At 56.3% G+C, this 135,969-nt stretch overlaps 8 protein-coding genes across 17 annotated transcripts in view; 3 read left to right on the top strand and 5 right to left on the bottom strand.

Moving 5' to 3' along the window:
* Nucleotides 1-11,315, bottom strand: part of CLCN6 (chloride voltage-gated channel 6) — a 29,155-nt gene extending 17,840 nt beyond the window's left edge. Inside the window, exons 1-5 of the mRNA XM_037500533.2 lie at nt 11,158-11,315; nt 10,297-10,356; nt 4,667-4,732; nt 4,251-4,316; nt 2,367-2,433 (exon numbers count right to left, since the gene is read on the bottom strand). Of these exons, the coding sequence (XP_037356430.1) occupies nt 2,367-2,433; nt 4,251-4,316; nt 4,667-4,732; nt 10,297-10,356; nt 11,158-11,244 (346 nt within the window). The 5' untranslated portion in view covers nt 11,245-11,315. The remainder of the gene's footprint in view (nt 1-2,366; nt 2,434-4,250; nt 4,317-4,666; nt 4,733-10,296; nt 10,357-11,157) is intronic.
* A 292-nt stretch (nt 11,316-11,607) lies between these two features.
* On the top strand, nt 11,608-24,829 carry MTHFR (methylenetetrahydrofolate reductase). Of its 5 annotated transcripts, none has more exons than XM_037500538.1 (12): nt 11,608-11,648; nt 13,791-14,036; nt 15,136-15,374; nt 16,211-16,321; nt 18,512-18,705; nt 19,410-19,660; nt 19,828-19,962; nt 20,167-20,347; nt 20,571-20,753; nt 21,618-21,719; nt 22,428-22,547; nt 22,833-24,829. In XM_037500538.1, exons 2-12 carry the CDS (start codon nt 13,804-13,806, stop codon nt 23,052-23,054), a joined length of 1,971 nt encoding a protein of 656 aa, XP_037356435.1. In that variant the 5' UTR covers nt 11,608-11,648; nt 13,791-13,803; the 3' UTR covers nt 23,055-24,829. The 5 variants fall into 5 exon arrangements, with proteins under 5 accessions (XP_037356435.1, XP_037356434.1, XP_037356432.1 ...); XM_037500537.2 differs by having other exon boundaries at nt 11,623-11,648; nt 13,794-14,036; XM_037500535.1 differs by lacking the exon at nt 11,608-11,648 and adding an exon at nt 12,352-13,553 and having other exon boundaries at nt 13,794-14,036.
* CUNH1orf167 (chromosome unknown C1orf167 homolog) lies at nt 17,348-41,815 on the bottom strand. The gene is given in 23 exon segments (XM_054691158.1): nt 17,348-20,894; nt 20,978-24,394; nt 24,870-24,902; nt 24,904-24,980; nt 25,236-25,307; nt 25,846-26,215; nt 26,399-26,542; nt 27,494-27,749; nt 28,310-28,726; nt 29,617-29,761; nt 30,982-31,190; nt 31,860-32,014; nt 32,117-32,350; nt 33,103-33,284; nt 33,776-33,951; nt 35,547-35,733; nt 36,073-36,188; nt 38,088-38,218; nt 38,573-38,997; nt 39,132-39,145; nt 39,222-39,265; nt 39,465-40,705; nt 41,695-41,815. Coding segments are annotated over 22 exon segments (4,788 nt in total). The 5' UTR covers nt 41,765-41,815; the 3' UTR covers nt 17,348-20,894; nt 20,978-24,304.
* A 9,857-nt stretch (nt 41,816-51,672) lies between these two features.
* Nucleotides 51,673-62,371, bottom strand: AGTRAP (angiotensin II receptor associated protein). Of its 5 annotated transcripts, none has more exons than XM_037499455.2 (5): nt 61,416-61,502; nt 56,953-56,987; nt 54,763-54,868; nt 53,743-53,938; nt 51,673-52,334 (listed from the first exon to the last, which is right to left on the bottom strand). In XM_037499455.2, exons 1-5 carry the CDS (start codon nt 61,461-61,463, stop codon nt 52,216-52,218), a joined length of 504 nt encoding a protein of 167 aa, XP_037355352.1. In that variant the 5' UTR covers nt 61,464-61,502; the 3' UTR covers nt 51,673-52,215. The 5 variants fall into 5 exon arrangements, with proteins under 5 accessions (XP_037355352.1, XP_037355353.1, XP_037355357.1 ...); XM_037499456.2 differs by lacking the exon at nt 61,416-61,502 and adding an exon at nt 62,273-62,371 and having other exon boundaries at nt 51,674-52,334; XM_037499460.2 differs by lacking the exon at nt 61,416-61,502 and adding an exon at nt 62,273-62,369 and having other exon boundaries at nt 51,674-52,334; nt 53,764-53,938.
* Nucleotides 62,372-81,993: 19,622 nt separating this feature from the next.
* On the bottom strand, nt 81,994-102,025 carry DRAXIN (dorsal inhibitory axon guidance protein). The gene is made up of 7 exons (XM_037498895.2): nt 101,998-102,025; nt 91,567-92,027; nt 89,050-89,249; nt 87,440-87,551; nt 86,993-87,082; nt 85,523-85,612; nt 81,994-82,305 (listed from the first exon to the last, which is right to left on the bottom strand). The coding sequence occupies exons 2-7, from the start codon at nt 92,015-92,017 to the stop codon at nt 82,193-82,195; spliced, it is 1,056 nt and encodes a 351-aa protein (XP_037354792.1). The 5' UTR covers nt 92,018-92,027; nt 101,998-102,025; the 3' UTR covers nt 81,994-82,192.
* A 6,640-nt stretch (nt 102,026-108,665) lies between these two features.
* Nucleotides 108,666-113,454, top strand: MAD2L2 (mitotic arrest deficient 2 like 2). The gene is made up of 9 exons (XM_037499098.1): nt 108,666-108,762; nt 109,096-109,147; nt 109,237-109,355; nt 110,330-110,401; nt 110,945-111,045; nt 111,833-111,927; nt 112,243-112,316; nt 112,753-112,845; nt 113,105-113,454. Exons 2-9 carry the CDS (start codon nt 109,108-109,110, stop codon nt 113,144-113,146), a joined length of 636 nt encoding a protein of 211 aa, XP_037354995.1. The 5' UTR covers nt 108,666-108,762; nt 109,096-109,107; the 3' UTR covers nt 113,147-113,454.
* On the bottom strand, nt 112,713-122,653 carry FBXO6 (F-box protein 6). Of its 2 annotated transcripts, XM_054690999.1 has the most exons (7): nt 122,599-122,653; nt 121,295-121,473; nt 117,631-117,924; nt 115,705-115,831; nt 115,138-115,233; nt 114,147-114,282; nt 112,713-113,930 (listed from the first exon to the last, which is right to left on the bottom strand). In XM_054690999.1, the coding sequence occupies exons 1-7, from the start codon at nt 122,613-122,615 to the stop codon at nt 113,679-113,681; spliced, it is 1,101 nt and encodes a 366-aa protein (XP_054546974.1). In that variant the 5' UTR covers nt 122,616-122,653; the 3' UTR covers nt 112,713-113,678. The 2 variants fall into 2 exon arrangements, with proteins under 2 accessions (XP_054546974.1, XP_037354994.1); XM_037499097.2 differs by lacking the exons at nt 121,295-121,473; nt 122,599-122,653 and adding an exon at nt 119,190-119,231 and having other exon boundaries at nt 112,716-113,930.
* A 5,404-nt stretch (nt 122,654-128,057) lies between these two features.
* FBXO2 (F-box protein 2) lies at nt 128,058-133,524 on the top strand. Its single transcript, XM_037498638.2, has 6 exons — nt 128,058-128,150; nt 131,004-131,375; nt 131,959-132,088; nt 132,157-132,252; nt 132,720-132,855; nt 133,121-133,524. Exons 1-6 carry the CDS (start codon nt 128,129-128,131, stop codon nt 133,253-133,255), a joined length of 891 nt encoding a protein of 296 aa, XP_037354535.1. The 5' UTR covers nt 128,058-128,128; the 3' UTR covers nt 133,256-133,524.
* The last annotated feature ends 2,445 nt before the right edge of the window (nt 133,525-135,969 follow it).

Below are 135,969 nucleotides of genomic sequence, written 5' to 3'. Positions count from 1 at the left end.
TCCGGATGTTTTAAAAAATAAAACATTAAATGCCACTGAAAAACAACCACCTTCATGTTGCTCTTGCTCCCTCTTCGGAGAGACGCCACTAACCTGCAATCATGTAGGCCTTCCCCAGACACTGCCCTCACTGTCCAGATTGTTCCAGGTTGTTACTAAAGTGGAACTATTACTGGATGGACATCCCACGGTTTCCTCCCCACCCCGCCGTTAAGGCTTTGAGAATTTGCCATGTAGATGGAAAACAGCTCTGGTTCACCCCTCTGAATGTTTGTATAAACTTAAATCACATGAACATACCACAGTTTTCTGAACCATACATTTGGGGTGGTTTCAACTTTTGCCATGAAAAAGCTGCACAGACACCTCTGTCGCCTAGACCCACACGGATAAGAGGGGCTCCTGAGCCACAGGCAGGGGTACCTTCCTAGGAACTGAATCTGCATCTCTCAGGTGGTGGCAAGGTCAACCTTTCTCCCCTGACCTGCCACCCACGTCCTGTCGGGCTCCCCTTCCTGCTGGGCTCTGTTTTATTGTTGTTTACCCTCCAACAAACCACCCGTGCCCGTACCCCACCTGCTTCCCTCCTCCATCCCCTCCACCCTTCCTCCTATTCCCCCGGTAACCATTATCTTCTTTTTTGCCAAGTTCACATTTTAATTTCTTCTATTATTTGTGTGTAATTGTACACACAATTAGGTATTTATATTCCGCAGATGAGTGAAACCATATGTAATCTCTCTTTTATGTTTTGACTGATTTCACTCAACAAAATCACCTCAAAGTCCATCTATTTTGTGCCAAATGCCACCACCTCATCCTTCTTCAGGGCTGGGTAATATTCCACTGGATATATGGCTTCTCTATCCATTCACCTGCTGAAGGGTACCTGGGTAGTTGGGCTCTTATTGAGTTACAGTTCTTTCCTTTATTCTGGATTGTAATTACGTGGCTCTTCAATGCACAGTGAACAACCTCTCCCAGGCAGGCTGCACACTTGTTTATTTGGCTTATGGTGTTTTATTGTTCTTCTTTGTGGGTTTTGGTTTTTTGAGTAAGTATAGTACTTAATGTAGATAGGTTTTTCAGTCTTTTCCCTTTCACCTCATGCCTTTGGAGTTGTAAGAAACGATTCCCTACTTTTGATATAACATGGTCTCTGAAACTACTATTTTGCCTATTTGCACTTGACCCACCCAGAATTAATTTTTAGTGTAATATAAATATATTTTTCCATATATATAAAGCTAATGTCCCAGCATCTTATATTCCATTGCTTCCTCACTGACTTATAACCCTAATGCTGCATTTCACCACACTTCTATATACCCATGGGCCAGTTTCTGCTTCTCTTGTTTCCTATTGGTTGAACTGGGTATTTCTGCACCAATCTGACAGTTTTAACACTAGACCTTAAATCATAGGCATCTTGACAACTAAGACAGCAAGTCCCCAACCTGTGGTTCAAAGCTGTCTCGACGTCTTTTGATTTTTCTATACAAATTTAGGAAGAGAGTGTTCAAGTTCCACAAAAAATCCTACTGGAACTTTGATGGGTATTGCATTGAATTCACAGGTTGGCTGAGGCAAACAGGCATCTTTCTGGCATTTGCGTCTTGCTAACCATGAACCATAGACGTTCTCCATTATCCTTTGGTGCCATTCAATGATGATTAAAAACTTAAAGCCCAATGGCTAATACACAGCTCTTCAAAGATTATATCTAATGTTAAACTCACTTAGTGGGTCTCCCTGGTGGTGCAGGGGTTTAGTCTCAGCGCTATCACCCCTACGGCCTGAGTTCGATCCCCGGCCAGAGAGCTGTCCCACCTGGTGGAGAAGACCTCTCCTGTTTCCCCACTGCTCCCCTCAGCAGCATATTAAAGTGGATCTGGGCCTCCTCGGTGGCACAGCGGTTAAGTGCTGGGTTGCGAAGCTGCCCGCAGCCTCTGCAGCACTGGTTCAATCCCTGGCCACCAGGCGAGGGTCCCACATGGCACGCAGACTCTCCTGCCACCCGCTGCTCCCCTCAGCAGTGTATTTCGTCAGTCTGCCTGATCTGCTCCCCACTTTGGCTCTGGTGAGTTCTCTTACCCTCCCGCACTTCAGACTGTATGTACCCAGTGCTTATATAAACAAATAAATCAATCTTAAAAAAAATAAATAAATAAAGTGGATCTGCCTGTTCGTCTCCCCACTCTCTCTGGTGAATTCTCTCACCCTCCCACGCCTCTGGCCTATACCCCAGTTCTTCTATGCAAAAATAAATAAAATCTTTTTTAAAAAAGTTACACTCAATTCTGGGCAAGAAAGCAAAGTCAATGACCGATGACATCCAGGAACACCAAAGACAGTGAAAAGGATACAGGCTTGCACCACTCCAAACTTGATCTGGGTGAAGAGGCGCACAAAGAAGTCCACAAAGAGACCCACCTGTGAAGAGCAAGCCAGCATCAGGCACGGCCCCCCTCACCCACCCTCATCACCATGTTGACAACTGGCCAGTGGCTCCCAGGTAAATAACAGAAAACCTCTCAAGGCCCACTAGACCCTTGTCGGAGGTCCTTGCTCAGGGCTCTAAGGAAACTGGAAAGACTTCTGATAGCCATGGCTCGGATCACAGGCTTTCCGCCTCTAACTCTGCCTCCTTTCAAGCCAAGGCCTGAAAACTTTTTCCAGTATTGAAGCAAAAGGTGGTGGCAGAGCAAAGGATGAGAGAACCAGTAGCGGGAGAAGCTGGTGCTACCTAATAGAGGCAGGTCTGCTGGCGTGCAGCACAAGGGGCCAGGTCAAGGGGCTCGGAGCGATAAATGGCAGCGTGAAGGAGCTTGGTATGAAAGCAAGCGACTGGACGGCTAATGGCTACACTTATTACAGAGAAATCTGTGACCAGAAACACAGATAGCAAAACAGACACTGAAATTTCAATATAACAAATCAACCCAAGTTTCCCCCAAGGGCATCCACTGAATGCCACCACAGAGCCTTTTGAATGCCATTTAGTCGTTAGTGAGATGTCCCTCGACCTCTAAATTTATTACAGTAAAAATGTGACAAGTGACATGAAGAGAAAAATCGTGCTTGACTCTCGTGCCTATATTAAAGACATGCTGACGATATTTCAAAGGTACATCCCACAGCATTAAATAGGAGACCTGGGGCCCATTCCAGGCCACTGCTTAGGAAAACATGTAACCCCAGTTCTAGACTGATTGTTTCTGTTTCCCCAAGATTAACATGATGAAATTCTAAGCCCCATTGTGATGGTATTAAAAGGTGGGGGCCTTTGGTGGATCATTAGATAATGAAGGTGAGACCCTCATGCATGGAATTCATGTCCTTAGAAAACAGACCCCAGAGGGACCTCTTGCCCCTTCCGCCATGTGAAGACAGAGCCAAAGGACAGCCAGCTGTCAGCCAGAAGTTGGGCTATCACCAGACATGAAAACTGTTGGCACCATGACTGTGCAGTCTCTAGATCTGTGAGAAGTAATTATTGCCTAAGCTGTCTAGTCTATGGGATTTTTGCTACATACACCTGAACGGACTAAGACCATCCCCTACTCTGACACTGTATTGGTGGAAAATCAGATCTGACACCTCCTTTTGACAGCCTGTGAACATTCCAGCTTCTCCTCCAGGCTAATCCATGGTAAGTCAGCCAGACGGTCCAGACCTTGTGCTGCTAAATCTCGCCAATGCTGCCTAATCTTTTCTTGTTTGTGATTCATTCCTGAAGGCCCTGACCCCAGATCCCCATGCATTTAGGTTTATTCCTCTGCCCACAATCACCAGTTCTACCTCTGGATTAAATGAGCAGTGCCCAGGGAAGCAGCCCAGGACAGCACGATACGTTCACCGAGGGCAACGGTGTCCTGCCTGCTGGCCTGCCATGCTAAAAGGAAGGGCACGTTCATGGTTGTGCTCCCACTACTTTGCTGCCCCCCTACAGAGGGACATCACATTCACCAGGCTCTCTCCCCACCACGTCACCTACCTGAGAGGACCATACTCTAGCCTGGGAGATAGGTCTGGACCAAGGCTCTGAGTGCTTCAAAGAGCAACAGAGTTGCATGACTGTATGGCTCACTTTCAGTTTGCAAAGCAAAAGCAAGTGTCAGGATTATTAATTTGAAAAGAAGAGGAAAAAAGGAAAGGCCTCTCTGTTATGCCAATAAACAACTCATTGGCCCGGCCAGAACCCACCCTCTGACCCCCGCCCCTTCTCCCCCACGCCCCCGCCTGCTCACCAGCCCAGTGCAGACGCCAATGGCAAACACCATCATCCACTTCACTGCCTCATACCTCCGGCCTTTCTGTTTACACAGGAAAAGAGTGGCTCAGTTTGTTACAGGGCCAGATCAGTACGAGAAGGAATGTATCTTGGTCGATCGCTCTGAGATTAAATTCTGCATGGACAGTGGGCACAGTGCAGCAGAATTCTGAGAGGCTGGGTGCTTTACAGTGCTACAATAAAGACTCTAGGGGCGGGGGCAGCTGCATCGATAGGGGGGACTAGGGTTGGCAGGATAAAGGTCTGAAGAACAAATGCCGATATCTCGCGAAAGGGATCTAAAGGGGTTAGGATATTTACTGAAGCATTTAAAACAGAAAGAACAGCTGTCTTAAGACCTACTCAACCTCAAGAAAGCAATAAGGGACTTACCTTGTTATCCATGGTCTCCAAAACTTCCAGGTAAGGGTCATTGATACAGCGGTCATAGTCCAAACTCTGAAAGATGGGCATGAGAACAGACAAGTCACAACCAGAGGGGAGGAATTAGCGACACTTGCAAAGGGCTGGAACTCCAGGTTCTGGGCATGGGCAGAGCAGTGGCTCCCGGGAGGGTGGGGTGGGCAGTGCAGCATTGCAGGCTGCTCAGACCTGGCAGCACCTGACTCTGCACTTCTTATACCTAACACTTCAGCAGCCCTGCTCAGGGTTCATACCTCAAAAGTTTTCAATCACCTATTTTTATTTATTTTATTTATTTTTTTTTAAAGATTTATTTATTTATTTGTACAAGCACTGGGTACAGCCAGAAGCGCGGAAGGGTGCGAGAATTCACCAGAGCCAGAGCGGGGAGCAGAGCAGGCAGAAGGACTGAAGTACACTGCTGAGGGGAGCAGCGGGCGGCAGGAGAGGTCTGCACGCCAAGTGGGACCCTCCTCCGGTGGCCGGGGAGCAGCCTGGGGATCGAACCGGCGCTGCAGAGGCTGTGGGCAGCTTCGAAACCCAGCGCTCAACCGCTGCGCCACCGGGGAGGCCCCAATCACCTATTTTTAAACATCTGGTCTCTGACGGAACATCCAAGCAGAGCTGAATATTAGATCTTCAGCATTCAGTGTTACCAACTTGATTCAATGAATAAACTTCAGTGAACCAGAGCCCAACTGATTTAGAAAGTCAATTACTTTTAAGTATCTTTTCTTGTTAGCATCTGTGATAGAGGGGTGAGTCACAAGACACACAAATCTGGAGACTATTGTAACAAGCAACTTCCAGTCTGTGTTAGGCAGAGGCAGGGATTGAGGCCAGATCCTAAAAATTCTTCGTCTGCAGCTGTATTCCTTAAACTGTGCTTCACGGAACACTGCTATTCTGCAGACAATTTGCAGGTGTGTCAGAGACATTTCAAGAAACAATTCAAAGGAGATTTTATTTCTATAAATTGAGGGAGAAGCAGCAGTGTGGTGACAACAGAAGGTGGTCTGCCTCATGTTCTCTGCTTCCAGTAACCTCTTCCTACCGCCAGGGTAGTTAGTGAACAAGCTGGGCCCTGGCCTGGGGCCACACCCCCAGGCAAACACAGGTGTGACATGTGACTATTTATTACAACTACCCCAAATTCAAATTCCTGTTTAAAAAAGGGGACTGGAGGGGCCTCCCTGGTGGTGCAAAGGGTTAAGTCTAGCACTATCAAGCTATCTGCAGCCACAGCAGTATGAGTTTGATCTCCAGCCAGGGAGCTACCCACATGGCACAGCAGACCTCTGCTGTCTCACCCACTGCTTCCCTCAGCAGTATTTCAGTTCTGCTCCCCACTCTGTCTCTGGTGAATCCTCTCACTCACGTACTTCTGACACACATCCCAGTTCTTGCATGCACAAATAAATAAATCTTTAAAAAAAAATTAAAGAAAAAAAATTAAAAGGACACTGGAGTATCAACAGGTGACTAAGTCAATCATCACACACCCAAATAGGGAAGCGTATGTAGCAATAAAATGATTAGGACATGTCTTCATAGATAAATGGGGAAAATGTGAAAAAATTAAGCAAAAAAAGCAAGATAAAAAAATAAAGCTAAATACAGGATGGAAAGTACAATATCCCATTTTGATTAAACAAAATCAAGGTTATTTCACATTAGCATATAATGCAAAAACATCTGGGAAAACTCAGTGGTTTTCTCCGAGGTGGTATTCACATGTGGTATTATTTGGGATTTTCCAGCAAACATCATGTCCTTTTTTTTGGATAATAAAATAAAAACACCATAGTTGGTCAAAAATACTTCTGCTGGAAAACCAGCCTCATCATGAGTGAATACACACACACACTTTTAAAAATCAATTAAATAATCTCCCATTCTAGGAACAAACGGGGAACAAACTAAAATATTGAAAAAACAAATATCCTTCACATCAGATATATATAGGAATTACTGACCAATTAATTATTTGCTTGATGGTTTTGTCCAAAATCCTCCTTAAACACTTAAAAGGCTTTTAGACACACACTCTAGGCAAATCCACTGAGGCAGAAAGCAGATTAGTGGCCACCTGGGGTGAGGGCAAGGGGAATGGGCAGTGACTGCTAGTGGGTACAGGGTTGCTTTTTGGGATGATGAAAATGTTCTCAAATTGATTTGCTGATGGTTACATAGCTCTATGAACACACTAAAAACCCCACTGCCATGTATACTTTTAGTGGGTCAACTGCATAGTAGGTGACTTATAGCTCAATAAAGCTGATAGAAGGGCACTTAGTCCAACCAGGACATCGACTTTTTCCTTTTTTAATGGAAGAATTTATTAACTTCTTTTGGGGGCCTCCCCGGTGGCGCAGCGGTTGAGCGCTGGGCTGCAAAGCTGCCCACAGCCTCTGCAGCACCGGTTCGATCCCTGGCTACCGGCGAGGGTCCCACGTGGCGCACAGATCTCTTCTGCCACACCCGCTGCTCCCCTCAGCAGTGTACTTGGTCAGTCTGCCAGTTCTGCTCCCCGCTCTTTCTCTAGTGAATCCTCTCACCCTCCCGCACATCTGGCCTGTATCCCGGTTCCTATATAAATAAATAAATAAATCTTTAAAAAAAAAAAGAATTTATTAACTTTTTTAATAGTTCAAGACCTTCAACATAGTAACTACCTACCAGTAGACTATATGATCTGTTATTAAGGTTAGATACTGCTACTTCTTTGCTATGACTAACTTCCCTTTATTTCTGCTCTTTGAGTTGGAGGACTAACAACTTTTTCTTTGATAATAAAAATTTTTTTTCAAATAAAATGTTTATTGGTGTTCTGCAGGGTTGCTGCCCTTGGCTATAAGTAAAATGGCACCTGGCCACGGGGTAAAGTTGGGGTCAGAGTGCAGCTCAAATTCAACCAGGAAGGACACCTTAGTGCTCACATAGAAAGCACATTCAGGGGATGCTTGGGGCTAAGAGGGGGCTCTGTGTAGCTCAAAAGAACAATAACAAGGCCTCACTTATTTTCTATATATTTTTAGAAACTGCATCTGTAAATGTTCTTCTAGGATGTGCTCTGTGACCTGCACAGAAACATTAGGATCTGGCAATAGCCCTGGGTCACAAATTGGGGTTCTTAGTTTTTAAACCACTGATAATGAGAATGGAAATCAAAAAGGGGATTTTAACATCTTGTAAGACACCCATCTTACCAAAAAAAGAGCCAAGTATGTACAATAAGCTCCTACAGGGCAAGAAGGATTGTGCCTTAGAAAACTTTCAACAGGCTTTCTAGGGGACTTTTACTAAAAAATAAAATCTGAGCAGACTTCCAATTAAGTACCTAGCTAAATTTGCTCTATACAAAGTGAATGCTCTCCAGAAGCTCACATGAAGATGGTTAATTAAGAAATATTAATGACTCACATGACAGAACATTAACCCATAAAACTGACATAAATATGCATATCAGCTGAAAGTAAATGCATTACAAATACAAGTGCAATTTAGTGAAAGGCGTGAAGGGAACAGCAGGGTAATGGGGCAGGAGGTCATGGTGAACTCCCAGGAGTAGGATGAAAGCTTCCAGAGAGTCAGATAATACAGTTAAGATCTCACCAGACTCTCTGAGGGACTGCAAAGAAATGGTACAAAGTGGAGTGTCTTATACTAATTCTTGCAAACCTCTCACCTATGAACAAGTAAACAAAGATTTGAGACCTATGAGAAAATGCATCAGTGGATGTCACATACTTTTTGAATCGTTAGAAGCACACCCATCATAAGTAGTATATTAAACTATACCATGGTGGTGCAATTGGCAAGTTCTAGAGCCCTAAAATTATTTTGTCCAAGTAATTTTGTCAAGTAAACTACAAGGGAAAAAAAAAAAAAGGATGAAGGAGGAGCCTCCAGATTAAGAGATTTAAAAGATATATCAAATAAATGCAACATAAGGACCTTATTTGGAACCTGATTCAAACAAAAGATCTTAAAAATACACATGATGTTTATAAGAACAGGGAAATGAAAACACTGGATATTTCATATCAAGGAATTATTGAGTTCTTAGGTGTGAAAATGGTATTGTATTATGCTAAAAGTCTTTATCCTCTAGAGATGCACGTTGAATTATTTATAGGTGAAATGATGTGATGCATAGAATTTCCTTTGAAATAATATGAGAGGGGAGAGCAGATAGGAGCGTGGATACAAGACTGGGCATGAGAGGAGTCACTGCTGAAGCTGTGTGATGAGAACAAGGGATTTCACTATCCTATTCTGTTCATCTTTCAGCATTTGAAATTCTCTACAGTAAAAGTTAACTCCATGCTACTCTCCAAATTATAAATTTAGGTTCACTAAATTCTACAGCAAAAGTAAGATGAAATGCTAAAAAGAAAATTCATTTGGTATGTTACTGCTCTAGGATATTGAATTTGAATTTTTTCTTAAAGATTTATTTATTTATGCATACAAGAACTGGGTGTAGGTCAGAGGTGCATGAGTGAGAGGATTCACCAGAGACAGAGAGGGGAGCAGAACAGGCAGTCTGACTGAAATACACTGCTGAGGGGGAGCAGTGGGCGAGACAGGAGAGGTTTGCTGTGCCATGAGGGTCAGCTCCCTGGCCAGGGATTACACTCATGCTGCAGTGGCTGTGGATAGCTTCACAGTGCTGAGACTGAACCCCTTGCACCACCAGGGAGGCCCTTAGGATACTGCATTTTTTAAGACTTTATGACACTAAAAGAAAAAAGGATTAAACATAAATATAATTAATTCTACATCCTGGAATTAATTCCAAGGAAGCAATTAAGGATGAACAAGAAAGGACTTTATCACACAGGAAAGTCACAATAAAACCCTAATCCTCTTTAAAAATATATTATAGAAAAGCATCTAACAATATAAAAATTGTTATCAAGTTGGGAAAAAAACAGTATATTTAATAGAACTCACTTCTGTTACTTAAAAATAGCACATGTGTAAGCATAGAAAAGAATATTTAGTAAGGTGTTAATAGTCATCTCTTGTGAGTGGGGTTATGAGTTTTTCTCTATCTTTTTTTTGTAAATAGTTTAAGAATTCTCTATCACAACCACAGCTTGCTTTTTTCACTTCAAAAGCCACAGAGATGTCATCATGAACAGATTAAATGATAAGAAGGCATGTATGTTAAGTTTCCAGCAGCGTTGATTTTACTAAACACACACACACAGAGAGAGAGAGAGAGTCCCACACTTGAAAACCAAAACTATGATCAAGAATATTTCAGAGAGAAACTGCTTGAGCAGGAAGCAATCAACTGGAGGCTAAGTCTCTCAGAAGAGTAGCCCACACCTATAATGAACACACACTGTCAGTGGCTTTGACTCTAGGTCTCTACAATTTGTAAAAGCAAATAATCTGATGGCAAATACATACTCAATCCAGGTTAAGGTGCCAAAGATCCAAGAAAGCGTGGCAACATACAGACCCTTCCTGGGAGAAGTTACCTCTTAACCACTCACTCCCTGCAGAGAATCCGAATGCTTCTATCCACAGCAGTGACCAAGTCATTCCCTAGTTTTGTTACTCAAAACAGCATCTAAGAATCTCACCTCATAGTCTTTTCTTGGAAGAATTTCATCCTCTTCCTCCTGGGTTTCTCCAAGGATGGTCTAGAAAAACAGAGCCACAGAAAGAAGACCCTTTGAGTGATTAAAAGTGGAAAGAGGCAGAAGTATTTACTGAAATCAGCTGCTAGTTTCTCAATCTTCTGGAACCATTATCATCAAACGGTAACAAGACCACACACACTCAAAAAGTGGGACAGAGAGGGAGTGATGTGGGTTCTAGTCTTCCAGCTGAGCTCTTCATTACTAATGGCACATTTTTCAAATAATCACTCTTCTCTTCAGGGATAGATGTTCAGTGCAAGTTTGGCGTGTGTGTGTGTGTGTGTGTGTGTGTGTGTGAGAGAGAGAGAAACTGTCCATACGACAGTGCTGAATTTGAAATCAGAAAAGACCTGTCAACTCGGGGAACACTGCAACTCCAGTTCTCCCAGGGTGCTTTGCAAGGGGAAGCTGGATTGTCAGTGACCCAGAAAGAGTGCGGGACAGCGTGAGGAAGGGCTGGAGCAGCGAGGCCGGCTGCTCGGCAAGCCCCACGTCCAGGGAAGAAGCCCATTCTGAAAACACTTGTTTCGTTCAAAACTCCTGATGGCAATAAAGGAAGACACGGCAGGCATGAACTAGGGGCGACGTGGACGCTTCCTCACAGTCCCGGGAGAGGACCTGAGCACAGACTCAGACTCGTGCACGTGAAGCCCGGCAGCTGCTGGGGAGCTCGGGCTGCGGCGCCCCGGCCCCACCCGCGGCCACCTGCAGGCCCCGCTCGCCCGGCCCCACCCCCGGCAACGCCTCTCGCCGTCCCTTAGCAACCGCCCCCGCCCCGGCCCGGCCCCACCCTCTCCTCACCAGCTCCTCGGGGGTGCGGGTCTCGCGGTCGCCGCAGCAGCAGCACCACCTGCAGCAGCAGCACAGGGACCCCCTGCACCCCGCCATCTTTCTCCTTTACTGGCACCCCGGACCCCTCGGCCAACCCCCTCCCACTCAGGATTCGCGCTCACGTGACTGGCCCCGGGAGGGTCACGTGGCCCCCTCGCGCTTGGGGACGAAGACAGGGAGTGGCTGCAGGCGGGTGGGGCGAGCGCCCGCGTCACAGGACGGCGGAGGGGCGGCTTCCAACCAGACCGCTGGGCGCGGCCATCTTGGGGCGGGACTTCCGGCCGCCGTACGGATGTTGCCCGCCCGCGGCCCGCCCCCCGCGGCCACCGGCTACCCGCGCCCCGCCCCGGCCCCTGAGGCCCCGCCCCCCGCGCCCCGCCCCCGCGCGCCCCGCCCCCGCGCGCACCCCATGGCCTCCTCTCGCCGGCGCGCGCGCGCCCTCGGCCACGCGGGACGGGAGGGTGAGTGAGGCGAGGCCTGGCCGCGGGGGGCAGACCGGGCCTGAGCGGGGCCCGCCCGTCCGCCCGGGCGGGGGGCGGGAGCCCCTCTGCGCGCCCCTGCGCCTCCCGGGGAGCCCGCGGCTGAGACCCCAACCCCGAAGCGAAGGCGTTTTCCGTCCCGGGCCTGGACGTGCGGCCGGGGGACCACGGCGGCCCGAGCGGGGGGCGGCGCGTGGCCTCGTCTCCAGCCCCTGCGGCCTGGCCCGCCCGCCGGCCCCGGGAGGGGGGCCGCTCTGGCCGTCCTGTCCCCGTGGCCACCGCGCCAGGCTCCTCACAGTGCCCGCCGGGACCCTCGGGGCTGGGGCGCTCTGGCTCGCCCACTGCCCGGTGCTTGACTCGGGTGGCAGCGCGCAGCAGGCGCAGAGGGGGGTTTTGAGTGGAGGCGACTTCCCTGAGCCCCTGGGGCAGAGGGCTGGTGGTTAGTGCTGAGGGCCGGCACTGGGGCTACCACAAGCAGGACCCTGGGCGCAGATCTCAGGGACGGGGGTGGGGTGGGGTGGGGTGGGGGGGTGGGAAGCAAACCTGTGAACCCACAATTACAACTCAGGGTATTCTGGGTCCCCAACTCATCATGGACACATCGAGGCATAGGAAAGGTGAGAAAAGGCATGTGGCTGGCACCTGCCCGGAATCCAATGTCTTCATTGAACAAGTGAGAGAGCAGACCCTTTGCTGGCGCTTCTGCCTCCTCCCCCTCAGGTCCTCCCGGTCCGGCCCACAGGTCACAGAAAGGCCAGCCAGGCTGATCCCGGCACTGTCCCTTCTCTCACTCCCGTGGCCATCCCCACTGAGAAACCGGAGTTTTAGGTCAGAATCAAAATAGGGAGATGTGTTGGCACAAGTGCCCTTCGTCTGGTCACGACTCCTTAAGGAGCTTTGGACGAACCCAAGTGTATGTCCTTGTGTTGTTTCTGGGGAGAGGGGCAGCGGATTCATGAGTTTCTCGTGTAGGACCCCACTTAGCTGTGGACATTTCCCATAAGGGATGAACTTGGCCTGATTGTTCCTCTAAGGCTCCATGTCACCACAGACCAGCCTTTCACGACCGTGTGTCTGCACACCACCGTGCAAGAGAGAGTGATGTTTTGTTTTTAAGTTATGCCTTATTTCAAACTGCCGGGTGACCCTGGGCCCCCTGTTGGCCTGCTGTGGTTGCCGTGGCTTGGGGTTTCGGATGTGGTGGCTGCACAGTCATTGTAATTACTTGAAGTCAGGATCGCTGCCTGCAAGGCAGACCCAGACGGGGCAGCATTTGTTCTGAGTTAGACATAAATTCATGCCCTTACTGAACTCGGGCCTGACTGCTCTTGGAATCCAACCAACGTCAAGTTCTAACCCATGACACGGGTCTTTTTAGGAGTAGCTCATGAACTCGGGAGCTATCTGGCTGCTTTGTCTTGGCCCTCACCCCTTTCACGCTGCATGCAAACTGTTTCCAAGGAGAAATAGGAGATGTTCCAGACAGGGCCAGGGCAGAGGAGCTATTCCTGTTTTGGAGAGTGATCCAGTGACCCTGAACGTTTGCTGGCCTTGTCTCCACCAACTCCTGCCGGCTCGCCCCCGCTTCTCCCTCCTTCCATTTGCCTTCTACCAGAGCTTCACCCTCCCTCTCGCTTGGAAGCCTTGCCCCCGCCCCTGAGCCGGCCCCTGCTCTGGCCAAGTCTCTTCCTTTGTCACAGCTCCGCCCAGTCGGATACACCCGCTGGGAAGGCTCCTATGTTTCCTCCCCACCCACTCTGGGTGTAAGCTGGCGGAGATGGACCACCCAAAACCCAAGGTCCTCCCAGCAGGTCACCGCTGCCCCGCCCTAGGAATGCGGGTCTCCACCGCTGGCAGCATGAGGTTCTCTGTGCCACCCTCCATCAGGTAGCTGTTGCCAGGACCCGCAGGCTGAAGGAGGTGTTTCTGTGCCGGGTGGGGGCCTTGTCTGTTAGGAGCCAGGCAGTGGCTTGGCCAGGCTTTGAGTGAACAGCTTAGAGAGAGGTAGCCGAGGGGCCACTGAGCGGGGTTATTGTCATTGCACAGGCCTTCTTCCCTCGAGGAGATGTAGCATCTTTCACTTGATCCTGCCCACTGATACCCTTGCCCCCCACCCCCATGCAGCAGGAGCTCAGCCATGGTGAACGAACCCAGAGGCAGTGGCGGCCCCAGCCCCCACTCAGAGGGCAGCAGCAGTGGTGGAGAGAGCTCCAAGGAGAGTTCCAGATGTTCCACACCAGGGCTGGACCCCGAACGGCACGAGAGACTCCGGGAGAAGATGAGGCGGCGGATGGAATCTGGTGACAAGTGGTTCTCCCTAGAATTCTTCCCTCCTCGGACTGCTGAGGGAGCTGTCAACCTCATCTCAAGGTGAGCTGCTGGAAGTTTCAGGATTAGTTGGGTTGGAGAGTGGCAGTGGGAACCTGGGGGAGGGGTATGGTCAGCCTGGTGACAGGGCTGCACTTTGACCTCCAGAAGAGGCCTCCAGAGGAGGTGGGAAAGCAAAGGCAGAGACTGTCACTTGATCTGCAATTTCTTGGTTGCCCCTAAATGTCCTTTCATAACTGGAATTTTTAGGCTCTTCAGTGGGTTAAAATAAAAGGTGGACTCTCTCCAACTGTCTCCTCTGGCAGAACTTGGGGCTGGGCCAAGTTCTGGGAAGTCAGAGCAGCGGCTTAGGGAACATTTTCAGCAAGTTAGGAATTTGCATTGTGCTTCTTGAAATCTGGAAATGCCAACTGAATGACGCTAGTGCTTTATGAACTGCAGTTCCTTTTTCAAAGTTTATGTACTTTCCCTGTTTGTGCTTCTCATGTGTCGCTCCCACGGTTTTGAAATTTAAAGGCACAAAGATTTGGGGATGCACCGCATCACAGCTTGTAATCTGGGCGCATTGTGCACACGGCCCATGGCTCTCAAGTGGTTCCAGGCTTGTGGCTTTGCCCTGCAGGAACATGGCTGCTGGCTGGGGCCGTGGGGGGGGCAACATAAAAACAACTGTCTGCTGACCCCCTTTTTTCTGTCCTAGAATCAGCCTCTGCTTGCCACTTAGAGCTCCCGGAACCCTACACCATCCAAATGTCTTAACACACCCAACATAATAAGCGTGGTAGATCATCTCCACCATGACAGTGATAGTGATAATGGCAGCCCACACTGACGGGGCCATCAGTGTACACCAGCACTGCCCTAAATGCTGGGGAGCCCCCCAACATGATATTCTCAGTGTTGCTATGAAGCCAGCGCTGTTCACTGCCACATATTAGAAATGTGGAAACTGGGACTCAGACAGATTAATTTCCCCAAGGCCACACAGCTAATACATAGCAACGCCAGGACAACTGTGCACAGACACAGGTTACACTGCTTCCAGCCTGCGTCTGCTGCATCTCTGTCTTCCAGGCCCCAAGGGCAGGGGTGAAGGGCGATGTGCCCCCAGGAGCCCTCATCAGAAAGAAATTCCTTACAGGTTTGACCAGATGGGGGCAGGCGGCCCCCTCTTTATCGATGTGACCTGGCACCCCGCAGGGGACCCTGGCTCAGACAAGGAGACCTCCTCCATGGTGATCGCCAGCACGGCTGTCAACTACTGTGGCCTGGAGACCGTCCTGCACATGACCTGCTGCCGGCAGAGCCGGGAGGAGATCACGGGCTACCTGCACAAGGCCAAACGGCTGGGCCTGAAGAACATCTTGGCACTGAGGGGAGGTATGCAGCCAGCACTTGTGCTCTGGGGCCTCGCCTTCCCGAAGGCCTCTTCTGTCCCTGGAGTGATCCCTTAACTTTCTCTGGGCCCACGCTGAGCACCCTCAGGGCGTTCTCCTTGCCATCAGCATCAGTAGGCATTGTGGGTAGTGAGGACCACAGGCCCTGCACAGGTGGAGCCACGCCTTGACCTCTTGCCCTCCACTTGGGAGTTTAGTGAGGAATGCAGCCAGGCCCTGATAACCCCCTGCCCTGGCTAACACTGCTTCATCAATCGCTGGCAGCACCCAGCTCTTGGCCCAATCGATGAGCACGGCGCTGGCACGGGGCCCAGGAGTGACAGTAACTGCTTCTGCCTCTGGTGCTGGTCATGGGGCCACCCAGGTGTGGGAGGGTGCGCCAGATGGGTGGGATCTGACGGCCTCACACTCCCTGCCACAAGGCCACTTCTCAGCCGAGAGGAGCAGAAGGTTCTCCTGGGAGGTAAAAGCTCCAGGAGGCTGGAGAGCAAGCATGGGAGTGGCTGAGGACACCAGAACAGATGGCATTGGAGCGGGGCAGGCTCCCAGAGTCCCAGGCTGGGAGGAGTGACGGCTGTCCATCCATGCTGCCGGCACAGCATCCGCGGTCAGCCCTCCGAAATGTGTGGTTGGCTGGCCGCTATTTTCCTCCCCACTGTTTACCGAGTGCTCTGCTAGAGAGGGGAGACATAAGCTTAAATAACGCCGAGACTCTGCCTTCTAGGAGCTCTCAGTCCTGGGTGCAGGGGTAGGGGAGAAGGAGCAGAAAGACTACCTGGAAATGGGGTTTCCCGGTGACTGACCTCCGCCAACCTGCAGACCCCGTTGGTGACCAGTGGGAGGAGGAAGAAGGAGGCTTCAACTTCGCTGTGGACTTGGTAAAGCACATCCGAAGCGAATTCGGTGACTACTTTGACATCTGTGTGGCAGGTGAGTAGCTGGAGTGTCCCAGTGTGTGGAGACAGGAAGGGGTGGACCCCAGAGCGGCACAGAGCCCGCTGGTCATCAGTCAGACCCCCAGTGCACCAGGGCCTGCGCCTGCGCCCCGTGAGCCAGGGAGGCGCAGAGGAGACTCCAGCAGCATCCTTGCTCTTGTCTGCCACCGCTGCCTCCAGGCCTTCGCGCGCTCTGAGTCTGCTTTCAGCCCTTGTCTTCTTTCTTAAAACAAAAGAGGGTGTTAAGATTCCAGGAGGCAGGGAATCTCAGAACCCAGACAGGGAATGTCCTCAGACCTGACTGGGTGCTGGAGCCAGGGAGCAGTCAGAAACCACGTCCCCCTCATTCTCTCTGGGGCCAAAACCCCACATCTCTGTCCCGCTCCCTGCCTTGTCTGGCAGGCATGTGCCTTCCACACGCGCCCACCACCTGCCCGGAGTCAGTGCTCACCTCAGGCAATAGTCCCAGTGTCAGTGCCTAATTTCCAGGAATCACGTCACTTCAGCTCTAAGTCCATCGCAAGTGGCGAGGAATGGACAGGGCAGGCTTAACCTCTCGCCCCGTCTTCCGGACTAGGCCCAGACTCTCCAGGGAGGCCTTGGGTGTGGCAAGGGGCACGTGTGTGCAGGAAGTCATGTGTCACATCATCTTGACATGACAGTTTTTCTCAAATACTTTGAAGAAAACTGCATCATTTTCATATTAAACATGGTGACGTTATGGAGTCGTATATCAAAGTGATCTGAATATAAAAAATAAGCCATGTGACTTTGAGGAAATGACTGCTCGGGCGTGACTTAGGGCTCAGTCCCAGGCCCCCACGCACATGTCCACTCATCCTGGAGTTTAGATGACTGAGCGTGGGCCGCCCGTCAGAGTTAGCAGCAGGACCGGCGCTGGTAAGTGCCGTTGCTCGCATGGGCCCTGGGCAGTCGGTCAGCTGGTGAGTGCAGTGGGCCAAGGTGGTCAGGAGTGGGAGCCGGCGGAGCCGTGAGCTTGTCAACACGTGCTCCAGTGCCTTGCTGGATCTGTTTTAGTCAGTCAGGGAAGTGAGGAGCCTCGAGGTGGGTGAGAAAGAGGATTATGGGATTAGAAGGCAGCAGCTGCCACGACAGAGAACACAATAAACTGAGCAAGGCCCAAATGAAAGCAAATGTGAGCCTGGCTGGGTGCTTGGAGGTTTCACAGCCAGACTTTGAGCTACTAAAACCTCTGTTTTGCAAATTCCTGCTGGCAAAAAACAATCGTTTATATGTCCATTTTTGATGACTCAAGGGTTTCTTAAGAATGAAACCCTTATCATAGCCAAGCAGCTTGGCTGCCCAACAGCCTGGGTCACAGGCCTGCCCCCTTGCTACCTTGGGGGCCAGCCCTGGACTCAGGCCCAGACGCAGCCTTCTGCTGGCAGAGCCCCCGCCCTGTCTTCCTGTGCAGGCCAGGAGGAAAGTGCTGTTTCAGTCAGTTAGGGAAGTGAGGCGCTTCCCAGGCAGCTGCAGAGTTCAGAATCTTCGGCAGCCCAGGCACTTGACATCCCAGCAGCCTAGCATTTCACCTCCAGGAGCTCCTTCCTTTGTGGGGCTGCCGTCCCGTTGTCAGGCCACACCTGGGCCTGATTCTGGTCCTGCCAGCAGAAGCAACACAGATTTTGACTAAGAGGAATCTTCTTTCTCTGGGACATGCCTTTGGCATTGGAAGTGGTTACTGTATCTTCTTCATTCTTTCCTTCAAGCCAGTCACCTCCACTTTCTTCAATTCTGCCTTCTGTAACACGGTTCCTAAGTTTTCACTCTTGAGCCCAGTCCAGTGCCTGGAGTCAAGCCCAGCAGCCCAGTGTTGCCTGCCCAGTGCAGAACGTAGCCCGTTCTCTTGTCCACGACCTAGAGGGGAGCCAGATTTACCCAGCTAGTTGCCAGGGCCATGAGGCAAGACAGCCTGGGGCTTTTGGAACAATTCGCCCCTTCCCTTGGGAGGGTGGCTGTAAGCCACCTGTCACCGAGAGTCATCCCCGGGTGGGGGTGGGGGGGGCGTGTCAGTGTGAGCCCCGCCTCTCACCATGCCGCCTGCCCATGCTGTGATATCGGAAGGCACAAGTCTGCAGCCTGAGGCAGAGAACGCTGTGTTCCCTGTTCATCACTCACCTAAGCAGGTGAAGCCACCTCTCCCTACTGTCATCCCTATTGGCAGGTTACCCCAAAGGCCACCCCGACGCAGGGAGCTTTGAGGTCGACCTGAAGTACTTGAAGGAGAAGGTGTCTGCGGGAGCTGACTTCATCATCACCCAGCTATTCTTTGAGGCTGACACATTCTTCCACTTTGTTAAGGCCTGCACCAAGATAGGCATTACCTGCCCCATCCTCCCCGGAATCTTTCCCATCCAGGTGAGGGTTCCAGGAGGGCTGGTGGACTCCCTCTGTCTCCAACTCGCACTGGCTAGCCCTTGGGGTGAAGCGCCAAGTTCAAGGTCAAGCTCTTCTTTGATGCTTCTTAGATTTCCCACCAGACAGATACAGACATCGTGTCCTGCCACCCATTTTAGTGACTGCTCATCCTCCCTTCCCCCCAAAATAGCAACTGTCTGTTGGAGGGGCTTGTACTTTGGCTCGCTGGCAAGTGTCACTAAAGGGAATTAGAATCCTCATAAATTTTCGTCAGATTGGTATTTCCCAACATGAGTTTTATCAGAATCACTTGATAACGTTTTTCTAAAAGATCCTTTTCTAGATCCCATCCTGAGAAGTTCTGATGGAGCAGGGGCCTAGGAACTTGTTTATCACTTCCTCAGTTTTGCTGGGGCTCCTGGTGATGAGTGAGGCTGGGGAACCCCTGGGTTAGCTGGCCACCCTATTATCAATTAATACATTGAGGGGGGCTAGAGAGCTGGCTCAGACTGATGGCGGGGAAGCACAGCTGCTGTACCCCAGGAGCGGGGAAGGAGCCGGCGCAAGCAGTGGTTTCCGAGCCAGGTGGCCGGAATTCAGAATCTTCGGCAGCCCTTCCTGGTCTAGTGGGGAGGTGCAGGGGATCGGCTTCAGGGAGCGAGGCGGGTGGGGAGGTGCACCCACACCCCTCGTGTCTCGCACAGAGCTACCACTCCCTCCGGCAGCTCGTGAAGCTGTCCAAGCTGGAGGTGCCGCAGCAGATCAAGGACGTGATCGAGCCCATCAAAGACAATGACGCTGCCATCCGCAACTATGGCATCGAGCTGGCCGTGAGCCTGTGCCAGGAGCTCCTGGCGAGTGGCTTGGTGCCTGGCCTCCACTTCTACACCCTCAACCGTGAGGTGGCCACCACCGAGGTACTGAAGCGCCTGGGCCTGTGGAATGAGGACCCCAGGTGAGGCCGCACCCGGGAGCCACAGAGCAGAGTCGGAGTCATAGACTGAACATGCCAAGCTGTGCTGGCCCCCGGGGCCGAGGGCTGTCTGTGACATGGCCAGCGGTACCCTTGGGTTTCAGTCTGCAGAACACAGCTCAGCGCTGCCTCTTCTCCCTCTCACCCAGGCGGCCCCTGCCTTGGGCTGTCAGTGCCCACCCCAAGCGCCGGGAGGAAGATGTCCGCCCCATCTTCTGGGCTTCCAGACCAAAGAGCTACATTTACCGCACCCAGGAGTGGGATGAATTCCCCAATGGCCGCTGGTGAGCACCTGTAGTCATCCCCTGGCAAATGAATCCTGTTTCTCGGGAGGAGGGAGGCAGGAAGTTGCATGTTGAGCCCCTGGAGGACGAGGCAGAAGATGCACAGGGTGACCCCCCACGACCCTGGGCATTGGGGACAATTGTCCTGCTTCTGGAGCCCAAGGTCAGAAGTGGGTCCTGAACTGTGGGCACCTCCTCCACCAGGGGCAATTCGTCCTCCCCAGCCTTTGGGGAGCTGAAGGACTACTACCTCTTCTACCTGAAGAGCAAGTCCCCCAGGGAAGAGCTGCTCAAGATGTGGGGGGAGGAGCTGACTAGTGAAGAAAGCGTCTTTGAAGTCTTCGCACACTACCTCTCGGGAGAGCCAAACCCGAATGGCTACAAGGTGAGTGCTGTGGGGGGACCCCTGGTGACACCCCACTCTGCCTCTCTGTGGCCCAGACTTCAGGGCTGTGACTTCCCCAGCTTCACCTGTCTGTGTCTGAACACGCCCCCTCCCAAAGGGGGAGGTTGGGAAGTCCCCACCTGGGACTTTTGGAGGCTTCTGGAGGCAGAGATCAGCCGAGAGGGAGGGCCGCAGCCCCAGCCCAGCTCACCTTCTCTCCCAGGTGACCTGCCTGCCCTGGAATGACGAGCCCTTGGCAGCCGAGACCAGCCTGCTGAAGGAGCAGCTGCTGCGGGTCAACCGGCAGGGCATCCTCACCATCAACTCGCAGCCCAGCATCAACGGGAAGCCGTCCTCTGACCCTGTGGTGGGCTGGGGCCCCAGCGGGGGCTACGTCTTCCAGAAGGTGCAGTAGGGCCACACAGTGCCCAGGGAGATGCAGACTAAGGCGCCTTCCTCCCCAGGGACTCTGTATTCTGAGCCTCAGTGGACCCAAGTGGGCAGGAGCTCACACTTGAGGTCAGACAGAGCTGGGCGGGCTGGTCTCCTGTAAAAATGGGGGTACATCACGTCACATTCTGAGGGGGAAACATGGCGATGCTTAGCATGTGGGAAAAACATGAGACGCACACACTGAATGGAGCTGTGATCACACCGTGCCGTCAGACACCTCCTCCGGGGACCCTGGGGGCAGAGTGACGTTCAATCTCATGTCCATGGGCTCTGGGCTGGAAAGGCCTGGTCTGAGCACCAGCTGTCTCTTCACCATCAGTGCTGCCCAGGTGCCCACCTTCGCTCAGCTTAGTCCCCTCATCTATAAAATGGGAATGATAGTGTTATAGCAAATAAACCAAAATCAACCCAGCTTAATCCCAAAGAGAAGGTTGGTGCTTGAGAAGCCCCCTACCCCAACTGTCCAGCGTGTGGGGAGGGGAGGGATATGTGCCTCTCACCTGCGCCGCGGCTCTAGACTGGGCCTTCTCTGCAGCTGCTGTGAGGCCTTCTCCATGGAGCCCTCCCTGGCCCATTGAAGAGGGTGGAGATGCCCTCAGGCCTGTGCAGCCTCAGCCCTGCCAGACTGAGGAACCAGCTCCATGGTTCAGGATCCATCTGGAGGTGCCCCTGGTCCCTACGCCTTGGCACCTGGCGCATGGGCCACAGGGCAGGCGCCTGACTGGTGGTGCTGGCATATACGTGGGTGGCAGCACAGAGAGGGCATCTGGCAAGGACTTGGGATCACTGCCGTGATGGGTGCCTGTCTCCCCCACAGGCCTACCTGGAGTTCTTCACTTCCCGCAAGACCGTGGAAGCGCTGCTGCAGGTGCTGAAGAAGTACGAGCTCCGGGTGAATTACCACATAGTGGATGTGAAGGTGGGCGGCTCCTGCATCCAGAAAGGGGGTCCGGGGGAGAACCCCCCGCTGCGCTCAGCCAGGCAGGCTTGAGGCAGACCCAGAGCCCCTGGCTCAGACCTCCCCGCCTGGAAGGGGAGACCACTCAGCAGGTGACCACGAGCCGGCTTAGAGCAGGATGCTGGGACTCCAGGAGCGGGACAGATAACCTGGGAGGTCAGGGAAGGGTGGGTGGAAGCGTTGTGTGTGGCCTGAATCTTCAAGGACGAGGTGAAGAGCATCTGGGGAGAGGGCAGGGGGCAGGCCTGGCCTCAGGACTCTGCTGATGGAGTCCTCAGGGTCTCCACTGCCCTGCCAAGAATTTGCATTTTTCTTATGGCAGCGAGGAGCCATCCCCAATGGTGGAGTGACTTGACCCCATGTTTTCAGCAGGTCACAGGGACTGCTCTGTGGACAGTGGGGGTGGGGAGACCAGAGTCAGAGGCTCCTGTGGCAGCCCCAGCAGCCTAGCGAGGCCCGCTGAGCTAGACTGTGGGGCAGACACTGGAGTGGAAGCACCAGTGTCTCCACGCTGGAGCACAGCTAGGAGGGGGCAAAAGGGGCAGGCAAGGCCCAGGACGGCCCCCCTGGGATTCAGCAGAGGCTGCAGAGCTGGGGGAGCAGGTGGAGAACTCCAGGCAAGGAGAGGTGGTCTTAACCAGTCTGCTCTTACCCTACCCATCCCCTCAGGGCGAAAACATCACCAATGCCCCTGAGCTGCAGCCCAATGCTGTCACCTGGGGCATCTTCCCTGGACGGGAGATCATCCAGCCCACCGTGGTGGATCCTGTCAGCTTCATGTTCTGGAAGGTATGGCTTGCCCTGCTCACCTGAAGGACCCTGGCCAGGCAGCACTGCTGGGTCCTAGGCCTCAGCCTTCCTGGCTATGCCTGACTGTGACTCACCATGTTTATTTCTGGGCTGGGGGTGGGGTAGAAGTTGGCACTGGCAGTGGCCTTGTTCTATTCCTGGAAATATCCCATGGGGCAGTGACAGAGGCCCTTGGAGCCCTGAACATGGGCCCTGCCCCGAGGACAGCCCTGTTAACCCTGCCTCTGTCTGTGTGTGTGTGCACATGTGCCCACACGTGTGCAGGATGAGGCCTTCGCCCTGTGGATCGAGCAGTGGGGCAAGCTGTACAAGGAGGAGTCCCCGTCCCGCATGATCATCCAGCACATCCATGACAACTACTTCCTGGTCAACCTGGTGGACAATGAGTTTCCGCTGGACAACTGCCTGTGGCAGGTGGTAGAAGACACATTTGAGCTGCTCAAGCAGTCCTCCCCGGGCGAGCAGGAGACAGAGGCTGCACCCTGACGTCCTTACCCGGAAGCCGCTGTGTCCCACCTTCCTCCTCGCCAGGCCCGGTTCTCTGGGGACCCCCATTCTCCTTCCCTCTTCCCTGAGCCCGGGCCTCCACCCCCAGAGGACGATGGCAGCTAGACAACTGTGAGGCTTCTGGGCTCCGGCCAGACCCAAGTCGGCCCACAGAGGAGCCTGGTGCCCTCTGTACTGCTGAGAGTCTCTTTTGTGGGACCCTCCATCCCGCAGAGGATGGAGTGGGCAGAACTCCCTCCTCCCCGAGAAGGGGAGGAGACCGGTTCATGCTGACTGAGCTCCTAGGACAGCCCCTAGGAGCCCGCCTGGAACGGCCGGTGACCTTATTGTTGGGTCTGAGTACAGGCAGGGAGCACGGACCGCAGGCACTGAGGCCTTGCGGAAGAGAGACAGCAAAAGGAGGCTGTGCCCCCTCGGCCTCTGGGACACGCTACCAGGCATGACCTACTTGATAGAAGGGGCAGACCAGTGCCCAGTCCACCTACCCTGCCGGCCTTGGCACCAGGCTCCTGGATGGGCCTTGGGCTGGAACTTAACCGGCGCTACCTGGGAACTCAGCTGAGTTTTCATCTCTCTACAGTGCTGCTTTCTGAAACAACGGTTTCTATGTTCCTGTGACTCGAGAGATAGTGCCTCTTGCGGGTTTAAAGGCGTCTCTCCTCGTGCACGGGGAGCCTGGCTGCCCCCCGTTCCCTGGGCCACGGGGACACCCTGCCATTACCAGCAAGGGCGAAAATGAGATTCACCCAAGCAGGTTTGTTTCTCCCTGGCTTCTTTCGCAGGTGCTAGCTGCTGTCTCCCCTCTGCTCACCCCCACTCCAAAGCTGTCTGCCTGGCACTGCTCCCCAGGAGTCAAGTCCTGTTGCCCAGGGCGGGGACAGGCAGCTGCACACAGCTGCACACCCTCTCCTGTCCTGCCTGCTGGTCTTTGCAGGCTCAGCGGAAAGGGTGGAGGTCCAGGGAGCGGCCTGGCAGATGACAGAGGGGTGGCCTGTCCTGTTCCTTCCTTGGCTAAGGCCAAGGGTCAGCCTTTAACAGAGACAGCAAGAGAAGCAGCTAGAACTAAGACAGGCATTTTATTGTCCTTCAGTGCTCTGAGGGCAGCTGCCTGGACCGCAGGCTATGGAGTGAGCACCCTGTGGCTAACAGCATGCCCGTCCCGATGGTTGGGCTCAGGGACAGGGGTGACAGTGCCTTTCCAGGGAGGCCAGCTTCCATCCGCTGCTTTTTCAGGGAAACAAGTCATAGCAACAGCCGCTGCTGGCGGCTCCTTTCCCTGGACTCCTGGCTGCCAGGCTCTGGCGCCACTTCCCAAAGGCCTGGAATCAGGGAGGGGGAAGGAGAGGCTCTGTGGCTTCCAGGGTCTGCACTGTGTGCTCAGTCGATGCCTGGGCCCAGGTCCTCTGCCCCCAGGGGGAGGAGCTGCCTTCCCTCCCCCAGGCAGGAAGCCCTGCCCTAGGCCAGATGCACAAGCTCACAACAGATGGGATTTGTGGCCTGGGAGGCTCTGCTCAGTGGAGCAATAAGGACAGGCTGGTGGACACTCTCAGGGACCCATACCCTGCTGGCCAGTGTGAGTGGCAGCTGTGCCAGAGGCTAAGCCTCGTTCCCAAACCAAGCAGCAGGATGGGCCTGACTGAGTACTCGACCACCAGCCAGAACCCAAGCTCTTCTCTCACCGAACTGACCTCCCTCCCAGCTCAGAAATGGCCAGGTGTGACACTGGTTTTGGAAGAAGCTGCTGGGGATGGGGGGTGGGGGAAGGGGGAGGGAGGGAAAATGTCCCAGCAGTACCTGGGAAAGGAGCCAGTCGTCCTCTTGTTGCTGAAATCGCTGAGCCACCTGCAGCTGCAGGACCCGCCGCCGCCATGTTCTCCAGGCCCACCCCAGCTGCCACTGCCTGAGCTGTGGGGACAGTTGTCGAGAGCCTTGAGCTGGCCCATGCTCACCGGCAGCCCCCAGCCCCTCCGGCGCCACCGGTCCTGCTGCAGCCCCAGCAGGAGAGGCTGTCACCGAGGCGTGTGAAGGCCAAGTCCTGAGTCTGTCCCGAGGTTTCAGGCTCAGCTGGTCTGAAGACTAGTTTGACTTCTCTGGATTGGGATTGAGAATGGGAAAAGACGGAGGTCAGCATGAGGGCAGGGAGGGCCCGGCCCCACTCACCAGCATCTGAGCCAGCTGCTCCGTCCCCTGAGCATCTGCCCAGCACCGCCATGCCCTCGCTAGACGCTGGGCCTGCAGGGCACCCTGGAGCCGGTGAAGCAGAGCCTCAAGGTGCCAGCGTCGCAGGTACTTCCTCCTGCGGGGAGAGGCGCTGCTGTGTGTGCTGATCACAAGCATACCCTGACCCCTTTGAGACCTGCACCTGCCTCTCCGGCCTCCCGCATCAGCAAGCACTAGCCAGAGAGGCCCAGTGCTGGCCACGGGTCAGGCAAGCCCCTAGGCCGGCCCTGCCCCACCCTCACCCCGGGGGCAAGTGAACACGTACAGGGGCACTCGCACAGACACACACACACACAGCTGCTCCTACCCCAGCTGCCTTCTCTGGGCCTCGCCCACCCCTCTGAGGGTGCGGTCCCCTTCTGGTCCTGCGGGTGTCCAGCCCCGGGCCCAGCTGGTGCGTGTCGGCCACCGCCACTGCAGCCGGAGCAGGGAGATGTGCCGGAGGGGAGGCAGTCTGTCGCCTGGAGAGGGGAGTCGTCAGGAGAGGTTAAGGCATTGGTTCAGGAGTGCGGAGCACCCGGTAGTCTGCTCGTAGGTCATGAGTAATGGCAAGGGGCAGACAACAAAAGCACTGTGACACCCCCCCACCCCACCCCACCCCAGCTCCCAGAAGTCCTGAACAGCTGCCCAAAGAGAAGTACTGGTGGGGCAGGAGAAAATGTCGCTGCATTCTCAAAATGGCTGACGTTCAAAAAGGAAATGGGTGGGGTAAGCAAAATACAAAAGAACTTGAAGCTGATTTCCAGGCCTGAGCTGGCTGGCAACCACCTAGCCCCTGCACTTGAGACATTGGTCCGCGGCAGGGTCTCTTTACTCTGTTCCCAGGATGTTTCTCTCCACTCCCTCTGTCCACAGAGGCTGTGGTGCTGGGCTGGGCCAGGCAGTAGGGGTTCTGGGGCTGGGGGCCTGCAGCTGTGGATCTGAGGGAACAGACAGAGAGGAAGCCTGAGCAATAGGCTTGGAACTCTGGGGCTCAGCTGAGTCTGGAGCTTCCAGAGGAGGCAGAAAAGCCCCCCCCCCCCCAGTACTGTGGCCACCCTTGCAGCTCCCCACACCCACCACGTGGCTGGAGACCAAGCAAAGGGGTGGAGCATAGTAGCTACCTGTGCCAGGTACAGCCTGGAGCTGTCCAGGGAAGTCCCTTGCTGAAGCCCCCCTTCCTGTTGCCTGTTGGGTGTGGTCTGCCTCCAGCTCCCAGCTTCTCTGGAAGGGGCTGTGGGCCGAGTGGGTGGGGCTGCCGGGTGAGGCTGTTCACAAAGAAGGGGGCCTGGAGGTGAGCCCCCTAGTGACCATCCCAGTCCTTACTCTGTTCCTATTGGCCTCCAGTTTCTCCATCAGTCAGTGGGGGCCTTGCTTGCCTTTGCTAGCGGGGATGGGGGAAAGTCTCTGGGAGCAAGCCTCCTCTGAAAATAAGGATTGTAACTCGGATCTAGAAGGGAAATACCTCGAGACCCCCAAATCTGCTCTCGCCCAATCCCGTGTGGATTCTGCAAATAACCAAAGCCAGTTCCTTTCAATTCCATTACCGATGTACTTTGGTCTTTTTTCTTAGACTCCTTCTAGAATCTATTACATATTCCTGCATTCGGGCCATCTTTAGGGACACCATGTGGCCTTCCAGAAACTCGGGCTCTGTCCCTTGGGGACACGTCTGTGGCCTGCCAGGGTCACTGGAGCCCGGCTCTCCTTGAGGCCTCGGCCCTCCTGCTGGGTCATCAAGCTCTTGTCACCATTTGCTGGTTTCAGAACTCCCTGCTGCCGGTGGAGAGGGGCTGGCGGTTGTCTTTGGGTAAGGAGTTATGCAGGAAATTCTTTTCATTGACATTTCCTCATTTTTCTGTGGTGAGCTTCTTTCACTTTTACAGTAATAAAAAAGTGGCTCAGTGAGAGATTGCTACTGCCTCGTGTGCCTGGACCTCGAGCTTAGGTGTTGACGCCTAGTGGTGCATGGCCCCAGGCCCATCTCTGCACTGCTCCTGCACTGGGTGGGCACTCCTGAGGCACTCAGGGGTTTCCCAACCTGGAGTTGGCTTCTTCCAGACCGGAGGCCGTCTGAGAACTGGGTAGGGGTGGTGGCACAGGGCCAACGGGCCCCTGGAAAGCATCCAGCCCCCCTTGCTACCAGGGCTGAAACGTGCTGATCCAGCCAGTGGTTGGGGCCATTTTGGATCACCCACCCCACCTGGGCCTACCCTCACCTGCTTCCACAGGGCTGGGGTGTCCATCAGAGCCAGTTGGTGCTCTCTGCTGGCCTGCCTGGACCAGGGCCTGGGGTGGGCAGTGCTGACCTCCTGGGCCTCAGCCCCACGTTCCAGCCGCAACATGAGCAGCACGGTCTGCCACTGGGCCCAGTGAGTCCGCAGGAGGCGCTTGGGCCCAGCCTGCTGGAACTGGGTGAGGGTAGCACGCAGGACGCCACCCCGGGCTGCTGACTGAGCCCAGGCCTCTAGGACCCTGGGAAGAGGGTGGAGCACACACACCTGAGGTCACAGACCAGGGACTCTATACAACCCTGCAGGGAGCCCTCCCCAGCCTGGCAGTGCCCCCTGCAGGAACAGAACCTCCAGGCAACACCCCAGGCCTCTTCTCCTCCATCTCTCATGGAGAGAAATCAAGTTAAAATGGACATGAAAGGCAGCAGAATATCACACAGCAGGACAAGCATCCTGCTTAGGGGATGGAGAGGAGAGGTGTGCGGGCTGCATTGTCACCCCCCCACCCCCCGCTGGTCCCTCACAAGAGCATGGGTTATTGTGCACCTCTGCTGGGGATCTGCCCTTCCCTCACCCCCACCCCCCACTTGCAGGTATTATCGTGAATCCCAAGGGCAAATCCTCTGACCTTTACAGTTAAGACACTGTGCCTGAAGATAGTTCACATAGTCAGAAAGTGCCAGAGCTGGGACAGACCCCAGGATCACCTGTACCCAGATATCCTCTCTCCCTGCCCAACACAAGCTCAAGGCCCCAAGTGGAAGTACAGTGAGGGGCTGCCCTCAGGCCCTGGGCACCCACCTGGCGCTCAGCCTCCGGGCAGCGTGGGCTCGGCTCAGCCGGCACTGGCAAGCCTCACGCACCCACAGCGTCCAGCACAGAGCCATCCTGGCCTGGGCCTGAGCTTGCTCTTCTGCCCTCTGGTGGGCCTCACGGCGCTGGCCCAAGGCCACTCGCCATGCAACAAAGGCCTGCTGGGCCTGGGCCCTGCGCAGCTGCCTCTCGGCCTGGCGCCCTTGCACATGGCTCCTCCAGCGAGCCACGGAGGCCTGGGCCACACGCTGCTCCAGTGCTCCGGCTGCAGCAGCCACTCGGGTGCCCTTCCACGTGGCAGAAGTGGCCCCAGGGGCCCTTGTCCTCAAACCATCCCGGAAGGTGCCACACCTGGCCCCAAGCACCCCTCTGTCTCTCACAAGCCCACACCAGGCCTGCAAACAGCTGAAAAACAGGAGCAGGGGAGAGGCCCAGCTGGGCCTCAGAGTCAGTTGAATTTATGCAAAATTACACCTGCAGACACCCCCAGCCCCCCGCCCCCCGCCAAGCACCACAGGTGCATGTGAGTTTGCACACAGAAGCCCCAGTACCTTAACTGCATCCACCCAGCGTATCAGGTTAGAACATGGACTGTCGTTTGGGGACAGAGGTGCATGCAGACTCCTGCAGGGCAGGGTCAGAAGCTGCCCCAGGGGACCAGGGAACACAGGGGTGGTGCATTGGAGTCCAGCTCCCCCGGGGGAGCACTACACCCTGCCCAACCCTCACAGGCTAGGGGGTTGCTTTTGGGAAACACCGCCCTACTTCCCAAGGGGCCCAGAATGTTCTGTGCGGATGCAAAAACTAAAGCACAGAAGTCAATCATGGGTTCACTGGCCCGATGGGGACCGTGGGAACATTTGCACATTTGTGACAGCCCTGGGAGCATCACCCAACCCCTGCTTTTATTTCTGCAGTAATGAATGATAAATGTTGCACTGAGATCATCTCTCCAGGGATCTTATAACCCCCCACACTGATTCCTCAAGCAACATGCATTATGGGAGAGTTGAGTCCCCTCTGAACTGGATCCTCAAGCTAGAGGACTGAAGGTGGAGTCCTGGGCGTTGTGGGGTGCAGTGCGGGGTTGGGGCTTGCTCTCCCACACCTCCCCAGCCAAGCAGACAAGGGTAGGGCGTGGGCGCGGCTCCCGTGTCTAGGCTGGGGTCTCCCTTCATGCTCATTTTCCCGGGGTGGGTTAGCAGAGGCCACGCAGCCTGAGGCCCTCTGGGCCCTCCTCCTGCTCCTCCAGGGGTGGGATTGTGCTGCCCCCCACTGCCATCAGGTTCACCCACCTCTGCATCAGAAGCGGCTCCGGCCTGGCCACCGTGTGTCTCCTTCGAGCCGCCGCCTGCCGCCAGCCCCAGAACAGGGCCCTCCGCCAGCCCTGGAGGTGGCCTTGCACCCATCTCTGGTACTTGTCATGCAGAAACTGCTGCCCTGTGGCCAGAGAGATGCTGCAGGGCTGCTCACCTGACCTTGCTCCAGGCCCCGCCCAGTAACTGTGGGCCTGCCCGGCCAGGCTTCTGCCCGCCACCCATGCAGGAAGAGAGGAAGCCACCCAAGTGTGTTGGAGGCCGTGATTACAGGTGTCCCGCGTGACCAGGCTAACCCAGCTCACGGTGTTGCTTTAAATTTCTTGGTGATGTTTAGGGATTAGGTGGATGCACATAAAAATCTAAATTTCTGACTTTTCTTTTAAAACTAGGTCTGGCAAGTGGGGGAGCATCAGAGCACTCCTGGGCAACAGGGCTGGAGAGGCAGCTGCCCCAGGGGCGAACTTCACAGCCCACAGAGAGGCCCCCAGGGCAAGGCCTGCCAAGGGGCCCATGGAGACGTGGGCAGGAGGGCCCAGCTAAGCCTCACTACATGCTTGACCCACAGAAGCTGAGATAATGTGTGCAGCTCGAAACTGGTGAGTGTTGGGAATTCCTCACACAGCAGCAGGAACCTCATACCGTGGCAGGCCCCTCAAGAGGGGACCCTGCCTTAGCTGGGTTTAAACGAAGTACAAAGAGAACAGTTCTCTATGCCCAGAGGCCAGGACCCCTGTCTTGGGCTCTCCCCGGCCCTCCCCATTCTTTGGGCTGCTCTAACAAGCAGCAGTCTTGGCCGGGTCAGTTAATCTTCCCACCTGCCACCTTAGACGCTGCCATTCCCACTGCCTCAACTTCCCTCCCCACTGCTCTATCCGCTGAGCCAGCTCCTCACCTCCTCCTGGAAGCCCGCCCTGACTGTGCTCTGAGGATGCCTTGACTCAGTGCGCCTCTCTGCCCACTTCAGGGGCAGACCAGTGACTCCGGAAGACCAGGTGAGGACGATGAGGAGGAGGAGAAGGAGGATGGGATGTGACATCTACCAGGGCTGGGTTCTGAGCTGAGCTCATTGTGTGTATTGTCTCAGAATCCCCACGATCACCCTCTGAGGTGGGGGCTACTGTCACCCCACTTACAAAGGTGTAAGTTGAGACTCAGAAGTCGAGCAGTTTGGTTACGGTGCACATACCCAGACTACCAGCGGGACTCATCCTGCAGGTCCTGCTCTGCCCCCCTAGTGCTGTGTGTGTGGAGGGGCCCCAGCTGGCGGTGTGCAACCCCGAGTCTCCCGATCGACCTGGCCCTTCCCTCCTGCATGGAGTCCTGGGCCCTGTCCCCACTCACTCTGCCAACAGGCACGCCAGCGGCCCAGGGCATCTCGCGCCAGTCTCCGGCCTCGCACCCAGGCCCACTGCTCCAGCTCTCGCCTCTGAGTCAGCCGCAGCCGCCACACGCCCAACACGGCCCTGTAGCTCCTGCCCCATGCCAGGCGAGCGGCCAGCTCTCTCCGGGCCCTGTGGGTCATTGCCCAGTGGCTCCAGCCGAGGATGATGCTGGGAAGGAGGTGTCCACCCTGAGGATGGTCACTGCCACCCCGGCCGGCCCAGTTCAGCCTTCCCCTCCCTTCAGCAGTGGAGGGGCCCAGGCGGCTCCTCTCTGTGTCTGTCATGGGCAGGGCGGGTTGCTGGGGCCTGGAGGGCTCAAATGCTACTTAGAGGGGCACAGAGACAGGTGTGAGGATAAGGTGGGACCCAGACCCTCTGTGTGAAGTCTGTGCCTGACCCCTGGCGATGGGCACTGCCAGGAGCTGTGCTGGGAGGAGCACTTGTGGCACTGGGGGGCACGCGCCCCTGCCTTGCTTTTCCCACGGAGCGAGCGCCAGAAGCACCCCACACAATGCAGAGACTCAGACACCGAGAGGTTAAGCAACTTGTCCAAGGCCACACAGCCAGCGAGGGGCAAGGCTGGGGTTAGAAGTCAGACCAATTCAAGCACGGGGCATCGAGCGAATGAACGAGCCACAGCGGTGATGTCTCTGAAACCATCATCTCTCGCAGGGTGCAAAGCTGAGAGGATCTGAATTTGGGGCCCAAGCTGATTCAAGTAGGAGGCAGAGTCCCCTGAGGTTGCCGTGAGGGCCACAGGTGGCTGGGACAGGGGCTGTCAAACAACCCACTGAGTGGTGGGCAGCTCAGCTCACCCAGTCGGGGGGGGGTACCTACCGCCTCTGGAGGCTGTGCTGGTGCCACCTCGCTGCACCCCGGGACTGCTGGGCCCTCGCCTGCCAGAGCAGAAGGCACTGTCCCTGCTGTCGCCTCCGGGCTGCCTGCAGAAAGTTCACCCGGAGGGTGTCCAGGAGAGCAGGGGCCCTGGAAGCCTGGGGAAGGAGGTGTGGAGTCCCGGGTCCTCCAGCTTCTGCCCTGTCTCCATGTTCCTCCCCCTCTATCCTGCCACCCTGGCCCCTGGCCCTGTCCCTCACCTTTTCCAGGGAGCTTTGGGATGTGCTGCAGCTGCCCAGGGACTCCAGGGCCGAGGTGGTCCCGGCGCTGCCTGGCACTGTGCCCAGACCCCACACCCTCAAGTGCCAGCCCCTGAGGATGCCCCGCAGCGTCCGTCGCCACAAGCCCTGGAAGAAGGAGCTACAGGAAAAGACAGGTGAGTTTCTGGGCCCCGGTTTCACCCACGGCTGGGATTGGAAAAGACAGGTGAGTTTCTAGGCCCCGGTTTCACCCACGGCTGGGATTGGGGGGGTTTCCCCACCGGGGTCCGAGCTAGAAGGAAACTTGTCAAACGTGTCAAACTGGGGCCTGAGCCCCACACCAGCTTCCCAACCCAGCCGCACACAGGGGCCACGCCGGGCTGGAAGGAACACCCAGGCCCACGGGCTCCCACCCACAGATTGTGACGTAATGACGTGGGCGCAAGGTTTCCGGACATTTCCAGAACAGCTCTCGAGAGCTCAATGCCTCTGGACCTCAGTTTCTGCAGCTGAATAATGAGTCAGGTGGGGGCCGGGGGCGGAGAGCATGGCACCGCGCCTCCTTCACTTATGTGTTCACGGTGTTTCCTCCGTGCCCAGGGCGCCTGCAAGGGGCAGGGCAGAGAGGAGGAGGCCTCTGGGGCTCTTGCCACTGGGGCTGGGCCCTAGTCGGAGGATGGGCAGGGTGGGCTTCCAAATTCTGGAAGGGGGAGCCATTATCCCAACCTCCCCATCAGGTTCCAGACACCCTGGGAGAGTCCACGCCTGTGATCCCAGCCGCCCCCGAGGTTCTCTGCACCTTCACCGTCTCCGTGTGCCTGGGCCACCTCCAGGCCCCACACACCTGCCGTCACCGCGAGCTGTGCCCCATGCTGGGCCGTGGGAAGAACAGGCCGTGGTCCATCTCATCCAGGGCTGAGCATGCGCCTGTGCCCACCCGGGCCCCCGCCCAAGCCCAGGTCACTAGCTCCGGACACCTACTCGGCCTGCTGGCGCTGGGAGAGCCGAGTCTTCCAGAGCAGCAGCGCCCGGTGGAGGGCCAGCCTCTGGCAGGCTTCCTGCAGCGAGCCCCCACCTGGCTGCTGGGGCAGCCCCCGCGCCTGGGCCCTTGTCCCTGGGCCATAGGCTGTGGCCGCTCCCAGGATGGAGCTGCGGAGGACTGTGTTCCCTGAGAAACAGGACGAGACCAATCAGCGTGGTCCCAGGGACCTTCCTCAGCCCCAGACCAGTGGTGACTGCACCTCTGCCCCTGTCAGGGCCTCTCCCCCCACGGGCACTTGCCAAGGCCTCCCTCCAGTGCCAAACACGTCAAAGAGCTCATCATCCCCAGTCAGGCTTTGACTGGGGCACGGTCTGTGTCCCCCTCAGACGGGGAGCTTCCTGGGATGGGGACCCCTTCAGGGTGGAAGACGGAAAAGCATCTCTGCCTGGAGGAGCTCACAGTGGAGGGTGGGGAAGGAGCCCAGCCAAGGCCTCACTGCTCCAGGGACCCCTCCTGGATTCTCCTAGGACCAGGTAGGAACCCCAGACAGTTCCCAGATCCACCACCTCCTATTACAAGAGCCCACAAATTCAACCAGGGCCCTCTGCAGAGGGAACTGGGGATGCTGCTTGCTGGGGAGGGTCAGAGAGAGGGCCCTGGGGCCGCCACTTGCTCACCTGCCTTCTGTCGGCAGAGCGACAGCTGGGTCACCTTTGCCCCGTCCGAGGCCCGGAGCTGCTTCATCTTCACCCACTGCTGCAGGCTCATCCTCAGGGCCCCTGTGCAGCAGGCAGCCAGGTGGTGCCGATACCGGATGCCCCTCTGCAGGAACCGCTGCCAGGCCCTGAAGCACCTGGAATAGCCGAGAGGAAGTGCTGGTGCCAGCGAGGCGGACGGCAGCTCCAGCCTGCTCTGGGCCAGACACTCTGCTGAGATGACCCTGGGCCAGGAGCCACGTCCCTCCGGCCTCTGCTTTCGTGTCTGTAAAACAAGGCTGCACAGGGACTCGGCACCTTGGCCACCTGCCTCCACCCTGGGCCCTTCCGTTCCTACTCAGGCAGCAGAGTGATTGTTTTCAAATCTCACCATCAAATCATCTTCCTCCCCTGCTAGAATCCTCTAGCGACACCCCCTGGCTCTTAGAGCAAAGTTGCAACTCTTCCCCAAAGCCAAAAAAGACCCTGCATGATCTGCCTCCCCACCCCACTCCCACCAACAACCCCCTCCCTCCCCCCATAATTTTCTAACTATCTCAAACTACTTTGGGCCCTACCCACCCACTCCCCAACTAACAAGCGGCTCTCGAGTTTGCCATGCCCCACTCACTGGCCTTCGCATATGCTGTTCCCTCTGCCTGACTCACCTGCCTCCTCTCCCCCACTGGCAATCATTCCTGCCTCCCACCTCCTCTGAGCTCTGCTCTGGCTCAGTTGCCTCTGTTAATAGCTCACACAGAAAACTACACCTGGTTTCCCCCCCAGATACATTGCAAGGAAAATAAATGGAGGGAGCCCAAAGGTTAATGAGATTTCCACCGACCGCGACCTTGTTTAGATCCCCATTCAAACAAGCTGTATCGAAATATACAGCTGATCCTTGAACACAGTGGGGGCGAGGGATGTCAAGCACCCCCTCATCCAGAAACCAGAGTGCAATTTATAGCCCTTCCCCTGGACCCACGCTTCCACACCCGCGGATTCAAACCACCGAATTCGTGGATTTAGAGGCTGCAGGCAGAAAAAAATAAGCCCGAGTGTGTGCGGATCTGGCTGTTCCAGCTGGGTTGTTCAGGGTCACCTGCGCTTGTGAAAGGACTGGACGGGTGACTGCTGGCCGGACAGTGGCCGGTTAGGGAGGATGGTTCATTTTGCAGGTGTGATCACGGTATCGTGCTTCCTTTCTCTGAGCAGTCTGTATCTTGTAGAGAAGCTACAGAAATATTTATGGGTGGAATGGAAGGTGAACGGGATTTCAGAATAACGTGTGTGTGGCGGGGGGAGTCGCTGGGGTACAGATGAAACAGGTGATTTTTTTGGAGATGAGCGGTGGGCACTGGGGTTTATTAATTTCTTCTTCTACTGTTGTGTAAGACAATGTTGTCTCGTAATAAAAAATTAATAAGGGAAAAGACCCTCTGAGTCTTTGTCCCTTCTCTTCCCACACTAAACTCGGTGGTATCCGCTTGCACCCTCTGTGACTGCTCATTTCCTGTCTGTCCCTGCACCTGGCCAGGGCAGGGAAGGGTCTGGTGGCCCTGAGCTTTACCCATAGCCAAATCCCAGCCCATGGGTGGTGCCTAGCACATCGCAGGCTCTCAGTATGCGGCAGCTGGTTCATTTCTTATTTTCATCTTTGCCTCTCAGTACCAGGAGTCAAGAACCGGCTGTCCCCATGCGCCTGTCCCCTGCCTCAGGGAAGACAGCACCCACACACCTTCACTTCCCCTACCTGCACATCCAGGCTCTCTGGGACCAGGTAGCCAGGGGGGCCACCCAGGCCACGTCTGCAGCAGGAGGGCGCCTGGCCTGGGGGGGCCTTCCCAGACTCTGAGTCCTCCGGGTGGCCCAGGAAGACTCTCCCTGACCCCTCTGCTCCGGTCTGGCCCGCTCCTTCTGATGGCACCACAGGAGGAAGACTAAAGGGGGGTGTGGAGGAAGAAGGGTGGGCAGAGGGGATGAGACCAGCCAGGAGGGACTGCTGACGCCTGGAGCACCCTGCTGTACAGCTCCCCACCTCTGGGCCTCCTTGTCCCAGGGGTGGGTGGTATCCAAGGGACTTTCCAGCTCTGACATTCAGGCTCCTGCCGGGCCTGCTGCACCAGCACCAGCGACACACAGATGCAGTACGTCCTCGAGCTGGTCACCGGGCAGCTCTGGACGCAGTAAGATGGCCGCCATGCTTTCTCAACACTGACTCAGGGCCCCCACCCGCCCCCGCGGAGCTCCCCTCCCCTGTCCTGGCACCCACATCTCACCAGCCAGCTGCTGCAGGGCCTGCAGGGTTTGGGATCTCCTGGCTCCTCCACCTGGTCTCGGCCGAAGATGCAACGGGAGCCTCCGAGCACCTGCTTCCTCCCTCAGGCTCCCTGTGCTGGTGGGGAAGCCCCCAGGGAGGGCTAAGGCTGTGGCTGAGGGAGGGCACGGGCCCACCCTGCCCACCCAGCCCCCGGCTGTGCTGCCCTTCCCAGGAGAAGGTGCCGCTGAGCCACCTGCCATTCTCTTCCAGGCAGTTCATAGCGTTCCTAATTAACAGTCACTTGGAAGCGTCACTATTTGTATTTTTTATAACAAATGGACTAAAATAAATATCATGGACCTCCCTGTGGCACTGGGGTTAAAGTCTCAGCCCTATCAAGCTCTCGCCAGCTACGGCAGCCTGAGTTCGATCCCCGGCCAGAGAGGTGACCCACAGGGTGTCTCCCCCGCTGCTCCCCTCAGCAGTGTATTTCAGTCAGTCTGCCTGTTCTGCTCCCCACTCTGTCTCTGGTGAGTCCTCTCACCCCCCACATCTCTGTCCTGTACCCCAGTTCTTGTACACATAAATAAATAAATCTTTAAAAAAATCACTTAAATAAAATAAGTATTATTAAATAAAAATTTCAATCATTATTACTATAAATACCATTAAATAATTAAAATATATATTATTTTACAAATGTAATTGAATCATATTTACTTTGCCCATATTTATATTATGTTTTACAAACATACATATATATCTGATTTTATAACATCATTTAATATAACTGAAATGATCATTTATTTAATTAAAATATTTAAATATCATTGGCAAATTACCGACTTACTAAATAATACAAATTGGTTAAATAAGTTACTGAAAGAATAATTATAATTAAACATAGTAGTTTGATTTAAAAATAAGAACTAAACCAATATATTGCCAGAGTTGAAAACTGAGCATACAAAGAAGAAAATAATCACCTTTAATCCCACACTTCAGAGCAGCACAAAGGGGGAGGGGCCAGCGCTGGGCCACGTGCGGGACCAGGGGGCCAGAGCTGCCCTGGGGTGTGTGGGCTGCGGGGCTGAGGACAGTGGGTGCTTCTACATCTAATAGTGGTACAACTGACCATCTCACTCACTGCCAACCAAACAGTTCAGTTGTGTTAAGTAATTCACTGTGTTGTGCAATATTTGAGTATTTTTCCTCTTGGCCCTATTTCTGTATATTATTTCACGTGCTTAGAAAACAAGTCTTGGGCCTCCCTGGTGGTGCAAGGGCTTAAGTCTCAGCACTATCAAACTATCACTGGCCACTACAGCATGAGTTCGAGCCCCAGCTTGGCAGCTGACCCACATGGCGCAGCAGACCTCTCCTGACTCCCCGCTGCTCCCCTCAGCAGTGTGTTTCAGTCAGTCTGCCTGTTCTGCTCCCCTCTCAGTCTCTGGTGAAGCTGACCTGTCCCCCAGTTCTTGTATGCATGGATAAATAAATCTTTAAAAAAAAAGAAAAGTCTTATTCTCCTTTCCCTCCCATTGAACCATTCTTCTTTGCCATTAAAATTCTACACAGATACCCATAAAACGCTTCCAGGCGGGGTGATACGTGGGGAGATGATGCTTGCAAGTAGTTATTTGGTGAACTTCCAGTTATTTTGAATGTTCTTTTCAAATCAAATATGCATGAGTGTTATGATTAGAAATAAAACCCACAAAGACATTGAGACAAAGAATAGAGGGGGCGGGAAAAAAGAGCAGACAGAACATTTTTAAATCTTCATAAACATTATGTTGAACGGTTGCCAAGATCTGTCCTGTGATTAAAGCATAGTTTTCTCCCTCTCTGCCAGGCATCTAGGCTGCTTTGAAGTCTGCACAGGAATAAATGATACTGTCACTGGACATCTTTTTGCATAAGTCTTTGTCTATACCTGCTGGATTCATCCTCTTACTCTTATGGGGGAGGGAAAATGGGGGACCGCAGGGCAGGGAGCCACAAGCACCACCCAGGCCACACTGTCCAGACTACCTGCCTCTCTGGGCGAGGTCCACCGCCGGCTTCCTTCCTGGGGACCCTTGGCCCTGGCCTGGCCCCGAGGGCGAGAGACCGGCCTGGATGTGGGTCTGCCCTTGTTTCTGCTGCAGAGTCATGTTCCTCCACTGGGTCAAGAGAGAAGGGCAAGAAGGACGTTGGCTGCATCGCGAATGTGCCAGGAAGGGCAGGGGCAGAAGTCACTGCCAGACTCCAAAGCCTGTGGCTTTGACCTTGAGACCACCTGCCTCCTTGGGAGTGAACAAATGGAGAGATGGAGCCCAAGAGGCAGGGCTCTCCTTGGGAGACAAGCTGGAGCTGGGTCCTCCCAGAGCACCCCTTTCCTAAAAAGGGGGAACACAGGCATCCCGCCTGCCAACCATAGCTCTGCTGGTGATCATTGGGAGGTACAACTTGTGCCCCCATAAAGCCTCATCCCCCAGGCACACCAACATTTCATCACCAACATTTTAGCCCCTGACCTTTTGGAAGCTCCAGGCCAGCAGGGTCCGTGTGTGTCGTGTCCACGCTGCCTCCAGTTGGGCCTCCCGGAGCCTCAGGGCCCAACGCAGCGCCCGCAGGCCCCTGTGCAACCGCTGCTGCTGGCTCAGCACCAATGCAGCTCCCACTGCCTGTTGCTTCTGAACCAAGCACCACCAGGCTCTGAAACATCTGGACAGAAGCTGCCGGCTGGGGACAGACCAGAGCTGATCAGGGCCCCAGGGAGCAGGGCCCCAGGGGCCAGGGCACCATCCCTGGTGCCTTTCCAGCATCGCAGGGTGAGGGCCCTGCAGCAGTGAGAAGACCAGCTTAGACCTCCCCTCTTCTTCTGGTGCACCCTGGAAATCCCAGACACAAAGGCCCTTGGGCAGAATGCCCCTTTTGACTGCCAAGAGTGCAGGGCAGCCTCGGAAGTGTCAGATTCCCAGGAGCAGCAGCCCCACCCCCCAGAAGGCCCCATTATTTCACTCCCCAGGAGGGACAGTGTGCAAGAAGGTCTCCCCTTAAATCCTGCACGGGCCTGCCACCAGGTCCTGTCACTCTCAGGCTTCAGTCTCCACCCGCCAGACAAATGGGGGAGGCGCTGTCCCGGGAGCATGGCCCCGGCCCCGCTCCACAGCCAGACCTCACCCAGCTGCCTTGGCCTCCAGGCTCCCGGAGTGTTGGGCTCGGTCCTTGGAGAGCAAAAGGGCAAGACAGTGGTCAGGGCGAGAAGCGAAAGACAGGAACCCCCTTCCGGCCTGCCTGTTCCTTTCTGAGGGGCGGGGGTATGACAGGGTGGTGACTGCCAACTTGGAGTGAGAATTTCTGGGGAGAGCAATAGGCCCCCCCAGAGCACCCCAACTCACTCCTGCAGACTCATCTGGCCCCTACCTGCGGGTCACTCCTTGCTGCAGCGGCGTCTGGCAGGCAGGAAGCTGTCCTCTCTTCCTCCGTGCTGATCTGCAGGCCCCGAGCGCCCTCCCCTCCCTCAGGCCCAGGCAAGGCCATGCTGCAGGAGGCTGAAGAGCAGAGTCTGGCCTCCCTGCTGCTCACCCCTACAGGGTGCCGGCGCTCCCTCCTCTGCCCCCCAGCATATGGTGGCCCTGGAGAGTGGCTCTCTCCTCGCCTTAGGGGTTGGGTGGGAAGGACCCCCTGCTCGGGGTCAAGGGAACCTCCAGTCAGCAGCTCCAAAGTGGTCTCGGGTGATGTGGGCTTGCCGCTTGCCTTGGAATCCCAGCGACCAGCCTGGACCCCTTGCGTCTCTGGGAAACCCCCAGTTTCCCTGAGACCTCGAAGGTACTTCTTCTCATCCCGGGAAGCAAGAGCCAGCTGGCAGGGCCGGTGGCTGGCAGGGAGTGCTCGGCCATCGCTGGCCCAGGGGCCCTGTTTTGCAGAGTCTGGGGGCTCCTGGGACTCCCGGTGCCGGAGACGGGCCACCTCTAGCTCCAGGCATCGAACAGAGACCAGCAGCCGGTGGACAGCAGCTTGGGATGGGGCTGGAGCCTGGCTCGGGGCATGGACAGCCAGGTCCTCCAGGGTGAGAGGTTCCACCAGGAGCCTGCAGGTCCGGCTCCCCAGGCCACACCAGGATCTGGGGTTCAGCTGTGTGTGTCCATCAAGAGAGGCAAAGCCTGCAGCAGGCCTGAAGCCCAGGCAGGGAGTGTCTGTGGTCAGCAGCTGGGCCAGCCCCAGGGTGGAGGGCGGGCAGGTCAGTGACCCTTGGGGTAAGGGGCTTTCCCAGAGCCCCAGGCAGGGCCCCCTTTCCTGAGGATCTGACCAGAGGCGGGGGCCACTGGGACTCCCACACACACCCAAACCAGCCTCCCTCACGCTCAGGTTACTCTGCTGCACAGCAGACTCAAGGGCTCCGCCCTGGGGCCTCCTGACCCGTGGCTGCATGTTGCTCTGCTGTCGGGAGCCAGAGTTGGTCAGCAGGCCTGTCGAGTCCTTCAGGGCAAGGCCAGGGCGGGGCCAGGGGCTGGCCAGGTTGGTCTGGACTTGCCAGGGCTCTGGGCCCAGCACCGCCCCTGGGGAGGGGGTGACGCCAGGCCCGCCCCTCTGGCACGTGGGCACCCACTGGCCCTGCCCACTGCCCAGGCCCACACCAAGGCTCTTCGGGAGTCTCCATTGCTCTAGAGAGGAGAGACAGGCACGTGCAGAGGGCGCTTGGTGGTCAGTGCTCAGATGGGACATGGGACCAGCCAGGCCTCAGAGTAGGGGGCTAGGATTTTGGGGGGGCTGGGGTGTTCTGTCTCCCTGGGAGGACTGATGGGCAGTGCCTGGGGAGCCTGAGCAAAGCAGGGGTGGGGTGACTTGGTGCCTGACTGCCAGGAGCAGGGGAAGGGTGGGTGGAGAGGAGGCAGAGGGAAGTGGGGCAGCAGGAAGCTAATGGGGGGGTGCCTGAGGAGAGGGGTGACAGCTGAGCTGGGGTGGCAGGGAATAGACCGCTGTGGGGTGAAGGCAGGGAAGAGAGTGCAGAGGAGAAGGCAGGGTGGAGCTGAGTCCTGTTTTCCCGCGTGAGCAGGAGGTGACAGCAGTGATCGGAGCGGGAGCAAGACCTAATACATCAAACAGCTAAAAGGGGGCTGCTCTGGGGAATGTGGGGCGCAGAGACACCCCCCCCACAGGCCTCTCCAGGCCCAGGTCCACTCCACAGCAGACAAGGCCTCCTGGGAGGGTGAGGCCCCTGGCAGGACCTGGCAGGCAGAGTGGGCTGTAAAAGCCCGCAGGCAGGAACTAAAGTGAGAGGTTGAGCCACGTGCCCTGGGCCGCACAGCAGGAGCCGCACGTGAACTGCATGAAACCTGAGCCTGTGCTCAGCGGCCCCCACACTCAGCCCCAGGCGCCTGAGCAGGGAGGATCCCCAGGACCACCCAGGGCCAGACAGACCTGTGGGGACATCTCAGCCAGGGGCCCCAGCCAGCCCCATCCCTGGTCCCCCTCTTCCTGATCTCGCTTCCTGACTTCCTGGCCTCCCTTGGGCAGAGGCTGGGAAGGCTGTGTCCTGGCCCTGCCCGGGTCATCTCTGGCCTCAGCGAGGTCCCGGGTCCCGGGCTGGTCCGATGGGGAAGGAACTCTGGGCTGACACCTCGAGGGGACCCAGAACCATGAAGCCTCTTGCCTGGCCGCAGGGGGGTCGCAGGTCTGGGGGGTACATTCTCCTTGTGGCTGGCGGCTGGTCTCAGCTCCATGAGCTCCGGGGCAAGGCCAGGGCAGCAGCTCCGTGGTCCGCACCACAGCGGCAGTCTGTTTGATGGGCCACACCGCGGAGGGTAAGGACAAAGTGCGCTGGCGAGGACAGGCTCCCACCCAGCCCTGGTCCTCACCCCACCCTCCATCAGCACCCTGCTCTTCTGGTCAGACCTCCTTGGGGTCTCCTCTCTGCACCCCCATGCCACACCTTCCCTTGTAGATTTCTCAGGTCTTTTTCTAACACTACAGGCCCCTGCCTGTGCCCCGACTTTTGTTCCCCTGCTTCCTGGGCAGTCCTCTCAGGTGAGGCCTCCTCTCGGACCCCTGGACCAAGAAGGGGGGGGGGCCTCTTTGCTCCCTGTTGCTACTTCCTCACCATCCTGCCCCCTCCCCTACAAAACACTCCTGCTCTAAGCTCCCGACGGACGCGCACGAAGTTCTGGACGTATCCCCAGTCCTCAGATTTCTGATCCTGGCTCACTTTCTCCAGCACACACCTGTCGCACTTCTTGGTGATTTCACTGTCCATAGGACCATCCCGCCAACTCCTGGCCTGCCCCCCCCATTACCATCTTGCTCTTCATCTGACTGCCACCTGCTCCACAGTCCCCGCAGACTTCATTATCCTAAACAACCATTTCCACTCCAATTCCAGTTTCCAAGGTCACTCCCAACTTTCCAGCTCACTCCTTCTAGTGCCCTGATTGCAAGCATCTTTCCCCAAGGAGACCCCCCACCCTCTGGCGGAGTCTCTCTCCTCTCCTGCAGCTTCACCGTCAGCGTCAGACTCAGCCCCCACGCGCCCCTTGGCTCCCTCTTTTTGCCACACTTTTCCGGCAAAATCGATGGTGATGAAAGTGGCTAAAAAAATAACCCTAAGGGCCTCCCCTGGTGGCGCAGCGCTTGAGCGCTGGGCTGTGAGGCTGCCTGCAGCCTCTGCAGCGCCGGTTCGTTCCCCGGCTGCTGGCGAGGGTCCCACAAAAAAAAAAAAAAACAAACCTAAAACTGCAGGTGGCCTCCCTCAAAACTGCACCTTCTATATCAGTGGAGTCAAAGGCTGCTAGAAAATAAGCCTCCAGAAGCCTCCTCCTCCCTAGGTGGGAACTCACCCTCCACTCTGTAAAAAACGACAAAAGTGGAGTCACTTTCGCTGGGAGCCCGAGGAGGCGTCCCGGAGGGGCACCCCGTCCGTCCCGACGCCTTGAACTGCGCCCAAAAACCTCCAGACGGTGCGAGCCTGCAATTGTCTGAGCCACAAGTGATTGAGAAATCGCCGTGGTCACAAGGGCTGAAGACTGTGGACTTTATCTGAGCCAGGATCAGCAACCCAGCAGCGAAGCCAAGAGTGACTAAAGCTACCGGCACCAACAGAAATTCTTTTTCTTTCCATTCATGTGATTTTCCCCTTCCCTGGCTTATAAAGACCTCTTGTTTTCCCCCTAGAGCCAGGACACATTTTAGGTTTCCCCCAACTTAGCTACCCCCAAATGCAATTCGGTGCCAGTCCCCGATCAACGTGTCTTGTTGGCCTGGGAAAGTCGCTGTTCTCTTAATAAAACCTGCGCCACCTCTTCTCCCTTCAGCCCTTTTGGTGGACCTTGGTTCCGATTCCACCACCCCGACAGGAGAGATATGGTCTGACTGCCCCCGGCTTCAGACACACACGTGTTCCCCCCCATGTCCCCTCTGCCATCAGCTTCACGCCTGTGGCCTCGCCTGGCCCCAGCCTGACCCTCCCCCATGGCCTGGGGGTCATCCTGTCTCTCCTGCTGGAGAACAGCGCCCAGTGTCTCCACGATGGCCCCATCCCGTGACTCAGGAAAAGCACCCACCACCCCCTGGCCCCACAGTGGACCCAGTTTTGGGGTGGCACAGCCCATGTGCCTGCTGCCACAATCCCCACCCCCATGGCCGGCACTTGCCCATTCTTCGCCCAGTCACTCCCGTCAACGACACAAACACAAAACCAACCTCCCTCCCTCTGCCCCTCACCCCCAAAAAACCCCTTGCCTCTCTGGAGCTTCTGCGTCCCAGGCCTAGTCCCCGCTTTCAGGGCCTGCTCCACCGCTGCTGGCCTCCAGGCCACCTTCCCGCCCAGCACAGGCCTCCCGGGCGCTCTGCGGATGAAGTGATGAGGAGCCCGGCTGTGTCTGCGGGCTCGGGGCTGGTCTGCACCTTCTCCCTGGAAGGACGGAGTCCAGGCGTTGCCAGGACAGAGTCTTGGCCTTGAAGGAAGATGGCCGAGGCCTGCTCTCGGTTACCCGGCTGTCCCCTACCCACCTGCCCCTCCTGCCTGCTCACCTGCTCCACACTCACCCCACCCAGGTGCGCACTCGGCTCAGGCCCGCCTCCCGGGGCTTGCTCCTGACTAGGACCACCCCTGCTCCCCACTCCTACCCCTGTCCGCCCTCCGCAACTACACCCCCGTGCCTGGCTGGTTCCGGGCAGCAGGACCTCGCTCCTTCTTCCACCAAAAGAACTTGCGGTCAGTTTTCCTGCCCTCACATGGCGATGACCTTCGTCCAGTGAGGTTCACCCCAGGGGGCCGGGGCGGGACGGCTAACGGCCCAGGCGGTCGGGGAGGGGCGCGGAAGGTCCACGAGCTCGTCCACCCAGGTCCGGCCGCGCTCTCCAGGGCGCGCGCCCACCGCCCGCCCGCGCGCGCGCTCCACAGGGCGCGGGGAGTGGGTGCACCTGCTGGCGGGCACCGCGTCTTCTGCAAACTTCTCACACCTGAGTGAAACCATCGCCCTTCGGAATTCCCCGGACGGGCCAGAACCCACCCGCCCACTCAGCTCAGGGCTGTGGCCGGGGCCCAGTCCCACGCCGCCGGGCATTTGCAGCCCGCCATACCGTCGCCCCCTGTGCCCCGCCTTCGCTGGGCGCCCTTTGTGTTTTCGCCTGTCTCAACACCCCCAGGAAGAGGAAAGAACCCTAGATCGAGAGTCAGAAGACCTGGGATCAAAAACTTGGGTCAAAAATCGGTCAGGAGCCTCCCTGGTGGCGCAAGGGGTTAAGACGCAACCTATGAAGCGATGCGCAGCCTCTGTAGCGCGAGTTCGATCCCCAGCCAGGGAGATATCCACATGGCGCGGCAGACCTCTCCTGTCTCCCCGCTGCTCCCCTCAGCAGTGCATTTCAGCAGATCCACCTGTTCTGCTCCCCACTCTGTCTCTGGGGAATCAATCCTCTCATCCCCACACCTCTGGCCTGTACCCCAGCTCTTGTATGCATAAATAAATAAATCTTAAAAAAAAAAATAGGTCGGTTGCAGTGTGACGTTGAGCACGGTCCTGATGTCTCTGAACTTCAGGCTCCTCACCTGTAAAAGGGGGTGGGGACCTCGACTCTGCTACCTCCCCAGAATTGATGTGAGAGTCAGCGGAACCACCCATAAATGCCATGAGCCATTTCAACTCGAAGGCAGTTTTTGAGGAAGCAGGTGACTATTCTTTTCTTCTTAAGTCTCTGCATTTAATCTCTGCAAAACCTGGTGGGTTGAAACCTTCATCACTTAGGTCTGGCCTCTCCTTACCGCTAATAATACTTTTCGCTTTAAAGTCAGGTTGGCCTGATATTAACGAAGCTCGACCAGCTCTAGGTGGCCTCTTATTTGCCTGGCGTGACCTTCCCCTGCATGGCTCCTGTGCCATATATAGGAGGCATTTCTTTTATAAACACAACATGGCTGGAAATTTTTCAAAAATCACTTATAAATGTATGATTGTGGCATATAGATATAGCCCCTCTTACTTTTGTGCTTACTAATGGTCAACCTTTATTTTTTTCCTCCTTTTTTTTTTTTTTTAAAGATTTATTTATTTATTTATACAAGCACTGGGTACAGTCAGAAGTGCGGGAGGGTGAGAGAATTCACCAGAGCCAGAGCGGGGAACAGACAGGCAAACTGACAAAATACACTGCTGAGGGGAGCAGCGGGCAGCAGGAGAGGTCTGTGTGCCATGTGGGACCCTCACCCAGCGGCCGGGGATCGAACCGGCACTGCAGAGGCTGCGGGCAGCTTCACAACCCAGTGCTCAACCGCTGCACCACCAGGGAGGCCTTTCTTCCTTTTCTAGAATGGATCGAGGTTTTCTTTTTTCTCACCCCCTCCCACCTTCTTGGAAATTACTATTGGAAAGTCCATTTTATTTCTAGCCTTTCAGCAGTTACCCTAGGACATTTTAATATGCATATTTAACAAAGTCTAAAGTTTCTCTTGTATTTACCATACTTCTAGACACATAAAAAATAAAGGACTTTATAACACTTGACTTAGATCAGCTCCTCTGACATAAATGATTTTCCTCTTGAACACTAAACCACGTTTACTAGTTCCTTTTTGCACGCCAGATATTTCTTATGGAAAAATTTCCTTCTTCCACAAAAAGATTCTTTAAATGGTTGAGTATTGAAGGTCTGTGGGTGGTAAACTCTATTATGATTTCACTGAATATGTTTTTATTTAATCTCTATTCCTGAAAGATAACTCACTAGTGCACAATGTTAGGCGGACGGTTAGGTTTCTCACCAGGGTGATTATTCCTCTGTCACTTGACTTCTATTGCTACGGTTGAGACATATATAATTGTAATTGCTTTGGGGACGCTCTCTTTTCTACCTGGATGCTTTGGGGGTGCTAAATGTTCTGCAGTTTTCATTTCACCATTCGTTCTACAACTTTATTATAAAGCATTTACTGGGTGCTGACACTGTCCTAGGTGCCTAAGACACACCAGTGTGTGAACAAAGGTCCCTTGTGATGGCTTCTTATTTATTCTTTGGGGGGTTTGTTTGGCTTCCTGAATCTGAGGTTTGATGTCTTTCAAATTTGGAAAATTCTCTGCCATTCTTCCTTTGAATGTTGCCTCTCTCCCTTTGGCGTCCTCAGGAGACATAAATTGATGTCAGACCATTTCACTCCAGCCTTTGTTTCTTAATCTCTTATATTTTCTGCCCCTTTTTGATACTGAGTAATTCTTTCAAATCCACTGTCAAGGCCACGATTCTCTTGTTTGCTGTGTCTGTTCTCTGAACCAGCCTACACTTTGACTCTCCAAATTCAATCACTGTATTTCCTTTGTAGTTCTAATTGTTTCCTTTTAAACACTCCGGGGCATCCCAGCCTCCACGGTCCAGCCCTAAAATCAAGGTGTCTCCGTGTGTCCTTGTCCAAGTCTCCCTTTCCCAGGCTGTGTCCCCAGTTGTGAAATGAGGAGACTCCAAAAGATCACTTTTCATACATTGGAGTGGTGGTCGGGGGGAGGTGGGGGTGGGCTCCATCAGGCTGTTTTATACACTGAGTAGGATTTCCTTTGAATGAAGCATGTGAAATAAAATGGGCTTCTCAACCCTCTGGACAAAGGAAGTGCTCAGCCCCCTTCAAGTTCGAATCTGTGATCTGAGTTTAGAACGTCAATGTGATCGTGTTTTACAGCCACCGCTGACTCTATTGATAATCTCTGGACTGATAGGTGTGCACACAGGCACCCAACCAACTGGAGAATCGAACCCTCGGAGTCCTGCTTTTGCCAGTGAGCAGCACCTCTGTCTTACTTTCTGACACATTCTCAGAAAATATTTGGAAACTTGTAGAAAGCACTCGATGAATGTGCATAGGAATAATAGTAATTGAATGGACGGAGGGGTAGTCAGACAGACTGGTGATGCCATTCAGGCCATGATACCCCAAAATACTGCTCTGTGGCCTATGGGATATCCTCAGCTGAAGCAGGAAGGTCACCCTGACCTCCCTCTTTGCCCTTTTCCCCTGAAACAAGTCATAAAACTCCAGTGAAAGATCCCCTCTCTGCACTACGAGAAAGACAGACATTCTTCTCACCAGAGATAAGGAATTTATGGTGGAGAAACCTGCATAAATAAACCTTATTAAGCTAACACTTATCTTCCTGGTTACTTCTTCACCAATTACTACCTCCAGCCCAAATACCTTTGTCTTATCAACTCTTCAACACTGATCATTTCTTTGTTTGAAAGGTGTAAAGCTTCCTGTTCTGGTCTTCCTTCCCTTGTGAAGTCTCCTATACATACAAACATTCAAGAAAATGAATATGCTGGGGGAGAAAGGGAGAAAACAATAATGAATTTAAAACAAGAAATGTATATGATTTTCTTGTGTTAATCTTTGTCAGTTTATCATCCAGACCCAACCAGGGACCCTAAGGGTATTGGGGAAAACCTTCCCTCTCTTACACTGGTTCCCCCCTCCTCTAAATAACAAACCCGATAACAAAGGGAATGAGATCTAGCATTTATTACGTAGGCATTTTCAGCCTTCTCTCATTGCTGAGTGAGGCACTGTGATGATCCCTAATTTCTAGAAGTGGAAGCTGAGGCTCAGTGACGTGAAGAAACTGCTCAGTCACAGGATGCTGTTGGGACTTGAGCCAAGGCTCGCTGGCTCTGGGAGGCTGTGAGTGCAGCAGTTTCCAGGCCTTCCCTTGGGGGACCCGAGAATGGGCCTGAGGTGGGGATCCTGCAGGTAGTACTGGCTCTGGGCCAGTTCTGACCCACAGAAGGCAGTGATCTCCCTGGAGCTGTTTCTCTGGCTTCCTCATCCTGAGGCTCAACTTTGTAAAAACAAGACAAAGAGGATTTGCAAGTTAGACAAGTGACTTCAGCACTCTCCATCAGGAGACCAGAGGCAGGAGGCATTTGCTTCCTGTGGTGGAGTTTCTAAAACGTCAGACACCAGCCACTATAATAGAGACTGTTTTTTGAGTCCCTACAGAAATTGGCCTTGTTAAAAGGACACAGCAGTGAGAGAGTCTGGCTGGAAAGTCTTATTACCTCGAGGGTGGCTGATCGGAGTCTGGGACCTGGCCTTGCTCTGAACCTGGCTTCCTGCCGTCCTCTACCCGGTGAGGGGACGCCCCAGCCCCCAGCTGCTCAGGCCTGGGCCCTTATCACCTTGGATTCCTCTCCTCCCCCCACACCCAGTCCTTCAGCAAACCCCACTGTTCTGCCTTCAAAACACATGCAGCCTGCCCTGCATGGAGAGGTGGCCCTGGGCCTGGAACATTCCTCAAGAGAGATAAAGAGGGCCTCCCTGGTGGCGCAGCGGTTGAGCGCTGGGTTGCAAATCTGCCCGCAGCCTCTGCAGCGCCGATTCGATCCCCGGCTGCTCCCCGGCCACCAGAGGAGGGTCCCACATGGCGCGCAGACCTCTCCTGCCGCCCGCTGCTCCCCTCAGCAGTGTACTTCGGTCCTTCTGCCTGCTCTGCTCCCCGCTCTGGCTCTGGTGAGTTCTCTCACCCTCCCGCGCTTCTGACTGTACCCAGTGCTTGTATAAATAAATAAATAAATCTTAAAAAAAAAAGAGAGAGAGATAAAGAGCCCACCCTGGTCTGTGCAAGCTGGTTACTTCTTACTTCGTGTGGCAATCTCTCTCCTGGACCAGGTGCAAAGTGAATTTCTTTGTTCTGCTCAGGCACACGCTTGGTGTGGCACCTGTCCCACCCATGTGGTCACTGCTCTGTCTGTGCTCCCACTGCAGCTGTTAGCTGCCAGGGGAGACCCACTGGCCACGGGCAGTGATGCCCACCTGGAGCTGATCTCACTGTCCCTTCTTGGCTGACATTCAGTGTTGTCCACCCAGTGTTTGGTTTGTGTGGTTTTTCCCTGGCACCTCTACTACCAAGGCACGGCAGGCAGAAGTGTCTGGGATCTGCCCCCCAGGGCTAATCGCACAGGGTTCTTCTTGATGGGACCACTGTCACCCACACTCCCCATTTCTGCCAAGTTGTCCTTTTGGTTTCCTTCCAGAACGTAAGTCAGACCATGTTCACCTGTGCCCAAGGCCCCCCATCTTGCTCAGTAAAGGTCAAAGTCCTTGCAGTGACCTACTAGCCCAGTGCCACCCAGCGCCCCCTGCCTTCCTGACCTCATCTCCTTCCCTCCAGTGGGACAGGCCTGCTTAGGGCTTCCTATGAGAGTCCCCTTCTAGAATCTCCCCTGTGCAATGGAATCTCTGGGGTTCTAGGGGTGTTTTCCCACTCAGGCATCACCAGTATCTGGGGCATGGGGTATAGTTGCCCAGTGCCCACAGGCTCCCACTGCTGGCCACGTGAATGTTGTAAGCTCATGCTCTGTGGGTCAGGTGGCCCGATGGAGGAAATGGCCCCAGCAGGTCCTGGGCGCTTCTGGTGCCTTCTCCGCACAGGGCAGTCCTGGGGCTGCTTTGCCTGCAGTCAGGAAGCTGGAGTAGCAGTTTCAGTCACTGTCCCCCACTATCGGGGGAGGTGATACAAAGTACATGGCCACCTGCTGACCCCAGAGCTGGACCCTGGCCATGGGAGGCTCCCCACCCCCTCCCCTTGGAATGTGCTTTCCCTACTTGAGGAAATGCCTTGTGATGGGTGGTGTGGTGTGCAATGACCGCAGAGGTGACTGGGCAGAGAAAGCCTCTGCAAACTCCCCCAGACCTGGTGGGGAGGGGTGGCAGTGGGTGCGCAAAACCTGTCTCGCCCAAGACAAAGCCTCTTAAGTTCCCTTGGTTACTAAACCGTCACCTACCAGTGTGAAGAGGTCTGCCTTTTTCTTCAGTGCTTCCGTGTGCAACCTCCTGGTCTCAAATTATACCCGGGAAGTCCTGAGGTTGTACCCCAACATCCACCCCCAGAGGTCTTCTTGGCTAAAAGATCGAGAAAGTCCCATTCACTGGCTTTGCACCAAGTCATGCGCTTCATCTCAGGGCTGCTTCTGGGGCAGCCCACCCGAGGCAGGAGCCACGCTCCTAAAGATTGGTGAGGCCCGGGGCTGACGAGCAGGGTCTCTGAATGGCCCACCTGTTTCTCAGGCTGTTCTCCATGCCCACCCGCGTCCCCCTTCCCTTTGGAAAACTGACATGTTCACAGCACGGATGCAGAAGCACATGCTGCCAGCCCCCTGAGTGCCAGGAGCTGGTATAGGCCAGAGAACTAGGAATGAGCTTTCGTCTCAGTCCCCTAAGGCCACAGCCCATGGACCAGAAGGTCACAATCATGAGCTGGACCTGTGTCCTTCTAGTCCATGCTTTTGTTTTACTAATTATACATCCAAGAATGATAAACGGTATTTCTGTGAGGTTTTAAAATCCACACTGCAGCTTCCTGCAGTACACGCCATTCTCAATCTCTTCATATTTGGGGGGCTAATGTTGCTGCAGCACTCCAGACAATGCCAGCTCCAGGGCTTATGTATCCCATCTGACAGTGAGGCTGTTCCTGTTTTCCCCGCACTGCAGCCACTTAGCACCTCTCAGGCCCAGAGTGGGAGTTCCCACCCCTACAGCTCATGTTCCTTCTTTGGGGGCTCTGGCCACCTGGTGCCCAAGATCAGACTGTGGACCACTGCAGCCCCAGCCCTTGTCCAGGCTGGTGGGTACTCAGCCTCTCTGGGCACATGGATACACAACAGTGGGGACTGAACTCTAGGCCTTGACCTCTCGGTGCCCATGAGAAGCCAGGGTGGCCAGGGAAGCCCAGGCACCTGGGGCCCAGTGGTTAATACCCCAGCCTGGGTCTCTCCTGACCCAGCATCCTTTGCTTGCTCCAACAATTACTTCGCCAGCAACTTCTGCCATCACCCAGGGAGCCTCCCGCAGGCCAGGCTCTTTACACTAAGTTTGCATCACCTCCAGGCAGGTATTATCCCTTTTCTAGAAGACATTGGGGTGAGAGAGGCGAAGCTGCCCAAGGGCACACAGGTAAGTGGCAGAGCAGGATTCCAAACAATCACGTCAGCTGGCTCAGGCTGGGCTGGAGCTGGTTGCTGGGCCTGCCCCGTGGGTCAAAGGGAAGCTCCTGCTTCCTCCAATCACAAAGCAGGCGGCTCAGCCCAGGCTCCCAGGGGTTCCCAGCAGCTCTCTTGGCAGGAGTCAGGTCCAGGCCCCAGCCCCGAGGGGAAGGGATTCATGGCTCCAAACACAGCCCTACACAGAATCCCCAACTTTAATGCAGGGCTCAGAAGGGCAGCGGGAGGCCTGGTGGGTCTCAGGTGCTGTCTCTACTGCCTGCCTCCAGCCCGGGGCTTCCCAGGAAGCCTGGGGACTTCACTCCTGGGGCCAAGACCCAAAGTTCTTGGAGGGTCTGGCTGGCGAGGCCATTACTGGCCCTGAGGGGCCGCACCCTGCTGGGCTCAGGTGTGACTCAGCCAGGGCCTGCACAGAGCAGCTAAGGGTGGAGGGGAGGAAAGGGACTCTGGTTCCCAGCCCAGTTCCAGCAGGATACCCAGGAAGGCAGACAGGCCTCGGGGAGCTTTGGACAGGAGTGTGATGGGGCTCGAATGAGGCAAGCCTGAGATGGGGCGTGGTGGACACATTCTGTGTTAGGTTCGAGAAAGGGGGGTCAGGAGCACCCCTACAATCATGTCCAAGGCACACAAGTGGCTGGGGCCTCCTCCACAGTTCGTCAATGTGGCCCCTGGGCTGGAGCCAGGAAGCAGGGCAGCTTCAGTACCCTTGGGGGGCACGATGATCCTTGCCCTCCAGTCCTGCAAAGGGGTCTGCGGGAGCCTCCGGAGAATCAATCCTCTGGTAGGCACTGTGCTCCTGGGAGGGTCCGAGGAAACCTGGAGGGTGGGGAGTGAAGGGAAAGGAAGGGTGAGGAGTCGGGAAGGTAGCACTGTGAATGTGCCCCCTCCCCCCTGCCAGGAAGGGCAGAGCTGGCATCTGGGGATACTGTTCACTCAGTCCTCCCAGGATCCCTACAGGGCAGGTATTTTATTGTCCCCAATTTACAGAGGAGAGGGCTGGAGAGGGACTGGCTTCCCTGAGGTTATATCCGGGAGCTGAGGACACCAGCTTCAAACCCTGGCGGCTCCACCCCAAAGCCAGGCTCTTGGCCTCCCGGCCCTGGCGCTGCAGCAGCAGCACATGCTGGGAACATGGGCAGGGGCACTGGCCCTGGCCCACAGGCTGTCCTTGGGCTCCTATTCCAGGCAAACTGGACACTGTGGTGCTATATCCAGAAGGTCCAAGGCCCAGAGGGCTGGGTCCTGGGGTGCAAGGCGGGTGCTGGGGCTGCAAGCGCCCACATTCCTCTGTCCCAGCTCCAGGCGGCACCCTCCTGAACAATGGTGTCTAACCCTGAGCACCTCTAAGGACTCCAGGCCTCAGGGACCTCACCTGCCCGACGGAAGGAAAGTTGGGGGAGCCCCCTCACACAGCAGCAGGTGCCTGCAGGATTGCAGTCCACCAGGCTAGGTGAAGCCTAGCTTCTCCCCAGGTAGGTCAGTGCCTGGGCTTTCTCGGGTCACCCTGGCTGGTCCCTGGCACCGAGAGGTCAAGGCCTAGAGCTCAGCCCCCACCATTCTGTGTCCACCTGTCCAAACAAGCCGAGGCCCCACCATGCTAGGCAGGGCCTGGGGCTGCAGGAGCAAAGTCTGGAGCCTGATCTTGGGGAACAGGTTCCGTCAGGCCAGAGCCCCAAAAGAAGGGACATGGGCTACAGGGAAGGGCCTCCCGCTCTGGGCCCAAGGGAAGGGACAGCAGGGACTGCCCGAAGCTCAGAGCTCTCTCTGGGTGGTTCCCGGGGTCCAGGCCAGAATCACCTGTTCCTAGGACACCCAGACCCCACGTGGCAGGAGAGGGGGGCTTCAAGAAGGGGGTGGTGGGATCTGAGAGGAGAAGCTGCCCTTCGGGTGTTGGCAGACTGCTGGAGTGGCCTTGACTGAATCACATGCCCATCTGGGCCTGTGCTTGGGCTGAGGGCGGCCCAGCTGGTGCCCTCAGCTCTGCTCGAAGCCCGACGCCAGGGGCCGCTCGCACAGATGGGGCAGCCAGGGACACTGGGCTCCTGCAGCAGAGACAGGAAGACTGCACTCGGCACCCATCTTGTGCCGCTCCCTGCGTGAGCCTCGTCCCACAGGGCAGGGCCGCGGGTCAGGCAGGGCGAGGACAGGGAAGAGACAGGGACGCGGCAGGGCCAGCGCCAGGCTGGTAAGCGGAGTTGGGAGCTGGCCAGCCGTGCGGCCTCACCGGTGCGGAACGGGAGCTCACCCCCGCGCTCCCGGTACATGTGGTAGACGAGGCAGCAGGAGAAGGGCTTGAGCAGCAGGCTGAGGATGGCCATGCCGGCGCTGAAGCGCCCGGTGTCCGAGAGGCTGGACCGTGGGTAGAAGATGCTGATGTGGACGATGTCCAGGAAGATGGTGGTCGCCAAGCCACCCAGAAACTGCAAAACATGCCGGCGCAGGTGGGACCCTGAGTCATCAGCCCACGGGGGCACTGACACCCCATTCCATCCCCATCCCCCTCCCTCCACAGATGCCAGACCGGAACCTCCACTTGCGCCTGCTGTGTCCTGAGGGTTTGTTGGAAAAAGGACCAAGCAAGGTGGCAGGGCCATGGGTGAGACACCTGGCTGGGGACAGCGAGGCTGTGAGTGGGGGCGCAGGGGCCCATGTCTATTGGCTCCACCAGCGCTGCCCCCCAAACCCATCTCTGTCACCCTGGAGGCCACAATGGGCTCCAGAGCCTCTGATTTGGAAGCTCTTGGAGTTCTCCCCATCTGTCCCATCACCAAGGGAATCCCTCTGTCACCCCGAGAGGCCCCGCCTTGACCCCAGCAGCTGTGTTGGCGCTCACAGCCCAGGGGGCAGAGTGGGCCTTGGAAGCTCCCCCATAGGAGAGTTCAGCCGGGCCATGTTCACTCTGACCTCAGCAAGTAGTGGAGTCCACCTGCCACGTTCTCCCCCCAAAACAGAGGGCCTGGGAGGGTTACTGGGTGTCTGCACAAGAGAGGAGGCCCTCAGGGATAGGCAGTTGGGGACCCCACCCCATGCCTTTCTCGTGCAGGACAAGAGCAGACACTGAGCCAGGCCAGCAGAGAAGCCGTCCAGGCTGGGGAACACACATGGGGCCCGTGGCCTGGGGGTGCTTATTTGCAAGGCTTTAGATGATTTTAATAAATGGGGGCACAAGGAAGAGAGAAGACTGGGATGGGTGAGGGGAAACACCCCGAAGCCAGCTCCCGGCGCTGCCCTCCCTCCAGCTCACCATGCTGATGGCGTCGACAGAGTCCCGCTGAGCGATGGCCCACACGCCCAAGGCCAGGACGGTGAAGTTGGCCCAGGCATAGGGGCCCGAGAACACCATGCAGCCCCTGCGGGAAGAGGCACTGAGCACAGGGGGGGTCACCGCCCTCAAGCTCCTGGGCGGCCAGGCCTTTCTGGGAAGCGGCCACGGCACCTGCTCTTCCCCACCAGGCCCTGCACCAGAAACGCCAGCAGGTCCCACGGGCTCTGCCTTCCAGACCGACCCAGAATCTGGCCACGTCCCTCCAGGTCCAAACCATCGTCCTCTCCCCCCAGGATGTACCACCACAGCCGCTCCCCACTGGTCTCCGCCCCTCCCTCCACGGCCCCCTCCAGGTCAGTCCCTGAACAGCACCGCAGCCCGGGGACCTGCCTGTGACGGCCCCAGGCTCAGCTCCAGCCACTGTCCTTCGACAGTGCTCGGCCCAGTTTGTCATTTGAGTCTCATTTCAAATGCTAACTCCTTCCCTGAACCCCCCCAATTTTAATACCACCCCCACTTTTTAACACAATGCCCACCCCATTTTATTTTTCAAGGTACTGCCACTGACAGGTTTACGTGCTTGTCAACCTAAGGAAAACTGTAGTTAACACAGGGCCCTTACGGGCTGGCATGGTTCCAAGTGTGTTAAACTAACATATTTACCTGCTTTTGTGGTAACAACTCTAGGAAGGAGGCACTGACATTACCCTCATTTTGCAGAAAAGGAAACTGAGGCACAGAAAAGTTAAGCAACTTGCCAAAAGCCACACAGCTACATGGCAAGCTGGGAGAGGAGCCCAGGCAGCTTGGCTCAGGAGGCCATGGCTTGACCTACCATCCCCATTGGGCCCCAGCAGAAGGGGGACTCCATATATGTAAACAGCATTCATGCAAATGTACCATATGGAAAACAGGGGCTAGGCAGGGAAGTGGAGCACACTCAGGCTCAATAGTCTTTGAATAAATAATCCTCTCTTTCCATTTTACGAAAGCCGGGGCCCCAGCCCAGACTCGCCAACTCAGAATCCTGGGTTGTGTGGCTGAGAAATTTTGGCCGGGCTCCCAAGATCATTAACTACGATGGTCACTCTACACCATTTGCCACTGTTTTGCACGTACACTGCTTCAAAGTCTGCAAAATGCATGTGTGAGCTCAAAGGTTCCCAGTCCTGGCTCGGCAGGGGAATGTCCCCGGAAGCTCAGAAGACAGAACAGTAATGAGGAGAGCCAACCCTGCAAGCCTGAAGCCTCCCTCTCTGCCTCCCACTGCTACCTCCACCCTCACAGCTCCGGAGAGTGAGCTGGCCTTGAGCCCATTGTTCAGGTGGAAACTGAGGCCCTGGGGGGTGGAGCTGCTTGCCCAAGGGGACCTGGCTGGAACATGGCAGAGCCAGGACCTGGCCAGGGTCCATCTGTCTCCTGAGCTGCCGTCTCTGGGCCGGGGGTGTGACGGAGAGTGAGGATCGGCCCCTAAGCATCCACCTGGCCCCGGTGTCTCAGCTTCGTCCTGCACCTACTTCCGAGTCACGGAGGAGACCGAGGACCCCTCGGCCCAGCAGCTGGCACCCGGTTACCTCCAACAAACACGAGTGGTCACCGCAGTTCCCAAAGCCATGCCTTCACTTTCCAAAGGCCTTACCAGCATTTCTTTCACAGATTACAATTTACAGATGAGAAAATGACTCAGGGGGATTGAAGTGACTCACCCCGGATCACAGACACATGGAGTTCTGCCCGTGTCTACCCCATGCTGCCAGGGGAGCCCAGCAAGACAGCTGCCTGGCTTCAGTGCCTCAGAACTCCCAGATGCAAAGATCTTGGGGAGGAAGCAGAGTTACCCGAAGCCTCAGAGTGGCTCAAGCAGTGTCTGAAGAAGGAGCTGTGCTCTGGCACGGTCTGGGGCTGGCCACGCCCCTGGGATGAAGGCCTGGAGCTCCTGGGAGGCAGTGATGGCAAAGGCCTCTGGGAACTGCCCGCCCTTCTCACACCTTGAGATGTGGGACACTGACTGATGACATTCACAAAACTGGCCAGGAGACCCTTGGCCAGGGCCTTAGAGACATGAGGACACAGACCCCCAGCGGCAGGTGGACACAGGCTGTGGAGACTTGAGGACGAGAGACAGAGGAGGCAGTGCACACAGACCCTGGTGCCCGCTGAGTCACTTACCAGGTCGTCAGCAGCCAGTGAACCAGGAGGATCGCCTGCGCCACAAAAAAAGAGGGGTGTGTGGAGAAGAGATCTGTGAATGTGACTGCTGGGGGGTGGGAGAGAAGCTTCTGGAGTCTGAAAATATAGAAGGCCCTGCCTTGTACCTGAGGCCTCACTAATGTTAGTTCTTGGCCCGGCGGCAGTGAGCGGCCTCAGAGAAGGAACAAGAGCCCAGGCCAGGCTGGGGGAGCTGCCACTTTACCCCCTCATGCTTCCAAAGGCTGGGGGGCTCCTCTGGGGAACCTGGACATCTGCTTTGGAATCAGAGATGACTCTATGGGAGAGGCTAGGGTGGGGATCAAAGGAAACTGATTTCTTAGGGCACTGGAGTTGGGGTGCTAGGGCGGGCAGTGGGAGGCCAAGTGCCTCCAGGGAGCAGGAAAGCAGCCAGAGCGTGGGTTCCAAAGTCTCGTGGGCACCGAGGCTTTTCTGCAGGGAGGTTACATGATGTGGTTATGTCAAGGAGAAAGCCCTCTTTTTTCGAGATTTTTGTAGTATTCCACCCTTTCAATTGTCCCATGTATCCTTAAAATAACAGAACTGGTCTGCAGTTCTGGCAAATGAAAGGAGCCCACTTGGAAAACCAATGAAGGAAGGAAGGAAGGAGCAGAGGCCCTGGAGAGACAGGGCAGCTGTCAGCAGGACTGGCCAGGCCAAGGGAGGGCGAGAAGAAGCATGGGCAGGGGGCCAGGAGGCCAGGACCAAGGCCTGAGGGAGGACAGGGCATGGCAAGGGCTGAGGTAGGGGGGCAGAGGGGAGGCCGATTCTGGGGGTGGGGGTGACACTTAAGAGGAGAGTGGGGAACAGGGGCTGAACCAGGGACAGAGCGGAGAGAAGGGCATCGCAAGGCTCTGTGTTAGAAATGAGGGTAGAACATTCTGGAAACTGAAGACGCCAACGTGTCTAGAGTAGAAGCTAAGAGGAGCGTGAAGGAGGGAAAAGAAGCTGGGAGGCGGGATATAGCTGGGTGTGAGCTGTGCATGGGGGGAAGGACTCTGATCTTTATCTTAAGATCCAGCCACATCTCCTCTTACAGGAAGCCCTCCCGCAGAGGGGTCCTGCCAAAGGCCACAGCACACGCTCAGCATTAGGTCCTGCTCAGTGTTAGGTCCTGCTAACTCAAGGGAGCACCGGCTGGGGGGAGAAAGAGAACCCCGAGAGGCAGCGGGCCCTCAAACAACATGTGGTCTCCACCTGGGACGTCACTTTTGTTTTATAAATATTTGAGAAACTTAGCAGCATCTGGTCATTTCTCCCAGCCATCTGGGAAAAGAAACCCACAGAAGACTAAGCCTCCTCGGCCTCAGTTTCCCCATCTTTGTAATGGAGGGAGGAGGCACTCTCACTTGCGTCCAGAGAGGCTTCATGTGCAGGGAAGCTCCAAAAAGAAACTGAAATAGAGTGACCCTGCCTTGCCCTTCCCACCAGCCCTGGGAGGAAGGAACAGTGACTCATCCCCCACACAAGAACTGTCAGCTGGCCACAGCGGGTTTCTGGTAACCAAAGGGGAGACAGGGCTACTCCTCAGGTTCTGCAGAGGAGGGAGCAGCCAGATCTGAGAAGTACCTGGACAGGCAGCCTTTTTCCTTTCTGGAAGTGGAAGTAAGTGTAAGCTCTTGGGCGCTTTATACAGTGCCAAGCCCAGGGGGCTGCCTGGTTCTAGGCCAGGTGGCAACCAATGTGTCAAAAGACCAAGGGGGGGCCTCCCTGGTGGTGTAGGGGTTAAAGTCTCAGCGCTCTCGCCAGCCACTGAGGCCTGAGTTCAATCCCTGGCCAGGGAGCTACCCACATGGCGCAGCAAACCTCTCCTGTCTCCCTGCTGCTCCCCTCAGCAGTGGATTTTAATAGATCTGCCTGTTCTGCTCCCCACTCTGTCTCTGGTGAGTGTTCTCACCCCCCACACCTCTGGCCTACACCCCAGTTCTTGCACGCATAAATAAATAAATCTTAAAAAATAAAGACCAGGGGGAGGGGAAGGCAATGAGCCAAGGCAGCAGGGGTCAGAGGACTCCGACTGGGGGTAGGAGACCTGGCTCTGGCGCAGGGGACTGTCAGGGGCCTGTCCCTTTGTGCCCAAGGCTGCTTTGTGAGATGGAGGCCCTGCCCATCACCCTATGTCCTGAGGGTTCCTCCGCCGCTGAGGCATCTACATGGTCACATGCACCCCGGGGACCCTAACCATGAGGTCCTTTAACAGCATCAACAGAAGCTCCTGCTAGCCCTGGGGGACCTGCCTGCCAGGCGGCCGTCACCCTAGCAACTGTGTGGGACAGTATCAATCCTGTCTTAGCTACAGAGAGAAACTGAGGTCACGAGGGATTAAATCACTGGCCCAGGCTGTGCGGCTAAAGAACGAGGGCCCAGGTGTCAGTCTCACCCTCTATCTGGTCTGATGTTTACACCACTAAAAATGCCTCCCCCCTCCAGGTCCACCCGATGCGCCCCCATCGCCAGAAGTCTTAGGGTCTATGTTTCCTGGCTTTTCTCAGTGAGGAAACTGATCCTCCAAGAGGGAAGTACCCTGCTCAAGGTCACGCAACTAGTAAGCAGCAAAGGCTGGCCTTGAACGCAGGCTTCTCTACACAGGTCTGCTCTATCCACTGGCTGCCACGCTGTCGGGCTTGGGGGAGCAGCGGGAGGGTGGATGCTGGGAGGTTTAACCCGGAGAAGGGCAGGCTAAGTCCTGTGGATCAGGACTCAGAGTCGGGGAGCAGAGGCGGGACTCCGGGGAGCAGAGGCGGGACTCCCAGACAGGTGGTGGTGGGAGGGCCTAACATACCAGGCAGACCAGTATATGGACAGTATTCCTACCGGACCTGGGCAAACACTCGGCCGCCTGTTACGGAGGCAGTAAGAGCCCCTAGGTGGCTGAGGCTAAAGGACAGCAGTTGGGGCTGCTGTAGCGGGGGGCAGGGTTGGCATTGGCTAACTGTGTGGGCACTGGCACTACCTATGTGGATCTGATCCTGGCTCCATGATGTAGAAGCCGTGTGACCTTGGACAAGTCACCTAATCGCTCAGAACGGTTGCTTGCTCTTTTGCAAAGTAGGGGCAATGATGCCTGCTTTACAGGGTGGGCTTGGGTTCCGGCGGAGGTGGAGAGTTGTGTGAAACATCCCACCCAGGCAGCCAGCCCAGCCTATGCAGCCATCCTCATCACGACCCCAGGGCAGGAGGTCGGCTTCCTGAGTTCTTAACCCCAGTGCCGCACTATCTCCTGGACCCTCTTCCCAAAGGCCTCTTCTAATAAGACCTAGTCCTTTTTAAGCCTGTCACATTGTCGCCTTCCAGAGTAGGCTGTCCCTTGTGGGTGGCACTAGGTGGGGGCTGCCCTTTGTGCAAAGGGCCTGGGGCAGTCCTTTCTTTCCACCTCGCACCACTGTCCACTCCAGCTGGGCAGGGCACAAGCAAGCATTCAGCATTGCCCAAGGAGTGCACGAAATGAGGGAGGGGGACGAGAGCCCAGGGCCCAGGGGCGCACCGCCCCAGTTCCTGGATGGCTCTGCTCTCAGAACAGCCCTCTCCAGGGTCTCTCTGCAAGGTTGCCCTCTGCAGAGTGCCCGGATTTAACAACGCAAATGCAAGACATGCAGTTCACTCTGAATCTCAGATAACAATTTGTTAGTATGTCCCACATATTGCCTGAGCCATCCTTGTACTAAAAAAAAATCACTCATTGTTGAACTGAAATTCAAGTTCAACCGGACATCCTGTATGGTCCCTGGCAAACCCAGCCCTCAGCGCCTCCCAGCGCTTGCATGGATGACCAGTAGCAGCCAAGACCCTCAGGGACCTGGAGTCTCATGTTCCAAGTCTAGGAAGGACCAGCTGCTCATTCTGGGCACCAAAATCCAGCACAGCTCACACGCTGGCCTGTCAATACCCAAATTCGTTCAAAAACAGACCTAAGAAGATCAAGCCCTCCAGGTGGCCATAAACCGTCCAGGCAGACCAGCCCCCTCGAACTGGTGGCCTGGCAAGGACGCGGCTTTGAAGTGGGTTCCAATCCTGACTCCACTACTTCAGTCCCGTGGGACTCTGACCTGCTCTTCACCTGCTCCGAGCCAAAGTTTGTTCATCTGTGAAACGATGACAGTGTCTGCTTTCTCGGAAGGCAGCTGTGATTAAATCAACCACCACCGCCCCCAGATCGAGGACCCTGGATAGAGGCCCTCCCCGCAACCACGTCCCCCAGGTCTTTCATCCGTGAGGCATGAACCCCACACTGCCTGGAACAGTGTGAGCATCCCAGGGACAAACCTCAGGCACCCTCCTGTAAATTTCTTCCTAGCTGAATGTTCACCCCAGCCCACTGCTTCAGGTACCCCAAGCCTTGGCAGTTAAGCCTGTCCAGCTGTTAAGTGGAAGCTTCGGGGAGATTTGCTCAAGCCAAGTGTGAGGGAACCTGCCGGAGCACACACCAAGTCTGATAACGCAAACAAGGGGATGCGTGTCTCCCACTGGCTCATCCCTCCGTTCCTGCAGCCCTCGAGGCGCTGGGAGCTCCGCCACACCTGAGTGAACGTCCCCCCAGGATATGGGCTCCAGGGAGACTGCACGGAGGCGCCAAGCGGCGGGCCGGTCGAAGATCTGCACTTTCCCAGCCCAAACTAAAGGCTCCGTCCCTTCGGCCTCCCGCAGACTTGGGGCGGGGGGAGGGGAGTAGCCAGAAAAAGCAGAAGAGCCTCCGGCGTCCGAGCGGGGGCGGCAGGAAGCCCCGCGGCGCATTCCCGGCGCGGGGGGGTCTGTCTTTACGCAACTTCCAGCACAGCGAGTTTCCTCGGCGATGCGGGCGCCGAACCTGTGAATGTGGGAGCATCTGCCCTGGGAACACCGAGGTCCCCAGTCTGACCTGCAACTCCGAGGCGGCCGGCGCCGGCCTGCGGCGCAGGTGAGGCCCGGCCCCCCTTCCAGCAGGGGGCGGCCCCGGCCACCCCCGCCCGCGGGCGGCTCCGCCCCGCGCCGGCCGCTGGGTCCGGAGGAATCCGGGGCGCGGCCGCAACGAACCTCCGCGGGCCGGCCCGGCCGGGAGGCCGCCCGAGGGGCCCGGCTCCAGGGGTGGCGCCCCCGCCCCGCTGCGCGCCCGCCCCGCCCCGCGGGGTCCCTGCCCCCCGCTTCCTCGCGGGGTCTGGACTTTCTCTTGCTCCCGGGCACCCCTCTGTGCCCCAACGCTCGGTCCCCCCGCTTCTGAAATACTCCTTTAAAACAGCAAAGGCCCAGCGCACCCCGGGGGCCCCCCGCCCGCCCCGCGCGCCCCGCCCGGCCCGCCCGTCGCCACCTTCAGGTTCACGGCCGGCAGCTCCATCCCGGCCGCCGCGGGGCACCTGCGCGCCTGGGGGACTCCGGGGCCGCAAACTCCGAAACAAACTTGCCCGGCCCGGCCCCGCCCGCCGCCCCGGCTCCAACCCCAGCTCAGCTCCCGGCCATGTGAGGCGCGTCACGTGAGGCGACCGGTTGCTAGGAGACGGCGTCCGGCCGTTCACGCCCGGCGCCGGGACCCGAACCCCCGCGCGGCCCAGGCGGTGCCCAGGGGCGCAAGATCCTGCCCAGTGAATGCCCCGGCAGGTGGGCCGCCTCCCCCGGGTTAAGGTGCAGACATTTGCAGCTCCCACCTCGTGGGATCCTGGGGAGGCTCAATGACCCCATGGATTATTATTTCTTTTTAAACTTTTTTATTTTATATGTTTTTACATCATTTTTCATTTTTGTACAGTGTATGCATTTTCATCTTGGTTATCGTCCCCGTAAAATTCCCACCCCCCCTTGTTTTGATCCTATTTCCTTCTCCCCCTACAGTGTGTCTCTGATTTATAGTTGCCTGTTGATTTTGATTTTTACTTTATTATAATTAAAGCAAAAAAAATCACACCTGTGAGAAGGGTAAGGAAGACTTTATTCAAGATGATTGCAATAGCAGTGAGGGAGACAGCTCAAGTTCCACCCTGAGTACAGCACGGTGGAGTGGAGGTTTTTAGTCCAGGCACAGGGTGAGGCTCGGTGCTTGGAAAATTCCTGAGAGGACATCAAGGGAAGGGGATTCTTGCTCAGCTGAGCCAACCTGATTCTTGCCCTAGGAGGGGATAAGGCGCTTGTCACCTCTGGAGGTGGCGGCAAGCCGGGGAGGTCTCACTGAGCCGATTCAGCAGGATTCTGTGCAGGCCCAGCAAGGACAGGATGGACACGAGGTCCAGGTCTGGCTGAGAAGGGGCCTCAGAGGACAGTGTCTTTGCCACGTGCCCAGAACAGTGCCCGGCATTCAGTGAACAGCCACACACACAACGCAGCGTGATTGTCAGTCCTGCTGGGAGGAGCCCACCTGAGTCAACATACCAAAACTTTAGAAAACTCTACCTGGACAACCAGCAGAAGTCCTGTAGGTCACACCTGATTCCAGAAAGAAGAAGTCGGTACATCGGCGCCCCTCACCTGTGGAGGGAAGAGAGCGCTATCTCACCTGACGTTCACTAGAGACAGCTGGCCCTCCGCCTAGCCCCGAACAGGACAAGCAGTCCCACTGCCTCCACCCGCCTCCTGCCCCATCCTCACCATCAGTAGAGAAAATGGGAACTTTGATTTGGAGAAAGCCAGCTTTCAAGTCACCTGGAGTGAGGCTCCCCTCCTGGTCCTTCTGAGTGTTTGCTGTTGGCTCCAGGATGGGAGAAACTGCCTGCCTGGGGGTCTGAGGCGAGGTCCACATACAAAGAAAGGACTTTTCCAGATGGGGGCGGGGAGGGGGTTGTGCAGGGCTGCGGGGCCCACAGGCCTATCTGCGGGCCAGGAAACAGGCAGCCTGGCCCCTGCCGCTGCGATGGAGAGCTGGAAAGCAGTAGAGACCCATCCTATGTCTCTATCTAGGTTGATTTTTCGGGATTCACAGCACACGGAGAATAGCTGTAAAGCAGAGCTCAGGAGTCTGAGTGTCCCCACTTACTGGTTGAAATTATACAAGTTGAGGCCACCTCCCTGGTGGCCTAGGGTTAAGTCTCAGTGCTGTCACTGCTATGGCCTGATTTTAATCTCTGGCCAGGGAGCTGACCCACATAGGGCACAGCAGACCTCTCCTGTCTCACCCGCTGCTCCCCTCAGCAGTGTATTTCAGTCAGTCTGCCTGTTCTGCTCCCCACTCTGTCTCTGGTGAATCCTCTTACCCTCCCTCTCCCCCCACCTGCCATACCTCTGGCCTACACCTCAGTTCTTCTATGCAAAAATTAAAATAAATGAGGCAATTTGCTTTGCCTCCTGTGCTTCCGTCTTATCTATAAATAAATGAGGACAGTAATAGTACCTTCCTCAAATTGTTAGGAAAATATAGAACAGTGCCTGGCCTGTCGTAAGCACTAGTCAGCCTTGGCTACTACGGTCATTATTAATTACTTGCTAATTATTGTTAAAGATTGTTATTGGCAAAGTACCTGGAAAAGAGTAATTCTTAATGAGTGGCAGATATGATCACATTATTATTATATTATTATTTGCCAGTTTCCTTGCAACCCCAGTTCCTAGAGATGTTCAGTCCCAGCCCGTAGGTAGGCAGACCGTGATCAGCTTAGAAGGAGAAAATGCCAACAACCATCTCCAGGGCTTGGAGCTGACATTAAGTCCTTGTTTTGCGGCAGATGATGTGAAAAGCGATTCACAGTAACTGCTTCCCATCACCCCAGGTGGAGGCCTCATTTACAGTAAGGGGACTGAGTTTGCCAGACTTAAGAGGTTGCCCAAAGGTACAGCGCTGCTTGGCAGTGAACCAGCGCTGGGAATTGAGTTCTGGCTCCAGGACCTTGACATTGAGCCAGTCAGCTCCACGGCCTCTTTGGTAGGAAAATGCAGCAGGCTGAGCTGTGGGGAGGACAGAGAGCCCAGGTAAGCTCAAGGCTGAGTCTGTGGATTGTTCCCGCCGCTCACACAGGGACACTGCATTCATCACCACCAGCTGGGGCCAGAGGCACGGGGTGGGGACAGTGGTGGTGGAGGGCACACAAGACCCAGATGGCTAGGGATGGCGTAGGGTATGGGGGGAGGCAGAGGAACAAAGCAAAGTTGAAACTATCTGTATTCTCAAAGGAGCCAGTGTCCCTCCCATGACTGGGTCTCCATGATGGGAACACTACTGCCCCCCCCCCCCATAACCGCATTCCACCAGCTTTGGGGTCATATTTTTAGGGAGTCCACCTTTGGAATTCAGGTTTATAATTTTCACGTCCCTCACCAAGCCTGTCTGTCTCTGCCAAATTTTATCCTTGGACCTTCAGCAAAGAAACTCACATGCAGAACGGAATCATTCAGCCATTCAGGGGATAGTTCCTGACACTTACTTGGGCAAACAGCCGGGAGTGGAATGACTAAATCACATGATGGGTGTAGACTGAAATTTTACAGACTTACCCAACTGTTTCGCAAGCTGTCTGTGCCATTCTGTTTTCTTTCCTTTGCAGCATTTGTCAATATCTGAACGTAGGGTCCTATCAATTGTTTAATGAGTTATTATCTGCACCCCAATCTCCCCATTAGACTGTGTGGGGTCAGTGTAGGCTTTTCTCAGTGTGTCCGGAGCAGACCCTTGTCACCTTGATTTGGGAACTAGAGGTCAGTCAAGACCCTGTGACCTCGGGAGGTCTGTTACCATCAGGTAAAGAAAGTAGATTATTTTTCGTGATAGCCCTGAAGGCTAGAAGCAGCTTCCGTCCTCCAAATCCTGCTGGCCTCCCTCACTAATGACCCCCCTCAACCAAGAAGAGATACCTAGATGAATTAATTTGGGGAGGGGAGTCTCGTCTACTTCTAGGTTTATCAGTGAATTGGTCCTCACTATCTAAGAATCTCTGAGTGAGGATGAGGTCTCCTGCTTCTTATCTGTCATGTGAGAGTCTCCTCCTTCCTGTCCTTAATGGCCCAGTTCCTAAGATGCAGAATAAATATTCCCGGTCTCCTCCATTATTCTTTAGAATTTACAATCACAGGGCCTCCCTTGTGGTGCAAGGGGTTAAGTCTCAGCACTATGAAGCTATCCACAGCCTCTGCAGCTCGAGTTCGATCCCCAGCCAGGGAGTAACCCACATGGCGCAGCAGACCTCTCCTGACTCGCCCGCTGCTCCCCTCAGCAGTGTGTTTCAGTAGATCTGCCTGTTCAGCTCCCCACTCTGTCTCTGGGGAACCCTTTCACCTCGCCCCCCACACCTCTGGCCTACACCCTCGTTCTTATAGGCATAAATAAATAAATCCTTTTTTTAAAAAAAAAAGAATTTACAACCACATAAATTTGCCATACCTGTTATTTTCATTGCTAACCTATCTGATAAGGTTTTGATGACATGACCAGCCTGAGAAGAACCCAGAAGGGTACAGGAAGATGTCTTCCGCACCGCAACCACTGCAAGCCCCAGGAGGCTCTTGCAACTTCGGCACCTAGCCCAGTGCCTGACTGACCGACCCACCACTTCCTCCATTACAGGCACAGAGGAGACCTGCCACGACCTCCCTGCCTGCCTTCGTGGAGCAGCCAAGAGTCTAGGCTCTGCCCAAGTGGTCACTCGGTCAATGCCATTAGTTATGCAAACGGATGGTAAAGCAGCCACTGCCTTTTCTTTCCCAGGGTGACTTGTGTCCTCTTAGGTGAAGTGTGATTGTGGGGATCAGGTGAGATGCCTGGCACAGCTCCTGGCACTCCCTCAATGCACATGGGGCTAGCCATCCCGCTGCCGTGAGAAGACACAGCTTCTTTCCACATCCTCTGCCACCTCCTGGCTTGCCATCTTGCCTGTTGGATGGAAACAGCAGCAAAAGGCCCCTTTGATGGAGAGAAGACACACACACACCCCTTTCCTACCGGCAAGGCCTGGGAAACTGACCTCAGCATTTCAGCACGCTGCCTGCCTCCCTGACCTCTACCCACGGTACCACTTTGCCTCTCTGTGACCTTGTCTTAAACAGTTAATCTCTGGATTTTTTTTCTGCATCTAGAAAATGCAGACAGCAATCAGCAGTCCCGGGGCTGTGAGAGCCACAAAGGAGGCACAGAATAGGAAGAGCCTTTGAAATGTCATCCTTTGGTCCACGAGCTTCTGGACACCCACCCTTCTGATGTGGTCCTGCCACTTCCTTTCCTCAAGGGGTAAGTCAAACCAGAAGAAACAGCGCAGAGGAAATAACTGACACTGTCAGGGAAAGCAGACTCTCCCCAGGAAGCAGGCCAGAGAGCGTCGGAGTCAGAGCCCTGGCCCCTTGGCCACAATGGACTGTCACTGGGACACTTAGGGGCCTCCGCATTCCATGCAGATTGTCACAAACATGCCGCCATGGCCTCAGGTCTGGCAGGGAAGGCCTGGCATTTTGTTGGTTGGCATTTTTCTTTGTATCTGTGAAATTAACCTACTTTCCCTTTCTGAGAACCAGCTGCCATGAGCAAAGACAGTGGGATTTGGGGGCGGGAGAAGGTAAAGGAAGCTACTGGAACCCTCGAGGGAACCCTAGAGCTCCCAGATGTCACGGCCGGTCCAGCCCAGGCTTGAGGTCAAGATTCTGAAAGTATCAGTTGCCATCGCGGCTCACAGTGGCCTAAAGCCAGGAAGTAGGTGTGACCCTGGGGGAGGCCGGTGCCTGGACGGAGTCCGGGTGGGCAGCCGCGGCTTCCCGCTGGCTGGACGTTGCTGGAAGGTGTGAGAACCCTGCTCTCCAGAGGCATATTTGTTTTGTGAGTAGTCAAAACGAAGGGGGCCTGATGCTGACATATGTGTCCCAGAGGCACAGAATTCAAATTTACAGCCTCATCCATCACCGACTTTTAAAGGCCCCAGTCAGGCTCCTTAATACTCCTCCTTGGGCCTTAAAATGCAGCAAATAATTCCTAATGTTCCTATCACTTTGCCACCTCAGTGGGGCTCTATGAAAATGACTGCTGTGGGACCCCCTCCTGGGAAGGCCTCACTTAGTGATATCACCCTGTCCCTCCAGGGGACCGTGAGATCCTCAGGCGTCAGAGACCCCATCAGAACACCCCAAGGGCCTGGGTGAGCGTGGACATGTAGAAAAGGGAATTTCTGTGCCCGCTGTAAGCCAGGAAACAGCCGTTGTGTTAGACAACAGCCAGAACGTGATGCAAGAGACTGTTGCCCAAGACCAAGACCAGCACCCCCTCGGGCCCGCCCCCCGAGTTCTCTGTCCTGTGCATTTCCTTCACCTCCCTTGTGCACACTCCAGCAGTGCTCTCGATGGCATTGTGTGTGCATGTGTGTGCACTCTCCTCCCGCCCCCCATCCCTTCCAGCCCCAACTCTGAGCATGTTGTTCAGGGCCAAGCCCTGTTGCCAGAGCCAGGCCCCACTAAGTGTCTGCCTCCTGCCTCCCCTGCCCGTCCTGTTCCATCCGAGCTCAGGCCGCCGCCTCTTCTTTGGGGCCGGAATGTCACGGGTGGCTTCGAGGGCACTGACTGACTTGCAGGATTGCCCAGATGCACAAACAAGGCCAGCTCTGGGCCCTGCAGCCCCCAAGATGCAGCCCTGCCGTGGGGTTACCTTGGGGTTCATTTCATCCTCTCCTTCCTGGCCGGCACATTGCCTGAGGCGTCGGGGTCTGGCTCTGGCCTGTGCAGACCCGGCCAGGTCTCATTTTCCTTGCTGGAGTCAGAGGGAGCCTGTCACGGCCTTTCCCAAGATAGCATCGGAGCCTCCCCAGGCCCCTCTTTAGGCGGTAGTGCTTTGTCCTTTGCTGTTGCGCTGGGTTGGCGTCTGCTTATCTCCACACGGGGCCACCCAGGCGGGGAATGAGACCTATGGCCAACCTGGCGATCTCTCTGAGATCTTAGCCGCCCCATGGTAAAATGAGGAGGAGAACAAAATGTGAAACTCCCGTCCACGAGCTGTGGTGAAAGGAGCCGGGATGGGGTGGAGGTGGGGGGAGATCCTGTCTGCCTATGTGCCCTGAGCTCAGCACAAACACCCAATCCCAGGGCTGGAGTGAATGAGTGGGAAGTGTGGGGGCCACACTCCCGAGGGTCCCCTCCAGGTACCCTGCGGCCCTCGCCTCCTGGAGCAGCCGACAGAGACGCCAGCCAGCTCGTCACCATCACCTGTTTATTCACAGGTCAGGAGCACACGCGCCACGCCCATCCCAGGACGCGGGGCATAGAACCCCTCACCCCTGCTGCACCCCTGGGAGGCTCCTGAGAGTCGGAAAACCAATGACTGAGGCCCCCAGGACCAGGGCCTCCACTGGATTTCCTCCAAAAATAAAGACCAGCTCCAGCCAGGAGGCAGCACCTGGGAGCCCACGTGGTTGGCATTGCCGGTTAAGAACTAGGTAAACTGGGTCTGGGATTTGCCAGCTCCCACCTGAACACAAGAGCCCCCAAAGCATCCAAGTGTCCCTGGCCAGCCAATGCTTCTGTGCCTGCTCGGCCTCTTAGACCTGGTCTTTCAAACTCGATCTTTAGGGTGCACATGCATGGCCTGGAGAACTTGCTAAACCCACACGGTTGGGCCCCAGCCCCAGAGATTCCGTTTCAGGGTCCCACGTCTCTACCATGCCCCCCAGTGATGCCGCATGGCTGGGCCTGGACCACGCAGAGTGAAGAGGGACTCAGACGCCGGCTGCCCGGAAGAGGCCCTGCCTCTTCCACCAGACCGCGCGCCCTGCCTCCGGACTGGGGAAGGAGTGGAAGTTTCCTTCTGGTCCCCCAAGCTGCTGGTTCCTGCCGCCCCTGCCCAGCACACACGCACACGTCTTGCTGTTTCCCCTAGAGTCGTGATCTCATGGAGGTGATGGGCCCCCTCCAGCCCGGGGAACCCACAACCAGGAGCTAAATGATTTGCATCTCCCACTGTCTCTCCTGGCACCTGTTTCCCCCTTACTGTTGCTGTTTTTAAAAACATGTTCCTGCGGGGTCCATGGGTGTTCACTGGCCCCCCTGGAGCAGGGAATGCCGTCCCGGGAGCTGTGTGTCCACCACCATCTGCACGTTGGGTTTCATGGGGCGTGTGGATGCTGGCGGGAGGGTCCACGGGCGGCTTGTGGTGGGGGGATTGGTGGTGTAGCTTTGGGATTTCACCTGTGGCTGCATCCATCGTCAAGGGGCTAATGAGGCTGGCCCTGGAGGCCCTCACCTGTTTCCCCCTGCTCTGACCCTCAGCCTGTTCCCAGCAGGTTGGGGAGCTGCTCTTGACACCGGCAGACAGATCCCAGAAAGGCAGCCCCGTGGGAACCCGGGCCATCTCTAAGGAATGGCCAAGACTGTGGAGGAATGTGGAGGGCAGAGGGCACCTTCCCAGGAGCTATTGGCTTGCACTTGGCCTCTGCTCAGTTCTCTCCTCACACACCCCTGTCCCCCCACCGCCATGCATTTTTGGAGACTTGTGAACCTGGTTTTGCAAAACCACTTCCGCCGCCTGCTCTGCCTCAGTGCCCAGTATCTGTACAGAGTGCCTCGGGCTGAGTCCGGAGCCAGATTCCAAACCGCTCTGATCCTAGAGCCCTACCCCCTCCTTCCAGATGGTACCTCATATGGCCCCAGTGTTCCTGAGGACACACATTTGGGGAAGGAAGCTGAATGGTGACTGAGAAATGATCTTTGAGCAGGTGATGGATCATTGTCAAAAAGCAGAACACCTGTTAAAATTAGCCTGGAAAACAGACGCACTAACATGAGGGCTGATGATGTGCCGGGCACCCTCCTAAGCACATTCTAAGGATTTTGCATTTATTTTGGGAAATACCTTTATGAAGCATTTTCATCCTCATTTTACATGAAGAAATCAAGGCACAGAAACCTGCATGACTTCCCCAAGAGCTGAGGCTGCACTCCCAGATTGGAGGGTGAGAACAGAGGGGCTCAGGTCTAGCTGAACAGTCATGTCACCTGGAGAGCTTGGAAAGCCTGGAAGCCGGGACCCAGCCCTGACTATCAGCGCCTTTGAAAGTTCCCCTGATGTGCAGCCTGGGTGGAGGCCAGAGCACCAGGCCCGGGCTCTGAAACTGGCAGCCTTGGGCCAAATCCACCTGCTGCCGCTTCCATGTAGCCTGCAAGTTAAGAGCGGTGTCTGCGTTTGTAAATACACTTTAGAACATCAGAAGAATGTTTTGGTGACAGGTGGAAATTATGACATTTAAACCTGTGCCCATATTTTTATTGGCACCTAGCCACACCCATTTCCTTTGTGGGCTGTCCCTGGCTGGCTGCTGTGAGCTACACGAGGTTGTGGGCTGTGTCAGAATACACGGCCTGCAAGGCCTTACGTTTTCCTGGCCCTGGATGATAAATTTACCAAGCCCTGGATTACGGGAAAATGACTTCGGTTCCAGCAAAAGAAATTGAAACTAGATCTAAGGAAGAACTTCCTGGCAGAGAGCTGGGTTCAGCACTGAGGGGCCTTTGGGGTCCCTAAGTCTGGAGTTAAGAGGATTCTACCCTTCCTCACAGAGACAGCTGGAACAAAGGGTCAGCCCTGAATTTCCGCCCTGGAACTCTCCTGCTGGGTGATTCTTTGGGGCCTGTCACCTTTGTCCTGATCTATGTTTTCCACGACGGATGTCCTAAACCACCCTAACTGCAGCCTTTGCCCACCCCACGGCCAATGCTGGGTTCACTGTCTGCAGCCCCCCACTTAAGGTTCTACAATGTCATAACCTTGAAGCGGCCACCCCAGGTGAGCAGACGCAGCAGGGCGTTGTCTGATCTCAGCCCAAACTGCTGGTGGATTCACTTTCCAAATAGCTGACTTTGATCTCTTTCAGTTTCCCTTCCCTGCCCTCCCCCTGAGATTCCCAGGGGCCCATGGAACTTGAATAGGGAGAGAAGAACAAGCATATTTGGTTTCTCCTAGATCTGCCCACTTTCCTTGGTGCCAGACCTCTAACCCCCAGGCGGTTTCCAATGGAGTAAACAGCCCAGGCATCCCACGGGCCTGGCCCCTCAGCAGCCATCCTGGCCAGCCAGGAATTGGGATGGCGAAGGCTTTTGTCAACTGCAACCTGGTTTACCAATTGAATCAGAGGGTTGGCCAGGAGTGAGACCCCAGGTGTGGGGTTTAGAGGGCTCTCCTGGGGTGGCCCCTGGAGCCAGGTCTGCTGGGAAAGATGTTTAGGATGGCATCCTGGGTCTGGCCTGTGGGAGGCAGCTTCAGAGAGCACCTCAGCCTCAGGGGTGCCCCAATTCCTCAGTGGGCTCTGCCACAGAAAGGGTGGAGGTGTCTGGGATGGTCTTGGTGTTGTAGAGCAACCCCGATACAAAACGGGGTGCCTGACTGTGGGTCCTCACCCGCGCGCTTAAAAGGACTTATCAATGCTCTACTGCAGGCACACGTGAAAGGTTAATAAAAGGTTTATTTACAACGGAAAGGGAAATGAGGAAATGGACAGCTCTGGGAGAAAAGTGGGAGACAAAGTTTTAAATGAGTCCTACCCGATCCGCCGATCAGGAATCCCAAAATGGCGCTCTCAGAGTTGGCCGCCAGCCAGGAGCGGTGAAGCCAGGAGGCGAGCGATCGCGAGCCAGAGAGCGAGCAAGGCCCACGTGTTTGGTTTTTATATCCAACCTGGCTGCCCAACTCCACCCTCAGGTCCCAGCCACCCTCCCCTTGGTGGTGATGGGATTTGTCTTTCCCAAGGTCCTGATGGCTTTAGTCTGGAGTGGGGGTGGAGTCCACAAAGCCTGTATGAGATTATCTCAGGACATCCTTTCCCCCTAACAATTCCCCCCTTTCACTTTTTGCCACCATTTCCATGGTGATGAAGATCAAACATATGGATTCTGGGATACAGTCTCAGATGAAAATTTTCCAGGGTTCCAGTCTGAAAGAAAATGAATCCCTCCAGGTAGTGTCCATTGTGGAAAGCAAAAGTCCTCCATTCCTGGAAAAACAGTTCATCAGTCCCAGCCGAAAGAAAACATCTGGAGGCATTAGCCAGAACAAGACAGCAGATATGTCAAAAATCACAGGAAAAAAAATCTTAAAATGGTTCAACTTATGTAAAGACAAATTCTCTCAACCTTGATCCCAAATTTTTTAAAACAGCATAGCAAAAGTTTGCAAACCGAATCTACTTTTAAACCATATTGCCTATTTTTGCATAAAATCACAGGGCAGAATAACTAAGCAGCAATTTTTAGCTGGCTCCGTTGGAATACTCCATATAGGATTCAGAGCGAACTGTTGACATCCGGTCCGTGTAGGCTTCTGGAAGAAGTTGGTCTCATCAGACTCCACCTGGGCTTTCCTCTTCTCGAGGGGGTACCAGGACTTTTCGTTGGCCGGGTTGTCCAGTCCTGCCAATGGAGGCAAGCTTCCTCACCTTCTTTGGAGGTCTCTGGAACCCTACAAACAAGGCAAACAGGTTCTCCTCTTCTTGGTTCAGCTCTGTTTCAACTTTCTGGAAGAGCTCCACACACAAAGCCACACAATGAAACTTATGTCCAATTTTTTTCAGTTTAAACAAAATCCCTATGGAAGTTATGCAAAAACAGACTCTGAGATAAGTAGTAAAAGATTACTACCACTATTTTTATGCCGTGTTGGTATCAAGGGGAGAGAAAATGCAAACACAAGTTAGCTTTGTTGGAAAAAAAATTACAACCTTGCTGCAGATCCTGGTCACCAAAACAAGAAAACTTTGTGGATTTAGAGCAAAATGCAAAAAAATCATCAGTATTATTATGTCAAGGAAAACTTAGTAACTATGAGGTGTATTTCCAAGTCTATTCAGTCCTTAGTAGAAAAGTTTTACTCTCAACAGTTCCATCAATAGGAATCTGTTGAGACCTTTTCTCCCTATATTTTCAGAAACAATTTCTGTAGATGTGAAACAATTGAATTATAATATTACAAGGTGACAATCACCATTGGCAATTTACATACATACCAGATACTACTGTTAACATTTTGTACATACCAAAGTTTTACCATTTTCCCAAGTGACAATGCTTCCCTTCCAGTTTTACTTCATTAGGTAAAATCCAAATAGAACAAATTCATCTAATGCCTTTCCCAGGAGGAAAGGGAGAAACTTTGTGGAGTGTCTCAGGAGCTCTACTGAGGTTCCACAAAATTTCCTTGCATCAGCCAAATGACAGGCTACCAAATTTGTACTTGAATTTAGATTTCTGGGAAGCTTTGCCATAAATATCAGAAAAATAACAGAAACAACAATGTTCAATCTCTATGAAGGCACCGGCTTAGTTCAGTAGCACAATGTTGACAATCAAACCATAACCTTTAGTTTTTCTCATAACTGGAGACTTTTTTTTTTTTTTCAACGTCTATGGGCACCATGTATACCAATTTGTCAATCACTTGAGGTCAAGACAAGGACACAAGGAAAGGACATACAGACATACAACATATAGACACAAAGAGCTCATTAGTTACCATTTATCACGCGTGGGATATCTCATGCAACTGCAGTTTCACTCATTGGCCAAAGTAACAAAAAGAAAGCAGAGAAAAAAATCTCAAAGGTAAAAAAAAAACCAGAAAGTTAAAAAAAATAACAAAATCAAAATCAAGATTGAAAACCTTTCTGTGTAAAAAAAAAATAGTGGCACCATATGCATGATCCTAGATGTTATTTCACGTCTCCTAAACTTTGAAAAGAAGAAGATTGGTTAGAGCATGTTAGTTTTCTCAGGGTTTCTTCAGGAAAAAAAAATGAGTCCTTGGGTATCCTGCAACAATAACTGGAAAAGAAGTCAGTAACATTCAAGTTTTTGTCTGTTTCTTAAACAAATATCTCAAGTCCTCAATGGGTTCACAAGACCAATGGGACTTCGTCTCTGGGTCAGTTCCTCCTGGGGCTTTCTTAACTCTGGAATGATGTACCCAGGGTTTTATGCCTGCAAGTTTCAGAGAAGTATGTGTGCTCAACAAGACATCATAGGGACCAGTCCATTTTTCTGACAGCTGGTTTTGAGCCTCCCCGCTCTGCCAAGTCTTCAGTAAGACCTGATCTCCAGGTTTGAAGGGATGCAATGGTTGATCAGGAGGCATAGAGATCCTTGAGGTTGCAAAGTTATGAATCACTGCCAGAACCTCCTGGATGTGTTTCACATATTGCGTGATCCGGCAATCTTGTGTTATTTCCGGACTGGCTTTCAGAACTGAGGCCTGAAAAGGTCTTCCAAACACAATCTCAAAGGGGCTTAATTGTAGCCCACTTCTAGGTGCCACTCTTATGCGGAGGAGGGCAAGGGATAGTACCTGGTCCCAACGAAGTTGTGTTTCTTGGCACAGTTTTGCCAAGGTTTTCTTCAAGGTGTGGTTCATCTTTTCTGTTTGCCCGGAAGACTGCGGTCTCCATGCAGCATGCAATTTCCAGTTTATCTGTAACGCACTGCTCACTGCATGGGTGACGTCAGAGACAAATGCCGGCCCATTATCACTCTGGATAGAGTCCGGCAACCCAAAGCGAGGGATTATCTCTTTCAGTAGCTGTTTGGCAACCTCGGAAGCTTTTTCCGTCTTTGTGGGAAATGCTTCCACCCATCCCGAAAACGTGTCGACAAAAACCAAGAGATATTTGAAATTGCCTGTTGTTCTAGGCATTTGTGTGAAGTCCACCTGCCAGTCCTCAAAAGGACACTTGCCCCGATATTGAACCCCAATGGCTTTAGGGTGGGAGTCAGTCTTGGGGTTATTCCTGGCACATAATTCACAACCTCTGGTGATCCGTTGTGCTATTTTGTGTAAATACGGGCCCTTCAAATATGGGCGCACTGTTTCTAATAAGGCATCTCTCCCATAGTGAGATCCCTCGTGAAGATGTTTTAGCACCGGGTACACCAGGGCCTCCGGGAGGAGTATCATCCCATGAGAGTTTACTCTCCAAGTAGAGCTGGGATCAAACTCAGTAAATCCCCATGCACGAGCTCTCTCCTCATCCCGCTCGGTGTATTCAGGAGCATACTGAGTCAGGTCCACAAGAGGGATGAGTGCACCCTGGAGGGCAGAATGGGCAGAACGGGCAGCGACCTTAGCCACCCGATCGGCTGCCCTGTTGCCCTTTGCCATGTCAGACCCACCCTTTTGGTGGCCAGGACAATGCATCACGGCAACAGCTGATGGTAAAGCTACTACCTTTAACAGGGCCAGGATTTCTAATGGATGTTTGACGTCCTTGTTACTGGCAGTAAGAAGTCCCCGCTCCTTCCAAATGGCCCCATGCATGTGGAGAATCATAAAAGAGTACTTGGAGTCGGTAAATATATTGACTCTTTTACCTTTCGAGAGTTCCAATGCACGGGTCAGGGCTATTAATTCAGCTTTTTGCGCTGATGTACCTGCCGGAAGAGCCTTGGCCTCCACGGTGTTCTGGAGCGTCACCACTGCATATCCAGCACATCGACGGCCTTGGTCCATGAAGCTGCTGCCATCTGTAAATAGCTCCCACTCTGGGTCTGGCAGAGGCTGGTCAGTTAGATCTGGTCGGCTAGCATACACTGTGTCTATGGTTTCTAAACAATTGTGGATTAAAGTGTCATCATCAGGTCCATCTGCATTGCTTGGAAGCAGTGTGGCAGGATTCAGGGAGTTAGAAACCTGCAGCTTCACATTAGGATTGTCTAACAGAGCTGCTTGATATTTTCCCATTCGCCCGGCAGTCAACCAAAGTCCACCCTTCTGCTCCAGCAATGTCAAGACCTGATGTGGCACACACACAGTGATGGGCTGACCCAATGTAAACTTCTCTGCCTCATGTAGGAGGTCACAAGTGGCAGCCACAGCACGCAAACATGGAGGCCATCCCTTAGTGGTGTGGTCCAATTGTTTGGACAGATATGCAACGGGCTGCATTTCTGGTCCCAACAATTGGATTAGTACTCCAAGGCCAACACCCTGTCTCTCATGTACATAAAGTTTGAATGGCTTCCTAAGATCTGGAAGCCCTAATGCTGGTGCTGAAATCAACTTTACTTTTATTTCTTCAAAGGCCTTTTGACATTCTGAGGTCCAAGACAAAGGTTCAGAGTCCAGGCCTTTGAGAGCATCGTACAAGGGTTTTGCTATTAATCCAAAGTTAGGAATCCAAATCCTGCAAAACCCAGCCATACCCAAAAATCCACGCAACTGTCGCCGGTTGCTGGGGACTTTAAGGGCTGAAATTACTTGTTTCCTTTCTGTCATCAAGCTCCGTCTGCCTTTCCTAATTTCAAACCCCAAATACGTCACCGTTTGTTTACAGATCTGTGCCTTTTGGGGTGACACCTTATAGCCACATTCTGCCAGGTGGTTCAGTACCACTATGGTATTTTCCAGACAAGATTTGTAGTCTGGACTTGCAATCAATAAATCATCTACGTATTGCAACAAGACGCCCTGGTTTAATTGAACCTTCCTGAGATCCCTGGCCAGTATTTCCCCAAAAATAGTTGGGGAGTTCTTAAACCCCTGTGGAAGCACAGTCCAGCAATACTGGAGAGTGCTCTTGGACTTAGGGTCTTGCCACTCGAAGGCAAAAAGCGGTTGATCCTGGACATCTATTGGGATACAGAAAAGGCATCCTTCAGGTCTAATACCGAAAACCACCCAAAGTCACCAGGTATGGCAGTTAATAAGGTGTAGGGATTAGGCACAGTGGGATGTAAATCCCGAACAATGTCATTAATGGCCCTTAAATCTTGGACAAAACGGTACTCGCCTGTATGGGGTTTCTTCACTGGCAGAATCGGAGTGTTATACGGTGAGCGACAGGGCCGAATGAGTCCAGATTGAAGGAACCTTTTCAATACTGGCTCAATTCCCCTCAAGGCCTCCTCTTTTAAGGGGTATTGCTTCCTCCTCGGGGTTCTGCTCCCCTCTATCACTTCTATTTTTACAGGCTCCGCATTTTTCGCACGTCCTGGGGTTCCATCAGCCCATACCCATTTACTTACTCTTTCAACAATTCTGGAGGTAAAATTTCACCTTTCGGTGGAACATCTTGAGTAAGTAACATCTGGAACCGCCAGAAGCATGCTCTGGAGGCACTGTAGGTGAAGCCTCTGATTTTTGGTGAGAATATAATTCGTGCGTTGAGCTTACTTAAAGGTCACGACCAAGGAGAGGGATTGGACACTCTCCATGTACAGGAAGCTGTGCTGGAGCTGTGTGGTGCCTAGCCGGCACTCCAAAGGTTGCAGGAAGGGTGTCTGTTGTGACTTCCCTGTAACCCCAATGACTGCTGCAGTCTTTTTGCTCATTTAGTTAATTTCGAATTCAAAACTGAGTATGTTGCTCCAGTGTCCACCAAGAAATCAATCAGACGATCCCCCACAGCGAGAGTTACCCGGGGCTCTGAGGGGGTTATTCTAATGGGCTTCTCTAGATCTAGTGGAGCCCCCGGGCACCCCTATTCTGCATCTGAACTTTCTCCATGAACTATCATCTGTCTCCTCTCCTCTGCACTTGGTTCTAGATTCCTTCTACTCTGTCTGTATTCCCTCCTATCTTCACCTGAGGCTCTACCCTGTGCTGTCATTTGTCTCCTGTCCTCTGTCCTGGGCTCTCGATTCCTTCTCTGTCTGTATTCCCTGTCATCATCTGAGCCTCCACTCTGTGCTAACATTTGTCTTTCTTCTCTCTCCTTGGTTCCTGGTTCTGTGTGCTCCTTCTATATTCCCTCCTGTAACCCCTACGTGAATCATCATGTCTTGGGGTTCTCTGTCTTCTATCCTGCCTTCTATAATTATTGCGTCTGCCGCTTCCCTGTAACCTGGGACAACTGTACTTCCAATGTCCCTCTTCCCTACAGAAAGCACACTGATTTCTTCCTAGGGGTTCACGTCTCTGTCCATTATTGTTTCCTTGAAACCCTGTTCTGTGTTCTCTTTGTAAAAAAACAGTCGCAGGTTTCGGTCTCCTGCTCTCTATTATTATAAACCCTGAATGCCAGGTCCACCACCTGGGACGGACTCATCTCAGTGACGCCGTCCACCTTAGCTAACTTTTTCTTTATGTCTGGGGCACTATGGGTAATGAAAGCCGTAGTGATCAGACGAGCATTTTCTGGGGCATCTGGGTTTATGTCCGTGTGGTTAGTGTAAGTTTGAATAATCCTCTCAAGGAACTCTGACGGATCCTCATTAGCTCCTTGCTCGAGTTCCAATATTTTGTTAAAGTTTTTTTGTTTGGGGATCCCCTGCTTCAGTCCTACCAATAAGCATTTTTTATAGAGATCCAACATCGCCGTTCCTCCATTGTTAGGGTCCCATCCAGGATCTCTCTCTGGGACAACAACCTCCGGCTCTGGGGACTGCCTATCCTGTTGGTGGAGACGGTCAGCCTCCTCCCTGGCTTTCCTGAATACCATCCTCTGCTCATCCAGCGTTAATAAAGTATGCAGCATGGACTGTATATCTGCCCAGTTAGGGCGGTGGGAGACAAAGATAGAGGCAAACAAGTTCGCCATCCTCTGAGGAGCCTGCCGGTACGAGGGAACAGAGCTCCTCCAATTTAGGAGGTCCGCAGTACTGAACAGATGGTGCGACCAAAAGTACCCAGCAGGTCTCCCATGTTCATTTAAGCCACCCATTGGCATCTGGGAAAGGGGAAACTGCCCTGCCTCAGGTTGATCCTTCCTGCCAAAATGGGTGCCGAGTCTAGTGTGGGGAGGGGACGCCATTTTAGTGTCCTCCCCAGAGGGCAGTGGAGGCTGTGCAGCCTCAGGGGTCTGCACGGGAGGGGCTTTGTCACGTGGAAGAGGATTTTGTCCTCGTGTATTTAAAGTATTTAAAATATGATGCTCCTCCTCTTCTAACTCTGCTCGCTGGCTGTCCTCATGGAAAGGGGAAGGTCTATCCTTTCTCTGCACCATTAGCCTAGCCTTCGCCTCCGCCATATCTAATTTATGGAGGGCGGCCTGCATCTGGTCCTGCATACCTTTAAAAGCTGACTCAAAAGTCCGATTTTGTTGTGCACTTGATACAGCATGCTTTGATAAGCTGACTCAAAAACATTACGATTTTCATCCCTTATACTCTTAATAGTTAAATCAAAAACCTGATTTAGTTGTTGTATGGCCACGTTAAAAGCCTGAATTTGTTGTTGCACATTCTCAGTATGTGAAGTAGAACTTCTACCTCTCACAGAAACAAGAATGTAGCAAACTGCGCTTACACATATTACCAAAAACCACCCAGAAGCACAGTCTGTAAAGGGATGGCTTGTAAACCACCCATGTATGTATACAATAGTAAAATCACATGCCATACACCAGGCTTCATCAAATTATTTATATTAATGAAACTGGTGGTGATATTTAATGGAAGAAGGCTGCTCAAATTCAAGGCCGGAAGGAAACTGAAAGAACTCAGGCTAGGGATGAAACTGTATAGGCTCATGGTTGAGGCCATATTTGAGTCAAAACACACCCACAAGGGCTGTACGCACAGGGAAAAAAAACAGACTTTTCAGGACTAGAGACAAATATTATACTGCTAGTCCTGCGGAACTAGTGCGCTTATGGTGACCAACGCAAGGAATGTTACTTTGGGCTGGTCAACCGCGGGTGTAACTTGGAAACCACGCTGGGTGCCAAACTGTTGTAGAGCAACCCCGATACAAAACGGGGTGCCTGACTGTGGGTCCTCACCCGCGCGCTTAAAAGGACTTATCAATGCTCTACTGCAGGCACACGTGAAAGGTTAATAAAAGGTTTATTTACAACGGAAAGGGAAATGAGGAAATGGACAGCTCTGGGAGAAAAGTGGGAGACAAAGTTTTAAATGCGTCCTACCCGATCCGCCGATCAGGAATCCCAAAATGGCGCTCTCAGAGTTGGCCGCCAGCCAGGAGCGGTGAAGCCAGGAGGCGAGCGATCGCGAGCCAGAGAGCGAGCAAGGCCCACGTGTTTGGTTTTTATATCCAACCTGGCTGCCCAACTCCACCCTCAGGTCCCAGCCACCCTCCCCTTGGTGGTGATGGGATTTGTCTTTCCCAAGGTCCTGATGGCTTTAGTCTGGAGTGGGGGTGGAGTCCACAAAGCCTGTATGAGATTATCTCAGGACATCCTTTCCCCCTAACATTGGGAGGCCTGGGATACAGTAAGACATAGGCAAAGCGGGTGCACGTGGATGCCTTTTTTTTTTTTTTTTTTTTTTTTGAGTCCATGCTTGCAATAGATTCTCAAAAAACATAAACTACAAAAGCTAAGGAGCCAGTGGAGTGGAAGCTCTCAGGCCAACTTCAAAGTACATGTCCCAGGACTGGGCGAGCAGAGATGTAGAAATATACAGAACAGCATTAGGGGTTCCCCAAACACGCCCCATCCCAGAGCACCAGAGCCCATCTGCCCAAGTCATGCCTAATGGGCATGTAGGTGCTTAACACACATTTAGTTTCATTTATAAAGATGACACACCTTGGTCCAGGAAAGGAAGGAAACAATTGTTGCGACTTCATCATAACAAAGGGCCACCGGGGAGCTTTCCCTGTCAGCCACAGAGAGCCCGGAGCAAGTCCTCAGTCTGCAGGAGCAAGAACATGGGTCTAGTGGCTTGATGGCCTTGGGGGGGTTCAGACCCCAGTTTTTCCACTTACTCCCTAGGACCTGGGTGTGCTCAGTGGGGCCCCCAGATCAGCAGCAAGGGCATGACCCGGAGCCGATTAGAAATGAAGAATCAACTGGCTCAGAACCTGCAACTTTAGCCTGATGCCCAGGGCATCCCTACCCTATTGAGATCTGAGGGGCATTGATGCGGGACCCTGGAGGAGTCAAGCAACTCAACCTGCCTCACCTGTAAAACGGTGATACCTGCTTTAAAAGGTCGCCGCGATAACTAAAGGAACTAGTGCACACCCCGTGTCTGGCGCAGGCCCGGTGCCCAGCAGGTGCTCCGCAGTTATCCTGCCCTTGGTTCTGCTCGCCCGGATTTTCCATTTCGGTTCCACTCAAGAATCTCCGCTGGGAGGTGGGGCGGGGAGGGGTGGGGGGGCTGCTGCAGTTCCAGGACTGGACAGTAGAGGGCACTCTCGCCATTTCCATCGCTGCGACCTGGGGCGCCCGGGAAGCTCAGGGCGCCAGGGTCGCCCCGGAACTGGGAGATGGGTGCAGGGGTGCCGCGGCTCCGGGCAGGGCAGCTCGCCCCGCCGCTCCCCGTCCAGGCTGCGCGTTCTGGGCCTGAGCCTGCAGCCTCAGTCATCGGGTCCCCCACTTGATCTTCCACCGCTGGTGACAACCAAGTCGCCGGTCCCCCAAACCTCCTCGCTCCGTGCCCAGGCGGCGGGAGGTGCCCCACGCGGGCCCTACACGTTGATGAAGGACCCCTGGTCGCGGCTGGCCGTCTCGGGCTCCACGCAGCGTCCCTTCCTCCGGGTGACCCTCCGGTTCCGGTGGAATTTGGCGTAGCAGCGCAGGCCTGGGCAGGGGAGGCCAGGGCGTCAGGACGACCCCCCACACCCTCCCACCTGCACCGCTCCCCACCTCCCCAGCCCCTCCACCCATCTTCACCTGCCTTCCCAAGCGGCTGCAGGACGTTAAAGTGACTCCTCAGAGGGAGAAGGGAGGGGGAAGCCATGGGGCCCAGGGGAGGGTCAGGCCAGCAGCCGGTTCTCAACACCGGGATGGTGAGCACGTGTCATCGCGCGTCTGTCCAAACCCCCAGAATGGCCAAGCCCTGATGTAACCGCGGATCTCAGTTCATAATAATAACGTGCCGGTACTGGCGCCTGGGCTGCAGCAAGTGGACTCTTTTGCAAGATGCTAATGCCAGGGGAAGCTGCGGGGCGGGGCGGGGGTATAGGAGAACTCTGTATTCTTTGTGATCCTAGTTTCAGTCTGCTAAAAATTTTTTGTAAGGGACACACACTCTGCCCTCCCCCATAGAACCAATCTGATCTTGCCACCTTGCCTTACAAGACCCCGGAGACCCCAGTCTCTCCTCAACTCCCACCCTTTACCCCTCTAACTCCAGGCACACCCAGTCTTACTGTTTTTCCCACGGATCCAACCATTTCCTGCCTCAGGCCCTTTGTTTTTGCTGGTTTCTCAGCCAGAAATTCCTTCCCCCAAGCCTTGTCCATACTGGCTCCTACAAGGCCCTTAGGCTTCAAAGGGACCCTCCCTGATCACCCTGTGTAAGGTGGTTGTGACTCTCCTGACCCGCCAGCGTGTGTGTGTGTGTGTGTGTGTGTGTGTGATTTCCTGACTCTGCCTCTCTCTGTCACAACCACAGACTTAATTTTCACAGAAGGTCACAGAAGGCCACATCCTTTGAAAGCAGGGGAAGGAGGTGTCACTGTGACCTGAGCAAGCCCTGCGTTGCAGGTTAGAAGAACGGGGAGAGAGGACATCACCATCCTAAGGCCCACGTATCAAGACAATGGGGGACCCCAGGGTCTATGCTTAGGGGCCTAGAACTCATACCTGGGCCACTGGGCTTTCGGGGCTGTGATCACACAAGTGACACTTGCAGGCGCAGGGGACTTAGGCACACAAGTGGCCGGGAGCTGCAGAAACCCTTCTGGAACCCTGCAGAGCCCAGGCTGGCCTTGATCTCTGGCACTGGGCCCTGTGTCCAACATTCCAGGGCATCTCCCCATCCTCCTAAGGGTATCCCCAGATCCCTGGGGTGTGACATCTTGGTGTGGACCAAGCTGTCATTTCTGTTTTTCACTTTTTTTCTGGGGCCTGAGTCTCCAGGGAGGAAGCAAGAGTGTTGGTGGGACTGGCCAGCGGGGACATGGACCAGAGGGAGGGAGCAGTCAGGCTTTCAGACACCTGAATAGCTGACTCCTCCCACCTGAGGCCCAGTGGAAGAAGGAGGGACGGGCTCCTGGGCAGAGGTGCTGCTTAGTGGGTACCCAGCTGGGCATGGGGTTGGGGGCTTGGGGGGCAGACACATGCAGCTCAGGAGAGCCACTAGCCTCACCAAGTGGTGGGCAGGGAGTAGAACTGGACCTGGGCTCAACCCCAGTGCTGGCTGTTGGGGCTCCTTGACCTTGAGTGCCCCCTGTCTGCTCTGTAACCCAGGCTCCTCTTCTGGGAAACAGGCCCCACCTGCACACAGGAACAGAAGGCAGCTTCCCAGTACCCCCACCCCCACCTCCCAGTTGGCTCTCCCTGGCACCACTCCTGTCCCCCACTTGTAAATCAACCATGTCACTCTCCTGCCTAAAACCTGCCCAGGTCCTGCCTGATCGTCCCAGCCAGCTTCTGTCCCCTCCTCTGTGCCACCTGCCCACTGTGAGCCACTCAAACGCTGCCACTCGCCTGGAACTGACCCTTGTCCCATCCTCAAGTAGCTGGTTCTGCTCCTGCCCATCCTTTCTAAAACTCCTTATCTGACCGCCCAGGATTAAATTCTTTACAGCACTTACTACGTTCTAAAGACATCTTATCTGTTTGTTTGCTATTGTTCGTTTATCTTACTAGAACAGTCCATGGGTGTAGAACTTTCTGTTCTTTTCACACCTGAGAATCCCCAGCCTCCAGAACAGTACCTGACACATTGTGGGCACCCAATAGCTATCGCTGGCTGACGGGCATCATTGCACCCAAGTGGCTTTGTTGCATTCACAACAGATAATTGTTTGAGGACAGTGTGAGCAAAACTGGGCCCTGTATCCCTGGGTGAGTAACAGAGGAACAACCCCAAATTCACCCACTCAGGAAATTTACTGGTTAACGCTGAGTAAATTTTGTTCATTTTTGGTATTTTTTTTAAAGGAGTATTTATCTTTGAGAGACATGCAATGAAATCTTCATAGATGAAGTTTCTGTAAACTCACCGGCGTTATTTCAAAACCACACCGGCATGGGGGAAGTGGGTGGAGAGAGACAGCACAGATGGGTTGTGGGTTGGTAATTGGTAAAACCAGGTGAGGAGGTTGTGATACCCCCCCGCCTACTCTGGTGTGTCTTTGCAATGCTCCAGGTTACAAATTTTAAATATTCCCACTTCTCTAGCTGTGCGATTTGGGCAAGTCACTTACCTTCTGTGGGCTTCCGTTTGCTCACGGGTAAAACAGGGATCCTAGTTATTCCCTTCCTAGGATGCTCAGGAGGGTCACAGGAGATAAGGTGAGTGCTTAGTATAGAGCCAGGCACACCTGGCAGGAGACGTCCCCCTGCTGCGGGTGGGCACTCAGGGGAGTCAAAGAGGTAGCAGGCCAAATGCATCCTCCCCTGGGTGGGAGAGCCACTCCCCACCCTGTTACCCACTTGCAATCCTAGCCTGGGACAGAATCCCGGGGAGAACACGCCGGCCTTCCCGGGTTTGCTCTTATTAAAGACATGAGCTCCTCTCCCCTCCTCCCAATCAGGGGAGCTGGTGCCAGCTTGCATTCAAGAGGCGAGAAGCGCAAATCTGAGAAGTGGTGCCAGGCCTGCAGACTAAATGAGCTCACAGATTGGGGAGGCATGGAGCAAAGCTGTCCTGGCTCCTCTTCAGCTCCCGGGGGGTTCTCCCACTCCTCCTTCCCCGCAGGCCCCGTTCCGCCTTCTGCCAGGAAGCGGCGTCCCCCACTGCGTGCGGAACCAGCTTCCAGGAGAAAGGGAAGTTTGGGGGTTCTCAGAGCTCGAGGGAGCCTCACTATCCCATGCCCACTTCCTCCCTCCAGGGGGTCCAGACCCACCTTCCACACACATGCAGTCGTCAAAGCATTTGTTGTTAAGGCCTCGGTTGTGGGGTGTGCAGAGATGCTCCCGAAGGTCACAGCAGGTCCCTGCCCACATGGCAAGCACACGCGGTCAGCCAAGCTGAGCGGGCCCTCCCCGCCACCCTGCAGCCGCCCTGGGCAGGAGATCCATCATCCGGTGGCAGGGCCACGCCCCGGTGGGGTGGGCCATCTGGCGCACCAGACTCCTGGCCAGAGGTGCCGACAGATGTCAGGGCCGAGGCCCCCAAGGGAGTGGCAGAGACCCCAGCTGCCCCAGTTGGGCAACTGATTGATCTTGGGAGGAGCAAAGACAGGGTCCGATCCCCCCCAAGAAAGAGCGGTGGGGCCGCTGGGGACTGCCAGATGTGGAGTCGGCTCCTAACCGGGAGGGCCTCGGATCACTGACACCAGCGTCCCCTTTTGACAGATGGGCCACAAGCCCCTGGGCGTGGCAGGGCGGCCCCGGCCTTGCCTCCTCCAGCACGGAGCCGGTGCTCCAGCCCCCCTCCAGTTGGCCCAAACTCCAGCCTTTTTTTTTTCCCTGCTCAGGGTGCAAACAATGGCTTGGAAAGGAACAGCCCGTCAGGGAGCTGGTGGCCTGGCTTATGCAACGCCAAACTGCGGGTTCGGCCACTGTTTTGTAGAATATTCTGGCCACGGAATTAGCACACGAGGCACAGTGGAGGGGGGTGCTCCCCTCTCCCTTCAGGAAGATCCAGTTAGCTGATGGCCTCCAGCCTTCAGGGGAGACCTGGTCCATGTCACGCAGCCCAGTTGACCACTGGCAGCCCAGTTGACCACTGCCCAGGCGGGGGTCTGGGACTTGGCCGTCTCTACCTAACGGGGGCCTCCTTGCGGGCTGTCTTTGCTCTGGAACTCCCAGAGCTGGGTCATGGTCCCCAGGTTTCCCGTCTAGTCCTGCTTCCCCCCATTTAATCATTCACAGCCTTGCCCCAGCCCCCTTGGCATCCACATTAGTCAAAACATTAGGCCTTGCTTTACACCGTCTCGGCGGGCTCAGCTGCTGAGCAGGCGAGGAGGCCGTCGAAAGCATCCCCAGAAAGCCTGCCAGTGTCGAGGGCGTGAGGACGGAATCAAGCTCCGACATGTGTTAGAAGTCAGGACAATAGGGTCATCCTGACTCCTAGCAGCTGGGACAGTAGGTGAGAGCTAGACCCACCCAGGCTCCAGCCTCTTCCTTGCTGTGTGACTTCAGCCAAAACACTTAACCTCTCTGAGGCTTTATCTCCTTGCCTGAACTGTGGAGCTGTCAGGGTCTCTCTCTGGGTGGCTGTGAGGATGAAGCAAGGCTCGGGGAAGGGGTAGCTGTGGTGGCTCTCCCCAAGGGTCATGGATGCGCAGCCCCGCTCACATGCCTCCGTCCCCCTCCAACCCTCACGGGCCCCCCAGCCCCTGCCAGGGCCTGGATCGGGGTGTGCTCAGTACCTGGCAGGCAGTCTTGGTGATGGGCGCATGGCCCCCCTTCTGCCGGCGATGTTTCGTTTCCATCGCTGGAGAGTTTTCCCCGGTGTTTCTCTGGGGACAAGAAGATCTGCCATTAGAGACTGAGGCCTCGAACGCCTGGAACTGCCACTCCCTCCTCAGTGTGGCTTGAGGCACACCTCCTCTCTCTGCCTCAGTCTTCGCCAAAACGTGCTCTAACAACTTTCCTTTTCTCAGGACAAAATGCGCTGCTATGCAAAGCGTTCGGCTGCCGCTAAGCCTCCGTAGCAGCGTTTCCATTTGGGGTGTCAGCGCCTGTTCAGACCGCACACCTCCGCTCCCCAACTTTGGGCATCTGTAGGTCAGCCTGGCCTCACTGGGCCCCCAGTACAACAGCCGGTGGGGGAGGCAGGGAGGCAGACACAGGGGTAGCAGGGCAGGCGGACGCACCTTTCTTCTTGGCCGAGGGCCACACATCGGGCTTTAAGTCTTCGTAATCCGTCCAGTCGAACAAGGCCATGTCCAGGGTGGGCATCACCTCCCCGTCAGGCCTGGGCTGCGCCTGCAGAGGTGAAAAGAGAAGGGACTCTGGAGCCCAGGCAGGTGGAAGAATGTGGGACCTCCAGCCAGAGGGCTCAGGAGGGGCCCTCGGAGGCCAGTGCATCCTCGGCGGCAGCTTGGATCCCAGTCTGGGGATGCGGGGCGGCTGCCCGGGGCTCCTATGCTGCCAACCCACTCACCGGCCACGTCCCAAGGCTGGTGCCTATATACAGTCCATGCGGACAGGCTATCAGGCCTCTGAGCGAGGGGCTGGAAAGCCAGCCCGCCTGCCTGCTCAGGGTTTCTGCATCACACAGGGGAGCTGAATGAATCCACTCAGCTCTGCCCCAGCCCTACTCTCCCCTGTAGCAGTTATCGGCTCTCCGTGCACCATGGCGGCTACAATCACAGCTCAGTTCTACTCGCAGCCCTGGTCAGTGGCCTCAGTGCTGCAGGACATGGGTAATACTGGCACCTTCTAGGGCTGGGTTCTCAGCAGATGGACATCAGGGGCTTGCGATGGCACAGGGAACCTTGTATTCCTAGGTGGTCTGTAGCTTTTATCAAACCGTCAAGGGGATGCAAAACCCAAAAAGAAAATAAAAAAGATCTACTGCTTAAAAAAGTTTTATTTCAGCCTCCCTGGTAGCATACGGGTTAAGTCTCAGCACTATCACTGCTAAGGCCTGAGTTTGATCCCCGGCCAGGAAGCTGACCCACATGGCACAGCAGACTCTCCTGTCTCCTCGCTGCTCCCCTCAGCAGTGTATTTCAGTCAGTCTGCCTGTTCTGCTCCCCACTTTGTCAATGATGAATCCTCTCACCCCCTGCACCTCTGGCCTACACCCCAGTTCTTCTACACAAATATAAAATCTTAAAAAAAAAAATTAAAAAAATAAGTTTTATTTCTTCTAAATATTTCATTGATCATTTTAAATGATTTTTTTTATGAAAAAAATCTCAAAGCCACAAAAAAGGTGCAAGAATGAAGGACTTCTTGTTCATTGCAAGAAAAATGTGATTAACACCTAAGTAACCTTCATCCAGAACCACCAGATGGTTAGTATATTCGCCACATTTGCCAGCTTGCTCTTTCCATATCTCTTTTTAAAGATCTGAAGCACACAGGTCAAAGTATTAACTGATGCTTATTAATTCTGGATCATGGAGACACATTTTTTTACATTATTAGTCTCGACGCTCTGATAGGTATAAAATTCTTGCACAAGCGCCTTGATCTTCCTAATGCAACACTGGTGTGCTGAGGGCATCCTTAGATGCCCTGAGAATGGGCCCCCAGCACCACTGCCAGGACAGTGACAGCCCTTTCCGGACAGGGCTCCCACCAGGCTGCAGCTGGCTGCGCCATCATCGGGGGACCTGGTTTCAACCCAGCCCTGGTGGCTTTGACCAACTCCCTCCTGTCCCTGTGCCTCAGTTTCCCTAGATGAACTAAGAGGGGGTTGCACGATCTGGTCTCAAGAACCCTCCAGCTCCAAGACTGTTCTGGGAACCCTTACCTGGGGCCACAGGGATGTGACAGGCAAGATCAGGGACTCTTCTGTGGCAGGTGCTGCCTCCAAGGTGGTTAAGTAGAATATGGTAGGGGCCAGGCTGGTGGAGGATTCCTCCATCACGTCCGGTGCCTGGTCTGGTACCTGGTCTGCTGAGAGCACAGCCTTCTTCATCAGGGAGCTGGGACCTCGGACCAGGGCTCGGCCTGAGACATGGAGCAGCAAACACAGGGGCTTGACCTTTCTGAAACCCATCTCAGCTCACAACAGAACCCACATTTCCTGCGGCAAACGAGTCCTACCCTATGTGTGTTCTGATACATGAATGGCAGCGACTATGTAACAAGACACTGGCCCAACCAACCTCCCTGCTGCTCATCCTTCTGGGGAGGCAGGAACAAGGCAGTGGTGAAATGCTTTAGATGAGCAGCTTGCTGTATTGCTGGGGAGGTAGCACAAGAATTCTCCCTCCAAAGCATCATTCCAGTAAGTAGAAGTCTGGGTTGACTATATGCAGCCGGGGATGCAAGTGCAACAGATGGAATCTAGTAGTGTTAACCATGGAAGGCTTCCTGGTGGAGGTAACATTTGAGTAAGGGAGCAACTTGATAAGACTGAGAGGCATTGCAAGGGAGAGAGGCCTTTGAGAAGGTTGGGGGCTGAGAGTCAAAGCTTATCACACACAAATGAGTTTTTCCTAGGTGATGGGTAATCATCACTGCACTTATCGAGCACCTGCTGTGTGCTGGGACCCTCATGAGCTACTTTACAAGCACTGGTTCATTTAGCCACTACAGAAGTTCTGGGAGGTGGATACTCCTTCCGCCTCATCTACAGGGATGAATCGGAAGCCAAGCAAGGTTAGGCAATTCTCCCAAGGGCACACAGCTAGTTAAGAGCAGAGCCTGGATTTAAATCCAGATCTGTCTGAAGGCAAAGCCAGTGCTTTTAACATGAAGGCCTATTTCTAAGACATGCGGGCTTAGGGTAGGGAGAGTGTGTGGGGGTAGTGTAGGGGATTGTGGGGCAGTACTAGGAGTGAGGGGGTTTTGGGAGGAGTTAGGGGTCCTGGGCTCATCCTTGTCTGTTTTTCTCAGGCAAAAACTGACTTTAAGGTTGGCTGGGTCATTTGGGGTCACCCCACCCTCTGGAGGTGAGCCCCAAAGAATAAAGAGGGGTGTACAACCATTCATTTTAAAGACAAGGAAACTGAAGCACAGGGAGCCCGAGGCTTGGTCAGTAAGTCTGGGCCTGGCCTGAGACACTCCCCCATCTCCTCCTCCTCTTGTTGACAACTCTTAGGAGGGCTCCCTTGATCCACGGGTAGTAGGGGGCTGGAGCTGAGCTGCCCAGGCAGCAGCCCTCCTGTCCCTGGCAGTCTGGAGGCCTGCCTGGTGGCGGCCCTTGTGTCTTCTGGTTCATCCCCACAGAGCCAGCCTGTGCTTCAATGTGGGATACTTGACCTCCAGGGGAGGATGCTGAGAGGTTAAGTGAGCTCTGCCCGCCTCTGTGTTCTGCCCACAGGGTAGGCCTGGCAGGGAAGCCAGCCCCGCTGTTGGCAGGAGAAGGGGAGCTGAGTCTCCATCACTCTTTCCCACAGAACCCCACCCCCTCCACATCGGTGGCACTGGGCCGGCCCCTGCAGGCGGTCTTGTCACTTGAAGGGACTTGGAAGCCTGCGTGGGCCCAGGGCCAGGTGGCAGGAGCCAGAAGCCATGTCGGGGGAGCTGCTGGGACCTGCTTGTTCAGAGACAGAATGGGCCAAGGAGAGGGGGCCCATGAAACAAAAGGGCAGAAGCAGGAGGGCTAAGGACGGGACCCCTCTCCTGGGTCACCTGTGTCCAGCTCAGAGGACACTGACTCAGCATCGAGAGAAAGCTAAGAAGCAGCAGCCAGCCGCTCCTCATCACCACCATCACGACCCCATGTTCTAAACGCTCTGCATGTCAAGTGTCTCTGAATCGACACTGAGGGTCGTTGGAGCCATTATCCTCACTTTGCAGAGAGAGAAACTGAGGCATGGAAAGCTGACTTGCCCAAGGCTAGAAAGCGATGGAGCCAGGGTCTGAACTCGGGCATATCTGGCATCAGGGCAGATTACATGATGTGCTTGGAGGGCACTGACCTCTTCCATCTCTGCTGGGAGCTTACACTAGGATGGATTTAGGTCAGATGCAAAGTAAAACTTCCTGATTTAGGAGGATCAGCTATTGCTAAGCCTGAGCTTCCATTGCCACACCGCTTTCTCCTCCACCTATGCTCCACCCCCAAGCCTCTTATTTGCACACCCCTCTGAGTTTGGTGAGCTCCCCCTTTCACCAAATTTCCCTCCTTCACCTTATTCAGTCCCTGCCCTCTTTGGGGCCTCTGGATGTCTTCCCAGGGACCTTACTCCACTGACACCTCCCTCTGGCCTCCTTCCTGCCCCTGGAGTCCTTGGCCACCTGGGTCTGAGCTCTCTCCCCTCCTCTTCCCCATGCTCTCCCTCTGCAGGACACCACCCCCTTGCAGACCTCCAGCTACCTCTGTGCGATTTCAACCTCTCCCTCCGCCTCCTGTGTTCCCGGCTGCGTTTCTTGGTCCTTGTTGACCCTGGAGACCGGTTCTCCTTCTCGGGGTAGGGCAGTGGTAGCCCGAGAAGCAGATCCTTATCCTGAAACAGGCCTGCAGGATTCTGCCCAGGCAGCAGCCCTCCTGTCCCTGGCAGTCTGGAGGCCTGCCTGGTGGCGGTGACCACATCCCCATTCTGGGCCCTGCTGGGCAGGCCAGGGCCCCGCTCCTTCTTGCCCAGACCCCTCCTGCGGTGGTGGCTGGCCTGCGGCATCCACAGCACTGGCCCTGGGAGGTCGATGTGATTCTCAGGGAGGTTCCGGGCAGGAGTTCCAGGTCCCAGGGAGCCTGCCGGGCTCAGCTCCAGAAACACCAGCAGGGCGAGACAGAGCATGGGGGCAACAGAGTCTGCGGGCCCAGCCATCAGCTCCTCCCTGCAAGAAAAGCAGTGCAGTGAGGGGCAGCTTCTCGGGGTAGGCCTCACTCCCAAAGCCCTGCACACACATCCTTTTTGTTTTCAGAAGTGCGTATCTTCAGCTGCGCACCAAACTCACAACGAACTTGCATTTTCCTCACATTCTTGTAGCCTAGACTTTCTCAAGAGGGGGGAGGGCGACAGGCCTGAAGGAGACAGCACTGGTTGTGGAACCTGGGGGTGGGGGCAGGATAGTGCTAAATGGACCACAGGGCCCAGGATGGGGAGCCCTGGCTTAAATAGTTGAAAGAGCAACAAGGTTCCAGACAGGCTCGAATTCCTTTCTCTGCACAAACGTCCCCAAATGAGCCGAGGGTCTCCAGGCTCAGAAACACGCCCCTCGGTCCCCCAGACTTGACTCCAAGCCTAAGTCAAGCAAACCTACTCATGGTGAGCCCGCCACAGGTGGGGGCCGTGCTAAGTCTTTGCGTGGATTTATTTCAGTCCCTCAGAAGCGACTCCTGTTATCTGAAGTAAGACCAAGGGGAGGTTACCCCTGGTCGGTGGCTCCTGCATGATTCCCTGTTGTCCCGGATCCGCTGCGGGCTCTGGCAGTAGGCTCTGGCAGTCTGGAGGCCTGCCTGGTGGCGGTGACCACATCCCCATTCTGGGCCCTGCTGGGCAGGTCTGGGCCCTGCTCCTTCTTGCCCAGACCCCTCCTGTGGTGGTGGCTGGCCGGTGGCATCCACAGCGCTGGCCCTGGGAGGGGCCTTTCCTTTCCTTTCCTTCAAGGTCTCCACAGGTTCTGACACTGGACAGCCCCCCACTGTGCACCAGAAATGGGGTCTCCTGGGAGACCCATTTTCTCCCTGGAAGTAGAGGACCTGGGAGTAGAGGTTCATGAGGCCTTGGCTGGGGGCATGGTGGGGTGTTTGCTGACCTCTGGAGACCACCCCCCAACCCCTTGCCTCCTCAGCCCCCTGCCCCAGCCCTCACCTGCCTGACGCATCCCAACTGGGTGGGCTCCAGGTTGGCCAGGCTGATTGGATTTTTTACGGCCTCCTCAGGCCTCCTGCTAGCCCATTAGGCTCACAAATGTGCTTACACAACCGTTTCAGGTGATTTGTGGTTGTTTCCGCCCAGGGCTGAGGAGCGGTGGCGGGTCAATCCTCGGCCTCTCCTTCCAGGCCTCTGGGCCCCCGCCCCAGGCTCCCCTGGAGCCCACCCTGAGTGAGAGGACCCGGAGGGGAGCAGGGTGGGGTGGGGGCACAGCTCCTCCTGCTCTTGGATGAAGGCCCTTCTTCTCCCACCAGCCCAGACTGGCAAGTCTTGGTCCCAGGAGACCCAGGCCCTGGCCCCCAATTCTGCCCATCACTTCCCACCTTAGCCCCTGGGCAGGGGCCACCCGCGTATCCAGCCTGGGGGAGCTGCTGGGAGCGGCGTGTGTGACAACCCACATCCACCCATTCCTCGCCTTCCTGCCCACCCTGCCTGGCCCAGCAGCCTCCTGCCGGCCTTTCCATAAGGAGGGCTCTGGGTTGGTGCCCCTGCAGCTGGGCTGCACATTCCCCACTCCTGAGGCAGGCTCCACCCGCCCCACTCCCACCCCAAGAGGAGGGACTCATTTTAAAAGCCTGTCAGTTAAACTTTCCTGGTCTGCCCCCACCGCCCCCTGGAGCCCGACTGTGGCCAGGATGGCTCTGAGCTGGTGTCAGGTGCTGTCTGACCCAGCCCTGCCCTTCTGTCCTGCAGGGATGTGGGGAGCTGAGAGAAGCCTGCGGGAGCACCCCATCAACAGCGAACCGGAATTGGTGATGAATGGAAACCCCTCCCCACTGACCTGCGGGTAGAGAAGAGGGAGGTAGGACCCCCAGAAGTGCAGGCCAGAGACCAGAGGAGGCTTGGCAGAGGGGTCAGGGTGGGCAGACTCACGGGCTGGTCTCAGGGGTCAGAGTCCCCAACTCCTGCAGGGCTTGGAGATGACACCACCCCCACCCCCCCACCCCACTCTGCACGCACCCAGCAACTTCTTTTAAAGCCCGTGACTCAACAGGAAGCTCCCAGGGGTGCTATCCCACACTTCCCTTCCATCCCATCGATCCCGCAGGATCCTGCAAATAACAGACACTCTGACTGTGGTTCTGAATGGAAGTGAATCGAGTACAAACTGCAGCCTGAGCAGATAATTATAAATTTCCAGGGTATGCGTGTGTGTGTGTGTGTGTGTGTGTGTGTGTGTGTGTGTGTGTAGGGGGCGACTGGGGTGGGAGTGGGTCCTGGCACAGCTTTGCTCTGAAGACTACATGGCACCCTCTCCCCAAATCCACAGGATTTCACTTGGATCTTGGCACAGCCCAGCAGCCAAGATCCAGCCTGGCCAAGAGCCATTCGAGAAACATGGGCTGTCACAGAGGGGGTGTCGAGGACCCCCATCCATCTCCGTAGCTCCGAAGCCTGTTGGAGGTGGCTTCGCCAAGCACCAAGCAGGCCAAGCAGGCGCCCCAGCTCCCCCATCCCTGCCAGCCCCGGGTTCTACCTTAGGGGAGGCTCACCAGGCCTGTTCTAGGGGCCTGGCTCAGATCCCTGCACCCCCTCCCAAGACTGGGGGTCCCAGCAGCCTGGAGTTGCTCAGACAAGAGCAGTCTAGGGGCATCGGGCCCACGGTCCACAGCCAGGAGACGGGCTGTCACAGGAGCGCGAACAGGGACTAGTGAAAAACAACCCATGGCAATTACACAGTAACCGGCACCTCCTCCCACCCGGCTCCTCCCGGAGCTACGAAGCCCAGGCTGGCACTTGGCTTCTTTTTGATTGTGTCTTGGGCTCCTCACGCTGGCCCTGCCCTCGGATCATTTCCCACATTTTTTAAGAGCAGGAAACTACAGCAACCACAGCCCCACGACGACTTGACGTGAGCAGCAAAGCCGGGCCTCACAGCCTGGGTTCTCTCGGCACCCCATGCAGCCTCCTGCCACCCCTGCACCCAGCTTCATCAGCGGTTCCAGCCTGTCCCTTGCCTTCCAGGGCCAGAGCCTGGGGGCAGGGCTTCCTGCCATACCCACCTGGCAAACAACTGTGGAGTCACTGAGAGCTTGGCTGAGAGCTCAAGGATCACTCACTGGCTGCTTGGAGGACTCAGGGGGAGGGAGGGGGGCCGGCTGAGGGGTCTGATGGAGGGAACACAGGGCCAGGGTTCAGGGGTGCTCCAGTGAGTTCCAGGGATTGTGAGGCACCCTCCAGGCTGTGAGCCTGACGGTCACCCCTCAACCCTTCCAGGGAGGTCCTGGGTCCATCACCCCCCTCCCTGACCCTCGGTGTCTCCTTGTCAGGTGGGAAAGGGATACTTCTGAGCCCCCATATTTGGTGGAGTTTTGGAGTTTCCGTAAATATTGAATTTTAACCTCACTTTAAAAAATATGTTTAGGCTATTTTGAAAACTGTGGTGTAAATAATAGGCATCCTCATATGCCTTCTCTACCCGGTTCTAACACAAGCCCCCCTGGTCAGAGGGGGGCTTCCCCTGGGTCCCTCCTGGGGAGGGTGTGAAAGAGCGTGGCCTCCAGCTCCTGGATTCTCGGGACACAAAGCACCCAAATTAGCTCCTGTGCAACCAACCTCCTTTTCGTTCATATATGTCCTTGAGAATTGCTTCTTTTTTCTCATCGATTTACCTTCAGATAAGGTAATAGTGTAAACTGAGGCAGAACAGAGGCTGCACAGCATCTTGATGTAGGAGAGGCCAAGGGGGTTTAGTCTGATCGCTTCTGCCTTATTTATTTATGCAAGAGCTGGGGTGCAGGCCAGAGGTTCGGGAAGGTGAGAGGACTCACCAGAGATAGAGTGGGGAGCAGAGCAGGCAGACTGACTGAAATCCACTGCTGAGGGGAGCAGTGGGGCGAGACAGGAGAGGTCTGCCGCGCCATGTGGGTAGCTCCCTAGCCGACCGGGAATCGAACTCGTGCTGCAGAGGCTGTGGACAGCTGCAGAGACTGCGGATAGCTTCACAGAGCTGCACTCAACCCACTGCGCCACCCAAGAGGCCCAATATGGAGAACATTTTGATTGCAGGAAGAGATCACCACCAGCGGTGACACGTGACACTGCTCAAAAAACACAGGCCTTGTTGGCCCAATGTCCTGGGACTGTGGGTTGGGGTGCACGGAGATGATCTGCACTGCTGAGAAACATTTTGGGTCAAGGGGAGCCATGGGGAGGAGGGTCATGGGCCCACTGGATTAGGTGGCGTCAGGGGCCTTTATGCCCAGGGAGCCTGGGAACTTCGGGTCCACAGTGATGAGACTCCTCCATCTGTTGCCTGTCCCGGTGCCAGCCCCACGTGGGGAGGGTTGACAGATAATACCCACTAAGATGTGGACTGAGGGGCCTCCCTGGATGCGCAAGGGGTTAAGTAGCGCACTATGAAGCTATCCGCAGCCACTGCAACACGAGTTCGATCCTCGGCCAGGGAGCTACCCACATGACGCAGCAGACCTCTCCTGTCTTGCCTGCTGCACCCCCTCAGCAGTGGATTTCAGTAGATCAGCCTGATCTGCTCCCCACTCTGTCTCTGGTGAATCCTCTCACCCCCTGCACCTCTGGCCTGTACCCCAGGTCTTGTATGCATAAATAAATAAATTAAAAAAAAAAAAGATGTGGACTGAGCTCCCAGGGCCCGGGGGTATGTATCAAAACCACAAGAACTGAAAGGAATATTTCTGAATGTTGAAAGAGAAAACAAAACGCGAGGACAGGCAGTAATGACAGCCCCATGCTTGAGCCTCCTTCCCACTTGCCTTGCCCGTGCCTCTGAGTCCCTTGGGCAAGGGACTGCTTGGCAAGTCCCAAGCAGCTGGCGTGGGTGCCCTGAGGCCACCATGGGAGTCTCTTTGGGATGATGAGGCACTTCTGTCTTTCAAGGACTCTTCAGAAAGGGGTGCAAGGTGCTGGGGTTGAGGGGGTTGGACAGGGGGGGGTCCTAATTCCTGCCACTCCTCTGGCCCTGGCTCAGGTCTGAAATGATGTCTCCATGGAAACACCCCAACCTCATAAGAAACTCAAAGGCACTCACCCCTGCCAAACTTGGGGGGAGAGCTACCTCTGACGCCCCAGACGCCAAGAAATACCTGCAAAGATGTTTGATCCCTTGAGAGTAGTCAGCTGGAGCAGAACACATGGCACTCGCCCTGAACACCCCACCTGGCTCTTGGGTGCTGCGTCCTCACCCAGATGAGTCCTCCCTTCTCAAGAGGAAATGGGTCTGGGTTCCTTGGCCTACGGGCTACTCCTAGGCACCTCACAGCTCACCCTCCAGGGACCCTGGACAGGGAAGGCTGAATTCTATCCTTTTTTTTTTTAAAGGGAGATCCAGGTCTGGGCTTGGAGGATTCCCAGACAGAAGAGAGACACAGCCCCAGGACTCAGGGACTCGCAGTCCGTGGGGAGAGGCTGCTGCCCTGGAACGCCTCCAGTCTAAGTCGGGGGATCAGGCGCTGCCTGTAGGGATTTCCCAGCTGATAGGAGACACAGCTCTGGCCTTGGAAGTGCCCAGCACATGGGAAAACATACCCTTCTTGGAGGGAGATTCTACTCTGCAAAGGCACAGCCCCGCCCTCCAGGTGTCCCCACTCTGACAGGAGACACAGTCCTGACAGAGGCCACAGGCCCAGTGAAAGGTCAAGGGAGGCACAGACATAGCATCACCGACTCAGACACGCAGGTGGCCACCCAAGCCCACTAAGCCGAGGTGGGGAGGGCCCCGCCGCACAGAGCGGAGGAAGCTTTGTAACCCTGGGCGAGTCATTTAGCCTCTCTGGTCCTCAGTTTCCTCTCCTGTAAAATGCTGCTGGTGTGAGCCTGGGGGGGATAAAGGCGTATAGGGCGAGGGTTCGCAGGAAGGGTCTGATCAACAGTGGCGGCTGTTACTCTGGGCAAGGGCAAGAGAGGGAGTGGGCAGCGGGTTTTCTGGAAGCACTTGTGCGTCTGGGCCTGCCCGTGAGAGGGGCAGGAGCAGGTGGCCATGTCCTCAGTGGGGTGATCGATGGCTTCTGTGGGGCGGGGCAGGACAGGCCCAGGCCGGCCTGGAGGGGACCATTGTCTTGGCAAATGAGGTTTGGCTTCCCTGTAGGGGTGGGCCCCATCTGCTTATATTGCTCCCCGCTACCCCCACAGCCTGGGGAATTTCTACCCCCCAAGGTCTCACACCTCAAAAAAACCTATGTTGGGGTGCGGTTGTTAAAGGGGAGGTCCTTGGAGGTCCCACCTGCCCAGAGGCTTCCAGCTTTGTGCTTCTGTCTGCTGGTCCCCCTCACCCACTCCTGGATGGAGTCCTGCCCAGTGCCGTATCACAGGTACCCACCACCCTGCACCCCTCCTCCTCACCTAAGCAATCGTCCTGGTCCCTCTAGTCCCCAAGCTTCATTATCCTGGTCCTCAAACAATTTAAAGCCATTTGCTTGCTGTTTGGTCAGCCCCATCCCTTAATCACCAAGTGACAAACCCCTGCTGTAGGGCTCCCACGCAGGGGAGGCAGGCAAGCCGGTGTGGAGGGAAAATTCACCTGAGTCAGATAAGCCTGCGCACGAATCCTGGCTTCAGCACTTAATAGCTGTGTGACCCTGGGCAAGTCAATTAACCTCTCTGGGCTACAGCCCCACATCTGAAAAATGGATGTTTGTTTGGATATCGTTTATTGGACATCCATGCTTCTAGTCCTAGAACTTTCCATGCCCGATAAGTTAGCCCTTTGAAGTGGACACTATTTTTCAGACAATAGTAATAGAACAATGGCCCAGCATCAGGACAGAAATTTGCTTAACGCTACACAGTAGACTAAGGGGTAGAGCTGGGATTTGAACCCATGCTCATCTGACTCCAAAGGCAGGATCCTTGATCGCTGCTCATGCTCCACTCAGCAGAAGCCGTGGCTCTCAGGTTAGGCCGTGGGGCCTTAACTGGGGCGGAGAGGGCATCTAAAGCCCCACGGGGTCACAGTTACACTAGTCCAACTGCTCTGGACTAGTAGGGGCCTCATGCCTCACGCCCCCTATGCCCCGGCAGGGATGTGTACCCAGTGGTCAGTGCCAGGCCATGAGGTGGCACAGTGGGGGAGATGGCCAAAGTGGGGGTGGAGGTGGGATGGGGATCTGGTGGCAAGGATCCAGCCACCGTCCTGTCCTCCAGGGGCAGGCCTTCATGGCATGGCCCAAGTAGCCTGCTGGGGAGGAGGGATTGAGGCAGACAAGCCGTGTGCCTGGAGCAGCAAGACAGGCGGGGCTCACCAGCATGGCTCAGAATAGGATGCTCAGTCATGCCCCTCTTGCGAGCATGCCCAGGATTCTCTCTGGAGGGAGCTTCTGCTCTTTCCAGGCTGTGGGGTCAGGGAGGCCAGGACATAAGTCCCAGCTCCACCAGATTTGTGGAGAACTCCCTCCAGGTCGCACAGCTGCTAAGCCCTTCACTGTGACCCAGACCCGTCAGTCAGACTCGGGCGGTCATTTCTGGTCTAGTGTCAGTTTCCTCTGCTAAAATCAGCGCCCAAGTCCTCTTCACTTTCCAGAGAGACAGAGCACCCCCAACCGCGGGGGCCTGCAGGTAGCCCTCTCCCCTCCAGCTTCCCAGCCGTGCCCCTTTGCTCAGGGGCCCCCTCTGCCCTCACCCGTTGGGGCCCAAGGGTAATCTGTGACTTGCAATTTTCAGTTCATTTCTCTCCCCTTGACCAAGGATTCCATTCACCAGAACAGCCAAGCACTGAGCACCTACTGTGTGTCAGCTACGGTGACCGCAAGCGTCAGCACCACTAGGAAGTGCACACCTCAACAGCCCAGGGGGCAAGGGGTGGGTTTCCCATGGGAGGGGCCTTTGACCTTGGCCTGTGAGGAGGAGCAAGCTCCCACCAAAGACAGGGCAGGGGGAACATTCCAGATGGAGGGAAGAGCCCTAGCCAAAGTGCCAAGAAAGTCAGTGAATGGAGCTGATCAGACCCCCCCACAGCTAACACAGGCTGCAGACAGGGGTGTGGTGGGAGGCAGGCAGACCAGTTCATTTAGTGGTGACAGGGAGCCCCTGAGGTTTCAAGGCTGGGGAGAAGAGGCGGACTGGACAGTAAAGTGGGCGCCACCATTTTCATGTGGCTGCAGGGAAAGGAGGTTCTGAGTAAAGTTCCCAGGGGGTTCAATAGCTACTGAGCTGGCTCTCCTGGCAAAGGCGGGGGGCACAGATGGCAGCGAGTTCCTGGGTGGCAAAGCTGAGTCTGTTCGTCGGGCAGGATCATGTGTGTGGTTGGATGGGGTGCGTGGGTGCGTGTGTGTGGCCAGCCCCCTCCTTGCCTGTCTAAAGAGAAGGCTCTGCTTATCAGGCCGAAATGACCAAAAACAGTAACTCAGCCAGGGAGCCTGGGACTTGCCGGCTGGGAGAAGGCACCTCTCTTCCCACGCTGCCCTCGTGAACACACTCAGCCCACATCACTGCGGGTCCCCCGGCGGAGTGTGTCACCTGTGTGTCACCTGCCGTTGCAGCACAGGTGATGGTCAGAGGGTCTGGGTGCCGGCTCAGCAGGTCCAGGGCTCAGTCCCCAGAGGAAACGGCTTGCGAGCTGCTGGTCTTTTAAAAGGGGATGGTGCAGGACAGAGGTTCAGAGCTGGACACGAGTCACATGGGCGCTCGTGATGAACAGCAGCTGCTGGCAACATCAGCACAGCCTCACTGATCTCACTTTGAAATCAGAAACCCCTTTCACACCCCCCCCCCCCGTGGGAGCAGCAGGGAGGAGGGGCGAGAGAAGGGGGGGGGCGAGCCTGTGAGCTTGGGTGTCTGTGCGGGTGGGGAGGTGAGGCTGGGGCAGCGGGAGTCAGGTTCTGGCAGTGTCTCTCAGTCTGGGATTCTGGATCCATTTCCCCCTCTCTGCGGACACCCCGTCCCCACCCCACGAGGTGACTGTAGACCCCGGGTGGCCACCGAGTGTGTGCGCTGCCGGCATCCAACTTGTCTCTAGCGCCGACTCTGCACACAGACCGCGAGGTGCTGTGACTACAGCGTGTTTTCAGAAGGGGGTCCCGGAAGCCGGAGAAGTGCATTCCTTTGTCCAAGGCCACCCCGGAGCCTCTGTCGGCCTGACCCCTGGGGTGGTGCTGAGGGACACCGGGACACTTTTTGCATGCCACCGGCTCGGCCGCCTCGGGCGGGGAGGCCAGCGACGGAGGCAGAGGCCCAGGGAGCACGCAGGGAGGCAGGCCAGAAGACTTGGCGGGAAACCCAGGAGCTCTCTGTGCTGAAACCCCAGCGCCCTCGGCGCACCGATGGGAAGGAGCCGGCAGTGGGGACAGAGGGGCTGAGCAGAGGCCAGGGGAGGGGGCCGAGGCTCTAGGTTTTGCCGGGGCGCGGTACTGACTCAGGCGGGGTGGGAGGGAGCGGAGCCGCCGCTGGACGAGGGGCGCGCCCAGAGGACCTCCGTCCCCTCCCTGCCGCCCCCATCAGCCCCTTCTGAGGTTTGGAAAGGGCAGGAGGGCACCGCCGGCGGCTCTGCCGGGAGCTCGGGGAGTCTTCGAAGCTTCTTCCCATGGAGGCGGGCTGGGGGCCCCCCCGATCTGCGAGACCACCCGGAGACTCAGAGACGCAGAGACAAAGAGAGATCGTGTTGGGAGGGAGCAGGGGACGCCGCGCCGCGCGAAGAGGGGCGCCCCCGCGAGCGGGCGGCGAGGGTGCGCACGGGGTCGGGAGTCGGAGCGCGGCCGGGCGAGCGCGCGGCGGGGGCGGGCGAAGCAGGAGGCCGGGAGCGGAGCCAGGGCCGAGGGCGCCTCCGCGAGGGGCCGGCGCGGCGCACGGACGGACCGACGGGGCCGGGGCAGGGAGGGCAGGAATAAAGCGGCGCCCTTTCCTCCAGCCTCAGTGCCGGGCAGCGCGGCCCGAGCGCGCCAGGTCGCCCACCTTTGTCCCCGCGCCGAGCCAGGTGAGGCGGGGGGCGGGGCCGGGGGCGGGCCAAAGCCAGGCCTTACCTGTCCGGCTGGCGGGGCCACGGGGCGCGGGGCCGAGCGCCTGCGGGAGCCGAGCGCCGCCGAGGGCCGAGCTGCGACGCAGGGACGGCGCGGAGAGGGGCGCGGGCGGCGGGGAGAGGTGCCCGGGCTGAGGGGGCTGGTGGGAGCGCGGAGGGGGCGGGCGCCGGGGAGGGGCGGGCGCGCGGGGAGGGGCCGAGGGAGGGGCGGCGGGGCAGGCGCTCGGCGGCCCCGGGCGCGGGGCAGCCCCTGGCCGGGCCGGGTCCCGCGCGCTCCCGGCCGGCGCGCGTCGCCAGCTGCGCTCGGCGCCCGGGGCCGCTCCCAGGAGGCCCGGCCGCCGCGGGCGCGAGGGCGCGGGGCAGACAAAGGAGGCAGACAAAGGCGGGCGCCGCCGGGCGGCCGTGCGGGCACCGGGCGAGGCGAGCCCGCGGCTCCGGGGGCGTCGGAGCCGCCGCGGCGCGGCCGGAGCCCGCGGGACAGGCGGGGCACGCGGCGGCGGCGCCTGGGGAGGCCCCGCGGAGCGGGCGACAAAGGGGCGCGGCCGGGGTCCCGGGCGGACCCCCACAACGGATCGGAGCCGGGAGCTCCGCTGCGGCCGCGCCCGGCCGGGCCGGGGTCGGCCGGTCCCCAAAAGGATTATTCCGCCCGGGCTGCCCAGGGGACGGACGCCGCGCCGGGCGGGGGGCGGGACCCGGCACCGCCGCGCCTTTGTGGCTTCGGAAAGCGCGCGGGGGGCGTGTGGAGGGCGGGGTTCTCGGGGAGGCTGCGCGGCGCTGTGAGGGTTCGGGGAACTTCACAGCTCTACCTGGTGAGGACCTGGAGTGTGACGGCCGCACCTGCGCCCCGCGCCGCCTCCCGCCACAGACACCCGCCTGGGAGGGAGGAGAAACAGACAGTCCCCCGCCCGCCACCTGCGCGCGCCCTCGCGCGCCCCCCGCCCCCGCCCCCGCCCCTCGCCACGCCCCGTCCAAAGTCCCTCTGCTGCGCCCCAGCGCAGCTCCGCGCGGACAAAGCCTGCGCCCGGGACCGGCTCATTCATCACCGCGCGGGGCGCCGCGTGCTGTCGACCCCGGCAGCCCCGGAATGCTGCGTTATGGTTCCCGCGGCCCCCATAACTCACGGCGGGGTCGGCGGGGCGCTGGCGCTGCGGAGATCAAAGAGCGGCGGGCGCAGGGCTCGCCCGGGGCCGTCGGTCCCCGCCGTCTCTCATCTGCAGGGCGGCGAAGGGTAGCTCGGAAGTTTCAGGGCGAGGTGCCTGGTCCTGCTCTGGTGCCATTCCCGGATCCGCGGGCAAGTCACCTAACTTGTCCCAGCCCATCGTTATCCCCGACTCCCAGGAGTTCGAGGACTGAGGGTCAAGGCCCGGGGAAGGCGTTCTCTCGGCCCATCGGAAACGCGATAGAAAAATGAATCGCTGTTATTGTAATATTGTGAGGCCAGTGGGGGCCTGATTGGATCAGGGCAAGGTCGAAACTGTTCATTCCCTGGAAGCTTTGCTCCCCCCATCCCATAAACACTCCTGGGCAGTTCCCCGATGCACCTGCACTGTGCTGGGGCCCCAGGAAGGAACAGCATGGACAAGAATGTCTGCTCGGCGGGGATCCCATTCCAGAGAAGATGAATGAATGAACATCTAGTTGTGGGGGGGGGGGTGATGTATGCCAATAAAAAAAAAAAAGCACATGAAGGGGAGAAGGTATGAACAGGAAGAGGTGTTATTTATATAAGGTTGCCAGGAAAGGCCTCTTGTGGTCCCCCCCAAACCTCCCCAAAGAAAATGAGGTAAAGAGCCATGTGGTGGGAAGAAAAGTGACACAGGTGAGGGAGGAAACAGTGCAAAGGTCCTGAGGCAGGAGCGTGCTGGTGTATTTCAGGAAGAGCAAGGCCGGAATTAAGGGAGGGGGTTCAGAGGAGGGCAGGCTTGTGCTGGCATGCTAAGTCCACAGGAAGGACCAGCATTTGGTGCAGTGAGATGGACGCCATTGGAAGATTGTGAGCACAGCAGAGGCGTGGTCTGACTTAGTTTAACAAACTTACTCTGATTTAGAAAGACAAGAATAGACGGCAGTGGAACAAGGACAAAGTCAGGGGAGCAGCTAGAAGCTGTAACTGAGAAGAGGCGATGGCGTCTTAGGTCTGGAAGGGAGATTTTCCTTTTCCAGGGGCAGCTGGCAGCCTGACATTCACTGAAACGGAAACAAAGCATTGGAACTGGTTCAAGGCTTGCTATCAGGGGGATGATCTTTTTCCAGGCTTGGATTCTCTGTCCTCCAGGCTCCCCCTAGATGCAGTAGAGGCCTGGACTCCTATCCCATCAGATTGTGGTGACTTTGGACTTCAGTTTTCCCATCTATTAAATGTGGTAGTTTTATGGTCAAAGTAGTACAACTCAAATGATCATGAGCTGATGGCTAATCAAAATGTGGCCTATCCATGCAGTAGAATATTACTTGGCCACAAAAAAGAACGACATACCAGTACATGCCACATCTGATGATCTTGAAAACATCATCCACAGTGAAACAAGCTGGACAAGAAAGCCCATATGTTGTCAGTTGCATTTATATGAAATGTTCAGAAAAGGCAAATCTATAGACGTGGAAAGCAGACTGGGGGCAGAGAGACAGGGAAGTGACTGTTAATGTCTATAGGATTTTTCTTTTTGGAGTGATAAAATTGCTCTGAAATTTGATCACGGTGATTGAGGCACAACTCTGTGACTATACTAAAAACCAATGAACTGCACACTTTAAAAGGGTGCTCTCTCTGCTTTATGAATGATAGGTGCTAGTTTTTTTTTTTTAAAGTGCCAGTTGCAGCTGGATCTAGGGTCTGCATCTGTGGTCCAGAATGACTTTCGAGGGAAATTGTGGAAGACATTTAATATCGCTGAGATTCAAAGTTTAAGAAGCCATGATCTATAGGGACGCCCTGATTCACTGGGTCGGCAGAACCCTGGGGAGGGAGTGATGTGTGTGGGCTCTGCCCGGGCTGAAGGGTTGGAAGCCACTCAGTGACCTAAGTCAGGACTTTGGCTTGGGCCTGAGATCAGCAGTGGACCCTGGGATCTGAGAATACCATGTGAGGGAGGAGAGGCTCCTTTTGTGGCTGCAGCTCCTAAGCTTTAGGCATCTTGGGTCATGAGGACGCATGTCCTCCCCTAGAGCGCCTGGCCCTCTGTCTTGGGAAATGCTTGCACTCGGGACTTAAAAGGATTTGTGTTGATCTTAGTATCATTGTCATAATAGCCACTAATCGAACCAGGCGTAGGGCCTTTATATTTTTACCAACATCTCACTTCTTCCGTGCTCAAACCTATGGAACTGGTGTTACCATGTGCCCATTTTACAGATGAGGATGCTGAGATTCACAGAGGGAAGGACCAACCTTGCAGCTGGCTAAGGGGTAGTGGTGGGGAAAGAAGCAGCAGGCTGGGCAAGTAGCCATGAGTCACTGTCCACTTCCTTGTATTCCTCTACTCTTTCATTCATTCTTTTAATGCACACTCATTGAGAACCTGGATTTGGATAGGCACTGGGTGAGGTGCTGGAGTAACTGCCTGGGTCCCTGGGCATCAGGACGTCAGTGGGATATCACCAGGTTACAGGTGGCTTATTCCCAGGCCCTGTGTTGGGCAACTCCTCCCACACCCTGTGTTTGGTGGGCTTACTCAGGGTGGGGTCCCTGATATGGCCTGTGACCAGTCTGGGGGGTATGAGTGGGGGCTCTGGAAGCATCTTAGGGGCCTGGACACCTGATTGCCTGTTGTTTCACCCAGTTCATTCAATTTGTGTTTGTTCAGCAAACCGCAGAATTTTCCTTTTCTGTGCCAGCCTCCCTCTACTCCAGGAGTGTAAAGATTGTATGCAGATCTTGCCTTTCTTGGCAAGACTTTGTTGCATCTTGGTTTCTCTTCGTTTCAATTTAACTATCTCCTGGGAGTGATTTTCTCTCTTTCCCCATTGCAGACCCTCCGGGACCTGCTCCAGTTGGCAAATAAGCTCTTTCTCCTTCTAAACATCCATCCTTCCCTCCCAGATTCCCTCCTACATATTGTCGTCTAGTGATGAAAAATATGCAAATAACTTTGAAAAACAGCCTCCCAGCAAATGGGTATTCAAAAATGTAATAAATTAACCCCATAATGAAATCTGGGTCCCCCTACCACCATCCATCATGCTGATGCGATTAAGATATGAAAAACCAGATGCCGCAGAGCCCCCTGGATGCAAATGACAGATGAGGTTTCACTGAGCTCCCCCACGGCCCCATGCTGATTCAGCACCCTAGCCTGGCCCCAGCCCCACCCCCAGAATCTTGGCTCCCATAGGCCCAGACGCCATCAGAAGTTTAGGGAACATCTGTCCAGTCTGTTTATTTCACAAATGAGGAGATGGAGGTCTTTTGGGGGTCGGGGATCAGATCCATTTGGCTCCATCTCCTCTTGCCCCCTGTTCCTCCTCTTCCTGTTTATAGCTCACTCTGAATCTAAGGCTCCAAACCCAGGCATTTTTATCCACAGGTTTCTGGTTGGCAGTGGGTACCCCAGTGTCACACAAAGATTGATTTCAGTTTCCCCATCAGAAAAATGTGACCATTGGATGTATGTCCTGGAAGCTTTCTCTGAAGACCTTTAGTTGGTGTGGCTTAACCAACATATGGCTTGTGCTGTGGCAGGGGGCTGAGACTGGGGACACACGGAAAGAGTGCCTGGTATGAGTCCATGTCACGCATGCTGAGCCCCAGAGGTCACCCCCCCAGGGATAGCTGGGCTCTGAGCTTCATCACTAGGCTCAATCCTAGGGACCCTCTACAAAGAATTGTGTCCCTCCCCAGCACCCCACGTCCAACCAAGATAGCCACTTCCTATTACTAATGAAAAAGCTGCTTGAACAGCCTCCAGAGAGGGGCAAAGAAGGACCCTGGCTTGTCCCTAGGGTAAGGGCACCCCCAATGAGCAGGGGACTCTGTTGTAAGTCACTGAGCTGCTCAGCTGGCCCTGTGTGTAAATGGTCATCTCCTGCATGATGTGGGCAGGGTCCCCACATTTTGATAAGGTTGCAGTACCTAAAAATGTGCTGCCAGGTACATCAATTTCTGAAATGAAATCACCCATCCCTTTGGGTTAAGCATTGCAATTTTATGAAATGTAGGTTTCCTCTAGGGACACCCAACCCACCACAGTGATCCCCACACATTCTGGGCATCAGGGCCCTAGAGGAGCTTGTTAAAGAGCCAGTACCCACTCTGATCTGCTAGGTCAGAGGGGCTGGGAATCTTGCTCTTTAATGGCTCCCCAGGGGATTCTGATACAGAGTTCTTAGGACCACTTTTGAGAAATGCTCCTGCTGCATTCCTGGCTTAATGGCTATTTTTTCAGTCCCTTGCCACCCCCACCCCACACTCAGAAGTGTGTAAATCCGTGTTTGCAGGCCTTGGGGTTGAAGGAGGGAGGGTGAGGCTCTCTACTGAGCTGTAAATGGTAAACATTCCTGGTTGGGTCTGCATACCAAGAGATGGATGTGACAGCTAGCCAGCAAGGTGAGAGGCAGGTTCCCTGGTTTCTGGTCCTGATTTGTTGTCTGTAACTCCGCAGCCACTTCTCTGACCTTAGTTTTTCCACCTGTAAAATAAAAGGGTTGAAGCCCTGGAGGCAGAATGGAATCAAATTGAAACCCTGGATGCAGAGGAGTGGACATAATTGGGTCTGTTCCAACTGCGTGGTTTGGGAAACGAAGGAACGTGCCTGAGGCTGTTTTCCCATCTGTCAGTGGGGCTGTAAAATGGGTGCTTTGCTCAGAGTCAAGAGGAGATTTTTAAAAATCAATGCTTGACACTTTAATAAATGCTCAGCCCATGTCAGCAGTTATTTTAATATTAATAGTTATCCTCCGGGGATGGTTCAGTCTTTCTGGGGTCCGGGCCTCTGGAGGGCCAGAACTGTATAGTGTAGTGACAGGAATACGCCCCCCCGCCCCCCCCCCCCAGCCTGCTGAACCTCCTTCAGTTCATTTGTAAAATGGGGCAGAATCTGAGGATTCAGACAGATAACCCAGGGCCGCACTCGGCCCGGGGGCCGGCTCGCCGCTGGGGCTCTAGAAAGCCGGTTACTGTTGCGGAGTCCCGGCCACGGGAAGTCCGCCGGGCCGCATCAGGGTCGGGGGGGGGAGTGGGGGCCTTCCGGGGGCGCCCCGTCACCCCCCGCCCCGCCCCGGGGGCGCTTTCCGTGGGGCCGCCAGGGTCGGGGCCGGGACTCCGGCGCGGGCGACGGACGCGCCGCCTTCTGACCCCGCGGTGCCCCCGCGCGCTCTCACCCCCGCACCTGCCCGCCCGCCGCTCCTCCGGAGCCAGAGCAGCGCCCGGGCGGGAAAGTACCCAGGGCCGGCGCGGAGACCGGGCTGTCGCTGGGGACGCCCCCCGGAAGTGGAGGGGCGGGGCGCGGCGCGGCGGCCCTCGGGCGCGGGGCGGTGGGTGAGGCCAGGCCCCGCCCCCGGGCCCGCCCCCGGCCACACCCCTTGCGGCTCCGGCCCCGCCCCTGCGGCGCCCGCGGCTGGCGGGGGGCGTGGCCAGCGGCGCCGGGGCCCGGCGGAGCGCTGCGGACGTCACGGCGCGGCGCCCGGCCGCGGGCTGAGCGGGAGGCGCGAGCGGCCGGGTCGGTGGCTCCCCGCGCCGCGCCGGGGCCGGACCCCGAGCCGGGAACCGAGGCCGGAGCCGGCACCGGGGCCGGGGGCTAGGATCGGGGTTTTCTTCCGGGAGGAAGCCCGCCAGGTGGGGGCGGAGCCTGAGTCCAGTCTCGTTTCGCTTTCCTCGTGTCCCGCGCCCCGCGCCCCCCGCGCCCGCGGCCCTGCCCTTCACGGCCCCCGGGGCGCGGGCGGGGGGCCACGGGCCGGCGGTGGGCAGAGGCCGGTCGCGGCGCAGCCTGTGCCGCTAAGCTCAGCCGCCAGTGTGTGCTGGGGGTGTCCACCCCAGATGCCCTGATTCTGTGTGAAGGGGGGAGCTCCTGCCCGGGTTCCCCCAAACGGAGGGGAGGGGCGGGGGACGCTGGCGGGCCCGGCGTCTCCCTGGGCCTGCGGAGCTACCCCACTCCTGTCCCACCCCTAGGTGTCGAGAAGGATGACCACGCTCACGCGACAGGACCTGAACTTTGGCCAGGGTAGGAAGGCGGGCCCAGCGGGCCGGGCGGGGGCGCGGGGGGCCGGGCCGGCGGGCCTCCCGGCACTCGCGGGCCTCTCCCTCCCGCAGTGGTGGCCGACGTGCTCTGCGAGTTCCTGGAGGTGGCGGTGCACCTGATCCTGTACGTGCGCGAGGTCTACCCGGTGGGCATCTTCCAGAAGCGTAAGAAGTACAACGTGCCGGTCCAGGTGAGCCTCCAGGGCGGGGTGGGGGACACTGGGGCACATGGGGGAGGGGTGGAATTTTTTTTAACTCTTTTCCAACTTGGGGCCCAGCTTCCTCATTCCCCATGGCCTTGACCCGGTCTTGGCCATGCCCCACCCATCACTGCAGCAGCCCTACCTCCCATCCCCTCAGAGCTGGGAGCTCCCCTTGCCCAAAGTTAGGGACCAGGACATGGTTGTACTTTAAAAGAGCTCCTGAAATTGGGCAACCTTTGAAGAGGGGATTCCTGTAAGCCTCTGGCACCCTCTCCCTCCCCTTGTTTCTATTAATTGTAATGGGTTGTTTTAGGTTAAAAGGCAGACAAAGCAGGGACGACTCCACCCCAAGTCTCTGGAATTGTCTGCCCCTTAGAAGGTTCAGTAAACTCTAGAATAAACGACTGAAGAATACCAGAAGGAGGTGGAAATTTAAAGAATATACAGGGAAATGGAAAAAAGATTCAGCACTGTGTTCCCATGGTGTAGTAGGTCTTTATCTTCCTTAATCTTAATGTTTTCTCTAGGAACTGTTCATAGGTCCTGTCATCGAAGCTCAAAGAAGTAATTTGTCTGAGGCCACACAGCTCGATTTTTAATTTTTGAAACTTGATTAAATTTGTGCACATATGCACAAACACGCACAACTCTACAATTTAGGGATTTCTCAGACTCTGGAGGAGCCCATGAGCCCCACATTAGGAACCCGATGTTATGCTAATGTTGAGATTGAATTTTTGATCTTGTAACTTATCTTCCCTTGTGACTTATTCATAGTTTTCATAGTCCTTAGCCCCAGGGTGGGAATTTGGTCTGTGTTGTGGGCACAGGAACCGCTGGGCCCCTTTGCAAAGGCACAGGGCCTTGGGCTCCTGGAGCGGATGAAGGTGGGTGGCTCCCCCATAAGTGTAGGAGTAGGACTGGCTACCGAGTCCTCACCTGCATCATGGGGCTGTGTGCAGATGTCCTGCCACCCGGAGCTGAACCAGTACATCCAGGACACACTGCACTGCGTCAAGCCGCTCCTGGAGAAGGTGAGGCACCACCTCCCACCCCCAAACCCCTAGCCTGCTTCCCCTCAGTGTATTCCTCTGTTCTCCCGACCCCACTCCAAATCGGGATCATGCTGGATCCCATGACTCCTCATACCCATAAGCATGTTTCCTGCAACCCCCACCTTTACCCCACACCGGCCCCAGGCTAATGGGTTGAGGTCAGGGGGTGCTGGGCCCAGGAACCCCACTTAGTGGAATTGGCCTGCCCTGGAAGATTCTGGATTTTTCTCACATCTGTTTCTCTTCCTCATCCTGCACTCCCAAGTTATCTCTGGACTTGACCTTTCAGGGTCTCCTATTTTGTCTTGTTCTCTCAGACTTTGGGGACCTCCATGGGGCCCAAGTATCTTTTCCTCAGTCTGTACAAGTCATGTTGAGGGGTGGTTACTTGAACTTCTCAAACCTGCTTTCTAGGCTCTCAGGGATCCTGTGTGTGTGCCTTTCTCATGCTTTCTTGGGAGGGAGTGGGTACGGGCTGGGTGGGATGCCTTGTTCTGGAGTTTTGGGTTCCTGTCCTTGCAGAATGATGTGGAGAAGGTGGTGGTGGTAATTTTGGACAAAGAACACCGCCCAGTGGAGAAATTTGTCTTTGAAATCACCCAGCCGCCGTTGCTGTCCATCAAGTGAGCTTTCCCCAACCACCCCCACCCCCGTTTCTTCCCTCTCTATCTGCTACCCTGCCTGGTATGAGGTTCTGGGCAATACCCCTTTCCTATCCCTTTGGGGCAGCCCTTGGTAAAGCTAAGCCCCTGGTAAAGGTCTGAGACGAGACATGGCAAGTCACGCCAACCTCACATAGCCCGTTAGCTGCCCAAGTCAACCCAGGTCACACAGAGGTCCTCCTGTCTCACCCTGCACAGTCGTAGCACTGGTGAATGGCTAGCCCCAAACTCATGTTACAGAGGAACCCAGGTCCAGAGAGATGACAGGTTTCCTAGTCCGGTGTCATGCTTACTCAACTAGAAGTTGACCTTGCGCAGGTGATAGCTGGTTAGCCTTGGCCTTCCTCTGGTGAGCTCAGGGCACCAGTTTGTCCCCATGTACTGTGTGGCCTCTGGCAAGCCCTTTCCTCCCTTCGTGTCCTGGGGTCTGAAGAGCCTCCGGCTGTGTGCTGGTTCTCAGACCAGCTGCACATTGGAACCACTTATGGGGGGCTCCCTACACCTGCTCCTCCTTCCCCCCGCCTTCTGACTTACTGAGTCTGGGGTGGCGCTCAGCATTGGTGTTGAACTCTTAGGAGGACTTTAACTGCAGCTGATACAGGTAGCTGGGCCTTTAGAAGCCAGCACTCTCAGCAGCTCTCCAAAGGGACCCTCGACCCTCGGGTCAGCTTCCAGGGCTGCATGAATACCTGCTGGTGAGAATGGGGTACCAGTGTGATGGGAGAACCTCCCCCTCTTCTCTTCCCAGCTCAGACTCCTTGCTGTCACATGTGGAGCAGCTGCTCCGAGCCTTCATCCTGAAGATCAGCGTGTGTGACGCTGTACTGGACCACAACCCCCCAGGTGTGCTCAGCCCCCAGCCCCTCTTCCCTGAGGCTTCCACAGCCTCCTTGGGTTAGTCTGTTCTCAGCCCCTATTTGGCTGCATGGAGCTTTGTCCCTTCCTTTCTGCCTTAGAGCCCCTGTGACAGTCCTCCTCCTCCAGGAAGCTACCCTGGTTGACTCTCTAGCTTCAGGCTCTCTGTTGACCAAGTCTTATCTCAGCTGCATCTTACTCTCTGTTCTGTGGGGAGCCAAGCTGGCCAGGGGAAGCGGGCGGAGACTGTGCCCAGTGCAGACATGGGATGGCCCAGCCTTGACCAAACTCTTGCCTCTTCAGGCTGTACATTCACAGTCTTAGTGCACACGCGAGAAGCTGCCACTCGCAACATGGAGAAGATCCAGGTCATCAAGGTGAGAGGAACCTGTGCTGTTCGGAGCGGACAGGGGTCTTGCCTAGGTCCAGAGCAGTCACCGTTTCCGACAGTGCTGGGCACCCGGGGGTTCTCGTCTCGTGTAACTATGTGGCCACGTGCCTGTCCTTGTTCCCCCCGACTCAGCAGTGGGAGGAGGGTGGGACCGCAGGTTGGCGCCCCCTGTTCAGTGGGGGGTTCTCAAGGGAGGGTGTCCTTGCCCACCTGTTCAGTCACTCGGGCTCCCGGTCCAGCTCTGACCTGCGGACCTGGCCTCTGGTGGAGGAGCCTGGGACTCTGCTCTGCCAGCGGCTCCCTAGTGACTCTTCGTTCTCTCCAGCCCGAGAGCTCCAGCTCTGGAGGGGGAGGGGGATACAAAGTGAGGGCAGGCCGGGGTGCAGCCTCCTGCGAGCCCCTCACTTCTGCCCCCTCCCCAGGACTTCCCCTGGATCCTGGCAGATGAGCAGGATGTCCACATGCATGACCCCCGACTCATACCCCTAAAAACTATGACGTCAGACATTTTAAAGGTGAGCTGCATGGGGACCCGCAAACCTTTATTTAGGGTATGTTGAGGCCCTGCCAAAGGCTGGTCGATCAAGGCTTAGGGGAGTCGACTGGGAAGGCCTGTGTAAATGGGCTCCTCCCATCTCTATCCTTCCCTTTCCTCCCTGGCTGTGGCCACACAACCCCACTCTTGATGGGGCACTGCCTGCCGGGGCTCACGGGACCTCTCGAGTCCGTGCCCTGGCTGCCCGCCTCACCGTGCTGTTTGTCCCTGTCCCCTAGATGCAGCTGTACGTGGAAGAGAGAGCTCATAAAAGCAGCTGAGGGTGTGCCTGTCCCCCTGCTGATGCTACACCCATCGGACTTTGGGGGGGCGCCGACCTAGGGCCGCACTGCAGGGCCACCCTGATTCCAAGTGCTCTTATTGCCTCTGTGTGTGGACCACCCGCCCTCCAGCTGGGGATGCGTAGGCGTGGTCACCTCCATGGAGGAATTCTCCCCAGGAGGGCAGTGAAGGGTGTTGGGACCCCAATTTCTCAGCCTCCTGGGGTTCAGCCGGCCAACACTGTCTGTCTCAAATACTGTGCTGTGAATTGTTTCAATAAAGGGGCCCCAAGGGCTGAGCCAGGCTGTCACTTACTGGAGCGGAGGAACGGGGTAGCCTGCTTCCCTGCGGGGAGGCTGCTTCTCTACCTGTGCCAGGGACCCGGGCCGCCACAGGCTGGTTTTACTGAAAACATTTATTATTATGACAAAAATGACAGAAGGCTACCCAAAATGGCACGTGTGCTGAGGTCAGAGAGGAGACAGGAGTTCCTGGAGCAGGGACGGCTGGTGGCCATCAGGTGGTGGATGATCAGAAGGCCACGTGGGGTCCAAAGGACACGTAGCGGGGTACAGAGGGCATGTGGACATCCTCTGCCCTCTGCGTGGTCTCGGGCTGAGGCTCGGAGGGGGCCGGGTTCCTGGTCATCTTAGGGCTGATGGTGATGCTGCTGTTGGTGACCCGGGGTCCGTACCAGCCCGCCCAGAACTGGGTGTCGTGGCCCCCGTGCTGGAAGTGGATGTGGCGGACGCCCGGGGGGTAATCAGAGAAGGTGTGGGAGACCTGGGAGGAGGGAGGAGAAAGTGATCACTGGGGTGGGGAGGGGGCCACAGAGGTGACCCCTCAATTGGAGATGGGAGGAGCTAGGCCCTGCAAGGGAGCCCTTTAGGCCAGAAGGCAGGAGCTCCAGACGGAAGTGTTTGGGGTGTTCTGGGCCCTAGTGAGGCCCTGTGTTTCTTGCATCCTGGCTCTGGGAGGGGCAAGCGGGTGAGGCCTCACCTCTCTCCATCTGGCATCACTCCACTGTTCGATGGTCACAGGCGGGGGCTCATAGGAGGCCAAGACGATATAGTCGGCCGAGGTCAGCTGTATACGGATTTGGTAGGTGCAGCCACAGTCAGCTCTGGCAGCAAACCTGGGGGATGGAGGGGCTCAGGCTGTGCACTCCAAGACTGAGGGGACCCTGGAGGCCAGCAGGTGCAGGCCCAGTGGCTGGAGCACTGACTTTTATTTCCCTTCTCAGCCCAGCTGGATTTGATGTTTCCTGTGTCCCCAGACAAGCAGTGTCTGCACTGAGGCTCAGTTATCCCACCTAAGAAAAGGGGTAACCCTCTGGGATGTGCCACTGAAGATGTCACCTTAAAAACTAAAAGGCCCTTTGCAGAGATAAAGGCCTGGGCTCTTGGGGTGGCCGCACCTGAATGTTATAATGAACTAAGGTGGATTCAATGGGAGAGTCAAGGGGTCCTGGATGATGCGGGCTGGCAGGGCTTACCCTCTGCTCAGCCCTGCTGCACCCCACTCCTCTCGATGTAGCTCTGCATCCTCCTCAAGCTCTACCCCTCCCCACTCAGTGTAGTGGCTTGGGGTCTGGCTGGGACTGGGGTCCTGCTTTAGCCATGTGCTGAGCCTGAGCCTGGCATGGCGCTGCAGAGGCGTGTGGGGGAAAGGCGCTGTGGGCTGAATCGCAGGGGAAGGCCAGGAGGCAGAGGGCAAAGGAATCTTGTGAGCATCTGAGATCCAGGGAGGCTGGGTTCTGGGGTCGCTCCAGGACTTCTGTGACAACTCATCTGTGAGCCTCAGTTTCCCCATCTGCAAACTGGCTAATATCTGCTGATGCAGGGGGTGGGGAGGCCTGGAGGTGCTGCTGAATGAGCAAGTGGTCAGTCTTTCTTTGGGGGTTTGGGGCCCCAGACACTCCCAGAAACAGAGTGGGCTCTCTATGAGTGTTCTCAGGAAAAAAAGGAGGGACGCCATGGGCCCCACTCACCAGTCCTTAACCACGATGTCAGGCCGGTATGTGTCCAGCAGCTCCTCCCAGTAGCCCTCAGCTTTGAGGTTCACCATCTGGGACTTGAGGCACATCCTGGGGAGCAGGAGAGGGTTGCATTCCCAGGCATGCTCTGCATGGCCCAGACCCAGCAGTGACCCCTGACCACAGCAGCACAGTCCCTGCCAGGGGCTGACTCTGGTTCCCACCACACTGGCAGGGAGTTTAGCCCACTTGTGGCTGGGTGGCATCTGGTCCCAGTTGGGGGCCCTAGGGAGGCACCTCCATCAACTTATTCCCAGATTAGGGCCGGCCTCTAGATACTCCTGACTTAGCCTAACTGCCTCATGGACTCCCAGCCTCCTTAAATGCTCCCTCCCCCCCCCCCCCCCCCGCTCCCACTGCCTATGAACCCAGCCACTGATCTGACTCCAGAGCAGCTGACTCTGAGCCAGTTTTGGGGCCACCTCCCTGGAGCTTCACAGAGAGGCCCTCACTCAGGCTTGGCACTTGGCAGACCTGACCCTCCTCCCCCTCAACACAGCCTGCCTTTCCGGTGGGCCTTACTCATAGGATGTGACAAAGTACTTCTTGACACTGGAGTCATGAAACTCTGTCCCGTGCGCTCCGGGGATGCTCTCCACGTTCCAATTATCCCCCCCATTCATGTCAAGCTGCCAGAATCTCGTACCCTCTAGGAAAATGGAAGCGGAGGTCAGATTCCCCATGGGAATGTTAGTCCAGCCCCTCCCCACCTGGTCCAGGAAAGCAGGGCTGGCTGAGGCCTCAAGGAATGCTCCCCATCTGTGCTTTGGTGTGCCCCTTCAGAATTCCCCTCCCCAGCAAACCCCCTCCCCCCCACCATAGCAGCTCTGATCTGGGACTCTCTGCCCCACTTTGTCCCTAACTAGCTCAACTTCTAACATGAAGCTGGAAAAAAGAACATTACCAGAAATTATAAACCAGACCTTTCCCCACTTCGGTGGGGCTCTGGGAACTACCCAAGCTCGTCATGAAAACATTCCCGTACGAAGGGCCTGGGATGGCACTTCTGTTCTCAGTGGCCTTGGGGACACTACTTGATGACTGGCATTGTCCCCGACATCCAGTGGCTAGTTATAGACCCTCCTGAGGACCCTGAAAGCACCGATCTGTGGGTTTGTGGGTAGGAAGTGGGGACCTCCTACCCTAAGTTGGCTCCCCTCTGTCTAGGGTAGGAGGGGTAGCCTGGAAGACAGGTAGCTTCTGGCATGGTGGCATGTGGTGACCCCTTATTTATGGAAGTCTTCCCACCAGACTGGCTTAGCAGGGCCAGAGCACCTTTAGCAAATAAGGCGTTCCAGAACAATCAGCAGAAGAGCTTTTCCAAATTACTCCCTTGCTCCCTCTACAAGGGGCCCGTATCTATACTCCCCAGAGTGCTTTGGGAGCCCCCCAGTAGAGAACCAGATGAGTAATGCGGAAACGCAGGAGCTGGGCTATAGCCAAGAGTAGGTCCAAGAGGAGATCCAAGCAAAGCTGGGCTGCTGGGGCCAGACTGGGGTCAGACTGGGGTCCAGGGCGAGTCAGGGCTGCTCTGTAGGGCAGTGAGTTGGGCTGGCAGCCCGCTGGGCAGCTTCCAAGTGAGATCTGGGGCAGGTGGAGAGACTGAGTGTCTGAGAGCTATCTATGGGGCCTCTGAGAGGGACCTGAGGACCTCTGGCAGTCGGGATGTCACAGTCAGGCGTCAGAGCTAGAGTGGGGCAGTGCTGAATCTTTGGGAGAAGACACTCATCTTGAGGCCCACTGGCACCCCCAAAACCCCCATAAATTGAGCCAACCCCTGGGATCCTCAGTGAGGCCACAGAGAGAAAGTAGACTTGAAAAGATTCTAAGGGCACAAATGACGTCTCTTAATCATTTCTGCTGGAGCCACGGCAAGAAGCAGGCCTGTTCTGAGCAGGTGCCAAAGGAAGGGCAGAACCCCTGATGAAAAGCGAACACTAAGCTGATCAGGGGCCTGAGGCTATGTGTTCACCCCTCAAAACCTGCCTTCTCTTCATCTTGTACAGTGGGGATAATGGGAGGGCAGTTATATTTGTACAGAACTGAGGTGAGTGCCTGGCACAGAGGGAGCCCGCCACACACAGGTGCTTGGACTTAACTCCAGGGGAGGTGGTTCAGCTGTGGACCAAATGGCATGACCCATCAGGCCCCTGGAATATGAAGTTTGTGGCAGAGAAAGGAGATAAATAAATAAAGGTAAGGAGATAAATAAGTCAATTACAGCTTATGAAAAGTGCCACGAAGGGGTGGCATGAGAGAAGTGGGGAGCACTGTGTGTAGAAAGAGGTGCAGGGTCAGGCTCTGAACAGAGACCGGAAAAATGAGAAGGAATCAAGGGCTCGTGGTAGGTGTTAGGAATGTGTGAGAATATGGCAAGTGGTGTGGGGATAGCAAGTGCAAAGGCCCTGTGGTTAGGGGGAAGGGAGGGAATAAGCCCAGTGGCCCCACCTTCAGCACATGGGTTGCGCAGGAGGTTTCTGCGGAGGATGTGGAGGAAATAGAAGATCTTCCAGTCAGCCACAGGCTGGTCCCAGTCTGCAGTGATGAAGCCCTCCCGCAGGCACTTGCTCTTCCAGAGGGTCACCACATCGATAAGGTCGCGCCACAGGCTGCAGACCGGGCGGCAGCACAGCAGCAGCTGGCGGGCTGGCACGTGAGTGAAAATCTCCAGCAGGATGTTCTCAGGCAGCTCGTTGATGCTGACATGGGCCATGGCTCGGGTGGGGTGAGGTGCACACAGGCCTGTGGGGGGCAACGCGCTATGAACCATGACCAGAGAAGCCAGAAGATTCCCAGGGACCTAGGCCAGGCCACCTCTGATGCTATTTCCTCTTCCATGCACGCAGGGTTAGATGGGGAGCACTTGAGCCCCTCCCAGTACAGAGTAGACCCTCAAAATATGAAACAATCGTATGCTATACACAATTGAGAGAACACAATAAAAATATTAATAAAGTCTTTAGGGACTAATTTTTTAAAAGGCCCCTCCCTGCCTTTAGAAAACGTTGCTTCAGTTTAAGTTGGGGGGCCTGGTCAGCTGTAAGGTGGTGTGCGGCTCCCCTGCTTGGGGCTCCACCAGGATCTGCAGTGATACTTCAGTGCTGAGAACTGAAAATTATTCATCGTTCCAGAAAAAAAAGAGGGTTGGCTCACACCGGCTCCTGCCCTGGAGAAACATTTTATCACGGCAGGGAAAAAACATAAGGAACCTGTGCCTTGTGCAGAAGACTGATGGCTGCGTGGCCCGGTCCTCTCAGTTCCCAAGAGGAACCCTAAACATTTCTTGAAGTAGGAAACCTGCCTATTAACAAATGGTGGTGGTTTCTAAAAGCACGGTCTGGCCAAGGTCTGGGCCAAGGAGGAGCCGCTGGGCTGCGAGTCGGGGGAGTCGCTGGGGGGGCGAACTGCTCCTCACCTGGCTGCACGTGCTCGCGTCCCGCCCCCCCCCCACTCAGTCGGTCGTCAGCCCCGGAGGAAGGGGACCGGCAGGGGCGGGAGGGGTGAGGCCCCCGCGGCGCGACGGGCTTCCCGGAGCAGGCCCGGGGTCACGCGGCGCGGGCTTCTCCCCGCGGCCCTCCCGGAACCCCCAGAGGCACCATCGCTAGCCCAAGTCCCCGACAGCAGAAGCTAAGGAAAGCTGGTGCCCGGCGAAGGAGGTCGGGGAGACGCCGCGAGGGGCGGACGGGGGGCTGCAGACGCTGAGCCTGGTCCGGAGCCGCCGGCGCGGCCGCGAGGAGGCCCGGCAAGGGCCCGGGAAGCGCCGCGATCCGCAGAGCGAGACGGGACCTCGGCGGCAGGCCCCGCCCGCCCCGCCCCAGGCCCCGCCCCGCCAGGCCCCGCCCGGCCCCAGCCCGCCCCGCCGGCCCCGCCCAGGCCCCGCCCCGCCCCGGCCCCGAGGCCCGGCCCCGCCGCCTCACACGGAACCCTAAATCGGTGCGGCGGCGGCCGCGGGCTAACGCCCCGCCGCCCCACACCCAAACCCCCTCCCGCGCCTGTCGCCCCTCTACCTCGCCCCCTGCCCGTCCCGACGGGGCCGCGACCTGGGCGCCGGCAGGGCGCCCCGGCGGGACCGGAGCTCCGGGTCAAGCTGGAGCCGGAGGCCGCGGCTGCGCCATCCGCTCGCGCCCCGCCCCGCCCCGCCCCGCCCCGCCCCGCGCGTCACGCGCCGCGCCCGCCCCGCCCCCCGCCCCCCCGGCCTCGCCCCTCCGGCGAGCCGGGGAGGCCCTCGGGGCCGGGGTGCGCTCGGGGGGACCCGGCCTTGCTCTCCCGAGCCGCGGTCCTCCCCGGCGGCCGGCGGCGGCCGGGACCCAGCGCGTCCCTGACCAAGTCCCGGCCCGGCGCGGGCCGCTCCGCACCGCCCTCCGGGTCCTACCTGTTCGCTCCGCACCTGGGAGGAAGCGGGGCACCTCCCTACCCCTCCCCCCCGGAGGGTTTGAGCCCAGGGTGGACCTCGGCAGACTTGCGGGCGGAGGCAGAAACCTCTCAGCGTGTACGTCAAGGTGAAGTTCATCCATTCCTCTCCCCGGCGGGAATGGGGGGGAGGGGGGAATGTGGCCGGCACCTGCTCGAGGCTAGTGCAAAGGTGGTGCAGGCCGTGCTCCGCGCGAGCGCGCCTGCCTCCGGCCAGCGTTCACCCTGGCAGGCTGCGTCGTCCTCAGGGGTGTCTTTGGCCAGCTTGCTATACAGCTGGCGAGTGGTGCTCCTCTGATCTGGCTCACTGTGGAAGGAGCTGATTACATCTAACAATACTTACTGAGTACCCACTGTGTGCCAGGCACCACTCTAAGTGCTTTGGTTTCATCTAAGGTCATCAGGCTCTTGGCAGTGTTACCCCAATAAGAGGTGTTCACAAAGGTATTCGCAAGGGCTGGCCAGAGATAGCCACACACCCTGCCCCCCGCCCTGTGGCCAGGTCTTTAGGGGAAACTGGCAGCCCTAAGGGGCTGCTGGGGTGAGGTTTTTGCAGCTCAGCAAGGGTTTGTCCCCATACCCAGGTTCTGTGGTGGGCGGGCCTCTGAGGTGTCATCGCTCTCCGTACCTGGCACTGAAGCCCCTCATGTTGCCCCTTCTGCAGTTCCAGTCCAGGACCTCCCATAAGTTTGCCTTTGCTCCCAGAAACCACAGGGTGCGGGTTGGGCTGGGAACACCTTTTATTTGGCCGCATGCAGGACGGGCAGATCAGAGCACTGCTGTCCTTCCAGCAGGAGGGAGAGGCAGGAACGTGGCCGGGCAGGGTGGGGAATCCTGGGAATGGCAGTTCCAAGGGTGGGGTAGGGGCTTGGAATGCTCTCCAAGACACAGGGAGCCTGGCCTAGGCCTGGAGGTAGACAGGTGGTCCTTGAAAACCTCCTACCCCCGTCATCCAGGGCTCACATGTCTCAGCTCTTAGAATCAGGGCCCAAGTCTGCCCCCTCCCCCTGCCCTGGGTTACCAGGGGCAGGATTCTGGGGGGTCTTTTGGGAAGCCTCACCTCCACCTGGTTGCTATCTGGCTTCTGGGCTTCAGTGACAGTGAGGATAATCTCATACCAGACCTAGGTCTTTCTCCTGGGCCCCTAAGCCTGCCATCTCAGAACAGACTTGAACCTCTGGGCTAAGCCACCTCTGAGCACGGGGGCAGAGCAAGAGAACTTGGCAGTGGTGGACCTGAGCAGAGGACGACCAGCAGAGCCCTCCTTCCCAGATCTGTCTGAGCTACACAGCCACCTCGCAGCATCTGTGCTGTCCAGGGCTGCCAGATGTCCAACTGCCCCTGCTTCAGGGCCCTCAAAGATTGCGAGGGCCCAGGAGGTGAAGGTAGAGACACAGGTCTAGGCTGCCAGCTGAGCTTGGAGACCCAATCTCGGAGGAGCCTAGGGGATAAGCCTAGGGAATACCTTGTACCTGCCTAACCTCAGGAGCCCCATCTCTTAAAGAGCTCATGTGTGCCTTCCTGGCCATCATTCAGGTTGAGATCTTGGGTGCACAACTGGACCCCCCAGCATTTGAGGGCTGTACAGACTGAGAGGCTCCACAAAGAAAGGGAGAGGAAAGGATGAACTAGGAGGTCTGGGGGAGCCTGGCCTCCACCCTCCTTTTCCCAAGCCCAGCCTTTTATTCTGATAGTAGTTTACCAGTCAGGGGTTCGATGATTGGGTGTTCGGGGGCATCAGGGCAGCGGGGGCCCGATGGTGATGCTGCTGTTGGTGACTCTCGGGCCGTACCAGCCGGCCCAGTAGTGAGTGTCCACGCCGCCGTGCTGAAACCAGATGTAGCGGACGCCGGGCGGATAGTTGGAGAACGTGTGGGAGACCTGGGGGGGAATGAGGGGGACAGAGGTGGCAGCAAGGTCAGGGGAGCTCCCCCTGAGTGGGCAGGTGGGCCAGGAGCAGGCTGAAGTCTTGGTGCTGGACCAGGAGATGGTAGAACTTGATTCTAGTCCTGTGATTTGGGGCAGACCCCCTCCCCACTGAAACTCCCCTCAGCTTCCTCACCTGTAAAATGGACCAAATCCTGTTGGGCCCACTCTGTGGGTTTATGGTACAAATCCTTCCAAGGAACTGAAGGAAATGCTTTGCAAACTGTCCATTACTATCCCATATGGTCTTCATTGGGCATGTGTGACTATTTGAGTTAAAATTATATCCAATTAGGGCCTCCCCTGGCGGCGCAGGCGGTTGAGTGCTGCACTGCGAAGCTGTCCGCAGCCTCTGCAGTGCAGGTTCGATCCCGGATGGCTGGTGAGACACCCACATACCCTCCTGTCACGCCCCGCTGCTCCCCTCAGCAGTGTATTTCAGTCAATCTGCCTGTTCTGTTCCCCACTCTGTCTCTGGTGAATCCTCTCACCTTCCTGCACATCTGGCCCATACTCCGATTCTTGTATACATAAACCTTTTAAAAAAAATTATATCCAATCAACTCAGTTCCTTAGTCCTATTTGTCACACGAGCCTACTGGCTACTGTACTGGACAGAGCAGACCATTTCTGTCACTGTGGAAAATTCTACTGGACAGCACTGGTCTAGATCAGGAGTTGGCAAACTAGCCTATGGGCCCGTTGCTTGTTTTTGTAGCTGAAGTTTTTCAACATCCATTTGGTTACACCTTGTCTGAAGTTGCATTCACAAGACTGGAGTAGGTCGACAGAGACAGGCGTGGCCTGCAAATCTACAATATTTGTATCTGGCCTTTAAAGTCAACATTTGCTGACCCCTGGTGGAGATAATTGCAGGAACCTACATCAGGAAGTGGTAAGAGTCAACCTTTTGAACACTGCTTGAACGTGGCTTTACCAGAACCATCTCACCCGCCGCTCTCAGTGCTCAGCGCGGCTGAAGCCCAGGTGCGCAGAGGCAGAGTGGGGATGGGAACCCAGGCTTGTCTGTGTGCAGGTGCAGCTTTGGGATGTCGCCCGTCCCCTTCCCGGACCACATACCTCCCTCCATTTGGCATCGCTCTTCTTCTGGATCGTTGCTGGGTCTGGCTGGAAGGTCCCCAGAGGAGCGTGCGCTGACGACAGGAGCTGAACGCACAGCTGGTACTTGGACCCGCAGTCTGGCCTGGCTGCGAACCTGTAGGCAGAGGGAAGGCCCATCAGGGCCTCGCAGGTAGGGGGCAGGGTGGGGGTGGGGCGCCTGAGTGGCAGGCCCCCCACCCAGACCCTCGCCCCAGGCACTCACCAGTCCTTGACCTCGATGTCCGGACGTGTGGTGTCCATCAGCTCCTCCCAATACCCTTCGGCCTTGAGGTCCACCACCTGGGACTTGAGGCAGGTGCTGGGGGAGCAGGTGCAGGTGGAGGGGTGGGAGGGGCTGGGGCTCACCACTTAGGGCACTGGGGGTCTCGAACTGCCCCTCCAAGAGCAGAAGTCCCACGATGAAGTACCTTGGGCTTCCCCCATCCAAGATCACCTGCCGCCCCCCCCCCCCCCGTCACCCCCTGCCTTGGATCTTACTAATAAGAAGTCACGAAGTATTTCTTGACCTGCTCATTGGGGAATTCCTTCCTCTGGTCTCCAGAGAGATCCTCCACCTTCCACTCGTCGCCTCCATTCACATCCAGGCTCCAGAATTCAAATCCCTCTGTGGGAGACCAGAATTCACATCAAAAGGAAGCCCCTCGGGGATCACCTTCTCCCAAGTGCCCCTTGCCCCTGGCTCATCTCCCTGGATCTCGGCAGCTACCCTCCAGCCCTGTGCCCTGTGCTGTGGGGCACTGCAGATCAACAGTGTCCACCTGGTAATGGGCACTGCTTGTGCCCCCTCTCTGTGATGGGGACAGTCTAGTCCCAGTTCTAACATTACTGGGCTGTGTAACCTTTGACAAGTTGCTTTTCCTCTCTGAGGCTTGGTTTTGTCCTCTGTAAAATGGGATTAAGAATAGAGGCGGGGGCCTCCCATGGTGGCGCAGGCGATTGAACGCCATGCTGTGAAGCTGTCCCACAGCCTTTGCAGTATGGGTTCGATCCCGGCCGGCCAGGGAGACACCCACATGGCACGGCAGACCTCTCCTGTCTCGCTCACTGCTCCCCTCAGCAGTGTGTTTCCGTCAGTCTGCCTGTTCTGCTCCCCTTTCTGTCTCTGGTGAATCCTCTCACCCTCCTGCACATCTGGCCTGTACCCCATTCTTGGATGCATGAATAAATAAATGTTAAAAAAAAAATCTTAAAAAAAAATAGAGGCGGGCCAACCACTCTGTCTCTGGTGAATCCTCTCGTCCCCCATACCTCTGGCCTGTAGCCCAGTTCTTGTATGAATAAATAAATAAATCTTTAAAAAAAATAGATGCTGCCAATTATGGAACAGTATAGAAATTTGTCAAAAAAAATAAATAAAAACAGAACTACGATATGTTCAAATAATTCCAGTTCTGGGTACTCACCCGAGGAATATGGAAACACTAACTTGAAACAAATATGCACCCCATGTTCATTGCAGTACTACATACAACAGTCAAGATACAGAAACCCCCAAGTGCCCAGTGACAGAGGAATGGATAAAGATGGACTGCACATACACAATGGAATACTACTCAGCCATAAAAAAGAGGAACCCTCGCCATTTGTGAAAACATGAATAGACCTTGATGATACTGTGTAAATGAAATAGATTAGAAGAAGACAAATTCTGTATGATTTCACTCATTTGTGGGCTATAAAGAAGACAAAACCAAAACAAACCTTTAAACTCTGACTACAGGGACCTCCCTGGTGGCGCAAGGGGTTAAGCACCACACTCTAAAGCAATCCACAGCCTCTGCAGCACGAGTTTGATCCCCAGTCAGCCAGGGAGCAACTGACATGGTGAGGTGGGCCTCTCCTGTATCACCCGCTGCTCCCCTCAGCAGTGTATTTCAGTCAGTCTGCCTGTTCTGTTCCCCGCTCTGTCTCTGGTAAATCCTCTCACCCCCACACCTCTGGCCTGTACCCCATCTCTTGTATGCATAAATAAATAAATCTTTTTAAAAAATAAGCAAAAATAAACTCTAACTACAGGATGATGGTTACCAGAGAGGACAGAAGGGAGAGACCCAGTAGAAGGGGCAGATTGGTTGGCGGTGGATGGTGACTGGACATTTGGTGGTAGGCTTGGGGAGAAGATGTAATTTGGAACCTATATAGTGCTGAAAACAAATGGTGCTTCAATTAAAAGAAAAAAATATTGTAGATCTATACTGCATGACATGGAAATATGATAAACTAAAAGAAAAAAAAGTTACTAGACTCTGTACAGCCCAGTACTATTTCTGAAGAAATATGTGTTTAAAAAAAAAAAAAGACACTCAGGAGGGAAGGGAGAGAAAAGGGGGGAGTAGAGAATGGGGAAGAGGAGGCGCAATGGAGGGTGGTGGAGGACTGTGAGCACTTTGTGGTGGGAAAACTATGGCGACTGTACTTAAAGGAAGAAATCTTATATTGTGAAAAAAATAAGAAGGCAGTTTAAAAACTAAAATTAAATTAAAAAGAAAAAGACATATCACAGCGATTATCTTTGGATGGTTGAATGCAAGATTTTAGATCTATATAAAAGTTAGTTTGTATTTCACTTAGCTTGTATTTTCTCCATTCATACAATGAATATTACATCTGTAGGATAATTTTTTAAAAGAAAAATCAGGCTGGAAAATGTTTTATGTAAAGGGCCAAAAGTATTTTAGGATTAGTAAATTGCTGACTATCTTTGTCATATATATTATATATATAATTGATCTACTTTTTTTTCTTAAAAAAAACAAACAAACAAAAATCCCTTGGGCCTCCCTGGTGGCTCAGCGGGTTGAGCGCAGTGCTGTGAAGCTTTCTGCAGCCTCTGCAGCGTGGGTTCCATTCTCGGCAGGCCAGGGAGATTCCCACATGGCACGGCAGACCTCTCCTGTCTCGCCCGCTGCTCCCCTCAGCAGTGTATTTCGTTAGTCTGCCTGTTCTGTTCCCCACTCTGTCTCTGGTGAATCCTCTCACCCTCCTGTGCCTCTGGCCTGTACCCCAGCTCTTATATAAAAATAAATAAATCTTTAAAAAAAAAAAAAACCCTTTATAACAATAAAAACTGTCTTAGCTCCCAGGTCTAATTTGGTGTAACTGCTGGTCAAGGGAGTCGAGTGAGGGGGTCACCTAAAAGCTTGGTGTTGTCTGATCATTGTTTTGCTCAAAACTTGGCCCCATGATGGAGAATGAGGAAGAGAGTTCTAGAAGACTATAGAAACCTTGTTTTACCTCTTGTAACATGCTTGGAAAGAAGCCCAGATCTCCCATTTTTCCACAAGCAAAGCCCTCTTTGCCCTCTGGGACAGGCCCAGATAGTTCTGGGCCTGAGTCTGGCAATTAGACCCACAAACACCCCCTGACTTCCTGGTCTGGAGCCCCGGGCACAATTAGTCCCAACTGGCTAACACTGTCATTCTTGGGAAAGATCACGGCGGGAATAATCTGAAGAGCGGAATACGAAATGCCACCCTCGGTGTCGTCTGCCCACCCGAGAAACAGGTGCCGTCCCCACCTCTTAGGATTACTGTGAGGATTAAAGGACTTCAGTTATGAGCCCCACTCACAGTAAGTGCTTAATGCATGTCGGCTGGTGTCATGACAGTGCGTGTGTTGGGGGAACCCCAGCCCCCTCTGACCCCACCTTCGGCACATGGGTTGTGCAGGAGGTTCCTGCGGAGGCTGCGGAGGAAGTAGAAGATCTTCCAGTCGGCCACAGGCTGGTCCCAGTCCGCCGTGATGAAGCCCTCCCGCAGGCACTTGCGCTTCCAGAGGGTCACCAGGTCGATGAGGTCGCGCCACAGGCTGCAGACCAGGCGGCAGCGCAGCAGCAGCTGGCGGGCGGGCACGTGGGTGAACAGCTCCAGCAGGATGTTCTCAGGCAGCTCATTGATGTTCCCCACGGCCATGGCTGGACTCCTGCTGGGGTGACCACACAGCGCTGCTTCAGGGGCCTGTCCACCCCCTGTCTCCAGCGGGGTGCTGGAGGTCACTTACTATCTCAGGAAAGTCCCCGGGACCTGTCTGAGCCTCAGTTTCCTCCTCTGTAAAATGGGTCCAGGTACAGTGCTGACCTGGGGGGGAGGGGGCTTCAGAGCCAGTGACACTGCAGATGCTCTACAGAAGGTGTTTTTTTCCTTCCTGCCCTACAGTCTCCACAGGAGGCCCGAGGAGGTGCAAAGACCTGCCCGAGGTTACACAGACAGGGGTGAGGCCGGGAGGACCCCATGTTCTGATTCTGGAGCCAGCCCTTTCCCAGGGCCAGTCTTGAGAACGAGCTGGACAGGGCCTGCAGGTGCCTCCTGGAATGGCCTCTCCTCCGGAGAAGGGGCAGGGATGACCGTCATTGCCTTGGACAGAAGGCCAAAGGCTCAAGATTCTGCAGGGGAAACCATCTGCCTCGCTAGGCCCAGAAAGGGGGTGCGCCGGGGAAAGGCCTTTCCCGCGCCCCCACCCGCGGGCTGAGCTCCGGCCCCTGATCCCCGCCCCTCCCGGCGCGCCCACGGCTCTTCACCCCACTCCTCCGCTGTGGGTTCAGCATCTCCCCCAGCCGGGCACGGGCCCTGCGCGGCGATGGCGACCCCACTCCGGGTGCCGCCCGGCTGCGCTGCCCCCGCGGCCTGGGCCCTGCTCGCGCGGCGCGGCCGGGAACCGAGGGGGTCGCCTCCCCGCCCGCGGGCCCGGCCCTGCCTCGGCGCCCCGCCCCCGCCCGCGCCCGCGCCCCTGCCGCTCCGCCGGTCACCTGCGCCCCGCGCCCCGCCGGTCACCTGCGCCCCGCGCCCCCCGCGGTCCCGCGCCCCGCGCCCCCGGTCACCTGCGCCCCGCGCCCGCCGGTCACCTGCGCCCCGCCGCGCCGGTCACCCGCGCCCCGCGCCGCCCGCCGGTCACCCGCGCCCGGCCGCCGTCACCTGCGCCCGCCGCCGCTGCGGGCTCGCTCGCTCGCCGTGGGTGCGCCGCCGCGGCCTGCAGAGGCTGGTGGGTGCGCCCCGCCCCGCCCCGCCCCCGCCCCGCCCCCTGCGGGCCTCCCCGCGCCCGCGGGCCCCGGGGACGCGCCCCCCGCGCCACAGAGGAAAATAACCAGCGCGGGGGTGCGGGGGAAGCCTCCTGCCCCTCCCCCGCCCGGGCCGGCGGCCCCGCACCCCGCCTGACCCAGACTCTCCCCGCTCGCTCCCCGCCCTCCCCTTCCCGCGGCCCCCCAGAAAGGAGACGCTCCCATCCCGGGCCCCCCATTAAAAAACCCACCCCCACAACAAACCCGGCTCCTGACCTTCCCGGCCGCCCGGGCGCGCCGCGGAGCCGGCAGCTCAGGCCCGGCCGGGCCGACCCCCCGACTGCGGGGCGCCCGGGCGCGGGGCCAAAGGCGGGGCGGGGCGGGGGCCTTTAAGAGGCGGCGCGGCCGGACCCGGCTCCGCTGGGCCGCGCCTGGACTCGCCGCCGGACGGGCCGCGCTCCTGCTCCTCCGCCTCCCGCGACCGCCTCTGCAGCGATGGACGGAGACGGCGACCCAGGTAGCCGCCGGCTGCAGCCCGGGAGGGGGCCCGGGGCCGGCGGGCGAGCGCCACGAAGAGGGGGCGCGGGGAGCCGCGGCTCCCACCCCGCGCGCAAACTTTCACCCGAGCAAAACCCTGGAGGCGGCTCCAAAGAGCACAGTCCCTGCATCTCGGCCTCGCAGGAGGCCCGGAGAGGGGACAGGCAGGGAGGGCGGCTCCTGGGGCCTCTTCAGCCGGAGCCGTCAGGGGAGTAACCCCACGATTCTGCTGACCTCCTCCCGAGGGGCCCCCGTTTGGGACGCGTCTGGACGGAGGAGGCCACAAGCCTTTTTCTTCCACCAACTTCTGTTTGGCCAAGAGCTGCTTGAAACCCCGTGGATTTCTTGGGGTTCCTGATTTCTCCCCAACCCATCCTAGCCTTCGTTGTGGGCTTCCTTGTCTGGAGGTGGCTGGGTGAAGGGGATCAAGCCAGCGGTGAGGAAGAGTTGGGGTGCCAGCCTTATGCTCAGGGCCCTCAGAGACTGCCCAGTCATCTTGTCTGGCACCAAAGCCCCTTCCCCCCCAATTCCTCTAACTCTCTGCTGGGCCTCTGGGGGTTGCCTGCTGAGTCAGGGTGGGAGCAACCTGCCTGCTGATGGCCCCACCTGCCTGCCCCAGGACTTTCTGGAGTGGGCATTGCTGGGGGAATGCAGTGGAAATGGATGCTCACGCAGGTCGCCAACTCCCCCTTTCCCAGCCCTGAAAAATCACAGCTTCTTGAGCCCCACTTCCATCCGTGGCCCCCTCGCCACACCCTTTATAGGGCAAATGGGTTCCTGCTTTTTCCCAGGGCCCAGCTATTCCCTGGACTCCGGGGCCCAATCCAGGTGAGTGAATCAGCCTCAGCGGCAGCTTCCAGAAGCCAGATAACTTTCCGACAGCAACAATGTGGGGAGTTGTGTGTGCTCAATAGGGGGTGGGGGGCCTGTAATCAGATCTGGGGCCTCAAGTGCCAGGCCTGGGGCCAGGAGGGGGGACCCTGCGAGGTGCACCTTTCGGAGGAGCATCAGGTGTCCACGGGGCCAGGGCAGGGCAGAGGGAGGGGTGGAGAGGTGAGGGCATTGGGCCCAGCTCCCCAGAGAGCTGTGGGCAGCAGAGGCAGGCGCCGGGGCCCCAGGGCCTGGCATTTTCCTCTCTGCCTTCCCACTGTTCTTTTGGGGTGATTTGGGATAAACTAGCAAGCCTCTCTGGGCCTCGGTTTCCTCTTTGCCAGAAGGGCGGGGGTAAATACCCCATCATTACGATGGAGCAGGGGGGCAGGAAAAAATACAGTAGTAATGAAGGGAAAGGCTGTGTTGATAAGACTCACCAGATAAGATTTACCGAGGCCTCGATGTGAGCCCTGAGGTCCAAAGAGGTAAGCCCTGGTTCACTCAGGGTGGGACTGCCTGGGAGGGGGACAAATACTGTGTGTGCAGGTGAAAGGCTGGGAGGCTGAGGCCCTGGCAACACCCAGATTTGGGTCTAGGCCTGTCACCTCCCCCAGTGCCCAGCCCGTTTCCACCACCACCCTGGCTTTCCAGCTGCCCGCCCCAGAAAACCTGTCCGGGGTCTGAAAGCCCAGCCTCCCCATCATCAGATGGCTCCAGCTCCTCCCTGCTGGCTCTCCCTCCTCCACGGCCGCTGGGCACTCGGTCTCTCCTTACTCCAGGGTGCTGTAGCCCAGCTGAGGCCAGCTGGGGTCCAACAGAAGTCCAACCTGCAGCTCCTGACTCTCCCTCCCTCCTTACAGTTTCCATGGCCTGGCCCATCCTCAGCACCGGCTGAATGGATTACCCCATTTTATAGATGAAGAGACTGAGCCAGGGATGGGAAAAGAAGGGGTGAAGATACCTGCCTATTTGATAGATGGGGTCTCTTTTAAGTTGCCCCTCCAGGCTCCCCGAGTCACACAACTGTGGCTGGCTGGGGACAGCTGGGCCCCCAGCCGTTCTAATACTAGCCTCAGCCTGCCCTAATACTGGCCGTGTGACCTTTGGGAAGTCCTTTCACATCTCTGAGCCTGCACTTTCATCTGCAAAATCAAAACCCAAGAGGCCTCCTCAATCAATGACATGGAGGCTGTGGAGGTGGAAGGTGGTGCTGGCGCTGGACCGCCTGGGTTCAACTCCAGGCTCCAGCCACTAATTTGCTGTGTGATTCTGAGCTTTTTCACCACCGTGTGCCTCAGTTTCCCATCCATAAAATAGAGATATGGCAAAAGGAACAACCTCCAGGGGTGCTGTGAGGATTTACAGCACCTACAATGAAAATGCTCAGAACAGCCCTCAACACTTGCTCAGTGCCCGGTAAACATTTAGTGTGCCAGGCAGGGTGCCAGAGGCCAGGCACCGGGGATGACATAGTTCCTCCCGGGCCAGTTCCTGCCCTCATGCTCTCAGTCTCATCCTGAGAAAGGCATTCTTCAAACCATCATACCCTAGAGCCAAAGCTGGATGGAGACAGGAACTCTGGCTGTGAGTGTAAAGGGGGTGATCTCCGGGGGGCTTCCTGGAGGAGGTGAAAGCAGCAGGGATTTCAGAGGTGGTTGGGAGGACTGACGGTGTTCACCGTTAGGGATGCCACGAATAATACCAGTTGCTGTTCTCTGCTCAGGTATGGAGTTGACTGCCCTGCAGGGGAAACTGAGGCTGCTCCCTCTTCTGAGGGCCTGGCCTGCGGCCTCGGGCTCCCGGGGCTCCTCTGGGCGCAGGCTCGGGTCACAGCACCTGCAGCTCCAGCTGCGAGTTGTCCGAGGGTGGGTGGGCACGGCTACTGCACACGCCGCGGTGCTGCGGCGAGGCGGGGAGGGGACCCTTCTGGAGGGAGTCACAGCAACCCCTGCCCCCCTAGAGAGCGTGGGCCAGCCGGAGGAGGCGAGCCCGGAGGAGCAGCCGGAGGGGGCGTGCGCGGAGCCGGCCGACGCCGAGGAGCAGGGGCCGGAGGAGCAGGAGGGCGAGGGGCCGGCGCAGCTGGACGAGCTGCCCGAGCCGCTGCTGCTGCGCGTGCTGGCCGAGCTGCCGGCCGCCGAGCTGGTGCGCGCCTGCCGCCTGGTGTGCCTGCGCTGGAAGGAGCTGGTGGACGGCGCCCCGCTGTGGCTGCTCAAGTGCCAGCAGGAGGGGCTGGTGCCCGGGGGCGGCGCGGAGGACGAGCGCGACCACTGGCAGCAGTTCTACTTCCTGAGCAAGCGGCGGCGCAACCTGCTGCGCAACCCGTGCGGGGAAGGTGAGGGGCCTGCGGGCGAGCTCAGCTTCCCCTGCAGTAAATGGGCCCTGACAGTGCCGGCCCGCTTTGAGGGTTAAATGAGAGAAAGGGCTTGGCACGGTGCCCCCACAGAGTAACCCCAATAAACACTGTGCAGCTGATCCTTGAACGCTTTGGGGGTGAGGGGCGCCCGCATTGCTGTACCCCAGGCCCCAGTCGAAAACCCGCAGCTGGCTCTCCATATACACGGTCCCGCATTTGCAAATTCCACGAACTGGCATCCCTGAAGGCTGAGCCACTGGAAGGGGAAAAATCCGACTGTAGAGGCACCAGCACGGCCCAAACCCCGGCTGTTCAAGGACCAGCTGTTACTGGTATCGCCCCAGCTGCCTGTGCCCTGGGGGCCTCCTTCCCAGGTCTTCCCACCTGCCCCCCATGAGCTGGCACAGGCCAGGCCCCAGGGGGACAAACAGGTGCCCACCCCTCAGTCCCACCACGATCTGCCCGCGCTGGCACCATCAAGGCACCACGTGCATCCCTCCCCCACTGCAGGGGCGAGGGCCGCAGGCCTGGGTGACCTGGGGGGCCTGTCCTGTCCCTGCAGAGGACTTGGAGGGCTGGTGTGATGTGGAGCACGGGGGCGACGGCTGGCGGGTGGAGGAGCTGCCTGGAGACTGCGGGGTGGAATTCGTCCACGACGAGACTGTCAAGAAGTGCTTTGCCTCCTCCTTTGAGTAAGGAGCAGGGGGTGGGGAGGAGGGGGAGGGGGGTCCCCACTCCGTCCTGACGCCGGTCCCCCTAGGTGGTGTCGCAAAGCGCAGGTCATTGATCTGCAGGCCGAGGGCTACTGGGAGGAGCTGCTGGACACCACCCAGCCGGCCATCGTGGTGAAGGACTGGTGAGCGGCCAAGGCCCGGGCCAGGCCGGGGGTGGGTGGAGGCCGGCTGGAGCCCACTGTCCAGCCCGGGGCGCGCCCCCAGAGCGGTGGCTGCACACGGGCCACCGGTTTACAGTGGGTGGAAATCCGCCTCCTGTTCTGAATTTCAAATGTGAGCAAAGTTTATTGTTTTAAACGTATCTGCGGCCCAAACAAAACGCGTCCCGGGCTGGCTTTGGCTCCAGCTCTGGGTCTAGCTGAGCTGGGGCTCAGACCTTGGGCTTGCATTTGGCTCTCTGGCTTCAGTTTCTTTAACTGTGAAGCGAGGACACGGGTGGCGGGGCGGGCGGGGTTCGGAGGCGTCCCTGAGAGCAGCGGAAGACCCGGCCTGCTTACCTGCTCGGCAGGGCTGAGGCCAGAAGACCCGGCCTGCTCACCTGCTAGACGGGGCTGAGGCCAGCCGGGTCGCGCTTCCTCCCTGGGGGCAGGTATTCGGGTCGCAGCGACGCGGGCTGCCTGTATGAGCTCACGGTGAAGCTGCTGTCCGAGCACGAGGACGTGCTGGCCGAGTTCAACAGCGGGCAGGTGGCCGTGCCGCAGGACGACGACGCGGGCTGGGTGGAGGTGAGCTCGCGGGGCGGGGCCTGCGCTCCGGGGCGGGCCTGCGCTCCGGGGGCGGAGCAGGTGGAGGCCCCGCCCACCGCGCGGGGCGGGCCAGGGCTGGCGGGTTGAGCGGTGGGCAGGCGGGGCGCTGCGCTGAGAAATGGAGGGGGGCTAGTCGCGGGTCAGCGCGCAGGTGTGGTGGGGCGATGGGAGAGGGGCGGGGTGGAGGCCTCAGAGCCCCGAGTCTGACCCTTCCTCCTCCCCGCCCCCCACCCCCGCCCCCCAGATCTCCCACACCTTCACCGACTATGGGCCCGGCGTCCGCTTCATTCGCTTCGAGCATGCGGGACAGGACTCGGTCTACTGGAAGGGCTGGTTCGGGGCCCGGGTGACCAACTGCAGCGTGTGGGTGGAGCCCTGAATGGCCCCACCTCCAGCTTCCCCGCCGCCCGCCCTCGAGGCGGGTACACTGGCCTTAGCGGTAGCAGCCTCACCTGCCCCACCCCACGCGCCCCTCTCCTCTCCAGGCCCAGTCCTCGCGCCGGGGGTTTGCTGGCATATGTTTGCGCCTAGGACATGAGATGGGAGAAGGCATGGGCTTGGCCTGGGCCCACCACAGAAATCCCTGCACCTCGTACTGCGCCTGCCACAAAGTGGGCGCTCAATAAATATTATTTGCCCGAGGAAGGAATGAATGAACAAACGGACGAATGAACTCCCCTGCCCCTGCCCCTCGCACGCATCCTTCTCTGTCTCCTGACGGCCCCTGGCCCAGTCTGGAAAAATACTTGGTGAGGCGCCAGCTGCTCTGGTTTCCAGGGGCCCTTGGCCTGGTGGGAGCCAGCCAGACCTGGGCCGGCGCACAAAGGCTGGGATTGTGAGGGCAAGGAGTGGGGAGCCAGGCCTGGCGCCTGACTGACACCCTAGCTGCCCAGGGACCAGGGCCCGGCGTGGGGTGGGAGCTGCCCTCCCCAATCCCTCCATCCCTTTCTGAAGCCAAGATGATGGGTGAGGGGGGCAGCATCTTATCTGGGGCAGGAATCCCCCTACCCTCCCCCCCCATGGATGCCAGTGCTTGGGGTGAGGGTAGAAGGCGGAGGGGGGAGCACAGACAGGGTCAGCTTCATGTCCCTCTTCAGTTCCCAGGCACGTCACGCTGTCCTTGGTCTGCTATTGGATTCCATGGGTGTCATTAACATCTGGTCCCTTTGGTCATTTTCCATGCCCTGCCTGGAGGCTGGCCCTGGCACTGCTCTTCTGATGTGGTGCCAGACTCTGTGCCAGGCACACTCTAGACTTCCCACCAGTTCTCAAACCCAGTTCCTCCCCAGGACACTCAGCTGCTGATCCAGGGGGTCATGGGTCTCCAAACAGCACCCCCTCCCCTCCAGTCAAACTCCATGCTTTCCACCTGCTGGTCACGGGGAGGCCAGGGTCTGAGCTGGGGCCTGCCTGCACTTCTCCATTGGTTCATTCTTTCATTGGTTCATTCTTTCATCCGTTCATTCACGAGTCCTGAAGCCCCCAACCCCCACCTGGCCCTGAAGTTACAAGGGTGAGCAAGACAGTCCTAGTCCCAGGAGATGTCAGGTGCCTGGCCATGGATGAGGCATGCTGGGAAGGGACAAATCCTATGTCCTGGGGGGCCTCCAGTCTAAGAGTAGAGGCACTGTAGCTACACTGGAGCCCCCCCTCACCCTGACTGGGGAGACAAGCCCTGAACTCAGAGACTCCCAGCCTGAAGGTGGAGGCACAGCCTCTGCCCACAGGCACCCTTGGGTCCTTGTAGGGGATTTCAGTCTAATGGGTAAGGCCATCCACACCCACATGAGTTGCTCACTCCCCCCCCCCCCGCCCTGAGCTTCCTGGTTTAAGTGAAGGAGTAACAGGAAGGCCATGTTTAGGGGTGAGAGGCCAAGATGGGCCTGTGAGAGCCACATGGGGATGTTAGGAGGGGATGGAAACCCCATGGGGTCTACAGGAGGAGGTTGGAAGGGATGAAGGCCGGGACCCAGGGCCAGGACCTGTGAGGACTGGATGGCAGGGCAGGAATATGGGGGGGGGCATGGAGGGTGCTGAGCTCCACCCAGGAAAGGAGCCCAGGAGGGTCCCTGGCTGTGCGCTGCAGAGTCAGGTATTGAAGGGGGGCCAACAGCCAAAGCCAAGGGCACTGGTGAGGGCCAGGAGCAGGCATGCAATGAGGCAGGAGAGGGCCCAGAGAAACCTCTACCTTTGGGGCCATGAGGGGGGAGACAGAGCAGTCAGGGAGGTGGGGCAGCTGGCAAGAACAGGGATCCGATGCCAGCTCACTGCAGGCTCGCAGAGGAGGAGCCAGAAGCTCAGAGGCCAGATTCTCTGCCCTGAGGCACTATGGTCTCTCCCCAGGGTGTGGGGCCCACAGAGAAGACTTCAGCTCAGCTAATGGGGTGCCTCTCGCTGGGGGGGACAATTGGATGCACCACTTTTTTAGCTCAGGAAGGTGAGACAACTGCTCCAGAGTTATCAAAAGGCAGAAGCAGTGGGAGGAGGTGGGCCCGCCAGGCTTTCAGGGCACAGGCCGGCCCTGTGCGACCACCCCCATATCCCAGAGGAGAGGGGACAGAAGAGGACATTGTTACTCCCTTCTGCATGGGAGAATGAAAGACTTTCCTGGCACGTAACACATGAAAACTGGAGAAGTTCAAGTTTCAACGCAGGTGCACCTGGCCCTAAAGTGTGTGCTCTAATGTCTCGGCATCATCGCCCCGCACTCCAGGGAGCAGAGCCCCCACCACAGGAGAAAGCTATTAGCTTCCTTCAAGGAGAAACCTACACATGCCCTGCAGGGGCACTCAGACCCCCTGTGCTGTCTCCTAAGAGCCTTTCTAATCAATCTATATTTATTGAGCAACTACTATCTGCCAGGCAGGGATAAAACAGACAAGAACTCTGCCCTCCTGGAATATACAGTCTAGCTAATGAAACAAACACAAACAGCTATCTAGAAGAATAAAATAATTACTAACATGATATTTCACAATAACTTTATAAAGTGAAGCTATTAATACTTCCATTTTTATAGAAGAGAAAACAAGGAAAGCAAGGTTAAACCACTTGCCTGAGGCCATGCAGCTAGTAAGTGGTGGAGCTGGAGTT

The sequence above is a fragment of the Talpa occidentalis genome, unplaced genomic scaffold (assembly GCF_014898055.3).
Source record: "Talpa occidentalis isolate TD23 unplaced genomic scaffold, MPIMG_talOcc4v2.1 talOcc4.9, whole genome shotgun sequence".
In the NCBI taxonomy this organism is placed as follows: Eukaryota; Metazoa; Chordata; class Mammalia; order Eulipotyphla; family Talpidae; genus Talpa; species Talpa occidentalis.
Note: the sequence above shows the minus strand (reverse complement) of the source record. Positions and strands in the feature narration are given on the sequence as shown.

Excerpts from the sequence above, each read along its gene's own strand:
- MTHFR (XM_037500534.1), top strand. The coding sequence starts at position 13,444 with ATGGACCACCCAAAACCCAAGGTCCTCCCAGCAGGTCACCGCTGCCCC. Across the intron at positions 13,554-13,790 it reads TCTGTGCCACCCTCCATCAG|CAGGAGCTCAGCCATGGTGA; the intron begins GTAGCTGTTGCC and ends ACCCCCATGCAG. Across the intron at positions 22,548-22,832 it reads TCAGCTTCATGTTCTGGAAG|GATGAGGCCTTCGCCCTGTG; the intron begins GTATGGCTTGCC and ends ACACGTGTGCAG.
- AGTRAP (XM_037499455.2), bottom strand. The coding sequence starts at position 61,463 with ATGAGCCAGTGGGAGACACGCATCCCCTTGTTTGCGTTATCAGACTTG. Across the intron at positions 54,869-56,952 it reads CACTGGCTGCTGACGACCTG|GGGCTGCATGGTGTTCTCGG; the intron begins GTAAGTGACTCA and ends CTCTTCCCGCAG. Across the intron at positions 53,939-54,762 it reads CTGTCGACGCCATCAGCATG|TTTCTGGGTGGCTTGGCGAC; the intron begins GTGAGCTGGAGG and ends CATGTTTTGCAG.
- DRAXIN (XM_037498895.2), bottom strand. The coding sequence starts at position 92,017 with ATGGCTGGGCCCGCAGACTCTGTTGCCCCCATGCTCTGTCTCGCCCTG. Across the intron at positions 89,250-91,566 it reads GAGGTTGAAATCGCACAGAG|GCCGAGCCCTGGTCCGAGGT; the intron begins GTAGCTGGAGGT and ends TCCATGTCTCAG. Across the intron at positions 87,083-87,439 it reads GCCCTCGGCCAAGAAGAAAG|AGAAACACCGGGGAAAACTC; the intron begins GTGCGTCCGCCT and ends TCTTGTCCCCAG.
- MAD2L2 (XM_037499098.1), top strand. The coding sequence starts at position 109,108 with ATGACCACGCTCACGCGACAGGACCTGAACTTTGGCCAGG. Across the intron at positions 111,046-111,832 it reads CCGCCGTTGCTGTCCATCAA|CTCAGACTCCTTGCTGTCAC; the intron begins GTGAGCTTTCCC and ends TTCTCTTCCCAG. Across the intron at positions 111,928-112,242 it reads ACTGGACCACAACCCCCCAG|GCTGTACATTCACAGTCTTA; the intron begins GTGTGCTCAGCC and ends TTGCCTCTTCAG.
- FBXO6 (XM_054690999.1), bottom strand. Across the intron at positions 117,925-121,294 it reads AATCATCGAACCCCTGACTG|GCCTGTGTGCACCTCACCCC; the intron begins GTAAACTACTAT and ends TGCCCCCCACAG. Across the intron at positions 114,283-115,137 it reads GACATCGTGGTTAAGGACTG|GTTTGCTGCCAGAGCTGACT; the intron begins GTGAGTGGGGCC and ends TCCATCCCCCAG.
- FBXO2 (XM_037498638.2), top strand. The coding sequence starts at position 128,129 with ATGGACGGAGACGGCGACCCAG. Across the intron at positions 128,151-131,003 it reads GGACGGAGACGGCGACCCAG|AGAGCGTGGGCCAGCCGGAG; the intron begins GTAGCCGCCGGC and ends CTGCCCCCCTAG. Across the intron at positions 131,376-131,958 it reads GCGCAACCCGTGCGGGGAAG|AGGACTTGGAGGGCTGGTGT; the intron begins GTGAGGGGCCTG and ends CTGTCCCTGCAG.